This window comes from Schistocerca cancellata, chromosome 7 (assembly GCF_023864275.1).
Source record: "Schistocerca cancellata isolate TAMUIC-IGC-003103 chromosome 7, iqSchCanc2.1, whole genome shotgun sequence".
In the NCBI taxonomy this organism is placed as follows: Eukaryota; Metazoa; Arthropoda; class Insecta; order Orthoptera; family Acrididae; genus Schistocerca; species Schistocerca cancellata.
In genome coordinates, this window is record NC_064632.1 from 200163024 (window position 1) to 200307202 (window position 144179).

The window sequence follows — 144179 nt, forward strand, 5'->3', positions numbered from 1 at the left end:
TTTTCTGTCACAACATAACTATCCACGTCATGCTGTACATACGAAGCCCATGCCAAAATATGAGTTATCGGTTTTACTTATTCAGATTTGTCATGACAGTAGTTAGCTGTAGCCCAGCAAAAGCGACGCGCTTCAAGACAAGAGCAGTGTCACGGTGTTTTCATTGTGCAACATGTACGCCAAAATTAAAATAAAAAAAAGGTATGATTGTGCTCCCAAGGACGATTTACTAGTTTAAAAGTTCACAGTGTTGTATTCAAACTATTGTTGCGATTACGAATGTTTAGACAGGGAACCAGATGTTGTTGTTGATGTGGTCTTCAGTCCAGAGACTGGTTTGATGCAGCTCTCCATGCTACTCTATCTTGTGCAAACTTCTTCATCTCTCAGTACCTACTGCAACCTACATCCTTCTGAACCTGCTTAGTGTATTCATCTCTTGGACTTCCTCTACGATTTTTACCCTCCACGCTGCCCTCCAATGCTAAATTTGTGATCCCTTGATGCCTCAGGACATGTCCTACCAACCGATCCCTTCTTCTAGTCAAGTTGTGCCCCAAACGTCTCTTCTCCCCAATTCTGTTCAATACCTTCTCATTAGTTACGTGATCTACCCATCGAATCTTCAGCATTCTTCTGTAGCACCACATTTCGAAAGCTTCTATTCTCTTCTTGTCCAAACTAGTTATCGTCCATGTTTCACGTCCATACATGGCTACACTCCATACAAATGCTTTCAGAAACGACTTCCTGACACTTAAATCTATACTCGATGTTAACAAATTTTTCTTCTTCAAAAACGCTTTCCTTGCCATTGCCAGTCTACATTTTATATCCTCTCTACTTCGACCATCATCAGTTATTTTGCTCCCCAAATAGCAAAACTCCTTTACTACTTCAAGTGTCTCATTTCCTAATCTAATTCCCTCAGCATCACCCGACTTAATTTGACTACATTCCATTATCCTCGTTTGGGAACCAGATAGGCACTTCCAAATTAATTTCTCAGTGCCTAACAATTACGATAATTGTTTGTAATTGCTTTGAAACCGATTCTCCCGGTGTTCGGATGACTTAAGATTTCGTTCGATATCCGTTTGACTGCAAAGCTATTATACTATTCTAGGTCGAAGAAAAATCGAGAAAGGTGATGTACTTGCCCACGAGATGCCGCTAGTACATGGCTTCGAGAAAATTCAGATGGAAATGCGGTTATGGCGATTCTCTATCACACCAGTTAAACGAATGACAATCCCCATCACGATTACTATTCTGAAGGTGGTGTAAATGGATGCAAGGTGGGATGTACGGCACACTAGGTAGTTCTGATCATGAGCCATGATGAGTGAAGTTACTGAAGGTATTGCTGATGTGTACCAACTTCTGACTGACAACAGTTTTACAAGAGATGTCTTTGGGTCTATACGCAGCACGACAATGAAGCACTGGATTCACTAATATGGACTTATGCTCCATAGCACTTATTTTCGAGTGTGAATGTCACCCATATTGCTAATAATCAGGCGTGAGTCATTTTTGATGACGGATTTAAGGGTTCCTTCGTAACATGGGAGTCGTTATTGGCACCACGGCTTCAGTCCAGAGACTGGTTTGATGCAACTCTCCATGCTGCTCTATCCTAAACAAGCTTCTTCATCTCCCAATACCTGCTGCAACCAACATCCTTCTGAATCTGCTTACTGTATTCATCTCTTGGTCTCCCTCTACAATTTTTACCCTCCACGCTGCCCTCCAATACTAAATCGGTGATCTCTTGTTGCCTCAGAACATGTATTATCAACCGATCCCTTCTTCTAGTCAACTTGTACCACAAATTTCTCTTCTCCCCAATTCTATTCAATTCCTCCTCATTAGGTATGTGATCTACCCATCTAATCTTCAGCGTTCTTCTGTAACACCACATTTCGAAAGCTTCTATTCTCTTCTTGTCTAAACTATTTATCATCCAAGTTTCACTTCCATACATTGCTACACTCCATACAAATACTTTCAGAAACGACTTCCTGACACTTAAATCTATACTCGATGTTAACAAATTTCTCTTCTGCAGAAACGGTTTCCTTCCCATTTCCAGTCTGCATTTTATATCCTCTCTACTTCGACCATCATCAGTTATTTTGCTCTCCAAATAGCAACACTCGTCTCCTACTTTAAGTGTCTCATTTCCTAGTCTGATTCAGTCAGCATCACCCGACTTAATTATACTACATGCCATTACCCTCGTTTTGCTTTTGTTGATGTTCATCTTATACCCTCCTTTCATGACACTGTCCATTCCGTTCAACTGCTCTTCCAGGTCCTGTGCTGTTTCTGACTGCATTACAATGTCATCGGCGAATCTCAAAGTTATTATTTCTTCTAAATGGATTACATCCTTTTTCAAAATAATTTATTTAAAAACAAAAAAAATTAGCGCTTTTGCTATGGGTAATGGATATTTCGGTTTCTTACTCGGTGATTATTAAAAACTTAAACACCTGTTATAAACAGGCGAAACAAAAATACCTAATTTTCTGAACTAAAATAGCGGTATCGGGTTTAACCGGTCGCTTTTTCCCATCCCTATAGTGGGGCTTGTCTTCAACAGTGAAATAATCCGTCGTGAAACGTGGTACGCAAGTTTTCACTTTGTTGTAAGAAGCACACTTCTCTCCCAGTTTTGTGACATCTCGGTGTGAATGTCCGTTGAGGCATTTCCCTGGAGAAACAAAATTTCATGACGGCCCTGTAATGTAATAAAATAAAAATTATTTGTGACTCTTTTTCTTTGCTATTAGTGTAATATAATAGAATGAATATGAGCCGTGACTTATATAAAAAAGAAACACACATTAATGCAATGGCTCAGCATAAAAGAGAAATAACTAATGTAGGAATATTATTAACAGTGTAATATGTTGTTTAATTTAGCCCGACATGTATAAGCACTCAGTAAACTAGCTCAGTTCTCAGGGTAGTTACGTAATCGTCAATAATTAATTGTCGTTTTCTTATTTACCAACACTATAGATATTATTCTATGCTTGTGAGAAGTCTGATTATTGCACCAGAGAATCTTTGCCAAGTCTGTTCGATGTACACTACTGCAATGCGTAACTTAACATCGTGGTTTCGTCTCGATTCCCCAATATAAGATGACAAGAGTAGCATCTACAAATGAAATCCTATAATGGAACTGGAATCCTGTGACCAGACCTTTTCTGCCTGGGATGTTATCTCGTTATACAAAGAAAATCTGTGAGTAAAATTGTTAAATTATTGCCGGCCGGTGTGGCCGATCGATTCTAGGGGCTACAGTCCGGAACCACGCGACCGCTACGGTCGCAGGTTCGAATCCTGCCTCGGGCATGGATGTGTGTGATGTCCGTATGTTAGTTAGCTTTAAGTGGTTCTGAGTTCTAGGGGATTGATGACCTCAGATGTTAAGTCCCATAGTGCTCAAAGCCAGTTGAAGTAGTTAAATTATTGGTAGCTGCCTCCGGTCTAGTGTGGTCTGAAATAAGGATAATTGTCCTAACCGACGGCATGTCTCGTAGATGAGCTAAAAGAAAAATGTTAAAGATTTTACTAAGATGGTGACTAACAATGACAATTCTTTGTTAAGACAATCCAGGTATCAGACTACCAATTGACTGACCACACACACAAATTCTTTTGACAAAATAACCATTATATTTTTCGGGTTTTAAGTACAACTTACATTATCAGTTGGAACAGCAAGATGAGCTTTACACAAGAACGTCCTCTTAGGTCCGAATCCAAACAGTATGTGAAAGACAAAGGAAAGATAGTTCATACTAATAAGCGCAAGAGTCCATGGAATAACATGGAAATTGTAGTTCTATCTCTTCTTCTTTGGCGTACTTGTCGATTATTTATAAAATTTATCGTAATATTTAGTTTACATTTTTTTAAACCCAAGCCCACCCAGGAGAAACACTACAGCCCGCAACACCAATGACTCTGCAATCTCGACTGCCCACTGTAACTGAACAAATTGTAAGAATACTTAACACGTATTTACAAAGTTACGTATTGAAATTTCAAACTTTCAGATGATCGACAGCTTTTTTATTATGGTAACCATAAGGCAACCAAGCCAGGAATTTTTCAAGGGCCCTCGTGACGTCAGCAGAGAGGTACTGTTCATGACGTATCCTGTCGGAAAGCTCGCGTGCAGGGAAGCCGCACGCGGCGAAACCGGCGGCCGACCGCGCCCGGCTTTCTAGACCCGCCGAAAGAAGCCAGAAAGCGAGCCTCGCGCCACAATCGATAGGGTAAGCGGGCCGTGTGGGTCACGTCGCCGCACGGAACAGCACGGAACGCGGGGCGACGCGCCGGAAGCACTCTCCGCTCCGCCGTCGCTTTCACTGTCCTCGCACTGCTGGGACAGACGGAAAGCGAGCAACGCTCCTCATTCTGTATCGTGACACAGCGGAGGTCCTGAGTGACAAATGCAATGCAGGAAAAAAAAAATAGTACACATGGAAACACGACGGCGATTGTGAACCGATAACGCCATATGCTACCCGAATAATAGTAGATGTACTGATAATACACTACTGGCCATAAAAATTGCTACACCAAGAAGAAATGCAGATGATAAACGGGTATTCATTGGACAAATACATTATACTGAACTGTCATGTGATTACATTTTTACGCAATTTGGGTGCATAGATCCTGAGACATCAGTACCCAGAACAACCACCTCTGGCCGTAATAACGGCCTTGATACGCCTGGGCATCGACTCAAACAGAGCTTGGATGGCGTGTACAGGTACAGCTGCCCATGCAGCTTAAGCACGATACCACAGTTAATCAAGAGTAGTGACTGGCGTATTGTACGAGCCAGTTGCTCGGCCACTATTGAACAGACGTTTTCAGTTGGTGAGAGATCTGGAGAATATGCTAGCCAGGGCAGCAGTCGAACATTTTCTGTATCCAGAAAGGCCCGTAGAGGACCTGCAACATGCGGTCGTGCATTATCCTGCTGAATGTAGGGTTTCGCAGGGATCGAATGAAGGGTAGAGCCACATCTGAAATGTAACGTCCACTGTTCAAAGTGCCGTCAATGCGAACAAGAGGTGTCCGAGACGTGTAACCAGTGACACCCCATACCATTACGCCGGGTGATACGCCAGTACGACGATGAATACACGATTCCAATGCGCGTTCACCACGATGTCGCCAAACACGGATGCGACCATCATGATGCTGTAAACAGAACCTCGATTCATCCGAAAAAATGACGTTTTGCCATTGGTGCACCCAGGTTCGCCGGTGAGTACACCATCGCAGGCGCTCCTGTCTATGATGCAGCGTCAAGGGTAACCGTAGCCATGGTCTCCGAGCTGATAGTCCATGCTGCTGCAAACGTCGTCGAACTGTTCGTGCAGATGGTTGTTGTCTTCCAAACGCCCCCATCTTTTGACTCAGGGATCGAGACGTGGCTGCACGATCCGTTACAGCCATGCGGATAAGATGCCTGTCATCTCGACTGCTAGTGATACGAGGCCGTTGGGATCCAGCACGGCGTTCCGTATTGCCTTCCTATACCCATCGATTCCATATTCTGCTAACAGTCATTGGATCTCGACCAACGCGAGCAGCAATGTCGCGATACGATAAGCCGCAATCGAGATAGGCTACAATCCGACCTTTATCAAAGTCGGAAACGTGATGGGACGCATTTCTCCTCCTTACACGAGGCATCACAACAACGTTTCACCAGGCAACGCCGGTCAACTGTTTGTGTAGGAGAAATCGGTTGGATACCTTCCTCACGTCAGCCACCGGCGCCAACCTTGTGTGATTGCTCTGGAAAGCCTATCATTAGCATATCACAGCATCTTCTTCCTGTCGGTTAAATTTCGCGTCTGTAGCACGTCATCTTCGTGGTGCAGCAATTTTAATGGACAGTAGTGTAGTTTCAACATCGTCCGCCAACAGATAGCGAAGTAGTATAGCTCCCAGAACCATCGGTGCCTATCCTTCAACAGGAAATCTTTAACAGCCAGGTGGCTCAGTGTGGTGCGAACGTGTGAAGCAGGCTCAGTGTGATGCGAATGTGTGAAGCAAGCAGCCAACCGTGTCACAGAACGCGAGTACCTCCTAGCGACATTGAAAGGGCTCAAATTGCGGCCTTCCGAGTAGCGGGATGGTTCTTTCGGAGAATTTCCACAAAAATTCGACGTGCTGCGCGTGTTGTGCGACGATGCTGGTATCAGACGAGGTTCTGGACATCCTCGCAACGCAATGCCCACCAGGATCGTTGTATTGTAAGGGCGGCAGTGACAGACCGTGCAGGGCTTGTGAACTCGGGCGTTGAGAACTACACTCACGCTCATAAATTAAGGATAATGCTGATACATGGTGAAACAACGCTCTGGAGGGCGGTTTGCGGGTTTAAATCACCTCAGGGTATGACCATGCGGTACATTTGACCTGCGGTCGTCCCACGGAGGCGCTGACAGCAGTCCACATATGCAGAGGTGTATTGGTGCGTGTCAGAGTACGTTGCAGCGGGTAAGTGTGCAGACGTTTCCAGACGTGGTAATTGTGAGTTTGTGTTGAAAATCGCCCAAAGAACACATTGATGACGTTATGAGGGGTAGAATACTAGGTCGACTGGAGGCTGGTCAAACATAGCAAGTCGTAGCATGGGACCTCAGTGTGCACAAAGCGTGATCTAAAGATTATGGCAACGATTCCAGCAGACAGGAAACGGGACGTCCACGGTGTGCAACACCACAAGAAGACCGATATCCCACCATCAGTGCCTGCAGACGGCCACGGAGTGCTGCAGGAGGTAGCCTTGCTAGGGATCTTACCGCAGCCACTGGAACACTTGTCTCCAGACACACAGTCTACAAACGACTGAACAGACATGGTTTATTCGCCCCGAGACCTGAGCGGTTTACGAGCTCTCGACCAGTGTTTTCCTCGTTCTCGTCTGGTGATGGCTATCCATGAGTCCCTGCATACTCTAGCGCGTTGCGGCCGCTCTGTGGTCTTTGTGTGGACCCCCGGTCATGTCGGTATCCCGGGCAATGAACATGTTGACCGCCTGGCGAAAGAGGCCACGAGTAAACAGTCTCTGGACGTTGGCCTCCCAGAGACTGATTTGCGGGCAGTCCTCCGCCGAAACGTTTTTGCGCTTTGGGACGCTGAATGGCGCAATCGGATCATGCCCAATAAACTCCGTGCCATCAAGGAGACGACGACTGTGTGGCGGTCATCCCTGCGAGCCAACCGCAGGGACTGTCGTCCTTTGTCGGCTCCGCATTGGCCACTCCCACCTGACACACAGTTATTTACTGCGCCGGGAGGACCCTCCTGTATGTCGCTGCGGGGCGGCTTTGACAGTGGCCCACATTTTGTTTGCCTGCCCCCTTTTAGCTGTGGTCAGGCAGACATTTGCGCTGCCTGATACGCTCCCTGCCCTCTTATGTGATGACCCTGGTATGGCTGACTTAGTTTTCCGTTTTATTCGGGCAGGGGGTTTTTATTATTTACTCTGAGTGTTTGTTCTGTTCGTTTGTGTTGATTCTGGCCATTGGCCTACGATTTTACGCTGAGTTTTTAATGTGTTCTCGGTGGTTGGCTTTTCCTTTTTATCTCTATGGTCGGCCAACCACTGTCACACTCTGTGTGATTTTAATTTGTTTCGTCTGATCTCTGTAGGGGTATTTCTTGTCCTGTGTCGCCTGACGTCTTTCCTGTTGTTCGTTTTTTATTCTCTTTGGGTGGTTTTACTTTTTTGGAAAAAGGGACCGATGACCGTCGCAGTCTGGTCCCTTTCATCCCCCCCAAACCAACCAACCAACCCTTAATGTCCTTGAAAGGGACCTGTATGGAGGTCGTGGTTTGATGGTGTGGGGTGGGATTATGATTGGTGCACATACACCCCTGCATGTCTTTGACAGAGGAACTGTAACAGGTCAGGTGTATCCGGAAGTCATTTTGCACCAGTATGCTCACCTTTTCAGGGGTGCAGTGGGTTCCACCTTCCTCCTGACGGATGATAACGCTCGGCCCCATCGAGCTTCCATCGTGTAGGAGTACCTTGAAAAAGAAGATATCAGGCGAATGGAGTGACCTGTCTGTTCTCCAGACCTAAACCGCCATCGAGCCCGTCTGGGATAATATCGGTTGACGTATAGCTCCACGTCTTCAAACTCCTACGAAACTTCAGGAGCTCCGACGGGCACTGGTGCAAGAATGGGAGGCTGTACCCCAGCAGCTGGTCGACCACCTGACCCAGAGTATGCCAACACGTTGGGCGGCATGTGAACGTGTTCATGGTGATCACATCCCATATTCACGTCGGGGTACATGCGCAGGGAACAGTGGCGTTTTGTAGCACATATGTTTCGGGACGGTTTTCTCAACTTATCACCAATACCGTGGACTTACAGATCTGTGTCATGTGTGTTACCTATGTGCCTATGTTATTAGCGCCAGTTTTGTGTAGTGCCACGTTGTGTGGCATCACATTCTGCAATTATCCTTAATTTATGAGCATCAGTGTAGTTACTAGCAGTGGGATGACGGGCAGGCACACGTCTAACCCGTCTTCCACTCAGCCACAGCATCGACGTGCACGGCTCGACTGATGCCGTCAGAGAATTTCTTGGAAGATGGAATAGCACGCCGCGGTCTTCAGCGCTGAAAGCAGATTCTACCTGCACGGAAGTAATACTCGTTTGAGTGTACGACGTAGACATGGTGAGGGTTGTCATGTAGAGTGTGTGCATCCAAGACAGTCTGGCGCCTCCCCAGGGCTTTGGTCTGTAATGCGATAAGCTACATCTCTCGTTCACATTTGATGTTTTTGGACACTAACATGTGGTTAGTACATGCAGAACGTTGTTAGACCCGTTCCTTTGCTTTTCTTACAGCAGGAAGGTGGCGTGTTGTTCCAACAGGATAATGCTCTCCCACAGACTCCCCGTGAAACTCTACGTGCTCTTGAAAACGTGCAGCAACCGCCTTGGGCGCGATTTCCCGGCTTGTCTCCAATCGAGCATGTGTGAGAAAAGATGGGACGAGAAGTTACGCATGCGATTCGTCAACCAACAACTCTTGCATAATTACATAAACAGATCGAGCAGGCGTGGCATAACGTATCCCAGGACAATTTTCGCCATCTGCACGAACGACTGGGTGCCAGATTCAGCACTTGCATTGCCTCCCCTGAAAGCTACACCAGGTACTGAAATTCAAATGGCTCTAAACACTATGGGACTTAACATCTGATGTCATCAGCCCCCTAGACTTAGAACTACTTAAACCTAACTAACCTAAGGACATCACACATATCCATGCCCGAGGCAGGATTCGAAACTGCGACCGTAGCAGCAGCGCTGTTCCGGACTGAAGCGCCTAGAACCGCTGGGCCACAGCGGCCGGTACCAGGTACTGATACGGGTACCTCAACATGGGTTGGTACCTCAGAATCGCTTGTGCTGTTGATCTGTAATTGTGATCATTTCATGTACATCATATGCACTGTTGCAAAACTAAACCTTAGTGAACTGGAAACCTCTAAAAGGGTGCACTAATTATTTTTCCATCAGTGGGAAGGTCAGGCGCAGAATGGTGATTTGGGGGCAGAGGAGGAGGAGTTCTGCTCGATTTCTAATTGAGATAGGAAACTGGGGTTAAAATTTTTTGGTTTATCCCAGACCAGCGGCCATTTGTATAGTAATTTGAACATCTGGGTTGTTTGAACGACGAACCGAAACAGACACCAGAACAGACAGGTACGTGCCGAGTAAAACTGTGAGGGACGGGAAAAACCCACCGTGGTACAACAACAAAGTTAGGAAACTACTGCGAAAGCAAAGAGAGCTTCACTGCAAGTTTAAACGCAGCCAAAACCTCTCAGACAAACAGAAGCTAAACAATGTCAAAGTTAGCGTAAGGAGGGCTATGCGTGAAGCGTTCGGTGAATTCGAAAGTAAAATTCTATGTACCGACTTGACAGAAAATCCTAGGAAGTTCTGGTCTTACGTTAAATCAGTAAGTGGCTCGAAACAGCATATCCAGACACTCCGGGATGATGATGGCATTGAAACAGAGGATGACAAGCGTAAAGCTGAAATACTAAACACCTTTTTCCAAAGCTGTTTCACAGAGGAAGACCGCACTGCAGTTCCTTCTCTAAATCCTCGCACAAACGAAAAAATGGCTGACATCGAAATAAGTGTCCAAGGAATAGAAAAGCAACTGGAATCACTCAACAGAGGAAAGTCCACTGGACCTGACGGGATACCAATTCGATTCTACACAGAGTACGCGAAAGAACTTGCCCCCCTTCTAACAGCCGTGTACCGCAAGTCTCTAGAGGAACGGAAGGTTCCAAATGATTGGAAAAGAGCACAGGTAGTCCCAGTCTTCAAGAAGGGTCGTCGAGCAGATGCGCAAAACTATAGACCTATATCTCTGACGTCGATCTGTTGTAGAATTTTAGAACATGTTTTTTGCTCGAATATCATGTCGTTTTTGGAAACTCAGAATCTACTATGTAGGAATCAACATGGATTCCGGAAACAGCGATCGTGTGAGACCCAACTCGCTTTATTTGTTCATGAGACCCAGAAAATATTAGATACAGGCTCCCAGGTACATGCTATTTTTCTTGACTTCCGGAAGGCGTTCGATACAGTTCCGCACTGTCGCCTGATAAACAAGGTAAGAGCCTACGGAATATCAGACCAGCTGTGTGGCTGGATTGAAGAGTTTTTAGCAAACAGAACGCAGCATGTTGTTATCAACGGAGAGACGTCTACAGATGTTAAAGTAACCTCTGGTGCGCCACAGGGGAGTGTTATGGGACCATTGCTTTTCACAATATATATAAATGATCTAGTAGATAGTGTCGGAAGTTCCATGCGGTTTTTCGCGGATGATGCTGTAGTATACAGAGAAGTTGCAGCATTAGAAAATTGTAGCGAAATGCAGGAAGATCTGCAGCGGATAGGCACTTGGTGCAGGGAGTGGCAACTGACCCTTAACATAGACAAATGTAATGTATTGCGAATACATAGAAAGAAGGATCCTTTATTGTATGATTATATGATAGCGGAACAAACACTGGTAGCAGTTACTTCTGTAAAATATCTGGGAGTATGCGTGCGGAACGATTTGAAGTGGAATGATCATATAAAATTAATTGTTGGTAAGGCGGGTACCAGGTTGAGATTCATTGGGAGAGTCCTTAGAAAATGTAGTCCATCAACAAAGGAGGTGGCTTACAAAACACTCGTTCGACCTATACTTGAGTATTGCTCATCAGTGTGGGATCCGTACCAGATCGGGTTGACGGAGGAGATAGAGAAGATTCAAAGAAGAGCGGCGCGTTTCGTCACAGGGTTATTTGGTAACCGTGATAGCGTTACGGAGATGTTTAACAAACTCAAGTGGCGGACTCTGCAAGAGAGGCGCTCTGCTTCGCGGTGTAGCTTGCTCGCCAGGTTTCGAGAGGGTGCGTTTCTGGATGAGGTATCGAATATATTGCTTCCCCCTACTTATACCTCCCGAGGAGATCACGAATGTAAAATTAGAGAGATTAGAGCGCGCACAGAGGCTTTCAGACAGTCGTTCTTCCCGCGAACCATACGCGACTGGAACAGGAAAGGGAGGTAATGACAGTGGCACGTAAAGTGCCCTCCGCCACACACCGTTGGGTGGCTTGCGGAGTATAAATGTAGATGTAGATGTAGATGTAGAAATCGTGCGAATCGATTAAATCCTTTTGCAAAAGATTTTAATTGGACTGAAATTAATGGTTCAGCTAATGTCAGTCACTCTCATTCGGATTTTGCGTGTAAAAGCAGTAACCCTTAAATAACTCCGGGCTGGAAGGAGACTGATGGTTCGAATTTGGTGTACGGGTGTAACACACAGTGATCCGAGATATGTTTTAACCATCTGAAAAAATTTTGCTTCGTTTGTATTTTATGGCAAAAACACATTTTCCTATGAGGTCTCGAAGTACGTCACTTCTGTACTTTAAACTTCTACGAATCAGTTCAAACTTTGTACGAAGGTAGATAAATAGATAAACTCAAAACAAAACTTCTTATAGAGGTAATCTTTATCTGTTGTCTAGAGAGCATGGCTTAAATCCGACTTACATGTAGCACATAAGATTCGTTCTTACTTGAATTGAATGCGTGGAAAAGATTTAAAATGAATCAGATAACTAAAAATTGCATTCTTACGACTTTTTTTTCGGAGAAGAGGTGGTGTTTTCCGTTTCGAGCTGATGAACCCATATTTCATCGCCTGTGACAGTGTTCGACAAAAAACTTGGCGCAGGTGATGCTTCGAATGCCGGACATTTGCCACGCCGGACATTTGCCACACTTGCCCCTTCGCCAGGTAGCGATCCCTCAGGTAAGGGACGCCCTTCTTCGTTCTTCTTCTGTTCACTTTCAAACCGCCGTCTCCAAATCTTACTCGATACAACCAGTACGTAAGGGACCTTCTTCTTCGACATCTTGGCCAAATACAGAGCTTCTTTTCCGAAATCGAAATATTTATAACTTTTGGGAAAAGAAAGCAATACCGACGATTATCTCAGTATGTAATTAGTTCTGCCAAGTATAAATATAGATCCCTCTGCCTGTACGGTAACTTCCTTTCACGCTTACTGATTGCGATAGAAACAGTCCATCGCCTTGGGAGCAACAAGAAAGGAACGATGTAATGAGAATGCGAATGTACGCTGATCATTTCTTTTTGATCACTGCATTTCTGCCCACTTTAATTACTACAAATGCATGCCCAAAAGACAATAAGGAAAGAAGAAATGGGTATGTGAATGTTTGAAAAGAAGAACGACATATTCCATATTAAATTCCTCTCTAAAATGCGATATGCCTTACGGCGAAACATTAGTTAATAAAGTGTAGAGGGAGAATGTTCAAAACATGACTGAAAATACGTTCACTAAATAGAGATAAGAACATCTATGACTGACAAGTCATCTAAAGTTGACGTACAATTTTAAAATGTTAGAAATAAGGAAATGAAATAATGCAGAATTCTATGCTTGTAGCGTACGTGGTTGTTCTACATTGTTTAGCTCTGGTATTTATGCGGTCACAGAGAAAGCATCCTAGGTTTTGGAGGGAAAAGCCGTAATTGTAATGATCTGCACTACAAGAGAAACAAGAAGCACAACTTAAGGAAAAAATAATGTAATGTGTGTTTCAGCTCACAAGCGACATCGAAGCAGATAGTTCCTGTGGCGTAGTATGGGCAGAGGTTATATTCGACAACCGGAATGAATTAATAACTGGCTCCTTTCACCGACCCCCGGTCTCAGATGAAACAGTTGCTGAACAGTTCAAAGAGAACTTGAGTCTCATCACAAATAGGTACCCTACTCATACAATTATAGTTGGCAGTGACTTCAATTTGCCTTCCGTATGTTGACAAAAAAAACATTTTCAGACCCTATTGTAGATAGAAAACAACTTCCGTAATTGTTCTAAATACTTTTTTAAAATTATTTTGAACAATTAGTTCACAAGGCCATTCTAATTGTAAATGGTTACGAAAACACACTTGACCTCTTAGCCACAAATAATCCTGAGCATCACGACAGATATAGGGACTAGTGAACACACAGTCGCAGCGAGGCTCAATTCCGTAACAAAGAAATTCACCAAAACTAAACGCGATATCTATTTATAAAAGAAACTAAAAATTCGGTTGACGTCTTTCTAAGAGACAGTCACCAATCCTTCGCAGCTATGTAAGTGAAGACCATATGTGGCTTAAGTTCAAAGAAATAGTATCAACAGCACTCGAGAGATTCGTACCAAATAAATTAATAAGAGACGGAACTGATTCCCCATGTCACACAAAACATGACAGAAAGCTGCTGCAGGAGCACCGAAAAAGGCAAGTATAATTTAGACGAACGCAGAATCTCCAAGATTGGCGAAGGTTTAGTGAGGCTCGGAATTTGGTGTGGATTTCAATGCGAGAAGCATTTAATAGTTTCCACAACGAAACTCTCTTTGGAAATGTGGAGGAAAATCCAAAGAGATTCTGGTTCTACGTTTAGTAAATTAGCGGAAAGGTTCAGTAAACGATGTGGAGGAGGAGGAGGAGGAGGAGGAGGAGACAAGGGACCCAACCCTTCGAAACAGGTAAAATCGTGGCAAATGTCCGGCGTGGCAAATGTCCGCACACCGATCCTTCGTTGCTGTTTACGGTGTTCCGTTAGGAGGCGAGGAACCCTGAGGGCATCACCTTTGAGTACCCCAAATGGTGGACGAGTGTGTCTGCACTACCAACAGAGACGTCGAATTGAGTAGCGAGGTGTTTGACTGATCCGTCGATCGCCTCGAATAACATTGTCGGCAAGTACCAACATCATAGGGGTCACAGTTGTGTGCAGCCGGCAGCCACGCGAGAGATGGATAGGTTTGGGTGACCTTTTTGCGATGACAGGTGCCTAGCCCAAAGACACACCGTGCTTTTCTTCACTACCAGTTGTCTGTAGACGTTCTGCAAGTCCCTATGAATACCTGTGATGCTCTGATAAAACTCAGCTCTCTGCTTGCAACGCACCTCTGTGACCATCGTCATTTTGAAGTCTACTTATAGAGGCCTCACTTATCAGAACTTGATCAAACTATAGGGGCTGAAGCGGAAATATTGCATGATGTCCCTCTTTGCAGAGGTCGTCTTCGGGAAGTGGCCGCGTCTTTAATAAACATAGACAAAACGAAACCCCCGCGTTTCGATCATCTTTGCAGGATGTAATGGTTCTTTATTTACGTGACCATTACGGCACTCCAACCTCAGTTCTCGATACCAGTAAGTCGTACTACTTTTCTGTGAAGTACCAGACATATTTTTGTGACAATATTCACATTTGTTTTTATAGTGTATAGGTACTCCGATGTATCGATATATTACAGTGATATGGCTCTTGTGTGTATCCATTTCTATAAGACTGTCATAATCTTTGACTTACTTGTAACCGTTTTGGCGCTAATGCGCACAGAGCAGTCTTTGTTTCACTTTGCAGAAGTTAAGTTGTTATTTCGCTTTGTAAAAGAACAGTCAAGTCTTGTGTTTGGTCAAAGTGGAAATTAAATATATGAAGATTGATACAAAACTTTTTTTTTATGATGTGACAATTAAGAAGAAGTACACTCCTGGAAATTGAAATAAGAACACCGTGAATTCATTGTCCGAGGAAGGGGAAACTTTATTGACACATTCCTGGGGTCAGATACATCACATGATCACACTGACAGAACCACAGGCACATAGACACAGGCAACAGAGCATGCACAATGTCGGCACTAGTACAGTGTATATCCACCTTTCGCAGCAATGCAGGCTGCTATTCTCCCATGGAGACGATCGTAGAGATGCTGGATGTAGTCCTGTGGAACGGCTTGCCATGCCATTTCCACCTGGCGCCTCAGTTGGACCAGCGTTCGTGCTGGACGTGCAGACCGCGTGAGACGACGCTTCATCCAGTCCCAAACATGCTCAATGGGGCACAGATCCGGAAATCTTGCTGGCCAGGGTAGTTGACTTGCACCTTCTAGAGCACGTTGGGTGGCACGGGATACATGCGGACGTGCATTGTCCTGTTGGAACAGCAAGTTCCCTTGCCGGTCTAGGAATGGTAGAACGATGAGTTCGATGACGGTTTGGATGTACCGTGCACTATTCAGTGTCCCCTCGACGATCACCAGTGGTGTACGGCCAGTGTAGGAGATCGCTCCCCACACCATGATGCCCGGTGTTGGCCCTGTGTGCCTCAGTTGTATGCAGTCCTGATTGTGGCGCTCACCTGCACGGCGCCAAACACGCATACGACCATCATTGGCACCAAGGCAGAAGCGACTCTCATCGCTGAAGACGACACGTCTCCATTCGTCCCTCCATTCACGCCTGTCGCGACACCACTGGAGGCGGGCTGCACGATGTTGGGGCGTGAGCGGAAGACGGCCTAACGGTGTGCGGGACCGTAGCTCAGCTTCATGGAGACGGTTGCGAATGGTCCTCGCCGATACCCCAGGAGCAACAGTGTCCCTAATTTGCTGGGAAGTGGCGGTGCGGTCCCCTACGGCACTGCGTAGGATCCTACGGTCTTGGCGTGCATCCGTGCGTCGCTGCGGTCCGGTCCCAGGTCGACGGGCACGTGCACCTTCCGCCGACCACTGGCGACAACATCGGTGTACTGTGGAGACCTCACGCCCCACGTGTTGAGCAATTCGGCGGTACGTCCACCCGGCCTCCCGCATGCCCACTATACGCCCTCGCTCAAAGTCCGTCAACTGCACATACGGTGCACGTCCACGCTGTCGCGGCATGCTACCAGTGTTAAAGACTGCGATGGAGCCCCGTATGCACGGCAAACTGGCTGACACTGACGGCGGCGGTGCACAAATGCTGCGCAGCTAGCGCCATTCGACGGCCAACACCGCGGTTCCTGGTGTGTCCGCTGTGCCGTGCGTGTGATCATTGCTTGTACAGCCCTCTCGCAGTGTCCGGAGCAAGTATGGTGGGTCTGACACACCGGTGTCAATGTGTTCTTTTTTCCATTTCCAGGAGTGTATATGTGAATTTACAAGAAATTTAATAAAAATGTGAATTGTGAACACCAAGTCAAAAATTATTTCTACCATACCATTGTTCTGATCTAGGATTGTTTGATCATCAAGAATTTCCTGAAAAACGCATTTGTTAGGTCTTCAAATATTGCTAAAATACAGATCTGGACCTCCTAGCAGTCAAAGTGGAATCACCCTAGAATCAACAAGATGATCCATATCAACTTCGACGAAATCTACGTAGGAATCCATTCAACATAAGTGACAAAATTAATGACTTTTTTTACACTGACTTCATTATTTCCATTCTGACGATACCATCCACAGTCAATAACTTTGTCGTTGCCCGATAAAGCGAACATATGCTGCGTGAGCAACATTATTAATCTGATTTCTAACCTACTTTGCAAGTGGTGGCATTGTTAGGACTAACACCCAAAATGATTTTATTCGCCGCCGCTGTGGTCGATTGGTTCTAGGCACTTCAGTCCGCTGCTGCTAGGGTCGCAGGTTCGAATCCTGCCTCGGGCATAGATGTGATTGATGTCCTTAGTTTAGTTAGGTTTAAGTAGTTCAAGTGTAGGGGACTGATGGCCTCAGATGTTAAGTCCTATAGTGCTTAGAGCCATTTGATTTTATTCGAATCCGGGGCAGTAACAGAAATAGACACGGAGAGGTTGTGGGAGAGGCTCGTGCCGTGGGCCATGGCGAGGTTAATGGCATGCCGCTAGGAAGCCCAGGGAGAGGGACAGGCGGACAGGGACAAGTGGCCGCTCGCCGGCAAGGCGAGGACGGGCGCCGTCCTGTCCGCCGGTGAGTTACCGAGCCGCGCGCCGCCGACCCGGTTGCGGCTGACTGACGGCTGACAGCGCGTGTTCGACGCCCGACGGCGGCAGCGCGGCTACCGCTGGCGCCAGCCTCCTGCCGGAATTGCGAGCCTGCAAACGGCTCAGCTCTCTGCTGGTCAGGATGAGATCGCAATCGCAATGTTTTCCTTTCAGGCAGGCACGTCACCTCTGCAGATGTCGGAGAAACCGAAACGTCCGCTAAACCAGCTGGGCAGAACAGGTGATCAGCATTGTGGAAAGACTCAAACCTTTACGAGTTTCAAAGTCCAGTTCTTTCGCGGCTGAAGGCCTCCAAACAAGAAATCTTAATAATCAAAAAAACATAAATTTCAAGTGACTGAAGACATGTACTTAAAATTGCAAATAATATATGTACACTACTGGCCATTAAAATTGCTGCACCAAGAAGAAAGGCAGATGATAAACGAGTATTCATTGGGCAAGTATATTATACTAGAACTGACATGTGATTACATTTTCACGCAATTTGGGTGCATAGATCCTGAGAAATCAGTACCCATAACAACCACCTCTGGCCGTAATAACGGCCTTGACACGCCTGGGCATTGAGTGAAACAGAGCTTGGATGGCGTGTACAGGTACAGCTGCCCATGCAGATTCAACACGATACCACAGTTCATCAAGAGTAGTGTAGTGACTGGCGTATTGTGACGAGCCAGTTGCTCGGCCACCATTGACCAGACGTTTTCAATTGGTGAGGGATCTGGAGAATGTGCTGGCCGGGGCAGCAGTCGAACATTTTCTGTATCCAGAAAGGCCCGTAGAGGACCTGCAACATGCGGTCGTGCATTATCTTGCTGAAATGTAGGGTTTCGCAGGGATCGAATGAAGGGTAGAGCCACGGGTCGTAACAAATCAGAAATGTAACGTCCACTGTTCAAAGTGCCGTCAATGCGAACAAGAGGTGACGGAGACGTGTAACCAATGGCACCCCATACCATCACGCCGGGTGATACCCCAGTATGGCGATGACGAATACACGCTTCCAATACGCGTTCACCGCGATGTCGCCAAACACGGATGCGCTCATCAGGATGCTGTAAACAGAACCTGGATTCATCCGAAACAATGACGCTTTGCCATTAGTGCACCCAGGTTCGTCGCTAAGTACACTATCGCAGGCGCTCCAGTCTGTGATGCAGCGTCAAGGATAACCGCAGTCATGGTCTCCGAGCTGATAGTCCATGCCGCTGCAAACGTCGTCGAACTGTTCGTGGGAATGCTTGTTGTCTTGCAAACGTCCACATCTGCTGACTCAGGGATCGTGACGTCGCTGCACGAACCGTTACAGCCATACGGATAAGATGCCTGTCATCTCGACTGATACGAGACCGTTCGGATCCTGTAAGGTGTTCCATATTACCCTCCTGAACCCACCGATTCCATATTCTCTAACACTCTTTGGATCTCGACCAACGCGAGCAGGAGTGTCGCGATACGATAAACCGCAATCGCGATAGGCTACCTCTATCAAAGTCGGAAACGTGATGGTACGCATTTCTCCTCCTTACACGAGACATCCCAACAACGTTTCACCAGGCAACGCCGGTCAACTGTTGTTTGTGTATGAGAAATCGGTTGGAACCTTTCCTCATTTCAGCACGTGGTAGTTGTCGCCACCGGCGCCAACCTTGTGTGAACGCTCTGAAAAACTAATCATTTACATATCACAGCATCTTCTTCCTGTCGGTTAAATTTCGCGTCTGTAGCTCTTCATCTTCGTGGTGTAGCAATTTTAATGGGTTGTAGTATATATGTATATATCACAGCTAGGCGGAAAGCCTCAAGGCAAAAGTGGATAGAACAAACACATACAAGGTGCAATACAAACGGCTGAAGGAACAATTAAATTTCAAAATTTTAATATATATTACCAAATTCTTTTAAGGCAGATCGCCGCAATATTTTCGCTTAAGGGGAAATTTTGAAAATAAGGCTGTAAGCGGCTGAAGGCCCACAGTTGATTTTCCAAAAATTCAAAAATACCTTAACCTTTAAGTTTTCAATGGCCGAACGCCCACTAAATGAAAAGGCAACGCATCGACAACTAAATTGAAGAACAGGTTTTCAGCGGTTGAAGGCACACAATTGATTTACATAAATTGGTTTACATAAAACACAATAAAAAAATTTCTTTTAAAGCATTGGCTATAATAGATTACCAACAGGCCATTAAACTCTAATGAAAAGGACGGTACAGACAACGGTACACAGACGTCTCCAGGGGAAGGGGGGGGGGGGGCTGGCTTCGAAACATTAACATTCACTTGGGTGAGACAGGTGGTGGGCGCAACTGCACTTCATCCGTCGGTAGACCAACCAAGTGACAGTCACGGACCGACCGTCCAGACGACTTGCTAGCCACCAATCGGTACATAAAAACTCAAAGACCAACCTGTTACGGGCGTGATTATCCACAATGAAATATGTATTAAGCTGTCAAAACTACACACCATGTAGGACAGCGACAACAGGTGAGGAAAGGACGCTGCCTGAAATTATGTTAGTGCCCAGGGCAGGTAACCAGAACGCTAACGTACAAAAGGCAGAAAATTCCGTTGGTGCACTTGAATTGTGGTGAACCAATATAGTTAATTCCACCGCACGGCGGCTCGATTTCACCACTACAAACACTCGGTGTGAAACGTCCCCTTAGAACATTTTATACAAGACTGTGCTTAACCTGACACACAATATTTTTAGCGCAACGCAATCTGACTTCCAATAATCCCTACAAAAGAATGGCCCTGACTAACATTAACCTATGCGTTTCACAAATCGCTTACCTCACAAAAATCTTGGTTACTCGAGCTACTGCAATACAGCGAGCGCCACTACTGCCAGCTACATGAAAGATTCAAACTACGGAAGTCACTAACTACTGATAGGGATAGTTAGCAAATGAAAGATTTTAATAGAGAACAAACAATGTATTTACCTTAATAGTCATAATATATATAGCAGTTCAATTTCAAAACTCCGCCATCTCTCTCCCCACATCCTCCACTGCTGGCGGCTCACCTCCAATTGCGCAACGCTACGCGCTGTTCACATCCAGCTGCCGCTGCCCAACACTACAATGGCAGACAACAATGCAAACTAGCCACAGACTGCACACAGCACAGCCAGTGATTTTCATATAGAGCGCTACGTAACGTTGCCAATAAGAAAACATAAACAGCCTACTTACATAAAGAAAACATAAACAGCCTACTTACATAGAGAAAACATAAACAGCCTACTTACATAGCCCCCATGCTCCCCACAAAAAATTTTACAAATTGTTTTGGCCAGTGGCCAATAATGATTTGATAAAATTTATCATAATTACAATAACAAAGATATCAAATGCACACACTTATTAATACAATGGTGGTCAAAAGCTAAAATGTTCTCACAGTCCATAAAGACAGTCCTGATCATTCATCACAGTAAAACTGCCGTTTCTTTTATCAAAGTCTGAGCAGTAAAAGACAATGCACACGGAAGTAGTGGATGTCCATGCAGTCTTGAAGAAGTAGTGTTGTCCTTCCAACAGAAAGACAGTGCTGACTCTTGACATGCTGACAGGTAATGGGCCACAATAGAGCAAACCCACAGCAGAGTCAGTCGAAGTTGATGAATATTGGTAGGTAGGTCATCACAGAGTAGACCCACTGTAGTCCTGGTAGAGATTGTGGTATTGGTGGGCCACCAGAGGTGCAGACCCACTGTAGTCCTTGTAGAGATGGCCAGCAGCCATCTGTTGAGACTGTGCGGGTGCACAATCACCATTGAAGGGTCTTGCAGTTAATATAGCAAGTCCATAACCACCACTTGTGCACTCACAAAGTTTTTGGAATTGTCCTTAGAACCAGCAATGCTGTTATCCAGTCCCTTGCTGAATTATCAACACACGTTCAAACACTATCAGTCCCTACTTCTCACATATTGTCCATATACTATGACCAACAGAAATGTGTACAGTGAAATGAATGCTTACACGTTACTTAATTTGATGATCTGGTGTCAATTACAATATTATAACATGAGAATACAATTACAAAGGTACAAAATACATCATTAAAGAACATAACAATACAGATAACATTTGTAGTTCAAGCTTTACAAAAGAATCGAAATAACATATACATCAGTGTTACAGGAATTATGACATGAGTACATACATAAAAGATCAGAATAACTTTTGAAACATCAACTTTACACATGAGCATTAAAACAAAACAGAATAAATAATGTCTAAGCATCTTTACAAGGTAAATAACATATTATTAATGCCAATTATATTTGAGGATAACAGTATTCCTCATCATAATGAATGTAGCTTAGTATTAGAAGAAGAAAAAAATTCTATGAAACTACACAGAGACAGGAAGAAAACAAATACACAAGGGTACACAAACACATAGTGGATAACACAAAAGGAAAGGACAGGGTTCGTTTTCAGTGTAACATTTGGTACTGCAGTCCATCCCAAAACTTCATTCCATAGATCTTTCGTCTTATTTCAACCTTTGCTTCCACCAAAAAAATCCTATCCAAGCATGCTTTCTGTATTTTTCTCGTATAACCTCTCAGTGCATTTCTTCAAATTCATCGCAACTCATTCTCTTATATAGTCTACCCCTTCTTAAGCTAACTTAAATGTACTGAACTCAGATGCTAAACTAAGGGACGAGGCAATGCAGCAGCACAAAACAATTAACACGAACAGCAATGACAAAAAATTCAAATTTGCAAAGCAAGCAGCATTATTACAACTAATATGCAATGAGCAGCAAACAAGAAAAATAAATCAGTAATAAACTGGCTTAACAGAGTAACACAAAGTCAAATTCAGTAACACTATGCCTGGCAAACAGCAGTAACTTATACCTAAACATGACATAGCTCAAGCAGAAAAAATATTACAGTAAAAACAACAATGCAGATAAGGGAAACTACTTACATAGAGAAAACATAAACAGCCTACTTACAAGTGTTGCTCACAGGAAAAGCTCTCCAACAGCGAACCACCGGAACGAACGACGCAACACGAACGGACGTGGCTTGGGTACTTAACACACCACTTTGACGTCCTGAGTCGGTGAGCCACGAAGCTCGTAGCGATGGAACAGCTCCACACACGCTACGACACTGCGCAGGGACCGCCAGCGGACCCAGCCGATTGCACCGCATGGAGATGTCCTCCCTGGTCCGCACCAACTGACCGACTACTTTCAGAATGCCGACAACGTCTAAAACAGTCGTCAGTGGGAACAATGCCAACTACACACACAACCTGACAAAGACTTGCACGAAGACCTGAACGATACCCAACAGTAACTAAGCATTCACGAAGACAAATCGGGAGTCGATGTTCACACACACAGACGACTCATGAACGATCGGCGAGCCAAAACGCGTCGTCCGGTAGGACGACCGACCGACGATCCACCAAGACCGTGGCCCGGCTCAAGTGATGCGTGGCGGCAATGGCCGGGCGAGCCATGTCGACGCAGACCTCACAGCTCCAACCCGACTGCACTAGTGCCGCATTGCAGCTCCCCGACTGGCAGGTCCGGACTGCGCTCCAGACGCTTTCCAACTGACTGGCAGCACGAACTCGGGACCCTAACTCGCTTACGACAGACAATGATCGGGAAGTAATAGCAGTCGAGCAAAGATACTACGAGAGGGGATATATCGATACGCGCCGCTAACAGCGCTCACGGCCAGGCAAAGCAGCAACTCATTGACACCAGTAATTTAAATTAACGTAGTGAGGTGGAAGTAAGTTAGAAACAGGGAGTAAAATACATGATGGCAGGAACATGAGACACGCACTGCTCAGAAACTTCGTCTGCAACTCAAAAGACAAGAGAGATACTGCGGCGTTACTGTTTATAGTACGGGGAGAAGTCGACAAATGAGCTGATATTTTTCGGCCCCACAGGTTGACAGTACTGATTGAACTATGCTCATGCTCGTGTTTTACGTTGTTCCTGGCCGAATTACGCGTTCTCACCTCTCGTCATAGGAGGGTATGTCTAGCACTGTCAAATATCATTGTTTAGTGGTGTTACGGCACGAGTAAGCACAATGTCTAATGACCTGCAGATCTCTGAACACGGTACTCTCACAGACTGTTATTATTATTTTCACTGACGCGTTCCCTATGTACGGTTTTTCCAAGGGACCACTCGACCTTGACTTCATTTTTAGGGTCCCATGACTCAATCTGTAAAAACGGAATCTTACAGGATCGCTTTGTTGTCCGTCTATCTGTTGTCTGTCCAACTGTTCAAGAACCCTTTTCCCCCAGAACGAATAAACGTATGAAGTTCAAATTTATGTAATGTATTATAGTCTGTGGTCCCTTGACAGCGATACATTATAAGCCTCTAAATCAATACAATCAAAAGATACGGCCATTTACGTCATATCGTCACTCATCAAAACGTGTAGGGTACTTCCCGGGGCCGGCCGTGGTGACCGAGCGGTTCTAGGCGCTACAGTCTGGAACCGCGTGACCGCTACGGTCGCAGGTTCGAATCCTGCCTCGAACATGGATGTGTGTGATGTCCTTAGGTTAGTTAGATTTAAGTAGTTCTAACTTCTAGGGGACTGATGACCTCAGAAGTTAAGTCCTATAGTGCTCAGATCAATTTGAACCATTTGAACTTCCCAGTGACGCAGAATCATGAAATTTGGCAAGAAGCAAGGTTTCACAGCTCAAGTAAACTGAAAAATTATTTTAAAAAAATGTTGAATTGTAATTATATCACATAAAAATATTTGTTTTCCGTTAGAATATCCATTGCATTCATCATACGTCAAAATCATAACAGACAAATATGGCTGCATGCAAACATAAAATGTACGTTGTAGTCATGTTTTAGTAAGTGAACAGAAAAATATTTTATTAAATCTTCTGTATCTACATACATAAACTGAAGTCCTCTGCTCGCTTCTTTTTGTGTATCCGGGTTAGTCTGAGGAACTCCTGCAGAGATTTTGAAACGGTCTTGGAATTCTCAGGACCGATATCTTGGGAGTATCTTTATCAAAAACACTCAAAAATCGCCGAAATTCTCGATTCACGGGATGGATTACCTGTCTATGTACATAATTAAGTTTACACGAAACCTTCACTGCGCTAGCCCTACTCGCACTTGGCCAATTTTTGTGGATGATAATGCACGACCGTATCAAATATCCTAGGTAGAGGAGCTCTAGGAACGAGCGTACATGCGACGAATGGACTGGCCTGCCAATTCCCCCTCCTAAATCCTAACGAGCACGCGTGGAATGTGTTTGGTAGACGTATCGTAGGACGTCCACATGCACCAACGAACACCCAACAGTTGGCAACCGCACTGAAGGAATGGAACGAACTACCACAAGAACACTTAACCAACCGCGTGACAAGCATGGGAGCACACGCAGAGCATGCATTGCAGTCCATAGTGATCACACATCCTATTAAAAACTACGTCTCGTCTTTTGTAATGTATTGAGGACCATCAAAAATTGCGTGGACTTCATTGTAATTGTAGTCTTGGAATAAAAGTGTCATTCCTATCGGTCTCCCATTTCTTACAGGTACCTTCTGTACTGTACAATACTATACTGTAGCAGTTCGTTCTGGATATGGTCCATGTTAAAAAAAAAGTTCAAAAGTGTTTGAAATCTTATGGGACTTAACTGCTAAGGTCATCAGTCCCTAAGCTTACACACTACTTAACCTAAATGATCCTAAGGACAAAAACACACATCCATGCCCGAGGGAGGACTCTAATCTCCGCTGGGACCAGCCACACAGTCCATGACTGTAGCGCCTTAGGCCGCTCGGCTAATCCCGCGCTGCTTATGGCCCGTGTTCCATCGAGTTACATTACATATCAGTGATACATTATGCGAAAGTTACTCTCGTCCTGAAGCTCTGCACATCATTGTTCATGCACGTACAGAGTACATGTAAGTTGGTATAGCCAGTAGCAGGGAAGCCAACAAGAAGAAATACTTGGAGTGAAAAACTGTAATAATCTTACTGTTATACAGGTAAAACGTTGTCATGTTACTTATGCTAACTGTCTGTCTTAACATCATTGCTTGCATTCGACGCTACTGCCACTATGAGGGCACTGACACTGGCTACTTGTGATGATACTGGAGGTTGGATCAGCTGATACCTATTTACACGCGATACCAACAATACTAATTCCGTGATATCGGAACCCTAGGGTAGGCTGTCATAGGTGCCAAAACAGACATATTCTACCTCTGTACATGGCTGTAAAAGTGTGACATGCTTTTCCAAACAAAATATTACCAAATTACAAAATGCTCCTATCTATTCTATAGCTTGAGCCTTGTCCCGCAGTTACACAGGGTCATTCATCGATAATCGGATTTGGCATGTTAATGTTTAAGGGGTGACCGGCTGCCCTTCCTGCCACCACCCCGTACCCCCCAGGACGGAATTAGTGTACCCCAACTGTCTGCGTCGAGTGTAATCCATGGAGTGTTCAGATGTCTGCGAGCCGTGTAACTGAGGCGAAACATGGGGACCAGCCCGGTATTCACCTAGCGGGATGAGGAAAACCGCCTAAAAACCACATCCAGGCTGGTCGGCACATCGGCCCTCGTCGTTAATCCGTCAGGCGGATTCGACCGGGACCGGCCCACCTACCTGAGTCCAGGAAGCAACAGGTAAGCGCTCTCGGCTACCCTGGCGGGTTTACAAAATGCTCCTATCATAGAAAAAAAAAAAAAAAAAAAGGCGAATATGCCCTGGGCAGAGTTGGGGATGTAAAAGAGAGGACTGTTTTTTCGATATCTCTGGCATCTTCGAAAACATTTAAATCAAAGCACCTTGGAACAGATTCAAATGGCTCTGAGCACTATGGGACTTAACGTCTAAGCTCATCAGTCCCCTAGAACTTAGAACTACTTAAACCTAACTAACCTAAGGACATAACACACATCCATGCCCGAGGCAGGATTCGAACTTGCGACCGTAGCGGTCGCACGGTTCCAGACTGAAGCGCCTAGAACCGCTCGGCCACACCGGCCGGCTTGGAACACATTGAGCTGACGAAAGTCATGGGATACCGTCTAATATCGTGTCTGACGTCCTTTTGCCCTGCGTGGTGCGGCATCTCGACGTTGGAAGTCCCCTGGAGAAATATTGAGTGATGCTGCCTCTGCCGTCTATAATTACGACAATGCTACCAGAGCAGGATTTTGTGCTCGAAATGACCTGTCGATTAAGTCACATAAATGCTCCATAGAATTTATGTTGGCGATCTGTGTGGCCAGATCATTCGCTCGAATTGTGTAGAATGATCTTCACACCAGTTACGAACAACTGTGGCCGGTAACATGGCGCATTGTCATACATAAAATGAATGGCTACAAATGCTCAGTGATCGGTTCATGGACTAGAGCACTCAATCTAATCCATGTAAGCACAGACTACACCATCATGGAGTCACAATCAGCTTGCACAGTTCCTTGTTGACACCTTCGGGCCATGGCTTTGTGGGGTCTACGCTGCACTCGAACCCTACCATTAGATCTTACCAACTGAAATCGGGACACAGCTGGCCAGAGGGCGTTGTTTGGGGGGAAGAGACCAGAAAGCGAGGTCATCGGTCTCATCGGATTAGGTTCAAATGGCCATCGCGTTAGGGAAGAATGGGGAAGGAAGTCGGCCGTGGCCTTTCAAAGTACCATCCCGCCATTTGCCTGGAGCGATTTAGGGAAACCACGGAAAACCTAAATTAGGATGGCGGACGCGGGATTGAATCGTCGTCTTCCCGAATTGGAGTCCAGTGTGCTAGCCACTGCGCCACCTCGCTCGTTAGCTGGCCAGATCGCAGTTTTCCAGTTGTATAGGGTCCAACCGACTTGGTCACGAGCCCAGGAAAGGGGCTGCAGGCGGTGTCTTGCTGTTAACAAATGCACTCTCATCGGTCGTCTGCTGCCACAGCCCCTTAACGCCAATTTCGCCGCACTGTCCTAACGGATACGTTCGTCATACGTCCCACATCGATTTCAGCGGATATTTCGCGCAATGTTGCTTGTCTGTTAGCTCTGTCCACTGCGTGCAAATGCCATTGCTCTCGATCGTTAAGTGAAGGCCGCCGTCGACTACGTTGTCCGCGGGGAACAGGTAACGGATGAAATTTGGTTTTCTCGGCACACTCTTGACACTGCGGATCCCCTGACATTGAATTCCCTAACGATTTCCGAAATGGAATACCCCATGCGTCTAGCTCCAGCTACCTTTCGCATTCGGAGTCTTAATTCCCGTTGTGCGGCCATAATCACGCCGGAAATCAACAGAGCAAAAATGACAGCTCCGCCTATTCACTGCGCTTTTATACCTTTTTCATGCGATACCACCTACAAAGGTTACTTTTGAATACATTATGGGAGTTACGTTGATCAATATGTTACAAATATTTACTACTAAAAACAGTCTTGATCACAATTTATTTAGTACGGTGACCGGTTTCGACCAATACTGTGGTCATCTTCAGAGCTACAAGTCGTATTCAAAGCTTCAATTAGAAGGCTATATACATTAAAGAAAATACATAAAGTTGTAAAGCTATAAAACGATAATTACCAATGAGTAAGAACCTCCTTCTGCTAGAGAATCACTTCTGGAGAATCCAATGCACGTCTTACTATATATAATGGAGGCTCCGCCCACTTCTGACGGTATGATGTCATTACTAACCAATGAGTTATAAGCCGAACAACAATGTACAATTTCTTATTTAAAAGAACATTGTCAAGAAATGAAAATAAACACACACTAAAGTTAGCTTATTTAACAGCTATTGTGAATTAAGAAGCGTTAAAAATATTTAAACATATAGGATAAATGAACTTCGTTTTGACAGAACATGAGTTGCCCTCTCAAGGCCTGTTAGTGAACCATTTGGAACCACTGGTTGCCATGGTGAAGTTGGACGCCTTTCCAAAGATGAGGCAGCCGGCTTCTTTCCACTGAAGTTGTTGTAAAGTCGATAGGCGAACTAGTGGTTGCCATGGTGAAGATAAACGCCAGTGCAAAGATGTGACAGCAGGCTTCTTTCAAACGAAGTTGTTGAGAAAGTGGAATGGCAAAGACTGTCACGTGAAACGATGTGCTATTGAGCAGCAACATGTCTTTATTGAAAAGAGGCTCTTATTCATTGGTAATTCATCGTTTTTTAGCTTTACAACTTTATGTATTTTCTTTAATGTATGTAGCCCTCTAATTAAAGCTATGTATACGATTTGTAGGTCTGAAGATGACCACAGTAGTGATCGAAACCGGCCACCGTACTAAATAAATTGTGATCAAGACTGTTTTAATAGTAAACCTACAATGGTGTGTGTACATATCGATAGCCAATGACTTTTGTCAACTTAGTGTATTCGCGCTTTTAATCCACTTCCAGAAGTTTTATCCACCCGGAAACACTTTCTTAGCTTTTACCTGTTTGCTATTCAGCCATATGATATTATTTACTGTTAACTATGGTTGGTTATCCTTCCGGAGTTTGGGCACAGAATCAGGGACTTCAGACAATAAATTGCAATAGGGTTAAAACACAAACGAGCGACTATATCAAGATGGTTTCATCTAAATGTTTTTGAATTTTCCAGATAAGTCGGAAAGCTAGTTCCCTTCTTTTGCATCTCTGACTATAACCAGGACATATTCATCTGCTTTGCTTTGATAGGACCATTTTTCATTCTGATTCCCAACTATTACTCTATCAGAATTTTGACATCAGACCTCCATAGCTTAGCAACCCATTTCTATTTTTATTAGACGACGACTGATCCGGTATAGGTTTATTATTGTCTTTCGCACCATGTTACTTATATAGCAGCAGCGGATAGGGCTTTCGCGAAGCAACAGAACAACTATTAATTACATGTACCTGGCTACCTTCTTACGAAATTTGAAGCGATTCGATCAAGTTTGAAACATAAAAGTGGCGCTCGTATAATCCAAACAAGCAAAATTTTTTCAAACGGTTAAAATTCATCTTAGACGAAGGTCCGATACACCGGTGGTCTAAATTGGAACCATCGGTCTCGACCCAGTCTGGAATTATTTAAGGGTGAATGTTTTTGAACGTAAAATCCGAATGAGGGTGACTGGTTCTCCATATTCAATCCAAATAATGTCATTAGCTGAGGATTGATTTCAACCCAATTAAAATATTTTGCGAAATGAATTAATCCATTCGCACATTCTGCCTTGGCTTAAGCTGCGATTAGTCGTTTAAAGCCTGCTTAATACACTCTAACTTAGCTACAGTAAGACAGCTGTTCTAATGGTTATCCAAATGGCCACTTATCCGGGCTTAACCAAAAAATTTTACCCTGTGTTCCTAGCTAAAATAGGAACCGAGGACTAACACCTCCCAAACTGCCATTTTCAGTTGTTTTTTTTTTTTTTGGCTTCCGCGCTGTAACGATTAGTTGCCCTAGTTAACTCCTGGGATACAACAATTTGACGTAATAGATAACAATAAATCGTTTACACATACAGAGCAATACAAAATAGCTCCTCATGTTACAATTACAGGCGTATAGGAAACTGACTCTATTGTGCATAAAAATACAGCAGCAAAAGTAGTTTCAGTGCGATGATTTTTCGTTTACGACCGCTAATAGGCCATAAACGAAACATATGTGAATGCAAATAATTATTTTATTGTTAATAGTTACCTACACTTAGGCTACTTTTTGACATAATTACCGCAACGATTGTGGCATTTGTCGTACCTTTGGAAAAGCTTTCCGGCACCCTCTTCATAAAATGTCTTCGCCAAGGAATTGAATTATCTTGGCGCTCTCTTGAAGCTCCTCATTAGTCTGGAAGCGCTTCCCTCTTAGCTCTAATTTATTGTATCTTACCTTAGTGGTCCTTACGCGACAACAGAATCGTTCTGCCGTCAGCTTCAAAAGCCGGCTTTCAAAATTTTCTCAATGGTGTTCCTCGAAAAGAACGTCGCCTTCCCTCCAGAGATTCCCATTTGAGTTAATACTAGTTTGTTGTTCGTATCTTCCAGTAACAACCCGCCTCTGAATTGCTTCGATTTCTTCCTTTAATCCGTGCTGGTACGGATCCCAAGCACTCGAGCAGCACTCAAGAACAGGTCGCTCTAGTGTCCTAAATTAAACAGAGAACTTTCACTATGAAGCGAATATAGAATTGATGGTTTCAGGAGGGTCGTACCAAACAGGCCGTATTTCAACGGCCCCACATGACTAGTGTCCGAGAGGACGAATATACTGTTCGTTCAGCCATGCTGCTTTGTGCAGCTACGCCACGTACCACGAGTTAAAAAATCGAGCTTTTTTACTACTGCAAAAGTGTCCACAGGGACAACTTTCTCCTTTCAATTTATTCGTGCTTACAATACCCACTTTCTAACAATTTTGAGTGGGTGTACGTAACTAAACATTTCTACTTTTTCTATCTACTAGCAGTGGTTATTTACTTTTACAGTGCATCTATGTATAACGCTAATACAACATTCGGCGTCCGCAGCCCGTGGTCGTGCGGTAGCGTTCTCGCTTCCTGCGCCCGGGTTCCCGGGTTCGATTCCCTGCGGGGTCAGGGATTTTCTCTGCCTCGTGATGACTGGGTGTTGTGTGCTGTCCTTAGGTTAGTTAGGTTTAAGTAGTTATAAGTTCTAGGGGACTGATGACCATAGATGTTAAGTACCATAGTTCTCAGAGCCATTGAACAACATTCGGCCTCTTAGCCTCTCTGGGCTCACCCCGAGAGTTGCCCGTCCCTAGCCACATGGAGTTGGTTCACTACTGTCTATGAAACCATTGTTCATATCCACCTAATCCCTCCTTCCTCGCCGGCTGGGGTGGCCGAGCGGTTCTAGGTGCTACAGTCTGGAGCCGCGCGCAAGCTCGAATCCTGCCTCGGGCATGGATGTGTGTGATGTCTTTAGGTTAGTTATGTTTAAGTAGTTCTAAGTTCTAGGGGACTGATGATCTCAGAAGTTAAGTCCCATAGTGCTCAGAGCCATTTCAACATCCTTACTCATAAGAACAATTTATCATTGGCATGAACTACAAATGACAAAACTATTTACGATGTATGGTCTATTTGAACTGCATGATTCTACCGTAAACACAAGATAACTCTTAAGATGCGGAACATGTTGTATTATATTCACATATCAAATTAATTTGTAAATATGGCTACCGGCTGAACAGTTACCAACATTTTTCTAATTTTTTTCAAAATATACAGATGTGAGTTAACAATTGCTACCCATCATCTCTAACGTATTACAGTAACAGAAATTGCTCTACAGAATAGGAGTTGACAAGGAGAAATTTTCTCAGTTTGTTTTCAAAAAAATTGTTCAAATGGCTCTGAGCACTATGGGACTTAACATCTGAGGTCATCAGTCCCCTAGAAATTAGAACTTCTTAAACCTAACTAACCTAAGGACATCACACACATCCATGCCCGATTCAGGATTCGAACCTGCGACCGTAGCGGTCGCGCGGTTCCAGACTGTAGCGCCCAGAACCGCTCGGCCACACCGGCCGGCGTTTGTTTTCAAATTTTACTTTTCTCTCTGTCGGGCATTTTTTGTTTCAGCATTGTGCACTCCTTTCTGTGCTAAAGACAGCGTTAATGTGAAGTAATGAATGTCAGTTTTTCTTCTCTTATTTTGAATATACGTACATAGTTGTTCCTTTTGACGTGCAGTGGTCTTTTTACAACAAACTTCACGAGGGATTAAACATACTGCGAAGTAGTAATCAAAATGTCCAACTCCTTAAACAGATGTCTACAAGAAGATCGTGTGTGAGCACCACGAGTTACTCTTAAAGCACGTGTTTGAGCAATGAGGACTTTGTTTTCTTAAAGAAGAGTTACGCCAGAACATTATTCCATATGACATTACTGAATGAAAATATGCAAAACATGTCAACTTTTTGATTTATCTCTCCTCAAGATTTTCAATGATTCTAAGTGCAAATGTGGCTGAACTAAGTAGATTTAGGAGTCCTCTTGGTGGTTTACATTCTCATTAGTATGGACACCAAACATTTTGAAGTTTCCACACTATTTATTATTTTCTCACCATGTGTTACACTTATCACTGATTTAGTACAAATATGGATAACAAGTGAATGACATTCTATGTGTGTGTGACATGGTGCCGGCCGGTGTGGCCAAACGGTTCTAGGCGCCCCAATCTGGAACCGCGAGACCGCTACGGTCGCAGGTTCGAATCCTGCCTCGGGCATGGATGTGTGTGAAGTCCTTAGGTTAGTTAGGTTTAAGTAGTTCTAAGTTCTAGGGGACTGATGACCTCAGAAGTTATGTCCCATAGTGCTCAGAGCCATTTGAACCAGTTTATGAAATTGTGCAAGAAACGGAAACGTAATCCAAAGTTAAAGTGTGCGGGGCAGTACCGTCCCTGTGGGCAAAACACCTAAATTGCACACATAGGTCCCGTGAAACTCTGGCGGTAAATGCTCCAAATGTAATGTCGCAGTGAAATGCTGCCAGAAATTTGGTGAACGCCGCAGGGACGTGTGTGCTGCTGACCGGGAAGAAAGAAAAGCTCTTGCACCCTGCGTTTTCCGTTTTTTCGACTTGGTAAGAGAACATCTGATGAAGACAAAATTCTAACAATGAGGACGATCGCACAGCGGTTCTCGAGAGGCTTGCTGACCAAGGAGCGGCTTTCTACCGTCGAGGAACTCAACGATTGGTAAAATGTCCCCTCCGTTTTTTACAGAGACGCGACTATGCGGAAAAATAGTGTTATGCACCTGTTTCACTTTGAAGTGTAGCGTAGCTTTCAATAAACGTTACTTGGCCTCCCGATAATAATGTGTGACGTACTTCTTGAAGTCCTCTCATAGTACCGGCAATGGAGAAGGCAACACGTTTTCCTATGCAACTGGCGGAGCAGCACGTCTCCTGCCGCAAGCTGAAACAGCTGTGATGCACCCAGCAGTGTCTCAGCGTCGTAACAAGTTCCGATGGGACCAACGGCGAAGGACAGCGAAACGTGTGACAGTCGCCGAGTGCTTCAGCCTGGGTCTTAAAACATTAAGTGCAAGCGAATATTAAGAAAAAGCGTTGTGTGGCAGCAGTTAAAACCGGTGTTGTTTGGCTTTTGCGGAGAGGGAGCTTGGTGTAGCGACAGCAGTGCACTCAGTAATGTTGACAAGAGATCCGCCTCAGTCTGTATTAGTCAATCATAATACTATTGCACCTGGAAGTGATGGCTTTTCTGTCGACTTGCGTGTTTGCATGTGCGATGGAAGCCCATTAGAACTTACTCTGCTGTTTTAACGACCAGACAACTTGCTCGTGAAGCTATTACGACCGTTTATACAACAGTCGAAAAAACGTAATGTCACCGCGCGTTTACGATAACGGCCACGGGAGGCGATGCGCAGTAATTTCGTAGTTGGGCAGTACTTGCCTCTGCCCCAGCTCAGGGCATGTCGTTTGTCTGTCGCCCACCCTCTTTGTCAGTGTGGTCAGTCGAGCATAATGGGAAGAACCATGTGTTGTAACACCGCCTTTTTCGTTAACGTGATATTTCGACTGCTAATTTGTGAGTCATTCTGTGCTACACATAGCCGTAGGTGGCTTTAGATATCGTGGTCACAGTAGCATTCTTGTACAACCACTTGCTGTCAGATTACAAACAGATGAACGGTCGTTTATGGTGATGTGTTTTCCCCAAGCTGCAATTAAATCCGGTAGTAGACATTTTTGGTGACGACACTATAAAAGCCACTTTGTATGGGAGCAGTATCGCTTGCTGAATGGTAATTATGCCAGTATTTTGTTAAAAATGCAGCCAATTGCGACGGCAGGTCGTACATCATTATACGAGAGTTTTTACGTAAGAACTCTCAAAGCTTTTCTTACGCTATGACAAACACTGTTAACATTCTGCATCTTTAATCTTCACGGTTACATATTTATAGTTCAAATTAGTCACCCTGGCGACGAACACATTTCTCTAAACGAGAGACCAATTTGTTGGTGCCTTCATTACAGAAAGTTTGACCTTGTTGACGGAGCCACAGCATCACACCTGCTTGCACCGCCTCATCACTGTCAAAGTGAAGTCCCCGGAGGTATCTTTTAACTATTCGAAACAGATGAAAGTCGGATGGGAAAGTCTTGTCTGTATGGAGGATGATCGAGTACACTACAACGATGGCGCCGGATTGTTGCACATGTCGCAGCGCTTGTGTGTGTGTTCTGGCATCATCACCGGACACACCTTTCATTCTTCATGAATTTCAACTGGAGCAATGTTTTCTGCAGATAGAAATTTTATTACAGTACGCTGTTTTTCATGAACCGACATCATTACGTTACACATCGCCATGTTACACGCAAGAATGCGGAACCTTCTAGTGGCAGAACTTTGCAACTTGCGAGAGCAAAGCGGGAAAGTCGACAGAGTAATGTACATGACACGTAATACCTCAAGCCATACTGAGAACAGAACAAAAATTCTGAGGCGTTACATTTCAGTACTCCGTCTTCCGGAAGTAGGTACCTAGTGGAAACGGTTTGTATAGAGTAAGTCATTCCTGCTTCTCTCGTTACTGTACATGTTAACAAACAGTAATGTTACTCAACTTCGGGTAGTACGTAAAGACTGAACTATTTCAGCGAACGTTGCCAATTCCTTCATGCTTTTTAGTGTTTAGTGCCTTAATGTGTAAAAACGGAGCCCCTATGGAATCACTTCGTCGTCCGTCCGTCTATCTCTCCGACTGTTAAGAACCCATTTCTCTGGAACAGGGTGACGTATAAAGCTCAAATTTATGTCACTTATTAATGCCTATGATCAATTATTAGCGAAAAACATTTAATCTTTCAAGTCACTACAATGAACAGATTTGAGCATTACGAGGGTCGTCCACAAAGTAAGTTCCGTTTCTACTATTTCTATTCGCGGCAGCGCTACGATCGCAGTTCCGGGCATGCGCGGAAGTTACTCTGACTCAAGGACAAGACATGTACGCAATTTTCACATCGCTGCTGCTGACGTGTGCTTTGCAGGGCTTTTTTTATAATGTCAGCCGTAATTTAAAATGCCACCGCTTGTGAAACCAGATCTGTGATTCATTTTCTAAATGCAAAGAAAGTTAAACCAAAGGAAAGTCATCGTTAGATCTGCGAACAAAATGCTATGAGTGATTCAATGGTTAGAAGATGGGTCAGACTGTTCAATCAAGGACGTGATGAAGTGCACGATGAAGAACAAAATGGACGCCCGTCTGTGGTTACTGATGAACTGGTTCTCACAATTGAAGAGAAGATAAGCACAACCGTAAGTTTACACTTAGTGCCCTTGCTATGGAAGTTCCGAAAATCTCACGATCACCAATTCATGAAATTGTTATTGAAAAACTGAAATTTCGAAAACTCTGCTCAAGTTGTGTACCCAAAATTCTTACTGAACAACACAAAAAACAACGGATGGGCATTTCACTTCAGTTTCTGACACGCTACAATGATGAAGGCGATGGTTTTCTTCCTCGGATAGTCACGGGGGATGAAACTTAGGTATCGTACGAAACCCCTGAAACAAAACAGCAATGGAGACATACTTCATACCCACGAAGACTAAGCCTAAGCAAATTTTGACACCTCGAAAAGTCATGTGCACCGTTTTTTGGGACAAAAAAGGCATTTTTCTGACTTATTTATTTATTTTTATTTAGCGTATGGCTATACATGCAACATTAATACATCAAGTGTTAAACATTAAAATCTTATAACAATCACGAATATAATTTATGTTTATATTGGTCAGTTAAAAGGTTATATCGAGGTTTGAGATCCATTCTAGCGCCGATGGGGATGCCTCCAGGAAGTCGGACCAGTTCCCTGCATATGCTCGCAAGGAGCATTCACCATGGATGTGTTGGATCGTCTGTCTAGGGGCACCGCAGTCGCATTCTGGTGACATAGCTCTTCCCCATTTGTATAGTGAATCCGCACACCTGCTATGTCCAGTACGTATTCGATTTAATGCGGACCATGTTTTCCGTGTTAGTTCCATTCCAGAGATGTTGCAGTTATAGCTCTCAAACCAGGTCTGTAATTGGTCATTTGTCTTTTGGTTCCAATCTAGTCTCCATTGTTTCATGTGGTCATAGTTATTACTTTGAAGCTGCTCAGCTGTGCGTATGGGTGGCTTTCTTGATTTCAATCGAGTGTGTCGCAGTTGTGAGAATTCTTCTTTAATTGGTAGTCCTGGTTTTGTCTCAATCTTTCTGAATTCGTGCAGTGGGGCCGCTTTTCTACGCAGGTCCGGGGGCAGGATATTACATAGCACCGGTAACCAGTACGTGGGCGTTGATTTAACAGTTCCAGAAATCAACATCATTGTGTTATTTAATTGCCTGTCAATAAGTTTGGTGTGACAGCTATTAATCCAGACTGGAGCGCAGTACTCAGCCACAGAGAACACTAAGGCGATAGATAAGGTGCGTAATGTTTTTGCGTTAGCTCCCCAAGTAGTACCGCTAAGTTTTTGAATGATGTTATTCCGTGTTCCAATTTTTGCAGTGGTGTTCTCCAGATGTTTTCGGTAAGAAAGAGTGCGATCCAATGTTATACCTAAGTACTTTGGAAACTTATTATGTTTGAGGTTGGTGTTTCCGAGCTTTATGTTAATAATTTCATTTGCCATTTTGTTATTAAGATGGAATGTAGATACTTCAGTTTTGTTAGGGTTTGGCTTGAGTCTCCATTTCTTGAAATAATTGTGTAGTATTTCGACGTCATTATTAAGGACTTCCTCTGTATTGAAGAGATACTTGTCTCTGGTAGCCAGTGCTATGTCATTCGCATAGCAAAATTTTCTTGACTTTGTGTTTGGGAGATCTGCTATGTATAGGTTAAACAGAAGAGGGGCCAATACGGAGCCTTGCGGAAGCCCGTTGTTGCTTGTCTTTCCGTTTAGCGTGACCTGGAAGGTTCTGTTACTCAGCATATTATGTATTAAGGATGTTAAAATCTGGCAAGGAATCACTCTTAAGAGTTTGTAAATTATTCCATCTCTCCAAACAGTATCATATGCAGATGTTAAGTCTAGAAATACAGCACTTGTTTTCAATTTCTGTTGAAAGCCAGCCTCTATGTAGGATGTTAATGCCAGAACTTGGTCACAGCAACTACAGCCAGGTCTGAAGCCTGCCTGTTCTATAGGTAAGTTCTCCATAATAATGCCGCTAATTCGATTATGGACAAGTCGTTCGAGAAGTTTGTATGTACAGCTAAGAAGCGCTATTGGTCTGTAGCTTAGCGGTTGGTCTGCTGGTTTCCCTGGTTTCAGCAAAGCTATTATTCTTGCCTTTTTGAATTCTCTAGGGAGATGGTTTGTAGTCAAAATGTTCGAAAAGAAATTTGCCAGCCATTTGACTACGTTCTTTCCAGCGTAGGTTAGAAATTCTGGATGTATGTTGTCAAAACCTGGGGCTTTGCCCGGTTTCATATCCTTGAGGGCAGTACTGACATCATCATCAGTGAATGGTCTGGAAAGCTCTGATATATTTGGAGTATTCTTTTTTAGTGTTCTGAGTTCGCGCTTAATCATCCTGGTATGTGGTTTGTCTGTCGGAGCTCTTGACATTTCGACGATGTTATTTGCAATTTTCTCTGGTGTTATGGTTGGATTTTTCTGGGCTGGTCTTGTCGTACCTCCGAGTTTACGTAACAAACTCCATGCCTTCCTGCTTGATTGAGTGAAATTCATTCTTTCAGTTGCTTCAGTCCATCGTTGTCTTCTTGCGGAATCTAGATTGTGGAGGAGGTCATCAGCTATTTCTTGGTCACCACTACTAGTAAAACCCTCATATAGCTTATGGCATTTTGCATCCCATCATGGGATGTATTCTTTTCGAAACTCCCTAGGAATGTGTTTTTTAGCTGTGGTAATTATAGCTTTCCTGAAACGGTCGTAGCATTTAGGTAGTGACGGTGTAAACCGGATGCATTTATCAAGGTCCGCTGAATACTTCTCCCAGTCAGCTTTTTGGAAATTCCATCTAGGTCGAGGGAAGGACCGTATCAGGGGTATAGTGACACCGATGTCTAAAATAACAGGCCTATGCTGGCTGTGTGGGAAATCTGTGGCAACCCTTCTATGTATAGGCACTGGTTTTCCCTCGTTATCGGTAGTTACAAAGCAGAGGTCCGGGTTGTAGTCCCTGCGCCAGGCGGCCGAGTGGAATGTGCCCCTCTCCTTGGCATCGAATATAAGATGTAGATTGTTCTCGTCGGCCCATTCCACCAGCGCTTCTCCGTGTTCATTATTTTGGGTGTATCGCCACATTTCATGATGGCTATTAAAATCACCGGCATATATCGTTGGGTGTTCATGTGCGGGTAGTACAATACTTGGCCAGGTTTGGTTTGGTGGTTTGTAGACATTTATAAGTCTTATGTTGTCTACTTTTATATCAACAACATGGATGTTGTTATCTGTGCTTGTGGACAGCAGGTGTGCATGTTCAATATCGGATCGGGCATATGTGGCGGTGCCATAGGCGTGATGATATGTTGCGCCTATTTGTTGGAAGCCTTGAATACGTCCTCTTCTTTGTAAGTCTTCCTGCGCGTCGGTATGTGTTTCCTGAAGGAGTACCACATCGATGCTATTGTCCAATAGAAACTTTGAAAGATATTCAGATTTGGATTGGCTAATTCCCTCAATATTTAGCTGGCAGATCCGGACTGATGGTCCCAATCTTCTAGTCGGATGGTTCCCAAAGGAATCGTTCGTTTGGTCGCTTCGTTACATGTTTGAATTACCAGGAGATCCCAAAGGATAGATTTTGCTGACTGATTTCTTACCACGAGGCCAAACAATCAATGCGCATGGTTACTGCGAGACCTTTAAGAAATTGCGCACCGCAATACAGAACAAGCGCTGAGGATTACTGTCAAATGGTGTTGTTTTTTTTTTTTTTTCAACGATAATGCCCCACCTCATGCGGCGAATGTGACCAAACATCTCATACGGGAATTTCACTGGGACGAGTTTAATCATCCTTCGTACAGTCCGGACCTCACTCCTAGCGACTTTCATCTCTTCTTACACCTAAAAATTTGTCCCTGGGGGTCAACACTTCAACGATGATGACGAGCTGAAAGAACATGTTACCGCATGGTTGAATACACAGGCGGCAACCTTCTATGAAGAAGGCATACAAAAACTTGTGCTACGCTATCATAACTGCCTACAAAATTTCGGAAGCTATGTAGAAAAGTAGTGTAACAGTTGTAGATTTTTGTGCAATAAATATATTTTCTGTATCTGTACACGTTTTATATAACCAAGCGGAACTTATTTTGTGGACGACCCTCGTATGTCACATATTTTGAAACTCGCAAACTCATTAAAACATATAGGGTAATGACTCTTGACCTAGAATCAAGAAATTCGCAAAGAAGCAAGGTTTCACAGTAAAAGTATAGTAAAAAATCTGAATACTGTTACATTGTAATTATATCACATAAAAACATCTTTCTGCCGTTAGAGCATACATTGCATTCATCATCCGTAAAAAGCATAATAGACGATCATTACTGCATGCAAAAAGAAAATGTAGGTATCAGTCATGTTATTGTGAGTAAATAAAAATATTTCATTTAATCTTATTTCTCTAGATATATAAATTGAAATCCTGCTCACTCCTCTTTGTATGTCTTGGCTACTCTGGGGGACTACTGAACAGATTTTTCTGCTGTCTTGAAATTCCCGAGAGCGGTATCTTGCCAGTATCATGATCGATAAGAGGCAAAAATCGTTGATATTCCCGATTCCCAGGATGGATGAAATACAGCGTTATTACAAACGATTGAAGCGATTTCACAGCTCTACAATAACTTTATTATTTGAGATATTTTCACAATGCTTTGCACATACATACAAAAACTCAAAAAGTTTTTTTAGGCATTCACAAATGTTCGATATGTGCCCCTTTAGTAATTCGGCAGACATCAAGCCGATAATGAAGTTCCTCCCACACTCGGCGCAGCATGTCCCCATCAATGAGTTGAAAGCATCGTTGATGCGAGCTCGCAGTTCTGGCACGTTTCTTGGTAGAGGAGGTTTAAACACTGAATCTTTCACATAACCCCACAGAAAGAAATCGCATGGGGTTAAGTCGGGAGAGCGTGGATGCCATGACATGAATTGCTGATCATGATCTCCACCACGACCGATCCGTCGGTTTTCCAATCTCCTGTTTAAGAAATGCCGAACATCATGATGGAAGTGCGGTGGAGCACCATCCTGTTGAAAGATGAAGTCGGCGCTGTTGGTCTCCAGTTGTGGCATGAGCCAATTTATTCGTCGACTTCCGCGGGCTACGCGTGAAACTTGCCCGCACGCGTTCAACCGTTTCTTCGCTCACTGCAGGCTGACCCGTTGATTTCCCCTTACAGAGGCATCCAGAAGCTTTAAACTGCGCATACCATCGCCGAATGGAGTTAGCAGTTGGTAGATCTTTGTTGAACTTCGTCCTGAAGTGTCGTTGTACTGTTATGACTGACTGATGTGAGTGCATTTCAAGCACGACATACGCTTTCTCGGCTCCTGTCGCCATTTTGCCTCACTGCGCTCTCGAGTGCTCTGGCGGCAGAAACCTGAAGTGCGGCTTCAGCCGAACAAAACTTTATGAGTTTTTCTACGTATCTGTAGTGTGTCGTGACCATATGTCAACGAATGGAACTACAGTGAATTTATGAAATCGCTTCAATCATTTGTAATAGCCCTGTATATACACTGAAGAGCCAGAGAAACTAGGACACCCGCCTAATGTCGTGTAGGGCCCACGTGAGCACGCAGAAGCGCTGCAGCACCACGTGGCATGGACTCGACTAGTGTCTGAAGTAGTGCTGGAGGGAACTGACACCATGAATCCTGCAGGGCTGTCCATTAGTCGGTAAGAGTACGAGAGTGTGGAGATCTCTTCTGAACAGCACGTTCCAAGGCATCCCAGATAAGCGCAATAATGTTCATATCTGGGGAGTTTGGTGGCCAGTGGAAGTGTTAAAACTCAGATGAGTGTTCCTGGAGCCATTATATTTCAATTCTGGACGTTTGTGGTCCTGCTGGAATTGTCCAAGTCCGTCGGAATGCACAACGGACATGAATGGATGCAGGTGATCGGACAGAATGCTTCCATACGTGTCACTTGTCAGAGTCGTATCTAGAAGTATCAGGGGTCTTATATTACACCAACTGCATGCGTCCCACACCATTACAGAGCCCCCCACCATCTTGAAAAGTCCCCTGCTGACATGCAGGGTCCATGGATTCATGAGGTTGTCTCCATACCCGTATACGTCCATCCGCGCGATACAATTTGAAACGAGACTCATCCGACCAAGCAACATGTTTCCAGTCCTCAACAGTCCAATTTCGGTGCTGACGAGCCCAGGCGAGCGCTAAAGCTTTTATGTCGTGCAGTCATCAAGGGCAAACGAGTGGGCTTTCGGCTCCGTTGAATGGTTCGCACGCTGACACTTGTTGATGGCCCAGCATTGAAATCTGCAGCAACTTGCGGTAGAGTTGCACTTCTGTCATGTTGAACGGTTGTCTTCAGTCGTCGGTGGTCTCGTTTTTGCAGGATCTTTTTCCGGCAGCAGAGATGTCGGAGATTTGATGTTTTACCGGATTCGTGATATTCAAGATACACTAGTGATATGGTCGTACAGGGAAATCCACACTGCATCGCTACCACGGAGCTGCTGTGTCCCAGCGCTCGTGCGCCGATTATAACACCACGTTCAAACTCACTTAGCCCGCCGCTGTGGCCGAGTGGTTCTAGGCGCTTCAGTCCGGAACCGCGCTGCTTCTATGGTCGCAAATTCGAATCCTGCCTCGGGCATGGATGTGTGTGTTGTCCTTAGGTTAGTTAGGTCTACGTCTAGGGGATTGATGACCTCAGATGTTAAGTCACATAGTGCTTAGAGCCATTTGAACCATTTTTCAAACTCACTTAAGTCGTGATAACCTGTCATTGTAGCAGCTGTAACCGATCTAACAACTGCGCCAGACAGTTGTTGTCTTATACAGATACTGCCGCCCACAATGCCGCATTATGCCTGTTTACATATCTCTGTATTTGAATACGCATGCCTACACCATTTTCTTTGGCACTTGTAAAGAAACTGGTTCTCTACTTAAAAAAAACCCTTTTAAAGAATAAAACATGACCTATACAAGGAATCTGACTAGCCCTGTTAGTCATGGACGAAAAAAAAAATGGCATAGTCTTTGTCAGAACGTGCAGAATCTTATGTAGGGCCAATAAGACGTCAATCTTAATCTAAATATGGTATGCCAATGTTTATGTAATAAAAAAATAAATTAGGTAATTTAGTACAATTATTATATTGCTGCGATAAATCACTTTAACGGGGGCCAAAAGAACAATTAAAGTCAATATAATTCCAGTAAACCTGCAAAAGTAAAAAAAAAAATATTGTAGGGGCCTACATAGACATTGCACATCTGCTAGATGTCAACAAAACACGTAATTTTGTTTTGAAGCTGACAGCCAATGAGAAAATAGGTGCAAAAATACTATTGGTCAGTTTTCAAGCAGTAATGGCGTACAGCATCAGCTGGTAATATACGTAATTTTATGGTAGCTAATTTTACTGCACAAAAAATAAAATATGTACTCCCTCCAAAAGAAGTTACACACAAACATTAAAATAAAATTATGATGAGCAGCAAAATGTCTCAGAAGAACTTTGAAAGAAAACTATTAATTGAACTTTAATTTGGCGGGTTTTCAACACTGTCAACAAGACGAAATAATGGAAAGAATATTTATTGGAACTAAACAAAATTGAACCTTGATATTGTGACAGTATTTTTATTTTTAATTTTAGATAATTTAACTGCAATTGTCTTTAATTTTGAAATGAGAGAGAGCGTAATAATTTTCTTTTAATGTCTTAACTGTTGCTACAGGCAGTGCGATGACGTCAGCGGTGGTCCGCGCGAACGATGTGTGAAGTTAATCCTGGTTCGTGGCGTGAAGATAATGATGGATCCTCCTGTTTCATTAATATTCCAGTTACGGCGCTGTAGTCTAATCAGCTGGCAGCACTGGCGCGATAATAATAATTCCAGCGTGTGGGTTGTCGTTAAGCGCGCGACGTTTTATTATTAAAAGTTTATTAATCACGCGGTGTGGGTAGGTCGGAATTATGCAATGTCTTTAGTATTTACGATATATAGCCGGTTAATGCCAATACTTCGCACAGTTCTTTCACCGTGTTGCCACAGGAAACCAGTCAAATGTGTTTATCACTATAACGGACCGTTGAACATCAGTTCAATTTACGTCTTTAAGATAGTTTGGATGATATAATAAATGTTTATTGATCAAATCACAGCACTATTCTTTTACTTAACATTTTGGTTTGTTCCACTTTCACGCAATTGTAACAGTTAGTGTCTCCACACGACAATGGTGTCTGGTTCACGGGTAATTGTCACAAGTTCACACAGTATGTAAAGTCGTCACCGCAAACACTCGATATACTTTTCAGGTTTTACTGTTCACTTAATAATGCACGATCTCGTATTAACACAGCGGACGCACTGAAATTAATTGTTCCTCCACGTATCACCGTCTTTCTCGCCGATCTTTGCAACGTTTCTCCACCCGCGAACCGGCCACGATATCACAACACTCGCACGCTCTCTATCGATAGTCGTTCGCTCTCTCTCTCTCTGACCAGTACTTCTCCTAGCCTAACCAAAGATTTACAAAGCATATAAAACGAGAACATTCATATTCGTACAATATAAAACATAAAACAGTAGTAAAATGAATGAAGAAACAATGTGAAGTATTAACAAATAAGTTGAAATACGTGATACATACGTACTATGAGAAGATAATGCACAAAAGAAAAAAATATTATCGACTTTCGGGGAAAGCAGTGTCTTTACAACTTCAGTGTATGTAAAATTAAGTTTGTACGGAACCCTCAGTGTGTCGGTCCTACTACCACTTGGCCTATGTTTTTTTGTTTGCGAATCTTTTATATCTGTCTAAAGAGGCAAACTCTAATGAAAGTGTCGATAGTTATTACAGGACGTATTAAGGAGCGTAGCACTTCAAAGTGAGAAAGTTAAGTTAGACTGGTTGGAAATACAAGCTAGATAAACGTACGTTTGCTATTGCTATATTATTAACACACGGTAGACTCAGTTGCATATTAAGTAATCTTGATTTATAAGGATTTATTTTCTATGACTATTCCTCTGTTTCACTTTTGTGTCTTATTCATAACGCTTTATGAATTACTTGCCGACTGGTTGAAAGGAAGTAATTTAGATTTTCTGCTAGGTAGAAAACGGTAGTTTAGCTGTGGAAAGATGTTAGGCACGATTCTCTGCGTACACACCGCAGTAATATGTGTGTCGTCCTATTCCTTGAATTGTATTGGACTACTGAGTGGTGCTGTTTCACGTATTTCATAGATATAGTTGCTTGTAACGAAGCAGTCGTTACAACTTTTCGCCTAACGAAGAAAGAACCTTTCCTCGGGCTAACCATTATCTTTACACTGTTATGACCCCACATTGGTTCTTTGATACCGTATATCACACGTTTCTATTTTTCCGAACATCTGTTTCGAACTTATTGTTTAGGATATTGTCACTAAAGAACTTTTCAACCATTAAATATAGATGTGGCAATGAGTGTGCTAAGTTTTAACTTCTCTCAAAACAAACTGTTACTCAAAAGTTCGTAAGACAGCGCAAGAAGCCTAAGAAGTATACTTACTCGCTTAACCACAGCATCTGATATCAGTGGTAGTTTGCGCTCTGCTAATCCGCCTGGCATCGATCCAGTATTGTCTCCAAGCACAATACTGGAAGCTCTGCTACACAATGCGCACGGAACCTGAATTCCCGTTACTGAGACAAACACTGACACCATTTCTAAAAGTAGGGCGACGGAGTCTCGTTGCATGACTAAAATATTCTTTGGAACCATTGCTCTGACTCTTGCGCTAGCTTCTGACAGTGGATCGATCTCATTCTCGGAAAGTCTGATATTTTTCTTGTAGCCGGCCGCGGTGGCAGAGCGGTTCTAGGCGCTTCAGTCCGGAACCACGCGACTGCTACGGTCGCAGGTTCGAATCCTGCCTCGGGCATGGGTGTGTGTGATATCCTTAGGTTAGTTAGGTTTACGTAGTTCTAAGTCTAGGGGACTGATGACCTCAGATGTTAGGTCCCATAGTGCTTGTAGCCATTTTTTTTTCCTTGTGAATTAGTTGCATGTCTATTTTGTTACAGCTCATCAAACTGGTGCCAGTAAAACTGCTGCCCAACAATCGCTCTGAACTCCACCACAATACAGAGGGTAGCGAACCATTGCGCTTAGTTGAAACTAATGCCACGTCAGGCCTCACAAGTGCAACTACACTACTGGACACTAAAATTGCTACACCACAAAGATGACGTGAAATTTAACCGATAGGAAGAAGATGCTGTGATATGCAAATAATTAGCTTTTCAGAGCATTCACACAAGGATGGCGCCGGTGGCGACACCTACAACGTGCTGACATGAGGAAAGTTTCCAACCGATTTCTCATACACAAATAGCAGTTGACCGGCGTTGCCTGTTGAAACGTTGTTGCGATGCCTCGTGTAAGGAGGAGAAATGCGTACCATCGTGTTTCCGACTTTGATAAAGGTCGGATTGTAGCCTATCGCGATTGCGGTTTATCGTACCGCGACATTGCTGCTCGCGTTGGTCGAGATCCAATGATTGTTAGCAGAATATGGAATCGGTGGGTTCAGGAGGGTAATACGGAAAGCCGTGCTCGATGCCAACGGCCTCGTATGACTAGCAGTCGAGATGACAGTCATCTTATCCGCATGAGTGTAACGGATCGTGCAGCCACGTCACGATCCCTGAGTCAACAGATGGGGACGTTTGCAAGACAATAACCATCTACACGCACAGTTCGACGTCGTTTGCAGCAGCATTGAATATCAGCTCGGAGACCATGGCAGCGGTTACCCTTGACGCTGCATCACAGACAGGAGCGCCTGCGATGGTGTACTCAACGACGAACCTGGGTGCACGAATGGCAAAACGTCATTTTTTCGGATGAATCCAGGTTATGTTTACAGCATCATGATGGTCGCATCCATGTTTGGCGAAATCGCGGTGAACGCACATTGGAAGTGTGTATTCGTCGTCGCCATACTGGCGTATCACCCGGCGTAATGGTATGGGGTGTCACTGGTTACACGTCTCGGTCACCTCTTGTTCGCATTGACGGCACTTTGAACAGTGGACGGGAAATAGCGCCTAGACGGTTTGCCTTCCTCGCTTTCTATCCTACCCTTCGATGGTCCCAACGCACCCTCTAAACCCACCTTGACCAGTTCACCATTTGATGTAACCAGTGTTTCCTCCGTATCAACCCCTCCAAAACCCAGGCAATCATCATAGGCCGCACCACCCGCTCCTTCCATCTCCACGATTTCTACCTCACCATTTATGGTCGTCCTATCCAGCTCACCCCCACCCTGAGATACCTTGGCCTCATCTTCGATCGTCACCTCATCTGGACCCTTCATCTCTTGACCATCCAGTAGAAAGCCCATTCTCACCTCCACCTCCTGAAACTCCTGTCTGGCTGGACATGGGGATTGCATTCTTCCACCATCCTCCACACCTACAAATCCCTCATCTGTCCTATCCTCTGTTATGCGTTGCCTGGATCTCCGCCCCCCCCCCCCCCCCCACTTTTACAAGGCCCTCCAAATCCTCAAACGCCACACGCCCCCGCCTTGACTTCTTAAGTAATAGAACCCAATACGTTGTCCTCGATGGTGACTGTTCATCGGAGGTGAGGGTATCATCTGGAGTGCCCCAGGGAAGCGTAGTAGGTCCGCTGTTGTTTTCTATCTACATAAATGATCTTTTGGATAGGGTGGATAGCAATGTGCGGCTGTTAGCTGACGATGCTGTGGTGTACGGGAAGGTGTCGTCGTTGAGTGACTGTAGGAGGATACAAGATGACTTGGACAGGATTTGTGATTGGTGTAAAGAATGGCAGCTAACTCTAAGTATAGATAAATGTAAATTAATGCAGATGAATAGGAAAAAGAATCCTGTAACGTTTGAATACTCCATTAGTAGTGTAGCGCTTGACACAGTCACGTCGATTAAATACAGGGCTATTACAAATGATTGAAGCGATTTCATAAATTCACTGTAGCTCCATTCATTGACATATGGTCACGACACACTACAGATACGTAGAAAAACTCATAAAGTTTTGTTCGGCTGAAGCCGCACTTCAGGTTTCTGCCGCCAGAGCGCTCGAGAGCGCAGTGAGACAAAATGGCGACAGGAGCCGAGAAAGCGTATGTCGTGCCTGATATTCACTCATATCAGTCAGTCATAACAGTGCAACGACACTTCAGGACGAAGTTAAACAAAGATCCACCAACTGCTAACTCCATTCAGCGATGGTACGCGCAGTTTAAAGCTTCTGGATCCCTCTGTAAGGAGAAATCAACGGGTCGGCCTGCAGTGAGCGAAGAAACGGTTGAACGCGTGCGGGCAAGTTTCACGCCTAGCCCGCGGAAGTCGACGAATAAAGCAAGCAGGGAGCTAAACGTACCACAGCCGACGGTTTGGAAAATCTTACGGAAAAGGCTAAAGCAGAAGCCTTACCGTTTACAATTGCTACAAGCCCTGACACCCGATGACAAACTCAAACGCTTTGAATTTTCGGCGCGGTTGCAACAGCTCATGGAAGAGGATGCGTTCAGTGCGAAACTTGTTTTCAGTGATGAAGCAACATTTTTTCTTGATGGTGAAGTGAACATACACAATGTGCGAATCTGGGCGGTAGAGAATCCTCACGCATTCGTGCAGTAAATTCGCAATTCACCAAAAGTTAACGTGCTTTGTGCAATCTCACGGTTTAAAGTTTACGGCCCCTTTTTCTTCTGCGAAAAAAACGTTACAGGACACGTGTATCTGGACATGCTGGAAAATTGGCTCATGCCACAACTGGAAACCGACAGCGCCGACTTCATCTTTCAACAGGATGGTGCTCCACCGCACTTCCATCATGATGTTCGGCATTTCTTAAACAGGAGATTGGAAAACCGATGGATCGGTCGTGGTGGAGATCACGATCAGCAATTCATGTCACGGCCTCCACGCTCTCCCGACTTAACCCCATGCGATTGCTTTCTGTGGGGTTATGTGAAAGATTCAGTGTTTAAACCTCCTCTACCAAGAAACGTGCCAGAACTGCGAGCTCGCATCAACGAAGCTTTCGAACTCATTGATGGGGACATGCTGCGCCGAGTGTGGGAGGAACTTGATTATCGGCTTGAGGTCTGCCGAATCACTAAAGGGGCACATATCGAACATTTGTGAATGCCTAAAAAAACTTTTTGAGTTTTTGTATGTGTGTGCAAAGCATTGTGAAAATATCTCAAATAATAAAGTTATCGTAGAGCTGTGAAACCGCTTCAATCATTTGTAATAACCCTGTATTTGGGTGTAAGATTGCAGAGCGATATGAAGTGGGACAAGCATGTAATGGCAGTTGTGGGGAAGGCGGATAATCGTCTTCGGTTCGTTGGTAGAATTTTGGGAAGATGTGGTTCATCTGTAAAGGAGACCGCCTATGAAACACTAATACGACCTATTCTTGAGTACTGTTCGAGCGTTTGGGATCCCTATCAGGTCGTATTGAGGGAGGATATAGAAGCAATTCAGAGGTGGTCTGCTAGATTTGTTACTGCTAGGTTTGATCATCATGCGAGTGTTACGGAAATGCTTCAGGAACTCGGGTGGGAGTCTCTAGAGGAAAGGAGACGTTCTTTTCGTGAATCGCTACTGAGGAAATTTAGAGAACCAGCATTTGAGGCTGACTGCAGTACAATTTTACTGCCACCAACTTACATTTCGCAGAAAGACCACAAAGATAAGATAAGAGAGATTAGGGCTCGTACAGAGGCATATAGGCAGTCATTTTTCCCTCGTTCTGTTTGGGAGTGGAACAGGGAGAGAAGATGCTAGTTGTGGTACGAGGTACCCTCCGCCACGCACCGTATGGTGGATTGCGGAGTATGTATGTAGATGTAGATGTAGTGTTGCCTGGATCTCCGCCCCCCCCCCCCCACTTTTACAAGGCCCTCCAAATCCTCAGATGCCACGCACCTCCACCTCGCCTTCAATATCTGCCTTTCTTCCTCCACACAACTCCTGCATGACCTCATCCCCTTTCCCCACCTCCTCCTTTTCCTCCAACATCCCTCCATCCTTATACAATGTCCGCAGGCTTGATCCTCCCACCCCATGGTTTCCTCCTTTCTCTCCATCCCCCACCCCCAACCCCACCCCCCACCCATTGCCGTGCCTCTATTGCTGTATCCCCCCTTCTCTCCACCTCCATCAGAGCTATTTCCAGCACCTCCCGTTCCTGGATGTTGAACTTCGCCATGACATCTACCTTTCCTTCCAACTGTAACCTGGCCTTATCCTCCATCCCGTCCCCACGGCCACCGTTTTTCCTCTCCCCACCTTTTACCTCGTTCTGTTTGGGAGTGGAACAGGGAGAGAAGATGCTAGTTGTGGTACGAGGTACCCTCCGCCACGCACCGTATGGTGGATTGCGGAGTATGTATGTAGATGTAGATGTAGTGTTGCCTGGATCTCCGCCCCCCCCCCCCACTTTTACAAGGCCCTCCAAATCCTCAGATGCCACGCACCTCCACCTCGCCTTCAATTTTCCTCCATCCCTCCCTGAGTTCCTGCACCCCCCCCCCCCCTTTGGCTGATTCCCTCTTCCATCCCCTCCCTTCCGGCCTTCCTTCGGCACGCCACCCACCTCATCCCCTTTTTCTGTCCCCTCCTCCTCTCCCCCTTTTCCCTTCTCCATGGTCCCCCCTCCCCACCATTGGCAGATCCTCCCAGGTTTTTATTCATTGTCAGTGTGCTGAGTTAGTGTTGTGTTTCGGTGCCATTATACAGTGTCATCTAGTGATGTGGTTTTAATTGTGTGCTTGACCTATTTATTGTCCATGATTGTTCCGTGCTCCACCGTCCGTCGCGTGGCTGTTTTAATCGTCCTGCGACTTTTTATGCTCTGGTTGTGCTATGCCAGGTGCATTTTAATCCAGTGTGTATTTTTTTGTGTAAAATACTTTTTTAGATTTTTACCTCTGTTTTACAGTCACCACTTTAAATGCTTTCTTTTCTGATGTTTCCGCCTTTTTGCTTCTGTATTCCGCCATGTTTTCTTCTTTATATTGTTTTAAATGTCTGCTTGTCTGCTTATGTCTCTTGGCTGAAGAGCAGCGCTTATGCTTCTGCCAGCTCGCCCCTGATGGGGAATGTAAATTACAATAAAGAAAAAAAACAACCTAGTCGGTGGTACTGCTCCTCATACGCCATGCCCTAGCGCCCTTAGTTATTGGCAGCGTTGTGTCCGATTCACTTCTCTTGCCAACGCATCTTGTAGTGGCTGTGATACGGCGTTGTACACAATGGTTCCGTATTCGAATGGAGAGCTTTCCGACATGATGTTTACTTACATAAAGGCAAATGGCAACGGGGAGCGGGCAGCAAGGTTGTACCAGGAGACCTCTCCCCACAGACAACAGCCACAACATTCAATGTTTGCAATAGTGTTACGCCATTTGTCTGAAACTGGGTCGTTTCAGTAAGGGCGTACCCGAAATATTCGGGCAACAGACTTGGAAGAAAATGTGATTAACACTGTGGAAGGCGACCGCCGTGTCAGTGCTGGGCAGCTGGTCCACCTGAACTGGGTAAGCCAGACGACCGCGTGCAACATTATTGACAATCGTTACTACCCTTATCGCTTACAGCGTGTGCAGGGCTCACTAGCGAGAGGCTGTCCACATCGGGAGCAGTTTTGTCACTGGGTTCTTCACCAGGCCACTACGATTTCAGGATTTGTGTCATCCATCCTATTCACATATGAGGCCATCTCTACACGGAGTGGTATCTTTCTACTGCCATAGCAGTCATCAGTGGGATAGTAAGCAGAACTCAAATGGTATGGCGACAACAAACGATCAGCATTGGTGCAGCCGGAATGTGTGGGCCGGGATAACTGGCAACTGTATTTTGGGACCTGTCTCCCTTCCACGTCACCTAACAGGCCCGGAATATCAGCGTTTCTTGATAGTGACGTTTCCTCCCCTGCTGGAAGAACTACCATTGATGATGCGAAGGATTATATGACTGCTACATGATGGTGCTACAGTCCACTTCACCGTTAACGTCTGTAAGCATCTCAATCGTGTCTTCCGTGGTCGACAGATCGGACAGGGGGGTCCAGCTGCATGGCCTGCTTGTTGACTGGGTCTCAACCGGTGCGATTTCTGGTTATGGGGCCATCTCAAAAGTATCGTGTACGCAGAGCCAATTCCAGGTGTGGAGACACTGGAGCAGCTTATTCATGCTACCTTTGACACTGTTCAGATGCAGCATGGCCTATGTGAAAGTGTGAAACAGAACATCCTACTACAAGTACACGCATGCTTTGAGGTACTTGCTATAACTATGGCTGCATGGTACAGCATGTATTAGACCGCAGTCTCTGTAATAATGTATGATTGCATAAATGATCTCTTGTATGGAAGCCATGCATTTCTGGACATAAGTTCATTAGGCCTTGAATGTTCCGTATCCTCTCATCGATCAATACCGAGAGTTTGTACACGGTGGAAAAAATCACCCTGTATTTTCTCGTTTCAGTTTTACATCACAGCATTCATTTTGAGTGCGTGTGATTTTAGTGCTTCGTTTTTAACAGGGGGCACTAAGATTCAGCACACTCGACTGTGGACTAGGGTCCCTGATCCAAGCGAAAAATGACAACAGCATCATTCACAGTTCAAGAACAATCGTTATTTATTTAATAAAACTGTACAGCAAGCTACCTAAAGGAATTTCCTTTTTTTTTTATTAAGAAAAACAGTAGTCAACTTATTAAGACAGTTAAAGCAACAGAAGGAATTATTACCATAACACTTTCTTAGGTATTATATTCTTTTACTTTACACTAATTCAGCCAGACCTTTACTTCCAGATCATCATTTTATTTCAAAACCATGAAGTTAATTGATCTGACAAATTTTTAAAAAATTGACATCAAAACCTGGAATTAAAAAACTTGGTCAAAACATCAAAGAATTCAAATTATAACGTCTTATTAACTTGGAATTAAATGATTTAGTAAAAGAATTATTCAAACATGAATTATTCAAACAGTGCCTTCAATCAGTCGGTTAAATTATACCAAGCTCAGTACGAAGCAGTAGCAACCTTTCCGCCAGGATGGATGCCGACACGATGGCTCGAAGGTGTTCAGTTCAGTAAACTAGATAAATCAGTAGATTCGTATCTCAATGAGGAACTTGAAACTTTAAGCACAGAACAGGAGCATCTAGAGAAACTATGGCTCAAGTATCAAACATTAGTTGACCATGCACTGAGTAGGCACGGACCCAGTAGAACAGTTTATAATGGAACGGACTTTCCGTCGTATACAGTCACGGTAAAGAAACTTCTAAGGAAACAGAGACTACTGCACAATGCGTGGAAAACAAAGCATTAGACTATATATAGGAATATGCTGAATGGAACGCGTTTGACTGTCAAGAGCAATTCGATGACTACCGCAGCAGAATATTGTCAAATGGTCTTTCACAGAACCCACAGAATTTCTTGTCGTATGTAAGGGCTGTTAGTGACACCAAAGTTAGTGTCCAGTCCCCAGCGAACGAGTCAGGAACTGAAATTGAGAACAGCAATACAAAAGATGAAATGCTTAACTTTGCTTTCAGAGTTCTTTCAAAAATATAAATCCAGGAGAATTGCCACAGTTTAATCCTCGTACCACTGAAAAACTGAGTGAAATAAGCGGTAGTGCCAGTGGTGTTGAGAAACAGCTGAAATCGTTAAAACTGAACAAATGTTCAGTGTCCAATGGAATCCCTATCAGATTCTGTACTCAATTTGAGGCTGATTTAGCCTGTCGTCTAACTATGATCTAGTGTACATCCCTCGATCAAAAAACCGTGCCCAGTAGTTAGAAGAAACACAGGTCACATGCGTCTACAAGAAGGGTAGTAGAAGTGATCCACAAAACTACTGTCCAATATCATTGACATATATATACGCGTGTGTGTTCAGACTGCTGCAGAACTAACATCGCCGGTAAAAACGACGTCAAATTGCAACGGAATATTGTCGGAGAAGGGGGAAAACGTATGGCAGAAGAAAAACAAATCGTTACAAAATATAGCAATAGATGGCGCTGTAAGCATCATAATTTAATAGTGGTCGATTACAAATGACAAATGAACCATACAGCAATGCCTAAGGTGTACGTCTGACGTTAAACAAACTGTACTAATCAGTGTGCGTGGGTGTACATATGTGATACTGTTAGCTACGTAAGCCCATCCACCACGGCAAGGTCATATCACATTGGATGGAAAAAATCATTTTTTAGTCGTACTTAGGCCAGAAACCACATAAAAACAATCAATCACATCGGATTTTAATTGTGCTGACACCAAAACTGCATAAAAAGCATTAGTCAAAATCAAATCGGATTATTAATTTCCGTGTGACTGGCGCAAAACATATTCAGTATCGTGTTCACCATTTTCTGCAACACGTTGAAATCGAGAAACAGCACGTTCCACAACTGATAGAAGTGTTCACAGGGCCGACTGTTGTGACCGAGCAGTTTTAGGCTCTTCAGTCTGGAAACGCGCGATGGCTGCAGTCGCAGGTTCGAATCCTGCCTCGAGCATGGATGTGTGTGATGTCTTTAGGTTAGTCAGGTTTAAGTAATTGTAAATTCTAAGGGACTGATGACCTCAGATGTTAAGTCCCATAGTGCTCAGAGCCATTTGAACTATTTTGTTTCCGGGGTCACGTTTAGAATATGTTGGGAAATGCGTGCTTTCAATGAAGCTAAGTTTGCATTCGGAACACTGAACGCAACATCTTTCAGACAGCCCCACAGTCAGAAGTCACACGGATTAAGATCAGGTCATCGGGACGGCCAGGCTGTAGGGAAATGGCTGATGATAATTCTAGCATTTCCGAAATGGCGCTTCAGCAGCTACTTAACGGGATTTGCAATGTACAGAGGTGCGCCATCTTGCATAAAAATTATTCCATCCACACATCCAAGCTGTTGGAGAGCTGGAAAGACGTGGTTGCGCAAAAGACACTCATAGCGCTTACCAGTGATGGTACAGGTAACAGGACGGGAAGCACATTTCTCTTCGAAAAAATATTGCCCTATGATAAATGATGCCGTAAGCCCGCACCACACGGTGAGCTTTTCGGGATGAAGTGGTTCTGGCTGATTTGCGTGTGGATTTTCCGTTTCTCATATTCGACAATTCTGTGTATTGACATATCCTGTCAGATGGAAGTGGGTTTCGTCTGTCCACAAAACCTTCCACGGCCCACCATTGTCCACTTCCATTGCAAGCAAGACATTCTAAAGCAAAGGTCTCTCTTGCTGGCAGGTCAACAGGAAGCAACTCGTGCACATTGTAATTTTGAATGCATAGCAAAAAAGGATGTTTCGTAGGATTTTATGCACCTCGTGTATGGGTATGTCCAATGTTCCGGCAATTCCCCGTGCACTACACGTTTGCACACCACCACTCGTCTCCTTCTGCATTTCTGTCGGCCACTACTTACACTGACGTCGAATCAGTTCTTTTCCTTCCTCTATCAGGTTGCACACCAAAAGAACCCATCATTTCGAATTTCCGAATCATTTTCTCCAGACCCACGAAACTCATCGGACCAACGATTTTTTTTTTTTTTTTTCATTTCGTTGAGTGTCCGGAACTTCTGCAGGGCGACGTGTGCACAGTCATCATTCTTGTAATACAGCTTTACAAGCAGGGCGCGATCCTGCATAGAGACAGTCATGGCGAACGTCGCAGACGCGACAGGAGGAAAAGACGTGTACCGGGCGTGTTTATCTCAACCTCAGTGGGTCGTGCACGTGACAGGTGTTTTGATTTACGTATTCTGACACATGCAGTGCCATCTATTGATCAATTTTTGCACTTTTCTTCTTCCACACGTTTTCCATCTTCTCCGATAATATACCGTTGTAATTTGACGTCATTCAGACCAGCGGTGTTATTTCTACAGCGGTTTGAAAGTTTAACTTCAATTATAATCACCCTATATATATATATATATATATATATATATATATATATATATATACTACTGGCCATTAAAATTGCTACACCACTCATATGACGTGCTACAGACGCGAAATTTAACCGACAGGAAGAATGATGGTCGTCCCACCCCCGCCTGCTGCCGCGCCTGTATTCCCACGTCCCACCCGGTCTCCATCTCTCCACCCTCCTTACCCTCTCCCACGGTGGCTTCCGCCAGCTCCCCCTCCCTGATGATGTCCTCCTCCCCTCCATCTACCCCTCCTATCAACTTTGATCCTCCCCCCCCACTTCCTGTGTCCTTTCCTTTAGGCACCCTCCCTCCCTTCTCTTTCCTTTTCCCCCGTCCCCTCCCTCCACCCCTCTTCCCCCAGACTTCCCCTCCCCCTTCCTCCCTCCCACTATCTCCCATGCCCCTGGCATCTCTGCTCTCCCCTCTCCCTCTCCCACTCCCCTTCCTCCTCCTCCTCTCTTGGCAGGCACCCCGGACTCACACATACTCAGTGAACATTCGTGCGCCGGAGATCTTCGCCATCAGTGTCTCGTGTGCGTGCCTTCGTTTGTGTTTAGTGTTTGTTCGCCGTCACGCCACCACTGTTCACGTTCCATGTTATGTGCGCCGTGTCAACTAGTGTTAGTGATGTTTCTCGTCCAGCGTGAACGGCACCATGTTTTTTTGTTTTTTAGTGTCTACATTTTTTGCCCGCCGTTTTGATTGTATTCTCTGTGCTACCTATATGTACTACTTATTGTCAACTCAAGGCTGAAGAGCGGCGTACTGTGCTGCTGACAGCCCGCCTTTGTATAAGGTGTTTAAAATGACAATAAAGAAAAACATTATGGTCGCATCCGTGTTTGGAATCGCGGTGAACGCACATTGGAAGTGTGTATTCGTCGTCGGCATACTGGCGTATCACCTCGCGTAATGGTATGGGGTGTCACTGGTTTACACGTCTCGGTCACCTCTTGTTCGCATTGACGGCACTTTGAACAGTGGACGTTACATTTCAGATGTGTTACCACCCGTGGCTCTACCCTTCATTCGATCCCTGCGAAACCCAACAATTCAGCAGGATAATGCACGACCGCATGTTGCAGGTCCGGTACGGGCCTTTCTGGATACAGAAAATATTCGACTGCTGCTCTGGCCAGCACATTCTCCAGATCTCTCACCTACTGAAAACGTCTGATCAATGGTGGCCGAGCAACTGGCTCGTCACATTACGCCAGTCACTACTCTTGATGAACTGTGGTACCGTGTTGAAGCTGCGTGGGCAGCTGTATCTGTACACGCCATCCAAGCTCTGTTTGACTCAATGCCCAGGCGTATCAAGGCCGTTATTACGGCCAGAGGTGGTTGTTCTGGGTACTGATTTCTCAGGATCTATGCACCCAAATTGCGTGAAAATGTAATGACATGTCAGTTCTAGTATAATATATTTGTCCAATTAATACTCGTTTATCATCTGCATTTCTTCTTGGTGTAGCAATTTTAATGGCCAGTAGTATATATAATATATTGATATTGACCAGCTTTGTTTTCTTTATATGTATGGAAAAACAAAGCTGGGCTGGAAAATTTACAATAAGGACGTGGGAGGGTTCCTTTTTTATTACCCTTAATATTTGCTGGAAAGTGAATGCAGCGCTGTGCACCTCAGACACGCACAGCGTCTCTGCCTGAGAGATGGTACCAACAGCGTTTCCAATTTTCTGCTGTAGCTATTCCATTGTAGGAGTATACTGAGGTGACAAAAGTCGTTGGATAGCTATAAGAACATATACAGATGGCAGTATGATCGCGCACAAAAGGTATAAAAGGGCAGTTAGTTGGCGGAGCTGTCATTTGTATTCAAGTAATTCACGCGAAAAGATTTCCGACGTAATATGGCCAAACGACGTGAATCGACAGACTTCGAACGCGGTATGGTAGTTTGAACTAGACGCATGGGACGTCCTGTTCCGTAAATACTTAACGAATTCAATATTTCGAATTCCAAATCTGAGCCATTACGTCTCACCACTGACAACGCAGTGGCCGACAGCCTTCACTTACGGCGAAGAACAGCGCCTTGTGTACAGTTGTCAGTGCTAATAGAACAGCAACACTGCTTGAAACAACCGCAGAAATCAATGTCAGACGTAGGACAAAAGTATTCGTTAAGTCAGTGAGGCGATATTTGGTATCAATAGACTACGGCAGCAGACGACAGACCAAGTGCCTTTGCTAACAACATAACATCGCCTGCAGCGGCTTTCCTGGGCTCGTGGACCATACGAGTTGCACCCTTGACGACTGAAAAAACCTAGCCCTGTCATATGAGTCCCGATTTCAGTTACGACGGCCACTCCAGAAGAAATGCACACTATTTTTGTAAACATACAGTTTTCATTCTGCATGTGTGGAAGTTTTATAGTGCGTAGACACATCCTTCCCGCTTGTTTTCAAACTTAGTTCAACCTGTCCCCGTGAGTGGCGCCGTCACAGCGTGTCTTCAAGATGGCTGCTACACTTCACGTTCGTCAGAAGCAAAGTGCTGTCATAGAATTCCTGTGCTGTGTAAACGAGACAGTGGGAAACATCCACAAGAGGTTGGAAAAGGTGTATGGAGATGCTGCTGTGCTGCTGTCGATCGCAGTGAAGTCGGCGGGCAAGCAGGTTACGTATTGAAAGCGGGCACGGCAATATTGAGGATTGTCGTCGCAGCGGCAGGCCTCGTACTGCACACACTCCAGACAATGTGCAGAGAGTTAACGAATTGGTGACTGCTGACAGACGCAACACCGTGAACGAATTGTCACGTTACGTTGGGATAAGGGAAGGAAGTGTTTGCAGAATACTGAAAGTGTTGGCGTTAAAAAAGGTTTGTGCCAGGTGGGTTCCCAGGATGTTGATAGTGGCTCACAAAGAAACTAGAAAAACTGTATGCAGCGAATTTTTGGAACAGCACGAGAATGGTGGAGATTAATTTCTTGGATGAATTGTGACAAGTGATGAAACATGGGTCCATCATTTTTCACCAGAGACGAAGAGGCAATCAATGGAGTGGCATCATGCAAATTCACCCAAGAAAAAAAAAATCAAAACCACACCTTCTGCTGGAAAAGTTATGGCTACGGTGTTTTTCAGTTCCGAAGGACTCTTGCTTGTGGACATCATGCCAAGTGGAACCATCATAAATTCTGATGCATATGTGACGACACTGAAGAAACTTCAAGCTCGACTGAGTCGTGTTCGACCACATCGGCAAAAGCAGGATGTTTTGCTGTTGCACGACAATGCACGGCCACATATCAGTCAAAAAACGATGGAAGCGATCACAAAACTCAGATGCACAACACTGAAACACCCTCCTTACAGTCCTGACCTGGCTCCATGTGACTATCATCTCTTTGGGAAACTGAAAGACTCTCCTCGTGGAACAAGGTTTGAAGATAATGACTCACTTGTGCACGCGCCAAATAGTGGCTCCAACAGGTTGGTCCAGAATTTTGCTGTGCGGGTATAAGGTCGCTGGTTCCAAGATGGCGTGAGGCAGTTGCGAGGGATGGAAATTATGTGGAGGAATGGAAATATGGTACATAATGGATGTATCTACAAACTGTAAAACTTTCAAACATGTAGAATAAAACATGGATCTTTAAAAAAATAGTGTGCATTTCTTTTGGACTGACCCTCGTAGTAACAGCAGATGGTAGGATTCGAGCGTGGCGCAGATCCCACGAAGCCGCTCAAGCTGTCGACAAGGCACTGTAAATTCAACTAAATATCTAGGTATTACTGTTACGAAAAAATTAAATTGGAAGGAACACATAGAAAATATTGTGGGGAAGGCTATACAAAGACTGCGTTTTATTGGCAGGACACCTAGAAAACGTAACAGACCTACTAAGGAGACTGCCTACACTACGCTTGTCCGTTCTCTTTTAGAATACTGCCGCGCTGTGTGGGATCCTTACCAGATAGGACTGACGGAGTACACCTAAAAAGTTGAAAGAAAGGCAGCACGTTTTGTATTATCGCGAAATATGGGAGAGAGTGTCACAGAAATGATACAGGATTTGGGCTGAACATCATTAAAAGAAAGGCGTTTTTCGTTGCGAAGGAATCCTCTCATGAAATTCCAATAACCAAGTTTCTCCTCCGAATGCGAAAATATTTTGTTGACACCGACCTACATATGGAGGAACGTTCATCACGATAAAATAAGGGAAATCAGAGCTCGTACCGAAAGATGTAGGTGTTCATTCTTTTCGTGCGCTATACGAGATTGGAATAATATAGAGTTGTGAAGGTGGTTCGATGAACCCTCTGCCAGGCCCTTGAAAGTGATTTACGGAGTATCCATGTAGATGTAGATGTAGATGAATGGAAACGGCTGAAGGCTGACAATAAAATTTTCAAGATTTTAAAATAAATTATCATAACCTTTTAAAGACAGAGGGCCGCAATGTTAAAGCTTGAAAGCTAATTTTAAGAATAAGGTTCCAAGTGGCTGTAGGCCCACAATTAATTTTACAAAATTTTAAAAAAACAATAACCATAAGCCTTATGTTTTAAGTGGCTGAAACAACACTAAAAGAAAAGACAACACAACGACAATAACTTTTCAGAAAAAATATCCACTTGCCAGAATTCCAGCTTACTTATACACGGCTGAAACCAAGATTTTTTTTTAAATCATTGGCTATGAAAGATTATACACAGACAATTAAACACCGGTGAGAAAGACAGGAAAGACAACGGCACTCAGAAGCCTCCAGAGGGTCGGTCTGCCCTTGTTCACCTAGGTGAGACAGGTAGTGAGCCCAACTACACTTGATCGTCGGTAACTCAACCAAGGGACAGCCACGGTCCGACCGACAAAATGACTTCCTTGCCACCAATCGGTACATGAGAACTCAAACACAAAATGTTACGGACGTAATTATCCACAATCAAATATGTATGTATATTAAGCTGTGAAAACTACACACTGCTTTGGACTGCGACAACAGGTGAGAAAGGACACTGCCTGAAATTACGTTAGTGCCCGTGGCTGGTAAGCTGGTAACCGGAACACTAACGGCCTCAAGGCAGAAAATTCCGCTAGTACACTTAAATTGTAGTCAAAGAATATAGTTAATTCCACCCATGGCGGCTAAAATTCAGCAAAACAAACACTCGGTGTTGCTCACACGAAAACCTCCCCAACAGCGAACCACCGAAACGAATCACACAGCATGAATGGACGTGGCACGGGTACTTAAAACATCGTTCAACTTTGACGTCCTGGGTCGGTGAGCTACGAAGCTCGTAGCGATCGGACAGCTCCACACACGCCCCGACGCTGTGCTGAGACCGGCAGCGGACCCAGCCGACTGCGCCGCACGGTGATACACAACTGGCCATCAAAATTGCTACACAACGAAGATGATGTGCTACAGACGCGAAATTTAACAGACAGGCAGAAGATGCTGTGATATGCAAATGATTAGCTTTTCAGAACATTCACACAAGGTTGGCGCCGGTGGCGACACCTACAACGTGCTGACATGAGGAAAGTTTCCAACCGATTTCTCGTACACAAACAGCAGTTCACCAGCGTTGTCTGGTGAAACGTTGTTGTGATGCTTCGTGTAAGGAGGATAAATGCGTACCATCACTTTTCCGACTTTGATAAAGGTCGGATTGTAGCCTATCGCGATTGCGGTTTAACGTATCGCGACATTACTGCTCGCGTTGGTCGAGATCCAATGACTGTTAGCAGAATATGGAATCTGTGAGTTCAGAAGGCTAATACGGAACGCCGTGCTGGATCCCAACGGCCTCGTATCACTAGCAGTCGAGATGACAGTCATCCGCATGGCTGTAATGGATCGTGCAGCCACGTCTTGATCCCTGGGTCAACAGATAGGGAGGTTTGCAAGAGAACAACCATCTGCGCGAACAGTTCGACGACGTTTGCTGAAGCATGGACTATCAGCTCGGAGACCACAGCCACGGTTACCCTTGACGCTGCATCACAGACAGGAGCCCCTGCAATGGTGTACTAAACGACGAACCTGGGTGCACGAATGGCAAAACGTCATTTTTTCGGATGAATCCAGCTTCTGTTTGCGCATTATGATGGTCGCATCCGTGTTTGGCGATATCTCACTTTGGAAGCGTATATTCGTTATCACAATACTGGCGTATCATCCGGCGTGATGGTATGGGGTGCCATTGGTCACACGTCTCGGTCACCTCTTGTTCGCATTGACGGCAGTTTGAACAGTGGACGTTACATTTCAGATGTGTTACGACCGTGGCTCTACCCTTAATTCGATCCATGCGAAACTCTACATTTCAACAGGATAATGCACGACCGCATGTTGCAGGTCATGTACGGGCCTTTCTGGATACAGAAAATGTTCGACTGCTGCCCTGGCCAGCACATTCTCCAGATCTCTCACAAATTGAAAACGTCTGGTCAATGGTGGCCGACCACTGGCTCGTCACAATACGCCAGTCACTACTCTTGATGAACTATGGTATCGTGTTGAAGCTGCTTGGGCAGCTGTACCTGTACATGCCATCCAAGCTCTGTTTGACTCAATGCCCAGGCGTATCAAGGCCGTTATTACGGCCAGAGGTGGTTGTTCTGAGTACTGATTTCTCAGGATCTATGCATCCAAATTGCATGAAAATGTAATGACATGTCAGTTCTAGTATAATATATTTGTCCAATGAATACCCGTTTATCATCTGCATTTCTTCTTGGTGTAGCAATTTTAATGGTCAGCAGTGTATGTAAGAGGGGCTGTGACGTCCTTCGCATCGTGTGGAACATCCTCTGTGTCGTTGGACATAATTGTTGTGAAATTTAATGCCAATGTGACATCATTAACCTAACTTACATGTTACATTAATTTCTGAGCGCGGTCTTTATTTTTTCGCATGTGTAGACATTTTGCTGTTTGAAGCGTCGCTGAGCCCAGGGTCGACATCACAGGGCGTCACGCTCTTGCACCGTTACAGAGGGAGTTTGTAGGCACCCCTGAACCAACTTCCAAACTTACGTTTCACAATGAGAGACGTTTTGGCCATTTCGAAAAAGTGATCCTTTAACTGTGTTGCGCAGTATATTACTGTTCAACGCATTTCACCCTTTCCACGTTTCGCTCCGTCAGTATTTTCATGGCACTGACTTTCAAAATCGTTTATTGTTCTCTGAATGGTACAGTAGGGCAGAGACATTTTGGACTTCTTTCCATGACTGCAGGTAAATGGTTTGCGGCGCTCTCTTATCACTATTTGACCAAGTTCGCCACACGTTATGCCGGTGAAGTTTCGATTGAAGGCTCTTTCAAGTGACATAGAAAAACGTACGTAGTTACATATAAAAAGTCGGCAGTATAGGTATATCTCCCGGATTCAGCGGTCAGAAGCTAGCTACTGACAGCTAGGTCGTGGGTATGACAAAAGGTACAACCTCAGATTTTTCTTTAGTGTAAAAGGCTGGTACAGAGTCCACCATTTTTATGCTTATTATTATTCTACCATATTTGTTTTCATCATTCTACTATGTGGCGCTAAAATCGGTGAAAACAGGGTAATTTAAAAAGACGGTGAACACTTGTTTTAATGGAATAGTATGATTCTACGCCAAAATAATGAACAAAGCGCACGTTTATAAAAATGTACTTTTCGAAAGTGCAGGTCATGGGCTTTTTTCCCGATGTACGTCTTGAAGAGGTTGAGCAAGTGAACGAGCTGACATTGCACCTCATGCGCATTTCCTAAAAGGTCTTTTTTATGAGTTACAGCCGAGAATAGTCTTTATTATAAGTAGTTCATGTTACTGTGTGCTGTGGCTGCAGACGAAGGCTCCCGTGGACAAAAACAATTGACCTTTATAATTATTTAAAGAATTCTTCATTAGTACAGGCGGAGTTGTCGTGGAGTTAAACTTTAATCTTGATTTAAAAACACTGCTATCGACTTTCTCATCCACGAATTATCGAAGACTTTCGAAGCTGCGTATTTTACATGTCTTTGTAGGGAAGTAAGATAGACTAGATGATGACACAAATTTTCATTTCTAATGTGCTAGTTACGGATAACTTTACTTCTCTGAGACTGGGAGACTATTGGCAACAAATGTTATAGTGAATAAATATGCTGTGTATACAGTGGCGACTACAGTGTGTGGAAGTGTGAGTCACACAGACCATTCTAATTAATTTTGTTTGTTTAAATCATACTAGTGCTTAGGTAAGAAATTACTTTTGTCCTTGTGAATATCTACTCTTTAGTAACAGCACAACTCCGTAGGTGTTTTTTGTTTTCCATTATTTTTTTACTTTGAAATAAACCGTTGGCGTATAAAAAGTACCATTTTTTAATTCTGTCGAAGTTGCAGAGTTGTGCTGGTGCTGTGTGGCAAGAAGCACTGATAATAGCTTGCAGAGGATTTTATACATGTTACTCATGACTGTAGATTGTGACTTTTTTCAAATTTACAGGTTGTGTTACGTTTCAATACTTACAACGAAAGCGACGGTTTGATAACGGACGCCGTGTCCCAAAGCAGTCACTGCAAATAAAGGGTATTTCTCATTGCAACTGAGACAGAATTACAAATAATAGTTTTAATAAAAATAATTTGCTGACGCGCTTTTCTGCATCACGCTGGATGTTAATAATAATGTCATTGTAGTAGTCTTCAAGCCAAGGACTTTTTAGGTTCAGCTCTCCCCGCTGGTATACTCCGTGTAAACCTCTTCATCTCTGCATAACCGCTCCCAAGTAGGAGCGCGTGCCTAAAAGTAATGCCTCCGATTTTTTTATATGAAAACTATTACAGTTTTTTAAATAACACAGAGATTATTAACATCCTACATCTTTATTCTTCACGTCTACATATTTATTTCTCGACAAGGTCACCCTGACGACCAACACATTTCTCCCAGCGAGAGACGAGTTTGTTGACGCCGTCACTGCACAATGCTTGACCCTTACTTGCACCGCTTCGTCACTGTCAGAGTGAAGACCTCGAAGGTATTATTAACGTTTTGGAAATCAGATGAGGCCACGTCGGGGACCTTATGGAGGATGACCGACAACAGTGAACCCATGGCGTCGAATGTTGCAAATGTCCCAGCGCTCGTGAGCGGTCTGGCATTGTCATGCTGAAGAATAGCGTGCCCCATGTGTGAACCAACTCTTGGAATTCTAAAGTCGGTTACAGTACGCTGTTTCTCACGCACCGTTATAGTTGCGTTACATACTGCCACGTTACACGCTACAGTTCGGAGTCATCTAGCGGTAGACGGCTGCCAGTTTGTACAGATCAAGACTAAAGATGTAAAATGTTAATAAAGTTTGTTTTATTCAAAAAGCTTTAAGAGTTTTCACGGGAAAAAATTGGGAGGCATTACTTTTCAGTATGCTCTCGTACAATCGTGTGAACCCATTACTGTCGTCAATTGTTGACCCGCACACTTCCCTCCGTTATCAAATTGACGATTCCCTCATGCAGGGGGATGTAACATATCCCGTCTCTAGTCCAGTTTTGCAATAAATTCCTTTTTCACCTTATTCGTTCAATACCTCCTCATTAGTTATCCGAGTTATCAGTTTGACCTTCAGAATTCCCCAATAACCTCACATTTCAAAAGCTTTTATTCTCCTCTTGTCTGTACTGATTATTTATTATGTTTCACTTTAGAATAAGGCCACACTCCACACAAATATCTCCAGAAAAAAAATTTTCGCATTTAAACCTATTCGATACTAACAAATTTCTATTTTTGATTAGTGCTTTTCTTGCTATTGCAAATCTTGATTTTGTGCGCTCCCTACTCGGGAAATCATCAGTTATTTTGTACCCCAAACGGTAGAACTCTTCTACCTCTTTTAGTATCTCAGTTCCTAATCTAATCACCTCCGCATCGCTTGACTTAATTCGACTCCATTCCATTACCCTTATTTTACTTTTGTTGATGTTTATTTTCTTATGTCTTTCAAGACTTTATCCATTCTGACCATCTCATCTTCCACGTTTCCACGTCCTTTGCTGTCTCTGACGGAATTACAAAGCTTTTGGCAAACTCCAATGATTTAATTTCTTTTCCCTGGAGCCAGCACAAAATGGTCTCCCCCAAGGGTCTGTGCTGGCTCCATGCCTTTTCAATTTATACATAGCGGACATCCCAAACCTGGAATCTCGTTCTTTTATGTATGCAGATGACATCGCTATCGCGGCTCACGCCAACACTTTCGAAGAACTGGAAGAAACTTTAAACAGGGATCTGGAACGACTACAACAATATTATGACAACTGGCACCTCAAAGTAAATCCGACTAAATCCGTGGCATCAATAATGCACTTGTGTAACAAAGATGCAAATCGTGAGCTAAAAGTACAAATAAAAGGTAAATTGTTGAAAAACGATAGAACGCCAAAATATCTGGGTGTTAAGCTAGATCGCACTCTCACATATAAGAGTCACCTGTACGAAGTCGCCCAAAAAATGAAAACAAGAAACAACATCATAATGAAACTGGCAGGAACAACCTGGGGATGTTCCACTGAAATTCTACGTACATCAGCACTGGCACTTCTGTACAGTGTAGCGGAATATTGCGCACCCGTCTGGGCCCGCAGTAGGCATGTCAGATATATTGATGTGCAACTTAACGAGACAATGAGGCTCATAACAGGAACAGTAAGACCCACCCCGAAACCTTGGCTGCCCGTCCTTGCCAATATCGAACCACCCTCGATTAGACGTGAAAGAGCAATCCAGAGGTACAAAGAAAAGTTCAGGGACCTACCTCCTCCCCCTGACAGATTGATGTCAAGAAATCCCTTCTGGAAAGAACTCAAACAACAGATTGATATCGATAACCTGTGGAAACAGCAATGGCAGGAAAGCAAAGTGAATAACAGTTTCCTTATTGAGGACCCATCTCAACGAGTTCCAGGCTTCCAACTCCAACGTAGAGTGTGGGTAACTCTAAATCGTCTGCGGACAGGTGTTGGTCGGTGCGGATATTTGTTGAAAAAGTGGGGGTTTCTCCCAGGACCCCAATTGTGAGTGCGGAGAGAGTCAAACCATGCAGCATATAGTTGAGTGCGACGTACACGGACTTAAGGGAGGAAATCTGATGGACATACATGTGATAAGTGACCAAGCACTTTTGTGGCTGGAAACCCTGAAAATTTTATTGTAAATCATTGTTAATGTTAATTTAAATTTTTATGTTGATGTTTGTAAGTGTATCACGCTTTGCCTGTAGCTGAACGAGAAATAAATAAATATAAATAAATTTTCCCTGAACTCTATTCCCTTTCGAAATTTCTTCTTGTTGTGCTTCACTGCTTGCTCAGTGTGCAAATGAAGTTTACGACATGGTTCAACATCCTGGATGTATCTTGAAAAGCCATTATCGTAACCATATGTTATTGCTTTAATGAAAAATGGGACTAAGGAATGGAAAGAAGGAAAAAGGAAAAATAAATTACTTGATATGTATCTCGTGTGTAGGATAAAGCATCAAGAAGGCAAGTACTCTATCGGAAAATATAGAAAATTTCTAAGATCGAAGCAAACTTCACGTCATTACAACAGACATGCAGTGTTTTTTTTTTTTTTAACAATTTGTTCACTCGGTTTATAATTTACCTTCATGGTGTAGATAGTTTGCTCTTAATTCGCACAAACGTAACAACGTCACTCAAAATATACATGGGGCAGCCGCGCTCGCGGTGTTCTACAGCGGGTGTGTAGGTTTGTATGGTGCCTCTAAGACTTTTACTCTCTGCGAACGGTCTCGACAACGTGTTTCCTTTGGCGCTTCCAGCTAGTGACGGAGTTGCGCCTGGAGCCAGCGTAGGCTGCAACTAGTCGAGCACCGAGGACCTGCGCGTAACATACGCTCCAAGGAAGCTAAGAGCTGTAAAATTTGGGCTGCTGATAAAATATAGACATATCGATATATCGATACTTTCATAGAAATATAACGATACGTCTCGGAGACACCTTACATAGTATGTATCGACATATCGATATCTAAAGGGCAATATCTAAAGCCGATATTTTTAGTTTACATTATACACTCCTGGAAATTGAAATAAGAACACCGTGAATTCATTGTCCCAGGAAGGGGAAACTTTATTGACACATTCCTGGGGTCAGATACATCACATGATCACACTGACAGAACCACAGGCACATAGACACAGGCAACAGAGCATGCACAATGTCGGCACTAGTACAGTGTATATCCACCTTTCGCAGCAATGCAGGCTGCTATTCTCCCATGGAGACGATCGTAGAGATGCTGGATGTAGTCCTGTGGAACGGCTTGCCATGCCATTTCCACCTGGCGCCTCAGTTGGACCAGCGTTCGTGCTGGACGTGCAGACCGCGTGAGACGACGCTTCATCCAGTCCCAAACATGCTCAATGAGGCACAGATCCGGAGATCTTGCTGGCCAGGGTAGTTGACTTACACCTTCTAGAGCACGTTGGGTGGCACGGGATACATGCGGACGTGCATTGTCCTGTTGGAACAGCAAGTTCCCTTGCCGGTCTAGGAATGGTAGAACGATGGGTTCGATGACGGTTTGGATGTACCGTGCACTATTCAGTGTCCCCTCGACGATCACCAGTGGTGTACGGCCAGTGTAGGAGATCGCTCCCCACACCATGATGCCGGGTGTTGGCCCTGTGTGCCTCGGTCGTATGCAGTCCTGATTGTGGCGCTCACCTGCACGGCGCCAAACACGCATACGACCATCATTGGCACCAAGGCAGAAGCGACTCTCATCTCTGAAGACGACACATCTCCATTCGTCCCTCCATTCACGCCTGTCGCGACACCACTGGAGGCGGGCTGCACGATGTTGGGGCGTGAGCGGAAGACGGCCTAACGGTGTACGGGACCGTAGACCAGCTTCATGGAGACGGTTGCGAATGGTCCTCGCCGATACCCCAGGAGCAACAGTGTCCCTAATTTGCTGGGAAGTGGCGGTGCGGTCCCCTACGGCACTGCGTAGGATCCTACGGTCTTGGCGTGCATCCGTGCGTCGCTGCGGTCCGGTCCCAGGTCGACGGGCACGTGCACCTTCCGCCGACCACTGGCGACAACATCGATGTACTGTGGAGACCTCACGCCCCACGTGTTGAACAATTCGGCGGTACGTCCACCCGGCCTCCCGCATGCCCACTATACGCCCTCGCTCAAAGTCCGTCAACTGCACATACGGTTCACGTCCACGCTGTCGCGGCATGCTACCAGTGTTAAAGACTGCGATGGAGCTCCGTATGCCACGGCAAACTGGCTGACACTGACGGCGGCGGTGCACAAATTCTGCGCAGCTAGCGCCATTCGACGGCCAACACCGCGGTTCCTGGTGTGTCCGCTGTGCCGTGCGTGTGATCATTGCTTGTACAGCCCTCTCGCAGTGTCCGGAGCAAGTATGGTGGGTCTGACACACCGGTGTCAATGTGTTCTTTTTTCCATTTCCAGGAGTGTATTTATTTCGAAATTTTCGGTAAATATTTGAAATTGTTCTTTTGGAACTGTAGTAGAACATAACTTTACTTTCATTGTGTGAAGGAGTCTTACTACTTTTTGAGCTTTCATCAAGTCCAGTCTCCCTCTTTAACTGTGTGAAGCAAGTATAGATGGCACAAAGAAGTGGTCCGATTGCCGGCCGTTGTGGGCGAGCGGTTCTAGGTGCTTCAGTTTGGAACCGTGCGACCGCTACTGTCGAAGGTTGGAATCCTGCCTCGGGCATGGATGTCCTTACGTTAGTTAGGTTTAAGTAGTTCTAAGTTCTAGGGGACTGATGACCTCAGATGTTAAGTCCCTTAGTGCTCAGAGCCATTTGAACCAGTAGTCCGATTGCACTGGAGGGGTGGCGGTGTGAATGGAATAACATGATTTCCGATGTGAAGAAATAGCACACCAGTTGCGTTAAAAACAATGTTTAACTCAAGTACTGAGCTGTTTCTTCATATCGGCATTCTTCGAAAACAGTTGCTGAAACTGATGGACAAAAATCTAAATGACAAGACTGGTCTTTGCAGTGGACGGAGGCGCGTGAAGGGAAATGCTGACATAATCGGCGCTCGGCGCCACCAGCAGAAGCTGCGACTGCAGTCATGGACTGTGCGGCTGGTCCCGGCGGAGGTTCGAGTCCTCCCTCGGGCATGGGTGTGTGTGTTTGTCCTTAGGATAATTTAGGTTAAGTAGTGTGTAAGCTTAGGGACTGAGGACCTTAGCAGTTAAGTCCCATAAGATTTCACACACATCTGAATTTTTTGAGAAACTGCGATGTTTAACTTCACACTACGACTGCTAGTTCTCTGGCGTTTGCAGAAATGAAAAAACAGGAAAGTCGACATGAAGTGTTCCAGCCAAATCCGATATGTGACGAAACCGAATGACGGATCCGTCTGACACCTTTTATCGTGTCACATATATGCAGTTAACATTGTTGGCAAAGTAGTTATCGCCAAGCTTGAACGTGCATCGTTTTTCTTTCAATTCTTTCTTCAAGGGGGGTAAGCAGGCTGCTAGCTTGTTGATGTACACGTTATCTGATAACAAATCAGTACTTAAATATACAGCTCTAAAACTGGCAGTATATTTGCAATGTGCAGCTGACTTTTCTTTTGTGACAGTTACGTCGATATGTTTTCCCTTGATATGTCGATAATATTTTTCGATATATCGAGGGCCGATAATGATACTTTAGTATAATATCGGATACCCGATATTTTTAAAAATATGAACAGTCCTACTGTAAAACAAAAATCTAAGCTTACGCACGTTGATCGCAAAATTATTTTGCTATCTAATAATTAGAGATTGTTCATGGAGGTTGGCTGCAGAACAATTTAATGTTATGCCTCTATTAAAAGAATAAGTGAATGGTGATACACATTAGAGTGCAAAGAAAGACAATGCAATTCTAATTTAATTATGACTGTGGGATATTCTAGGAAAAAGACAGTGCGTGAGTAGGGGAAAAACTGTAACAAAAATTTTCCCAGTTTGTTGACATGCAGTTCTATATGTAATTTTTATTGATTTACAGCAGCTGCTGAAACTGAAGGACCATGGTGCAACAATTGAAATTCATGATGTAGCAATCCACGGGTCAAATTTGCCACTTTGATTGACGTGAGAATAGATCGCAGCGTCGGAACTTAACCCCTTCACGATCGGTGCTGTATCTCGTAAGAACTGTAACCATGTGACATCGCTGCACTAACCAATCTGTCATAAGTGAGAAAAGGTTATGTAACAAAATGATACTGCTTTCAAAAACGTACGCAATTTCGTTTTATGGTTCAGTTAGTCTTCTTACGGTCACACAAAAGCAAATCGGATTTACACTGCTGTAGCAAGCCACAATTAATTCCAGTTTTAATCTTGAACAATACACACGTATTTTACCTAAGACTGTTGTTGAAACTTCTACAGAGCGAATTATTACGCTCTTTAAAAGGTGAAAATAAGTACAACGTTTCCACCGCCTCGCAATCTTAAGGCTGAAATGAAAGGAAATAATCGTACGGCATTGATGGGCAGGAGTGCCACAGTTGACGCCACACTGGGCGACTTGCGTGTCGGTGATGATGAAACAATGATCAACGGAGAAAATCTCCGACCCAGCTGGGAATCGAACCCGCGCTCGTTGCATGGCAGTCAGACGTGCTGACTATTCAGCCAAAGTCGCGGCCAATACTAAGGCTAATAGGCGATTTCGAGTTTGTTCCTTTATTGCTTGTATGAAGCGACCTGCTGGGCCTGAAACTGATTCACTAATGCCATACGAATAAGTGCCGACTTTGGGTACATATCTTCATTCACCGATGTTCTACGGAATACTAGAAGGGCTGTCCGGAAAGTAAGGTCAGATCGGGTGCGAAACGGAAACCACAGTGAAAATCCGATAAAGATTTGCACAGATGTGGTGGGCAGTGTCTCCATTATGCCCGTCGATCGTGTCACGTCGATCTTTTCAGTTCTGGGAGCACAGTGAGCACACAAAGATGCCTAGAAGATAGTGCCTCCCGCGAAGTATAAGTGCCTGGTGAGGGATTTCTCTCGATATCATGCAGCCCACTTAACATAATGGTCCTGCGTTTCCTTCGTCATGACTATTGAGAAGCTCATTTCCAGAAATGTACCAAATCGGAAAAACTGAAAAATGCAGTAAGAGGTGGCAGCACTACTTAGCACCATTATCTGTGTAATAGGAACTGTTATGTATGCTAAAACGTTCCAATATGAGCTATATATTTCACCTTAAGACTTGCTGTTCGTGATGAAGAGTGCCAAATCTAGCCTTATTTCTTTTCCAAAATGTACTAAATGCCGGCAGCGTATCGTCGCTCGTCTTGGTAACAGTGTTACACGCAACCTGACGGACGTTTGTTTACATGTCTATTGTATGTTGTAAGGATGTGTCGGGCGTTTTTTGCGTTCATTGTGAGTTTTTAATTAAGTTATGGAGTCTGATATATCAGATGAGTACTGTGATCACCAACAGAAACTCCAGAATAATAGTCACCAAATTTAACACAATTTTCTGCCAAAAGGTATCAAATCAGAATCTAACTGGCAGATTGAAACTGTGTGCCGGACGAGACTAGAACTGCGAAACCTTTGCCTTTCGCGGGCAACTTTTGTGAAGTTTGGAAGGTAGGAGATGAGATATTGGCAGAATTGAAGCTGTGGGGCGGGGCATAAGTTGTGCTTGGGTAGCTCAGATGGTAGAGCACTTGCCCGAGAATGGCAAAGGTCCCGAGTTCGAGTCTCTGTCCGGTACACAGTTTTGATCTGCCAGGAATTTTCAGATCAGCGCACCCTCCGCTGCAGAGTGAAAATCTCGTTCAGGTATGAAATCTGTTTTTACTTACGCAGTAACAATTAAACAAATAATCATTTAACGGAGATACTTGGCACAATGTGTCCAAGCATCTGTTTCAATACAACAACAAAGCTACAAAACATATACTGATGCTACTGTGGTTCATCATCATCATCATCATCATCATCATCATCATCATTTAAGACTGATTATGCCTTTCAGCGTTCAGTCTGGAGCATAGCCCCCCTTATACAGTTCCTCCATGATCCCCTATTCAGTGCTAACGTTGATGCCTCTACTGATGTTAAACCTATTACTTCAAAATCATTCTTAACCGAATCCAGGTACCTTCTCCTCGGTCTGCCCCGACTCCTCCTACCCTCTACTGCTGAATCCTTGAGTCTCTTGGGTAACCTTGCTTCTCCCATGCGTGTAACATGACCCCACCATCTAAGCCTGTTCGCCCTGACTGCTACATCTATAGAGTTCATTCCCAGTTTTTCTTTGATTTCCTCATTGTGGACACCCTCCTGCCATTGTTCACATCTACTAGTACCTGCAATCATCCTAGCTACTTTCATATCCGTAACCTCAACCTTGTTGATAAGGTAACCTGAATCTACCCAGCTTTCGCTCCCATACAACAAAGTTGGTCGAAAGATTGAACGGTGCACAGATAACTTAGTCTTGGTACTGACTTCCTTCTTGCAGAAGAGAGTAGATCGTAGCTGAGCGCTCACTACATTAGCTTTGCTACACCTCGCTTCCAGTTCTTTCACTATGTTGCCATCCTGTGAGAATATGCATCCTAAGTACTTGAAACCGTCCACCTGTTCTAACTTTGTTCCTCCTATTTGGCACTCAATCCGTTTATATTTCTTTCCCACTGTGGTTGTCAAATGTTTATTGTATTTCCTGTTAAACTAGATTTTATGGGCTTGGTACCTTTTGCGAATGAGATTCTCAATTCTCGACCGCACTTTGCAGAGACAATGAGGACGCTCCGGCAGCGTTTTCGATGTGAATTGTTTGATCACCCACCATACAGCCCGTAATTGTCTCCCCGCGAGTTTCATCTGTGTTCACATGAATTGCTGGCTATGAGGACAACATTTTGGCTCAGACAACGAGCTGTAGACCAAGGTAGATAGTTGAAGGAAAGCACAAGTGGCTGCCTTCTACGACGAGGGTGTTGGAAAGTTGGTCGAACGCTAGGACGAATGTCTAAGTCGGAGGGGCCACTATGCAGAGAAGTAGCTGGAATATCTATGGTTTGACACTAGTTTGGCAGTTCAACTTTTACGCCGTCAGGGTTGAACTTTAGAACTACTATGAAATCTAATTAACGGAGCTAAAGAAACTGGAACACGGGCCTAATATCGGGTAGGGCCGCCGCGAGCAGGCAAAAAGTGCCGCAGCACGGCGTGGCATGGACTCGTCTAATTTCTGAAGCAGTGCTGGAGGGAACTGACACCATGAATCCTGCAGGGCTGTCCATAAATCGGTAAGAGTACGAGGGGGTGGAGATCAGCAAATTGCAAGGTATCGCACATATGCTCAATGCTGTTCATGTCTGGAGAGTTTGGTGGCCAGCGGATGTGTTTAAGCTCAGAAGAGTGTTCCTGAAACCACTCTGTGTGTGTGTGGGGTGTCACACTGTCCTGCTGGACTTGCCAAAGTCCGTCGGAATGCACAATGGACATGAATGGATGCAGGTGATCAGACAGGATGCTTATGTATGTATCACCTGTAGAGTCATATCTATACGTATCAGGGGTCCCATATCACTCCAACTGCACACGCCTCGCGCCCTTACAGAGCCTACACCAGCTTGAACATTCCCCTGCTGACGTGAAGGGTCCATGGATTCATGAGGTTGTCTTCATACCCGTACACGTCCATCTGCTCGATGCAATATGAAACGAGACTCGTTCGACCAAGCAACATGTTTCCATTCATCAACAATACATTGTCGGTGTTGACGGGCCCAGGCGAGGCGTAAAGCTTTGTGTCGTGCAGTCTTCAAGGGTTCACGAATGCGCCTTCGGCTCCGAAAGCCCATATCGATGATATTTCGTTGAATGGTTCGCACGCTACACTTTTTGCTGACTCAGCATTGAAATCTGCAGCAATCTGCGGAAGGATTGCACTTCTGTCACGTTGAACGATTCTCATCAGTCGTTGTTGGTCCTGTTCTTGCAGGATCTTTTTCTGGCGTCAGCGATATCGGAGATCTGTTGTTTTTCCATGTTCCTGATATTCATTGTCCACTAGTGAAATGGTCGTGCGGGAAAATCCCCACTTCATCGCTGCCTCGGATATGCTGTATCCCATCGCTCGTGCGCCAACTACAACACAACGTTCAAACTCACTTAAATCTTGATAACCCGCCAATGTAGTAGTAGTAGCCGATCTAACAACTGCGCCAGAGACTTGTTGTCTTATTTAGGCGTTGTCGACCGCAGTACCGTGTTCTGCCTGTTTACATATCTCTGTTTTTGAATATGCATGCCAACACCAGTTTCTTTGGAGGTTTAGTGTAAGACGGTTCACTAACGACGTAATATGGACCTCACATCAGTCTAAAGGTGCTTGACAATGGTGATTGAAACCAGGTTGGTAGGTGCTTAGAGAGCGCACAGGATAAGGTTATGATTGTGGATGGGGCCATAAACAGTTACTGTGAGTTGCACAATCAAACACACTTCTTTATTTTTCTAGGAACCACTCATTTACACATTGCTTTAAAAGATCACAACTAAACATTACGGCTGAAGGCCTAGTTAAAGAACTTGAGATTTCTTCTGGGCTGAAGGCCCAAATCTACATCAAAAACAAGAATCGCTAAAGGCCTTGCTTAGAAATCAAAAGCAATTAAAAATAGAAGGTAAACTTTTTTTTCCATTAAAAAGAAAACATGCAATTGAAAACAATTAGCGGCGGAAGGCCTACACTACACTTCTGAAGGACAATTAAAACACATTAATAAACAACTTTTCCAACTAAGAAATTTCTTTTAAACTTACAACAGAATGGCCGAAAGCCTAATTAAAGAAATATTGACTTATTGCACAGCTGAAGGCCACAAACTAATTTGAAATAACGGCTGAAGGCCTGAACAACAATTCAGACAAACAATTTAAAATAAACCCCTACCTTATCATAAACAATTTCCTTGAAAGAATACACATAGCTGAAGGCCTTATTAAAAAAGCGTCCACGTAAATCCTCGGCTGAAGGCCACACGTAACATATCGAACAACTAACGGCTTAGGGCCTGGATTACAAACAATTTCACACAGAACCAGTTTTAAGGACATCTTTTTTTTTAAATAAATCAATCTTCAAAATTTTAATTTAACACAGCTGAAGGCCTTTACGTAAAATTTAAAAAGAACTGAATTAATACACAGCCGAAGGCATTGCACAATACTTCAAACTAAAATGAAAAGCACAATCTAAAACAAACAGAACAAGTGGTGCTCGGAAGTGTTCCCAGCGTCGGCCTCAGAAGTTAGCTCAAACGTAAGGTGAGGTGAGACAGGCAGCCAAAAGTTGAAGTTAAATAATCTGATGGCAACCCAAACCTGGGACGGCCCAAGGACCGACCAATAATTTAACCAATTCCCTTCCATCCGACCAACGTCACAACGATGAAATATATCACCTGAGGACGAGGATACGAACAGCACTACAACTTCAGAAATTGACGTCTAAAAACAGCCAAGGGAGCAACAACCACGCTAGGCAAATATGAACCAATAACTAAAAGGTTGTCGAACTACACGCCATGCTGGACAGCATCAATAAGACGAGGAAAGGCACGCTGCTGGAGAAGTACACTAACGACCGGGGCAGGTAACTGGGGCGTTAACAGCCACAGGGCAGAAAATACCGCTGGTGCACTTCACTGGTAAGTAACAGTCAATTTAATAATTAACCACGATATAGGAAGACAGCTGCAAGATTTCGCCGACCACGACACATCATAAGTTGCTGCTAGCCCGAGTGGCCCAGGAAGCAACAACCCACAAATGAACGAAGAGACGTCACAATAGTTGAGGCTTCATAACAGGTTAACTGATCACTCAACTTCAGCGTCCAGGTTCGTTGGGCATCGAACTTTGTCGCTCTCACAGCTGGCGCCTCACGATCCGACAGCGCGAGCACGCCGCCAGTGGTCCCGGCCTGGCTGCGTGCCGCGAAGAGTTTCTCGCAACTCCGTCCCAACTGACTGACTAACACACCACCACCACCCGGAAATTCTAGAGGTCACACCAAAGATACTACTACAGTACTAGTATCGATAAGCGCTGCTGCTGCCACTCAAGGAGGCAAGCCAGCAAATTCATTACACCAGTAAGTAAGGAAGAAACAAGGCGCCACTCGATGTGACAAAATGCCAAAGAACAAACGGAATGAACGCGAGCCGCACGTGACTCAGTGATAAATGAAACAGTCAGCCGTGAAAAAAGTTTAGTTATTATAAGCAGCTATTCTGGTCATTTTTCTAATAAGCAACATTCATGCTCATTAAACCAATCGATCTAAGAAGAACTATTGGAATTTAGACCATTCTCGGTTAACACAAGCGTTTCTTTGCAATTCATTACACTGGAATTTTACGAACACTTTAAAATATATCGCTGCAGATATTAGTCTGTGTGTATGAGGCGTATTTAATCCTTGATTTACCTGATAAGTATAACATGAATGATTTTGTACCCTCTTCCTTGACCAACGTCGACACATTCGACTTCTGTACAAAAAAAAAAAAAAAAAAAAAAAAAAAAAAAAAAAAAAAAAAAAAACATCCAGCTCTGCAAACGGCACAGCAATCAAGCGCACTGAATGGTTGTAAATAGGGTGAGAATGTTTTTGAGATGCTCTCGTCGGAAGGCTCCTGTGATAATTAGATCATCTAAATAATTTGTCCAGAGTAGAGCATGCCTTACTAGCTACTCTAAGTATCTTTGTATGATTTTGGGTGGGCGGGGAGGGAGGTGGAGGCAGATGCTATGCCAAACAGGTGTCACTTGTAGTTCTATAATCAATCGTTAACTATAGTCTGCTAATGTTTTGGGCTACTTAAAATAGCGGCAGGCCTCATCCACTCTGGCTTCAAAAGAACATATAGCGCAAGTCTACACTGCCGCCTCCCTCCTTTTTTTACCTCCACGCTTTGCACTCAAAAAAAAATAAAAAACCGAGAATGAAACAATTTACTAAATTTCCGAAAAACGTGGGCATAGGTGCAAGTGCGCTGTTAAGAATTTTAATATTGTAACGCCATTCCTAATGCTGCTATGTAGATAAAATTTGTACACAATGTAGAACAATATTTATAGATTAAGAAAAAATATCGATTTATTGAAATCAAATCCATGACAACCCCCCTAAAGTCTGAGGCACAACTGAAGTTTGATTTAAATATAGATGCGAACACAGTACCGTTTGTCTGATATGAAATGGACCTCATCAGAGGCAGAAAACACAAGTGCTTTAGTGTCTAAGCCGAGAATGTTAGTAGCTGACGAGTGGTGAACAACCGAAAAGGTTACGTGTTTGTGGGATACAAAGATCGGGAACTCACCCCAAATGGGGTGGAACTGTCCCATATAGTGTCTGACGCCCAGGAGCTAGAGACAACATAGCCCAACTCAGTTCATTATCTGGATTTGGAGCAGAACAACGCTGTAACAGTCCTTGCTAAGTTGGTCGAAGTACCGTTGTTGTTGTTGTTATTGTTGTGGTAATCAGTCCAAAGACACCTCTCCACGCTACTCTATCCTGTGGAAGACTCTTCATCTCCGAGTAACTACTGCAACCTATATTCCTCTGCATCTGCTTACTGTATCCATCTCTTGGCCTGTCTCAAGGACCTTACCCTCCGCGATTCCCTCCAGAACTAAACTCGTGATCTCTTGATGCCTCAGAATGTGTCCTACCAACCGATCCCTTCTTTTAGTCAGGTTATACCACTAATTTCTCTTGTCCCTAGTTCTGTTGAGTTCCTCGTCATTGGTTACGTGATCTACCCATGTAATCTTCAGCATTCTTCTGTAGCACCACATTTCAAAAACTTCTATTCCCCTCTTGATTCAACTGTTTATCGTCCATGTTTCACTCCCATACATGGCTACACTCCGTACAAATACTTTCAGAAAAGACTTTCTGACACTTAAATCTACATTCGATGTTAAAAAATTTCTCTTCTTCAGAAATGCTTTTCTTGCCATTGCCAGCCTACATTTTATATCTTCCATACTTCGACCAGCATAAGTTATTTTGCTTCCCAAATAGCAAAATTCATTTACTACTGTAAATGTCTGATTTTCTAATGCAGTTATCTGAGAATCACCTGATTTAATTCGATTATATTCCATTATCTTCGTTTTGTTTGTTTATCTTCTTATATCTTCATTTCAACATACTGTCCATGCCGCGCAACTGCTCTTCCAAGTCCTTTGCTGTCTCTGACAGAATTAGGATGTCATCGGCAAACCTCAAAGTTTCTATTTCTTCTCCCTACACTTTAATTGCAAATTTTTCTTTTGTTTCCTTTACTGCTTGCTCACTACACAGATTGAATAACATATGTGGTAGGCTAGAACCTTGTCTTACTCACTTCTCATCCACTGCTTCTCTTTCGTACCTCTCGATTGGTAACTGCCATCTGGTTTCTGTACAAATTGTAAATGGCTTTTCGCTACCTGTAGTTGATTCCTGCTCCCTTTAGAATTTGAAAGAGAGTATTCCAGTCAACATTGTCAAAGCTCTCTCTACGTGTACAAATGATATAAACGTAAGTTTGCTTCTCCGTAATCTATCTTCTATGAGAACTCGTAGGGGCAGTATTGCCTCGCGTGTTCCTAGATTTCTCCGGAATCTAAACTGATCTTTCCCGAGGTCCGCTTCTGCTAGTTTTTCCATTCTTCTGTAAGGAATTCATGTTAGTATTTTGGAGCCGTGTCTCATTAAGCTGATAGTTCGCTAATTTTCACATATGCCAGCACCTGCTCATACATCTTCCTCACAAGATGGAAGAGTTTTGTTACGGCTAGCTCTCCGAATGCTATCAGTGCTTTGTCAAATTCTTCACGCAGTATCGTATCTCCCTTCTCATCTTCCTGCACGTCCTCTTCCATTTTTATAATATTGCCGTCAGCAAACCTCCCTTGTACACATCCTCTATATTCTCCTTCCACCTTTCTGCTTTCCCTTCTTTGCTTCGGACTGGTTTTTCATCTGAGCTCTTGATATTCATACAGGTGGTTCTCTTTTCTCCAAAAGTCTCTTTAATTTTCCGGTAGGTAGTATCTATCTTACTCTTTGTGATATATGCTTCTACATCCTTACGTTTGTCCTCTAGCCACTCCTGCTTAGCTATTTTGCTTCCTGTCAATATCATTTTTAGACGTTTCTATTCCTGTACCGTACCGTATATGACCACAATGCAACGTACTAAGACACAGTGGTTAGGTATGAATGACGACATGGGAGGACATTCCTTTACGGAGAACCAAGAACGGCAAGTGAAGAACAGCGTATCACTTTCTTGGCGATGGTGGAAAAGCTGTAAATGCCATGGATCAGTTTTCAAAGTCTTGCACGACATTTTGAACACGACCAAGTTCACCGCCTACGGGACACCGCGACTGTTCACACCTATTCAAAAAGCACTCCGACCCTCGGCAGCAGCGGAATAGCCGCACTTGTCACGCCCATGCAGAACACTTTTGCAGCTGCCTAATAAGCGGTGATCGGTTTTAGGAATAGTGTCATTGACTACTAGTCAAAACGACCGCGGTCCAAGATTCGAACCCCGCCCTTGTCTAAATTTTGAATGAAAAGCATCAGCAATAACGATCGAAAAATTTCGGCATAAGAAGTCACTCTCATTCTGCCAATGGCCTTTTCAAAGATTGCGAATGAGCGGACAGAGGTTCAGGGCACTCTCTTGCAATTGAGGCGGGAAACTGCTCCTAAAAGCGGAAAAGTCAACACTGATCAATGGCATGTGGATGCAGAATCCAATGGAAACTACTGCATTAAACACACAATGTGTATCCACAGGACATGTGGTCTGTACTTGAAAAAGTGTCACGATTATCTCCGATTGGCAAAAGATTCCGGACTACTCCCCTATTCGGATCTCCAGCAAGGAGAAAGTGACCATGAGACAAACATCGAATAACTAAAAAAAGGATAGTCTTCTACGAGTCGGGGCCTGGAATCTCAGAAGTCTAAACATGCTAAGGAAGCTAAAAAATCTGAAAAGGGAAATTCAAAGGCTCAATATAGTTACAGTGGCCGTCGTTGAAGTGAAATGAAAAAGAAGACAAAGCTTTCTCGTCAGACGAATACAGGGTAACATCAGCAGCAGCAAAAAATGGTATAACGGGAGCAGAATTCGTTCTGTATAGGAAGGTAGTGTGTGGAATGTCAGACGTTTGAACGTGGTAGGGAAGCTAGAAAATCTTAAAACGAAAATACTAAGGCTTCGTCTAGATATAGTCGGGGTCAGCTTAGAGAAATGGCAAGAAGTCAAGGATTTCTGACAGACAAGTATAGGATTACATCACCAGCAAAGTAAAATGGTATATTGGGAGTAGGATTCATTATCAATAGGAAGGTAGGTCAGCGAGTGAGTTACTGTGAATAGTTCAGTTATAGGTTTATTCTCATCAGAATCGGCAGCAAACCAATACCGATAACGATAGTTCAGAGATACATGCTGGCGTCGCAAGCTGACATTGGAAATTTGTGGTAAGTACCTATGGGACCAAACTGCTGAGGTCATCGGCACTAGGCTTACATACTACTTAATCTAACTTAAACTACCTTACGCTAAGGACAACACACACATCAATGCCCTAGGGAGGACTCGAACCTCCTACGGGGGGAGCAGCGCGAACCGTAGTAAGGCGCCTGAGATCGCGCGGTTATCACGCGCGACACAAGCTGAAGATAAAGAGATAGAGGAGTTATATGAGGATACTGAACGGGCAATTCAGTACGTAAAATGGGATGAAAATCTAATAGTAACGTGGGGTTGGAATTCTTTTCTAGGAGAAGGGGTAGAAGAAAGGTTACTGGAGAATATGGGCTTGGTACTAGGAATGGAGAGGAATGAGACTAATTGAGTTCTGCAGTAAATTTCAAATATTAATTGTGGATATTCTGTTCAGAATCAAAAGAGGAGACCAGGAGAGAAAATACTAGGAGATATGGGAAGATTACAGTTAGAGTACATCATGGTTAAGCAGAGGTTCCGAAACCAAATACTGGATTGTAAGGTTTACCTAGAAGCAGAAGTAGATGCGGATCGCAATTTAGTAATGATGACTAGGCTGAAGTTTAAGAGAATAGCCAAGAAGAAACAATGTATTGGGAGTAGGGATATGGAAATGCTAACAAATGAAGAGATTTGGTTGAAATTCTTTGAGGATGAAGATACTGCGATAGTTCATAGCTTAGTAGGCAGTTGAAGACGAATGAACATCTCTCAAAAGTGCAGTCACCGAAGCTGGAAAGAAAAACATAGGCAAAAACAAGATAACTTCGAAAAAATCACGAGTAACAGAAGAAATACGACAGTTGATCGATGAAAGAAGGAAGTACAAACATGTTCAGAGAAATTCAGGAGTGCAAAGGTACAAGTCGCTTATGAATGAAATAAATCGGAACTGCAGGGAAGCTAAGACGAAAAGCTTGCATGAAGAATGTGACGAAATCGAAAAGAAATGACCCACCGAAGGACTGACGCTGCATACAGAAAATTCAAAACAACGTTCCGTGAAATAAAAAACAAGGATGGTAACATAAAGACTGTCGTGGGAGTTCCGTTGTTAATAACAGGGGAGGGAACGGATAGGTGGACAGAGTACAATGAAGGCCTCTGTGGAGGGGAAAACTTCCTAATGTGACAGAAGAAACAGGAGCCAGTGTCGAAGAAATATGGGATCTAGTATTAGATTTAGAATTTAAAAAAGCCTTGGAAGACTTATCATCGAAGGCATAAAGAAAAATTCCATAGAAATTTCTAAAATCATTGGGTGAAGTGGCAAGAAACCGACTGTTCACGTTGCTCTGTAGAATATATGAGTATGGCAACATACCATCTGTCTTTCGGAAAAATGTCATCCACACACTTTCGAATATTGCAATAGCTTAACATCTCATGTACCCAAGTTGCTGACAAGAACAATGTACAGAAGAACGGAAGAGAAAATTGAGGAAGTTCCAGATGACCATCACTTTGGCTTGAAGACGCCAGAGAGGCAGTTCTCACGTTGCAGTTGATAATGGAAACAAGACTACAGAAAAATCAAGACATGTTCATAGGATTTATCGCCCTAGAAAAGCTTTCGACAGTATCAAATGGTGAACGATTTTCAAAATTATGAGAAAAATATGTGTAAACTATAGGGAAAGATTGGTAATATACAATATGTACAAGAACCAAGAGGGAATAATAAGACTGGACGACCATGAACGAAGTGCACGGATTAAAAATGGTCAAGGATATGCATTTAGTCTTTCGTCCCTACTGTTCAATCTATACATCGAAGAAGCAATGAAGAAAATAAAAGAAAAGTTAAAGAGTGGAATTAAAATTCAAGATGAAAAGATGTGAGTGATAAGATAATCAGGTGTTATTGCCATTCTCAGTGAAAGTGAATCACAATCACAGGATTCGCTGAATGGAATTAAGAGTCAAACGAGTACAGAATATCGATTGGGAGTAAATCGAAGAAAGTAATGAAAAGTAGCAGAAACGAAAACAACGAGGATTGGTGATCTTGAAGCACTTGAAGTTAAGGAATTCTGCTACCTAGGCAGCGAAATAACCGATGGCAGTCGGAGCAAGAAGTACATAAGAAGTTCACTAGCACGGGCAAAGAGGGAATTCCTGGCCAAGACAAGTGTACTAGTATTAGACATAGGCTTTATATTGACGATAGAATTTCTGAGAATGTACGTTTGGAGAACAGCATTACATGGTAGTGAAACATGGAGTGTGGGAAAACCGCAAATGAAGTGATCCGAAGCATTTAAGATCTGGTGCTACAGAAGAACGTTGAAAATTAGGTGACTGATAAGCTAAGGAATGAGGAGATTCTCTACAGAATCGGCGAGGAAAGGACTATATGGAAAATACTGACAAGAAGAAGGGACAGAATGGTAGGACAACTATTAAAACATCACGAACTCCCTCTATGGCACTTAAGAGAGCTGTAGAGATTAAAAATTGTAGAGGGAGACAGAGACCAGAATATATCCAGCAAACAGTTGAGGATGTAGGTTGCAAGTGCTACTCTGAGATCAAGAATCTGGCAAGGGGGAGGAATTAGTGGCGGGCATCATCGGGCCAATCAGAAGACTGACTTGAAAGAAAAAGAAAACAGAAAGGTAGGACAAAGAGTTTACTGTGAACAGTTCAGTGGTACGGTTGTTCTCAACAGAATCGACACAAAACCACAACCGACAGCGATAGTTCAGGTATACATGCCGACGTCCCAAGCAAAGATGAAAAGATGGAGAAAGTATATGAGGATATTGAATGAGTAGTTCAGTACATAAAGGGAGATGGAATGTGGTTGTGGGGAATGGAGTAAAAGAAGAGATATGGGAGAGTATGAGCTCGGTCCTAGAAATAAAAGAAGAGGAACACTAATTGATTCCTGCAATAAATTTCAACAAGTAATTGCGAATGCTCCGTTCAATAACCACAGGAAGGGGAGGTGTACCTGAAAAAGCCTTGGAGATATGGGAAAATTTCAGTCAGATTACATCATGGTTAGGCAGGGATTCCGAAATCAGATATTAGACTGTAAGGTTTACCCAGAAGCAAATGTAGACTCAGATCACAATTTAGTAATGATGAAAAGTAAGCTGAAATTTAAGAATGTAGTCAGGAAGAAACAATATGCAAAGAATTTGTTTACGAAATACAAACAAATGAAGAAATATCTCTGAGGATAAAGATGCTGCCATAAATAATAGCTCGGTAGGCATGACAGTTGAAGAGAAATGGACACATGCAAGATGGACAATCAGAGAAACTGGAAAGAAAAACATAGTTACCAGGAAGGCAACTGCTAAGTGATCATGGATAACAGAAGAAATACTTCAGATAATCGACGAAAGAAGGAAGTACAAAAATGTTCAGGAAAATTCAGGTATACAGAAATACGAGTCGAGGAATGAAATAAATAGGAAGTGCAGGGAAACTAAGATGAAACAGAGGCTTGAAAAGTGTGAAGAAGTCAAAAAAGAAATGATTGTTGTAAGGACTGACACAGCACATAGGAAAGACAAAACAACGTTCGGTGAAATTAAAAGGAAGTGCGGTAAAATTAAAGGTGCAAAGGGAATTCCGCTGTTAAATGCAGAGGAGAGAGTGGAAAGGTGGAAAGAGTACATTGAAGTCCTCTATTAGGAGGAAGACTTGTCTGCTGATGTGATAGGAGAATGAACAGGAGCCGACATAGAAGAGACAGGAGATCCAGTATTAGAGTCAGAATTTAAAAGAGCTTTGGAAAACTTAATACCAAATAAGGCAGAATGGATAGATAGCATTCCCTCAGGATTTCAAAAATCATTGGTAGAAGTGGCATCAAAACGATTATTCACATTGGTGAGTAGAATGTATGAGATTGGCGATACACTATCACACTTTCGGATAAATATCATTCCACATAATTCTGAAGCTAGCAATAGTCGACAACTGCGAGAATTATCGCACAATCAGCTTAACAGTTCATGCAAGTTGCTGACAAGAATAATATAAAGAAGAATGTAACAGAAAATTGAGGATGTTAGATGACGATTACTTTGGCTTTAGGAAATAAGGTAACGGAGGGGCACCACTGATCTAGGTATAGCGTCTTTGATTAGTAATCAAACATCTATGGATCCCCGGTCCTAAACCCGTCATCGCTTAAATTTTGATTAATAATCAACGTTGGCGGCCGATGACCTCCGGCATAAGAAGTCAATCTCATTCTACCAACGGTCTTGTCAAAGCGGGCGGAAGAGCGTTCAGAGGTTCAAGGCACTCTCTTGTGGTAGGGGTGACTAGCTGCTCCTAAAGGTGGAAGAATCAGCAATGATCAAAGGCATGTGGACGCAGAAGCCAATGGAAACCACTGCATTAAGGATACATAAGGTGTATCCACAGGACACATGGCCTGTAATTGGAAAAGTGTCATGACGACTTCTACATGGCAAAATATTCCTGAATAGATCCCCATTCGGATAACGTTCTACGAGTCGGGGCATGAAATGTCAGAAGCTCGAAAGTGGTACGGAAATTATAAAATCTGAAAAGGGAAATGTAAACGTTCAATCTAGTAACAATAGAGGTCAGTAAAGTGAAATCGAAAGAAGACAAGAACTTCTGATCAGATGAGCATAGGGTAATATTAATATCAGCAGAAATGGTTTAGTGGGAGTAGGATTCGTTATAAATAGGAAGGTTGGGAAGAATATGTTACTGTGAACAGTTCAGTGATAATATCGTTCTTATCATAATCGACAAAAAACCACCACCGACAACGAAAGTTCAGGTATACATGACGACGCCGCAAGCTTAAGATGAAGACATCGAGAAAGTATATGACGATATTGAAAGGGTAATACAGTACGTAAATGGAGATGAAAATCTAATAGTCATGGGGAATTGTAATGCTGTTGGTGGTGGAAGGAGTAGAAGAAACGGCTACTGGAGAATATGGGCTTGGGACAAGGAATGAGAGAGGAGAAAGACTAGGGGACTGATGCCCTCAGATGTTAAGTCCCATAGTGCTTAGAGCCACTTGAACCATTTTTTCAACATCTGTTATAATCAAGTTAGCACTATATTTCCTTTCATCTGTTGTGTTTCTTTGTATTCCGGAACTCTGTTCACTGGGCCCCTTTTATTTGCCCTACCCTCTACTTTGCTTAGCGCGTCACATATCTGCAACTCTTCTAGACGACATTCAGTTTCGCGGTGATCAGTGGTAATGATGTTCTGGCTCGTCAGTATACATAGTGAACGGTATATACACAGGGTAAATTAATTCAAGATTTTTAAGAAAATATTATATTGCACGAGAGGTGGTCAAATGTAGTATCGATTGTGTAAATGCGTCGCTGCCCAACAGCGATCGCTGATTCAGGGTAATGTGTCAGAATAACTTTAGATCGAGTGATGTATGGAGGAATCTCAAGTGTTAAAGGCGTGTTGTATCTGATGTGTGCTGGACATATACATACTTGCTACAGGCAGTAATGATTTTCTTGTTTGCAAGATACTATGATGTTTGCTAACTGTAAAAGGAATCTCAACGGAAGTTGGAAATACGAGTAATTAAGGTAAAGAAAGTTGTTTTGTCACTAATGCAATACGCTTATTCATAAGTGATGATTGAGACAAAGCACAACACTTACATCCAGAGATTTTTAAAGCTAATTATTAATGTATGACTAGTTTATTGAGAGTGTTAATTCTGATCATTATTAATTTTCAAACAGTCAAATTACAAGTTTTAAAGTTAGAGCCATATTTTTACTTACCCCTATTTAATACCAGTTCCCAGATCCACGTCGTTATTCATTCACTATTTTTCTCAACAAATTGTTGTCTCAGTCATAGTCGATTTAATTAAAATGTATGCCAGGGAACAGCCTTACTCAATAGATGTTTGCTAACTATACGATTTACAGCGCTAACAGAGAGCAGCACGAAGAGCTGTACCACTGCGCAAGTAAAGGTAAGAAATTTTATTCTTTCAGGGACGGCATTCATTAAGAGCAGGTAAGCCCGCCCGGTTAGCCGTACGGTCGAACTCACGGCTTTCCGGATTGGGAAGGAGCGCCTGGTCCCCGGCACGAATCCAGACGACGGGCTTGTGTCGAGGTCCGGTGAGCCGGCCAGTCTGTGGATGGTTTTTAGGCGGTTTTCCATCTGCCTTGGCGAATGCGGCCTGGTTCCCCGTATTCTGCCTCTGCTACACTATGTCGGCGGTTGCTGCGCAAACTAGTTCTCCACGTACGCGTACACCACCATTACTCTACCACGCAAACAAAGGTGTTACAATCGTCTGGTGTGCGACGTTCCCTGGGGAGCTCCACCGAGGGGCCGAACCGCACAATTACCCTGAAAGAGTGGTTCGGTGTCGGACGGCGGAGGGGTGAAGTTGACTGCGGTAGTCGTCATGGGGTTGTGGACCATAGCGGCTGCGGCGGGGACGGAGCCTCTCCGTCGTTTCTAGGTCCCCGGTTAACATACAATACAAAGCGCAGGTACCATTATTTTCACACTGACCTAGTTTTGTTTTATTAACAGGGCCAATTTCAAATCAATAGTGTTGCATCAGATTCAGTTTCTGTGTTACGTAAATTCATGCAATTATGGTTTGGTTTAAAGTTCTGGACAGTTTACATTGTCGCAGTCAGAGCAAAGCGCATAAGCGACGATATAAAATGTACGTTCACATCTACATCTACATCTACATCTAGATACATACTCCGCAATCCACCATACGGTGCGTGGCGGAGGGTACCTCGTACCACAACTAGCATCTTCTCTCCCTGGTCCACTCCCAAACAGAACGAATGAAAAATGACTGCCTATATGCCTCTGTGCGAGCCCTAATCTCTTTTATCTGATCTTTGTGGTCTTTCCGCGAAATGTAAGTTGGCGGCAGTAAAATTGTACTGCAGTCAGCCTCAAATGCTGGTTCTCTAAATTTCCTCAGTAGCGATTCACGAAAAGAACTCCTCCTTTCCTCTAGAGACTCCCACCCGAGTTCGTGAAGCATTTCCGTAACACTCGCATGATGGTCAAACTTACCAGCAACAAATCGAGCAGCCCGCCTCTGAATTGCTTCTATGTCCTCCCTCAATCCGACCTGATAGGGATCCCAGACGCTCGAACAGTACTCAAGAATAGGTCGTATTAGTGTCTCCTTTACAGATGAACCACATCTTCCCAAAATTCTACCAATAAACCGAAGACGACTATCCGCCTTCCCCACAACTGCCATTACATGCTTGTCGCACTTCATATCGCTCTGCAATGTTACGCCCAAATATTTAATCGACGTGACTGTGTCAAGCGCTACACTACTAATGGAGTATTCAAACATTACGGGATTCTTTCTCCTATTCATCTGCATTAATTTACATTTATCTATATTTAGAGTTAGCTGCCATTCTTTACACCAGTCACATATCCTGTCCAAGTCATCGTGTATCCTCCTACAGTCACTCAACGACGACACCTTCCCGTACACCACAGCATCATCAGCAAACAGCCGCACATTGTTATCCACCGTATCCAAAAGATCATTTACGTAGATAGAAAACAACAGCGGACCTACCACACTTCCCTGGGGTACTCCAGATGATACCCTCACCTCCGATGAACGCTCACCACCGAGGACGACGTACTGGGTTCTATTACTTAAGATGTAAGGCCATTCCTATTCTAACAGTCTGGCTTCAGACTTCTGTCAGTTACGTAATTTCAGTCGTATTGCAAACGTACATATTTCAATCGAGAGGGACTGTTATCAAGTTTATTTTCGAGTTTAAAACTTTACGCCTATCCCTCGCTGGGTCCAGGACCGGAATTGCCCATGCAAGCCGTACAGAAGTCATAACTCCACAAGTAAGTGTCTCGAGATCTAATGAAGATCGCTTTTCACTGACTACTGAGGAAGAGTATGAGAGTTACCGGTTCTAAAGCTTCCCCCCCCCCCCTCCCGAGTAGTGGATTAGAGTGGCTGCGGCCACATTTGTGGTCCTTCCGGCAACAGGCTGGAGGCTGGAGACTGCTCGTTATTTACGAGCCAGCCCGCCACGGCGGCGGCGGCGTCATCTGCAGCGGGCCCACCGCCGCCTCGCACCCACGCTCCGCTCAGAAACCCGCTGAGATACGGCGTCGGCGCACGCGAGGGACTGCAAACTCTGATCCTGCTGCCTGCTAAAAGTAAGGGATATTACTGTACCGGCATGGTTCCGCCTGTAAAGGACGCAATCTGGAACGACGCCGAGGAGTACTGACGCAGCACTTTAAATTCTACTCCACGATAGAAGAAGGACACATTGTAAATGATACTGGAGTAGGGGGTCCATCCTAGTTTAGGTGGCTTTGTCCCAGAAACTCTGGAACTTGAATCGCACAACAGTGTAAGTGATGACGAGAAAGGACCAACCATCATAATGGAAGAAGTAAAGTCTGCCATAGCTGAAATGAAAAATGGCAAAGCGGTAGGTACAGATACGATACCGGGAGAAATATGGAATAAGAGAAATATCGAGATTATGTAATAAAATATATGACAGTGGTGAATGGCCTGAGGACTTTCTGACAACAGTAATGATTCCATTACTGAAAAAACAAGGAACCAAGAAATGCAGCGAGCACAGGACAATCAGCCTCATTTCACATGCAGCCAATGTGATGTTAAGTATAATTAATAAAAGACTTGAAAAAGTAATAGAGGAGAATCTTGGCGAGGAGCAGTTTGGCTTTAGACGGAATACGGGCACCAGATATACAATAGGGCTCCTACGAATCTTGGGAGAAAGGTTTATTGAAAAAGGAAGAGACCTATATATGTGCTTCATCGATCTAGAAAAGGCATACGACAATATGGTTTGGGACAAGCTGGCGACTATAATGAGGGAAAAGAGAGTGGACTGGAAAACCGGAAGACTTGTAAACTCATTATATCTTAATCAAAAAGTTTCAATTAAAGTAAGAGGAGAAAGTACAAACTGGATCGGACTAGGAAAAGGAGTAAGACAAGGGTGCTGTCTATCACCTACTCTTTTCAACCTCTACTTGGAAAATATGATTAACCAATGCTCATTAGATGACAAAGGCGTAGAAACTGGAGGAAGAGGAGTAGGGTGTTTGAGGTTTGCTGATGACATGGTCCTTCTAGCCACGGAGGAAAAATAATTACAGGATTTGGTGGACACCATTGAAACTAACGGAAAAAAATATGGAATGAAAATTAACCCAAAGAAAACAAAAGTATTGGCACTAGGAGAAAATAAGGAAATAAAAATTATGCTGAATGGAGAAATACTAGAACAGGTGGAAAATTTTAAGCATCTTGGAAGCAGGATAGGCACCGACTGGAAGTGCACCACAGAAATTAAAACAAGGATAGCAATGACAAAAGGGGCTTTTTATAGGAAAAGGAGAATTTTCTGCAGCGGTCTGGAAAGAGAACTCAGGAAGAGACTCATAAAATGTCTTGTATAGAGTGTTCTTCTATATGGCGCTGAAACATGGAGTATGAGGAAGAAAGACAGAGAAAGGCTGGAGACTTTTGAGATCTGGACATTGCGGAGGATGGAAAAAATAAGTTGGATGGACAGAGTAAAAAATGAACAGGTACTGAGAAGAGCGGGAGAGAAAAGACAGTTACTAGATGTAATAAAGAGAAGAAAAAGAAATTGGATTGGGCATATATTAAGAAAGAATGACGGACTGATAAAGTTTTAGAAGGTTATGTAGAAGGGAAAAGGAAGCGAGGAAGGAAGAGATTCCAAATACTGGATGACATGATGGACGGTACAACATACAGCAGCCTTAAGAAGGTAGCAATGGATCTCAGAAAATAGAGAAGCAAAGGACCTGCTAATATAGCAGGTAACTGATGATGAGGCGTAGCAATACACTATGTTGACAAAAGTCATGGGATAACGGTATGCACATATACAAATGGTGGTAGTATCGCGTATACTAGGCATAAAAAGGTTGTGTATTGGCGGAGTTGTTATTTGTACTCAAGTGATTCATGTGAAAAGGTTTCCGACGTAATTATGGCCTGCCTCACGACGGTAGTTAACAGACTTTAACGTGGACGGTAGTTGGAGCTAAACGCATGGCATATTCCATTTCGGAAATCGTTAGGGAACTCAATATTCTGAGATCCACAGTGTCAAGAGTGGCCAGCAATACCAGATTTCAGGCATTAAGGATGTAGAGGCGCATATCACTAGGGGTAAGATAGATACTGCCTACAGGAAAATTAAAGAGACCTTTGGAGAAAACAGAACCACTTGTATGAATATCAAGAGCTCAGATGGAAAACCAGTTCTAAGTAAAGAAGGGAAAGCAGAGAGGTGGGAGGAGTATATAGAGGGTCTATACAAGGGCGATGTTCTTGAGAACAATATAATAGAAATGGAAGAGAATATAGATGAAGATGAAATAGGAGATATGATACTGCGCGAAGAGTTTGGCGTAGCACTGAAAGGCCTAAGTCGAAACAAGGCCCCGGGAATAGACAACATTCCATTAGAAATACTGAAAAGCCTTGGGAGAGCCAGGCCTAACAAAACTCTACCATCTAGTGAGCAAGATGTATGAGACAGGCGAAATACCCTCTGACTTCAAGAACAATATAATAATTCCAATCCCAAAGAAAGCAGGTGTTGACAGATGTGAAAATTACTGAACTATCAGCTTAATAAGCCACGCCTCCAAAATACTAACACGAATTCTTTACAGACGAATGGAAAAACTGGTAGAAGCCGACCTCGAGGAAGATCAGTTTGGATTCCGTAGAAATGTTGGAACACGTGAGGCAATACTGACCCTACGACTTACGTTAGCAAATAGATTAAGGAAAAGCAAATCTATGCTTCTAGCATTTGTAGACCTAGAGAAAGCTTTTGACAATGTTGACTGGAATACTCTCTTTCAAATTCTGAAGGTGGCAGGGGTAAAATACAAGGAGCGAAAGGCTATTCACAATTTATACAGAAACCACATGGCAGTTATAAGAGTCGAGGGGCATGAAAAGGAAGCAGAGGTTGGGAAGGGAGTGAGACAGGGTTGTAGCCTCTCCCCGATGTTGAGCAAGCAGTAAAGGAAACAAAAATTCGGAGTAGGTATTAAAATCCATGGAGAAGAGATAAAAACTTGGAGGTTTGCCGATGACATTGTAATTCTGTCAGAGACAGCAAAGGACCTGGAGGAGCAGCTGAACGAAATTGACAGTATGGACAGTGTCTTAAAAGGAGGATGTAAGGTGAACATCAACAAAAACAAAACGAGGATAATGGAATGTAGTCGAATTAAATCGGGTGATGCTGAGGGAATTAGGTTAGGAAATAAGAAGCTTAAAGTAATAAATGAGTTTTGCTATTCGGGGAGCAAAATAACTGATGAAAAGTCGAAGTAGAGAGGATATAAAATGTAGACTGGCAATGGCAAGGAAAGCGTTTCTGAAGAGAAATTTGTTAACATCGAGTATAGATTTAAGTGTCAGGAAGTCGTTTCTGAAAGTATTTGTATGGAGTGTAGCCATGTGTGGATGTGAAACGTGGACGATAAGTAGTATAGACAAGAACAGAATAGAAGCTTTCGAAATGTGGTGCTACAGAAGAATGCTGAAGATTAGATGGGTAGATCACATAACTTATGAGGAAGTATTGAATAGAATTGGAGAGAAGAGAAATTTGTGGCACAACTTGACTAGAAGAAAGGATCGGTTGGTAAGGGCATATTCTGAGGCATCAAGGGGTCACTAATTTAGTTTTGGAGGGCAGCGTGGAGGGTAAAAATCAAGAGATGTATACACTAAACAGATTCAGAAGGATGCAGGTTGCAGTAGGTACTGGGAGATGAAAAATCTTGCACAGGATAGAGTAGCATGGAGAGCTGTATCAAACCAGCCTCTGGACTGAAGGCCACAACAACAACAACAACAACAACAACAACAACCTCCCACCACGGGCAACGCAGTGGCCTAGGACCTTCACTTAACGACCGCGAGCAGCGGCGTTTGCGTAGTTCTCGGAGTGCTAACAGACAAACATCACTGTTTCAAACAATCGCAGAACTCCATGTGGTACATACGACGTATCTGTTAGGACAGTGCAGCAAAATTAGGTGTTAATAGGCTATGGCAGCAGATGACTGACGCGAATGCCTTTGCTATCGAACACACCGCCTACAGCACCTCTCCTGGGCTCGTGATCTTATAGGTTGGGCCCTGGACGACTGGATAACCGCTGCCTGGTCGTATGAGTCCCAGTTTCAATTGCTAACAGCTGATGGTAGGGTTCCAGTGTGTCGCCGACCCCACGAAGCCACGGATCCACGTTATCAACAAGGCTCTGTGTAAACTGGTGGTGGCTCCATAATGGTGTGTGCTGTGTTTACGTGGAATGGACTGGTTTCTCTGGACCAAGTCAACCGATTATTGATTGGAAATGGTTATGTTCGTCCACTTGGAGACCATTTGCCGCTATTCATAGACTTCATGCTCTGGACGACAAAGCGCCATGCCACCAGGCCACAATTGTTCGCGATTGGCTTGAAGAACATTCTGGACAGTTCGAGTGAAAGATTTTGGTGTCTCTGTGGGACATCTTAGAGAGATCAGCTAGTGACAAAATCCCGCAATTTAGGACGACTTTAGAGTCAGTATGGCTCAATATTTCTGCAGGGGGCTTGCAACCTGTTGAGCCCATACTGTGCAAAAGGAAGTTTGACCCGATATTTGGAGATGTCCTATGCCTTTTGTCCCTCCATTGTATACTTCGCCGGTAGAGAATCTACCTGAAGCTTTCTTGGCACATGTGATAACTCTTGGTCCTGGAGAATTCTTTCGCACCCTAAGAGTATATGTTCAGCAAGAATCAGTTGGTTCGTCAAGCCGATCCTAGCAGAGATAAAATACTACGCACATCACCATCAGTTATTAAATACATTTCTAGTAACCCAAATGTTATGAACTGTGTAGTATTTTGTAATGACAATAGAAACTACAGTAAGAATGCCAATTTAATATCTGTCCGCACAGTAAATCATTTTTCTTTTCTCAGGCATTCAGTCCGTATATGCATTTTCTATTCCGGACGGAGAGCGGGTCAACAGCTAGTCAGTATATCAGAATGGATGGTAAAACTTTCAACATATGTTTAAATATCTTTGCTCATACACGACCGGTTTCGATATCGACCTGCACCTTCATCAGACCCCTCTAATGACAAAAATTGAACCTATAACCAACTTTCTATACTGCCTTAGCGGGGATGAAAATCAATTTAGGAGTCCGCAGACCTACTGACAGAAATTGGACCTCTAAGCAACTTTCTGTATTGCCGTAACAGTGGATAAAAATCAATCTCGGAGTCTACAGACCTGCTCCTGCATGAAGTGCCCACTACACGCATAAAAAACTACTGGGGAGTTGTGTTTCATGCATGAGCAGTTCTACGGAATCTGAGTTTGATTTTTGTTCACTGTTAGGGTAGTATGGTTCAAATGGCTCTGAGCACTATGGGACTCAACTGCTGAGGTCATTAGTCCCCTAGAACTTAGAACTACTTAAACCTAACTAACCTAAGGACACCACAAACATCCATGCCCAAGGCAGGATTCAAACCTGCGACCGTAGCGGGCAGTATGGAAAACTGGTTATAGGTCCAATATTTGGCCTGTTGATGGTGCAATGTGTCATCAAAATCTGTAACGTTTGAATACAGAGATTTAAACACATGGCTGCAGGTGCTACCATTAGTCCTTAAATGCTTTCAGTCGTGTGCCCACGTGGATCGGGATATTCATGCATTCTACTGGCATCCATTATCATACTGGAACTAGATATAAACGCCCTTTCATTCCGTAAGAAGTCAGTTCGATTCTTTGATGCGAATTGTTTTATGTGTCCTGAAAAGTGATACATTAGATACTTAATTTGAATTTCGATGTTGATCAATGACCTTCAGTGTACAACTGCTTACTCTGTAAAACGAGTGACTTTTCTGTAATAGAGCAAGTTATTAGCAAATCTGGTAACCATATGACTGTTTCCGAAACTTCCTTTGTTGCTCCTGCAGCCGCCTGGCTGTGTAAGATTGCACACTGCAACAGCTCATACTATCATACCAAGCCCTATTTACCTATACCAGCATTCACAAACATTTTGAACTTTTCCCAACAGAAGTAGTATTATCACATATTACGTGACTTTTAGTATTTTCAGGTAAAGAACCGTATAGGAGACTGATGGTAAATGCAGCAATGCAGCCAGCACTATCTACAGATCGGCTCTCACCTAATGCTCATATGAACGTTCGTTTTGTATTCGGAGATTAGTGTATGTACTTGTTCCGTGTGGTTACACATTATGTAAACAGCAGAAACATGTGTATGGCACAGACGATTTTCTGTAAAGGGGCTATCCATTGCACTAAGAGTTAGCTATCTATGCTATTCTTGGTTCGCTTTTTCGTTAAGTGAGCAACCACAATCACACTCATTTATTTTCTTTTGACATTCAAGACTCTTTTTTGCGCTTCCCAAGGTTAATTGTTGTCGCCACATAAATAATAGTCACCTGTGTCTTTACCTGGTCTTTCCGGAAAAACGACTGTAAACAATTTCAAATAGTTCAGAATTTGCTTAAATAGTTAAGATACAGAAGAGGGCGGTTGGTTTTCAGTCTGACACCTATTTCTTTACGAACATGGAAACCGTTGACGTAAATCATTTCACAATATTTACTTTCAAGTCACTGTAAGACTGTACGTAATCAGTTCAAAAAATTTCGACGGTTTTTACAAAAACGCGGCAAAATATATAGGCCAAATTCGTAAGCAAGTTACACGAAAAATGAGAGAGGTGGAAAAACCTGCCTCTTTGACATATAACATTCACTATTAGGAAGCGAAAATAAGAAAATATAAATCACTTATTACGTAAAGAACGTAAGCTAATTTGCGACATAAGCTCCCATTACCCGTCGTATTGCCTAGGAACAAGTGAAAGAGCAAATAAGTTCATCAACGACTTTAGCAAGATGCTTTCAGAAACGAAAGACATGTTTACGTAACCTTATAGCTACCACAGTCAATATACCCACGTTTTCCGAACCTCCCTCCAGTGAGAAATAACTGTGTTCTAAGCGCAACTTTCTAACGACGGAACCTAGAGTTCGTGCGTATTTCATAAATTGCTGTACGAAGATACGTAAATTTCGCTATTAAAATTACTGAAACTCACAAATCTACTAGGAAATCCCCACAAACAACGCAAGTAAACACGTTTATTGACAAATAAGAGCAAAAAATGGCACGAGTCAGAAATCGTGTTTAGCTGTTACCAAAACCAAAAAGTGTGACATTTGCTCATCTTATCACTGCAAAACTTCAAACTTCAAATAGCAAAACATATCGCTGTAGATACAAAATGAAAAATTATTTTTGATTAATATATTTTTTAAAAATATGAAAATGACTGGAACTGGAATTTCTAGATATGTTAAACTTGAAAACTATAATCAACAATAAGGCCGCGAATGTTCAACTCAGTTGCTATTGAGACACTTTTATTACAAAGTAATGATTGTTAGTAAAGAAATACATTCAAGAAATAGAATGAAACTGTGCGTAAACTACAAGTGAGATCTTTCTGGCAGTTCAAAAAGTACCTGTTGAACGATATCATCTAACGCTGTCTTTGGCTTATGGTGGTGGTGGCGTCAATACAGTATTCCCCCTCGTATCCAGGTACAAAGATTACATTTCTCGTTTGCTGAGTAAATTATGTTTGCGGACTGCAACGCTTCTGTATCTGCTTGTACTGGAAACATGTTGCCTGGAAGAAAGTTCGTACTTGATAAATACAACATTTCTACCTGATGAAAGTCGTATTTTAGTCACTCTCTGACTTGTGCACAATCATATTAATCTGCAAAACATGATACGAAAGTCACCAATTTTTCTTCATGTCACACCAGCGAGCTAATTCTAGCAACATTAAACACGTCTATTTCTCTCTTTTGCCCGCCCCCAAACACACACACTCTGTCACACGGGCCACAGTTCGACGCGGGATACCGAAATTCTACAGCGCTCGCTTCCTCCCGAGTCAATTTTACGTACATGCTACATTTACTGTAAATATTATAAATATTTACACGAAAAGGACACGTCGAGCACAAGAGAGTAATTATGTTAATGACAATGAATGGAAATAGTAGCATTACTACTAAGGAAAACGTAAAGTGACAAAGATATACACACCGATTAGCCGAAACATTATGACCATCTCCTTAGTAGCCGGTGGGTCCACCTCTGAAACACGGAGCAGCAGCTGTTATACGTGGCTTGGACCCGACGAGTCCTTAGCAGGTTTCGTGATATAAGTAGCACTAGATGTCTGTGGTCAGGTCACGTAATTCCCGTAAATTACTGGCCGCTGGTTTGTGGACATAGAGCTGGCGACCATTAGCGTCCCAGATGTGTTCCATAAGGTACAGATCAAGAAAATTTGGTGGCCAAGATATCAAGCTGAGTTCATTGACACGCCCCTCAAACCACTGTAATCTGATTCTAGTCTTGTGACACGGGCAATCAGCTTCTTCGAAAGTACCGTCGCTGGTCCAGACAGTATACCAATTACACTACTGGCCATTAAAATTGCTACACCAAGAAGAAATGCAGATGATAAACGGGTATTCATTGGACAAATATATTATACTAGAACTGACATGTCATTACATTTTCGCGCAATTTGGGTGCATAGATCCTGAGAAATCAGTACCCAGAACAACCACATCTGACCGTAATAACGGCCTTGTTACGCCTTGGCATTGAGCCAAACAGAGCCTGGATGGCGTGTACCGGTACAGCTGCCCATGCAGCTTCAACACGATACCGCAGTTCATCAAGAGTATTGACTGGCCTATTGTGACGAGCCAGTTGCTCGGCCACCGTTGACTAGACGTTTTCAGTTAGCGAGAGATCTGGAAAATGTGCTGGTCAGGGCAGCAGTCGAACGTTTTCTGTATCCAGAAAGGCCCGTACAGGACCTGCAACATGCGGTCGTGCATTATCCTGCTGAAATGTAGGGTTTCGCAGGGATCGAATGAAGTCGGGTCGTAACACATCTGAAATGTAACGTCCACTATTCGAAGTGCCGTCAATGCGAACAAGTGGTGACCGAGACGTGACGTGTAACCACTGGCACCCCATATCATCACGCCGGGTGATACGCCGGTATGGCGAGGACGAACACACGCTTCCAATGTGCGTTCACCGCGATGTCGCCAAACACGGATGCGACCATCATGATGCTGTAAACAGAACCTGGATTCATCCGAAAAAATGACGTTTTCCCATTCGCGCACCAGGTTCGTCGTTGAGTACACCATCGCAGGCGCTCCTGCTGTGATGTAGCGTCAAGGGTACCCGCAGCCATAGTCCATGCTGCTGCAAACGTCGTCGAACTGTTCGTGCAGATGGTTGTTGTCTTGCAAACGTCCCCATCTGTTCACTCAGGGATCGAGACGTGGCTGCACGATCCGTTACTGCCATGCGGATAAGATGCCTGTCATCTCGACTGCTAGTGATACGAGGCCGTTGGGATCCAGCACGGCGTTCCGTATTACCCTCCTGAATCCACCGGTAACATATTCTGCTAACAGTCATTGGATCTCGACCAACGCGAGCAGCAATGTCGCGATACGATAAACCGCAATCGCGATAGACTACAATCCGACCTTTATCAAAGTCGGAAACGTGATGGTACGCATTTCTCCTCCTTTCACGAGGCATCGCAACAACGTTTCACCAGGCAACGCCGGTCAACTGTTGATTGCGAATGAGAAATCGGTTGGAAACTTTCCTCATGTGAGCACGTTGCAGGTGTGGCCACCGGCGCCAACCTTGTGTGAATGCTCTGAAAAGCTTATCATTTGCATATCACAGCATCTTCTTCCTTCGGTTAAATTTCGCGTCTGTAGCACGTCATCTTCGTGGTGTAGCAGTTTTAATGGCCAGTAGTGCAGGTTCCTTTCCGAGTATGCTGATGCATTAACTCCATACTTAACAATCATATACAACCGTTCGCTCGACGAAAAATTCGTACCCAAAGACTGGAAAGTTGCACGGGTCACACCAATATTCAAGAAAGGGAGTATGAGTAATCCACTAAATTACAGGCTCATATCGTTGATGTCGATATGCAGCAGGATTTTGGAACATATATTGTGCTCGAACGTTATGAATTACCTCGAAGAAAACGGACTATTGACACACAGTCAATATGGTTTTAGAGAACATCGTTCCTGTGAAACACAACTAGCTCTTTATTCACATGAAGTGCTGAGTGCTATTGACAAGGGATTTCAGATCGATTCCGTATTCCTGGATTTCCGGAAAGCTTTTGACACTGTTCCACACAAGCGGCTCGTAGTGAAATTGCGTGCTTCTGGAATATCGTCTCAGTTATGTGACTGGATTTGCGATTTCCTGTCGATGAGGTCACAGTTCGTAGTAATTGACGGAAAGTCCTCGAATAAAACAGAAGAGATCAGGCGTTCCCCAAGGTAGTGTTATAGGCCCTTTGCTGTTCCTTATCTATATAGACGATTTGTGAGACAATCTGAGCAGCCGTCATCGGTTTTTTGCAGGTGACGCTGTCGTTCATCGACCAATAAAGTCATCAAAAGGCCAAAACAAACTGCAAAACGATTTAGAAAAAATATCTGTATGGTGCGGAAAGTGGCAGTTGACCCTAAATAACGAAAAGTGTGAGCTCATCCACAAGAATGCTTAAAGGAACTCGTTAAACTTCGGTTACTCGATAAATCAGTCTAATCTAAAAGCCGTAAAACTAAATACCTAGTTATTACAATTAAGAACAACTTAAATTGCAAAGAACACATAGAAAATTTTGTGGGGAAGGCTAACCAAAGGCTGCGTTTTATTGGCAGGACACTCAGAAAATGCAACAGACCTACTAAGGAGACTCCCTACACTACGCTTGTCCGTTCTTTTTAAGAATACTTCTGCGTGGTGTTGGATCCTTACCAGATAGGACAGACGTTGTACATCGGAAAAGTTCAAAGAAAGGCAGCATGTTTTGTATTATAACGAAATATGGGTGAGAGTGTCACAGAAATGATACGGGATTTGGGCTGGAAATCATTAAAAGAAAGGCGTTTTTCGTTGCGACGGAATCTTCTCACGAAATTACAATCACCAACTTTCTCCTCCGAATGCGAAAATATTTTGTTGACACCGACCTAAATAAGGTGGAACGATCACCACGATAAAATAAGGGACATCAGAGCTCGTACGGAAAGATATAGGTGTTCATTCTTTCCGCGCGCTGTACGAGATTGGAATAATTGGGAATTGTGAAGGTGGTTCTATTAACCCTCTGCCAGGCACTTAAATGTGATTTGCAGAGTATCCATGTAGATGTAGATGTAGATGGTGGGGAGGGAAAGCATCGAACATGAAGGAACGCAGGTGGTCTGCAATAAAATTCACGAAATTCAAAGCAGTCTTAGTGTCTTCGATTTCTACCATTGGTCCCAGGTGGGCATCTGAAATTCCACCATACCATCATACGCCCCTTCCCTCTGTCAGTGACGCGGTTCATGTTTCGAGCAATCCTTTGCTTGTATGACGGCTAACCGGTCATGTCCGTCAACCTGACAAAACAAGAAACTTTATTCATCGGACCAGACAAAACGTTTCCAACCATACCGTGGCCAGTGAAACCGCAGTTGGCTATTTAATTGGGTCAATATGGGGACACGTAGGTGTCTTCAGCTGCGGAGCCCCATGTGCACTGAACAATGTACACCGGCACTGATCTCTGTCTTCATACCTACCATAGGTGACCGCTTGTCCTGCTTTACCAAACAAGTAAGCTTCCGACCTCTTTGCCTTCATCCACTTTTCATAGAGGCTCACAACAGTAGCACGGAAAAAGACAACTAACTTCGACGTTTCCAAGATGACAGTTTCCAAGCGCCAAGCTGTAAGAAGCTACCCTCTGTCAAAGTCGCGTATGTAGGTGGATTTTCCCATTAGTGGCCTGTATCGTCACTAGAATAACTACCCTTTGGTCTTCCTTAACGCGTCAGGTACTAACAACGCCACCATGCTGCATTCAGCTTCGTCGTGGACAGTGATCATAATGTTTCGGCTTGTCGATGTACTTGTATATGTCACTGTAAACCAGTGTTGTAAACACAGAAACACACAAAAAATTATGAAAAGATATTACTCAGTATCAGTAATGAGTTCACAACTGTTTCGGATAAACTTTGTATAATTGCTAAAACTGGGACAACAAAGGGACATAGATCGACTGGCGCCAGCGAATTTCAGGCCATGGTCTTTTATATGGGCTATTCACAGGAGTGTGTATTTCTGATTCTTAATCTCACTTTCACTTACACAAATTAACTGAACAACTGAAAATACTAGAGCGTACTGGAGCGCTACAGGCCCATTCTGGAGTCTCAAATGGATCGTAACTAGTGACGATTCCCAGACTGCTCTTCAGAGTATCCAGCATGAAAGACTGTCCAGAATAACAAGGATACGTGGTCTCTCGACGCGTAAAATAATGCAGTGTCTGCTGTATATCGAACTTCAGATAGTAGAACCTAGCCGTTAACAAACTTTGCAATTAACCACGAAGAGGGGTATCTTGTTCCTAGAAATTATGACGTTTTGTTGATGTGCGCAGGTTCAGTAACAGTTCAATAGCAGAAAAGGCACTTGATTCGACTGTTGTCAATATTTCTGACGGTGCTAAGGAACAATAACTATGAGGTATGTTCAATAAGTAATGCAACTCATTTTTTTCTGAAAGCAGGTTGGTTTTGTTCAGGATTCCAATTCACCATCTTTCTCACGAATCTTTTACCTACAAAACCCTGTTTTTCAACATAATCTCCGTTCAGTGCGACAGTTTACGCCACCTTAACTAGGATGGCCTATATGCACTTCTGGTTCCACCTCAATGGTCGACGTCGGAGACAACGTCTTGTTGCATCAGTAACCTCCCCATCATCCACGTACTGCTTCCCGCGGAATGTATCATCCATTGGGCCAAACAGATGGAAGTCAGAAGGTGCGAGAACTTCTGCTAGGCGGCGAGACATCCAGCGGTCCAGCAGGTGGACGGCTATGTCAGAACTAACGACAAAGATGTCCAGTTGTGCAACAAGGTGTTCGGTTGTGATCCGTCAATCGTCTCGAATGAGAGTGTACTGCAGGAGTCGCAGCTGTGCGCGACCAGCCGGCACGCGATCTTGTTACCATGATGACAGACACCTCGACCAACGATTCACTGTACTTTTGTTCACTGCAGGGTCTCCGTATGTATTCTGCAAGAGCCTATGAATACCTGCGAAGCTCTGGTTTTCGAGTAAAAGGAACAGCTCTCTGCTTGGAAATTACCTCAGTTACAGACGCCATTTTGAATGCTACGTATTGCCACCTATCGGAAAGTCATGAAACTACAGTGAGTGAAGGGGGAAAATTCCACAATGTTCCATAACTAATTTTGCATTTTTTTCAACCGAAATTTGCCGAGGAAAAAAATGTATAGCATTACCTATTGGACGCCCTTCGTATGAAGCAAAAATTATGCCTATGCCTGGTGATTTTGAAGTTTCATGTTTTCCTGTATCAAAAAAGTAACATTATTTCCAAACCTTTGCCTGAGTTTCGCCGTTATCGAGACGGCGAAAAGCTCACGACCGTCTTCTGCACCACAAAAAAGTAAAAGACTTTGTACTAGGCACCGAGGCATGTCGGAAAGAGGTGTAGGTACTTGGAAGATACTGCAGCTAACGTAGCTCGTGGGCCAAGATCGCTGAGCGAATAGGCTTTCCCCCGTATTGGGATGGAGGAAAGAAAAGGATGAAATTGTAGCAGAAGTTTTACACACATCAGTAAAAAATTAGGAGGAATACGTATTAATGGAACATATATGAACCACATTTACTTTACTGACGCAACATGGCTGTTCGCCTCTAGGGCAGATAAGTTTAAACTGGGTATTGGTGAACTTTATGGAGAAAGTTTCAAAATACTGTCGAAATTCAATTTCAATACTACTAAAACATTATGTAATCAACAAATAGAAAAAAATCATGCAATTTTTTGGTAATTTTAAACACCTTCTGCAAAAACACAATGGATTTCTTTTACTATTTTCCTAAATATCTTTCCACACGTGTGTTTCATCTTCAGTGGGTGTCACTTTGTTTCTGTAAAAATATTATGCTAGGTTTTTCTGTTTTAGGACTAAAATATTTATCACGTTCAGTTTTATTTACTTTTGTCTGCTCATCTGAAACTACATTCAGTGTGAAGGAGGATTTGTGCAGGCTTGCTTGCTTGCTTTTATTCCCTTTTGCAGCATGATAGTACGTTATCTGTAAATTACTTGGAATAATTTGCTTCAAGAGTCATTATTTTTGAACACATTTTTCCAATAGTAACAGGGTGCATATACTGTAATTGTTTTCCTTCGTGATGTACAACTTCGGAATGTTTTCTTTGTTGGTTTCTATTCACATACACTGTTTCCCAAACCTTTTTCTCTTCACTCTCCTCTTCTTCTTCGCATGTTTCCATACAGGATTCAACAAAAGCTTACGTTGCCATAATCAGTGGGCAGTGGGAGATGCTATGTTATTGTTGCCTTTCATTCCTGCATAGGTTAGTTTTTGTCCACTGTGGTCCTAATTTGAATTGTCTCGTGTGAGTTTTTATGGTGCATCTACGGGACGAAAACTTACTTGATTTCTCTCTCTCCCTGTCTCCCTCCCTCTCTCTCTCTCTCTCTCTCTCTCTCTCTCCTTCCCTCTCTTCCCCTCTGTGTGCGTTAGTGTGTGTGTGTGTGTGTGTGTGTGTGTGTGTGTGTGTGTGTGTGTGTTTGAGAGAAGGGAGAGATCAACAATAACAAACGAGGCAATTGCGACAAGGACTCGTGCATTGAGAGTACTGTTTGGTTACAGATTAACAATTTTCGGATTTTATCCTGTGAAACTTTGACCCTTGCCGAATTTCATGATTCTAGTTCAACGGGAAGTACCTAATTGGTTTAGAAGAGTATCAAAATATGTGACAGTAAATTGCCATATCTTTTGACTGAATTGACAAAGAAGCTTAAATTTTTAATACCGCCAAGGGACCGTAGATCTTGGTATGTTACATAAATTTCAACATGAAACGTCTATCCATTCCTGCGAAAATGGGGTCTTAACAGTCGGAGAGAGAGAAAGAAAAAGCGGTACGGTTTCCATTTTTACCGACTGAGGTACGGAACGTTAAAAACAAAAGAAAATGTTCATATAACAGTTTCTAGGCCTAAGTACAAAAATCAACACCAATTTTGCGTAATATTTTTTTCATAAATAAATCGAGATGCACTTATGATGACACATAGTTGTCGAAACGTGTTGGGGTAAGCAGAAAACTAATTATACCGTTGTTTGCAGAGAGCAAAGTTTAAAAATCCAAATTTAATTCACAATCATCGAAGGAAACGTCAACAGAAGCATTAAACCCCTGCAAGGTAATTAAAATATCGCAAATTAGCAATGAAACTACAGACGCAATCGATGACGTTTTCTGTTTAGGACAGCTGAAAAAAAACCCTATTCTACAGCAACCGAAATAAATAGAAGAGAAAAAATGAGATGGAGTTCTTCCAGTAAACGAATATTCCAATATTTCTGAAGCGACAAGTTCACAACCAGTGTTTACCACCAGCTCCTATTTATAGCAGAAAAACTTTCACGGCTAATGCATCGATTAGATTCATTTTGGTAATCACTACTAGGGACACAGTAACAAGCAAACGGACGACAGACGACTTTGGAGTGTAAACTGTAATGTGACTTATGAAAATAGACCTGGGCAGGACGTGTAGCTTGTAGAATGGATTGGAAGTGAAGCAAGAGATACGCTGATGTTGTGCAGTTCCAGAACATTAGACAGCGGTTCAAATCAATATCAGGTGATCCAGATGTAGGTTTCCCCAAATCTCCAAAGGCAAATACCGAGATGTATTCTTTGAAAAAGACACGACCGATTTCCTTACCTTTTATTGTGCGACTCATCGCTCTTCAAACTGGCTTCATACGGCCTACCGTGGCTACCTTTCACGTATCAACCTCTTCATCTCAGAGTAGCACTTAAAACCAACGTCCTCAATTAATTGTCAGACAAATTCCAAGCTCTGTCTTTCCCTATAGTTTTTATAGTCAAAAGGTTCAAATGGCTCTGAGCACTATGGGACTTAACATCGATGGTCATCAGTCCCCTACAACTTAGAACTACTTAAACCTAACTAACCTAAGGACAACACACAACACTCAGTCATCACGAAGCAGAGAAAATTCCTGACCCCGCCGGGAATCGAACCCGGGAACCCGGGCGTGGGAAGCGAGAACGCTACCGCACGACCACGAGCTGCGGACTTTCATAGTCTACAGCACCCTCTGGAACCCTGGAAGTTATTCCCTATGCATTAAAAATGTCCTTTCATCCTAGCCCTTCTGCTTGTCTTTCCACATACACTGAAGCGCCAAAGAAACTGGTACAGGCATGCTTATTCAAATATGAAGATTTGTACACAGAGCAGCGGTCTGTCACAGTTGTAAGATTGGTTACTGAGCTACAATGGCAGGTTATCAACATTTAAGTCAGTTTGAACGTGGTGTTATAGTCGGCGCGATGGGACACAGCATCTCCGAGGTAGCGATGAAGTGATGATTTTCCCGTACGACCATTTCACGAGTGTACCGTGAATATCAGGAATCCGCTAAAATATCAAATCTCGGACATCACTGCGGCCGGAAAATTATCCTACAAGAACGGGACCAACAACGACTGATGAGAATCTTTCAACGTGACAGAACCCTTCCGCAAATTGCTGCAGAGTTCAATGCTGGGCCATCAACACTCTACCGTGCGAACCATTCAACGAAACATCATCGATATGGGCTTTCGGAGCCGAAGGCCCACTCGTGAACCCTTGATGACTGCACGATACAAAGCTTTACGCCTCACCTGGACCCGTCAACACCGACATTGGACTGTTGATGACTGGAAATTATCTAACGGATGGACGTGTACGGGTATGGAGACAACCTCAGGAATCGATGGACCCTGCATGTCATCAGAGGACTGTTCAAGCTGCTGGAGGCTCTGTAATGGTGTGGGGCGTCTGCAGTTGGAGTGATATGGGACCCCTGGTACGTCTAGATACGAGTCTGACAAGTGACACGTACGGAAGCATCCTGTCTGATCACTTGCGTCCATTCATGTCCATTGTGCATTCCGAGGACTTGGGCAACTCCAGCGGGACCCCATACGTCCAGAACTGAAGCAGAGTGGATCCAGGAACACTCTTCTGAGTTTAAACACTTCCACTGGCCACCAAACTCCCCAGACATGAACAATATTGAGCGTATCTGGGATGCCTTGCAGCATGCTTTTCAGATGAGATCTCCAACTCCTTGTACTCGTACGAATTTATGGGCACCCCTGCAGGATTCAATGGTGTCTATTCACTCCAGCACTACTTCAGATATTAATTGAGTCCACCCCACGTCGCGTTGCGGCACTTCTGCGTACTCGCGTCAGCGCTGATTCTACAGAGAACCTTACCGTTTCACTCCTTTTCAATTTATCTAATTTTCAACATCCTCCTATAGTACCTGTGCCGTGTGTCGACTCGGCTACACATTGTGTTTAGATTGCCATTGGTTTTCCTTTTCTTCCCCTGACATGTTTGTTTGATATGTTGTCTGTCATTAAGTGGCTGCTTGGTTGTCTTTTCCCTCTGCTATCGATATCTGCGTTTTTGCTTCCGGGAAACTGCTATGGAGGAAGTGAGATCTTTGACCGGTTGTAACCTCGTGTGGTGGCGGAGAGTGTGGTGGACAGGGGAGGGCAGTGTGGCTCTCCAGCGCGAAGCAGGCGTGGTCGGTTGTACCGAGTCGCCACGTGATGTATGTCGGTTGTGTGTAACGAGCGGGTCGAGTTGACGGAAGAGCTCCCCACATGTTGGTTGTATACAGAATCGCCCCAAGAGTAGTTCCTGTTCATTTCGCCTTGGTGGGACGTTAACAAGCTTCTTTAAATCCTCCGTTTCAACACTGGAGTTTAAAAGGAGACACCTAACATGAAGGAGCGGTCACTACCCGTCAACGTTGCAGAGAAGACGTGAACTCCGGTGACAGAGCGTGTTGTCGCGTGACCGTGGCGTGTTGGGTACGCTGACGACGCGTGCGCGGTCGGATGTGTGGATCCTTGCCATCGGAGGTCATGTACTGCCTGTTCGAGGATAATGGCAAGTTACGTTCGTGGAATACTTAATCATTAAGTAATAATTTTGTGTAACCAGCGCCTCTTCTGCCTTGTGGCCTCCGGCGACCGGGTTTCCTGTCCCTGGCACCAATGTAATTGAAGAAAGTGATCTTTCCTCCCCCGCTCTTACTGTCCGATGGGAGGTGTAGTTCTGGCAGTCTGTTTCGCTGTTCTGTCGTGGGTTATGAGTAAATTCATGCTTCTTGTTGGTCGCTCGTTCAGGACTGTGTGTTGTAATGTTTCCTTGCACGAGGTTAGCTCTAATTCTGTCAGCAAGTTAAGCCATCTTATAACAAGTTTTCGCTGGCTAAAAGTCGGTGCAGTGACCATCCTGAGAGTGGCAATTGTGTTTACGGGCGTATTTAAATTGGTCAGTATTCTGTCTAGCCTGAGCATCCCTGAGTGGGTGATTTGTGGCCGCCTTACATGGGTCCGTCATATCTGTTATGTTCTAAAGATATTCCAGGACACTTTGTTTAAAAATTTTTTAAATTCCTCCAAGTTTGTAAATTCCTTTTATTGCCATTAATCGTGTGTTTTCTGAGACCTGTTTAATTTTTTTAATGGCGCTGATGGTAGCTTCACTACCTCGCCGTACCTTATTAACAAAGTTCTGTATTTATTTTAGTAGCCTGTTTACTATTGTTCTTTAAATTTTTTTAACTTGTTGTATTGATATAAATTACTTTGATTGGCGTTAGCGGCGTGTTTTAAAAGGAATTTTATTGCCGTACTGCTAGCTTCTGTAAGATACGAATAAAACGTTTGTGAAAATCTCAACTCGACAGTAAACTACTAGAAATTTGGCCCAGTTTCCCAACTTGTGGTGTGGCTTGTAGTAACCGTAACCACTGTGTGTATCAGTACCACTCCTCAAATATTTCTTTTCCGATTACCACACTATTCTTGATGCACTAGCGTACAGCCCTGTGCTTCAGACGTTCATTCTCAGAACTTTCTCCTTGAAACAGGTCAGTGTTGCTTGTAGATATTAACAGACTTTCTTTGGCCAGGGATGTTCTCTTTCTCAGCGCTAGTCCATTCTTCGTCCATCATACGAGGACTGTTCGGAAAGTAAGGTCCGATCGATTGCGAAATGGAAACCACAGTGAAAATTCGATGAAGTTTTGCGTAGGTGTGTTGGACAGTGTCTGTAGCATCCACTTAGATCGCTTCACATCGTTCTTTTTAGTTCTGAGCGCACTATCAACACGATAACAAGCCTAGAAAATATTACCTCCCGCCAACACTGTGGTGCATTTGAGAGATTGCGTCTGATTTCATGTAGCCCACACAACCTAACTGTCATGCATTTCTTTCTTCATGACAATTCTCGGTCGGACACTACAGTGGCAACGAGGACGCTCCTGCGGTTTTTTCAATGGGAGTATTTCATAACGCACAATACAGCCCAGACTTGGCTCTCTCTGATTTTCTTCTCTGCTCAAATGAACCGCTGAGCTGGCCAGAGTGGCCGAGCGGTTCTAGGCGCTACAGTCTGGAACCGCGCGACCGCTACGGTCGCAGGTTCGAATCCTGCCTCGGGCATGGATGTGTGTGATGTCCTTAGGTTAGTTAGGTTTAAGTAGTTCTAAGTTATAGGGGACTGATGACCACAGCAGTTAAGTCCCATATTGCTCAGAGCCATTTGAACCGTTTGAACCGCTAACATAGACAACAAGCTGCAGATCAGCATAGAGAATTGGTAGAAAGCACAGGCGGCTAGTTGGTACAATGCTACGACAAATGTCTCACTCGATGCGGCGACTATGTATAGAAGTAGCTGGAACGTCTACCTAACTGTTTCAAATAAAACATTTTTCATTTTCGTTGTGGTTTCCATTTCGCGACCTTACCTTGCGAATGGCCGTCCAAGACAACAAAATTACTTTACTTCATTTCCTTCGTGGTCCTCATTCTTGATTTATAGTTTATCACTAATCTCATCTCTGCTGCTCCTCATTACAATGGTCCTTATTCGGTTCACTTTCAGTCCATACTCTGGTCTCAGTGGACCGTCAGTTTTGTGTCAATGTGTCCTGCAATACTTTCCCAGTCACTGAGAACAGCCTATTCATCAGCTAATCTTGTCTTCGCTATTTTTTCACCCAGAATTTTAATCCCACTCCTTCCTTCTTCGATTCATAGACAGAACAGTAATGGAGAAGGTCTGCGTCCCTGTCCCACAGGCTTTTTAATTGGAGCACTTCGTTCTTCGTCTTACAGTCTTATTGTCCCTTCTTGGTTCTTATGCTTCGAATATTGTTGAACCCTTTTTTTCTAGACAGATCCTCTGAAGACTTGATTCCATCATCAAGCGCAACATTACAACTACCTCTCTGGTGCCTTTAGCATCCCTAAGCAAATCTGTTAGTCACCTAAGAGATCTTCCAATTTCTTTCTGTTATTCTCAATAGTATGCTTTTCAGCAACATGGATGTGTGAGATGTTATGCTGATTGTGTGATAGTATTCACACTTGCCTAATCTTACATCTTCGGAGTTGTGTGGATGATATTTTTCCAATAGTCTCATGGTACGTCCACACTCTCGTAGAATCTACACTCCAAAGTGGGTAGCAGCTTAGGCTCATCATTTTAGAAATTTCTAAGGAATGTTATTTGACCCCACGTCTTCCAAAGTTTTGTCAAAATCTGTTTTTAATGTTGGATCTCCTATGTCTTCCACATTGACTTTCAGTTTCTTCTTCTATACCGTCAACAGACATTTCCTCCGCCTTGTAGAGTCCTTCAGTGTACATTGGGCAACAGAATTTCGAAACCCCCTAATTCCCACCCACTGCGACACTTCTTGAAATTTGGCTCAAAGATGAGTACAACATTCCTCTCTAACACGGCAAGAGCAACGCTCTGTGACGTCACACGCGGATTCTACGACGTTTCAAACAGCAGGGCGTCGACACGTGCTAAGAAAAGGTCACAATTCATATGAGGTGTAGGGTGAGATGTCACATTGGTACCAAACTTCACCACAATTCTACCCAGTGCCGCCGTGAACATGTCACACGATTGTAAAGTCGTACACTCCCTCTTACCCACATTTCATCCTTCTTTCGACGCCTCTGAGGTGGAGGTTAGAAACACACTTCCAGCGTTGAAATAACACGAATTTCTAATGAGTGGCCGAGGAAAACATTCCAGACGCACCACTGCTCAGAACTGGCATGAGAATGCTCAGGAAGAGCCATAAAGGGCGACAATGAAACCACCGCTTACCCTTGACTCCCACTTCATCAGTCTTCTGACTGGTTTGATGCGGCCCGCAATGGAATCCTCTCCTGCGCCAATCTCTTCGTCTCAGAATAGTACTCACAAAATATGTCCTCAATGATTTATGCTGGATGTATCCAAGTCTCTTCCTCCATGGTTTTTACTCTATAGAGCTCCCTCTAGTACCATGGAGATTATTTCCTGATCACCCTGTCCCTTCTTCTTGCCAATATTTTCCATATATTCCTTTCCTCGTCGATTCTGAGGAGGTCCTCATTCCTTACCTTACCGGCCCATCTAATTTTCAACATTAGTCTGTAGCACTTCATCTAATGCTTCTATTCTCTTCTGTTATGGTTTTCCCTCGGTCTATAATTCACTATCATCTTGTGCTGTTCTCCAATTGTACGTTCTCAAAAATTTCTTCTTTACATTAAGGCCTATGTTCGGTCCATCTAATTTTCAACATTAGTCTGTAGCACTTCATCTAATGCTTCTATTCTCTTCTGTTCTGGTTTTCCCTCGGTCTATAATTCACTATCATCTTATGCTGTTCTCCAATTGTACGTTCTCAAAAATTTCTTCTTTACATTAAGGCCTATGTTTGATACCAGAAGGCTTCTACTGGACAGGAACGCCATTTATGCCAGTTCTAGTCTGCTTTTTATGTCCTTATTGCTCCGGCCGTCATGGGTTATTTTACTGCCTAGGTAGTAGAACTCCTAAAATTCATGTACTTCGTGATCACCAATCCTTACGTTAAGTTACTCGCTTTTCTCATTTCTGCTACTACTCATTACTTTCGTCTTTCATCGGTAGTCTCAATTCCTACTCTGTGCTCATTAGCCTATTCATTCCATTCAGCAAATACTGCTTTTACTGCTTTTCTTCTTCGCTTTCACTGAGGTTAGCAATGTCATCAGCGATTCTTATCATCGATATCCTTTCACCTTGAATTTTAATTCCACTCTTGAGCCTTTATTTAATTTCCATCAATGCTTCTCCGATATATAGATTGAAAAGTAGGTGCGAAAGACTACATCCCTGTCTTATACCCTTTTTAATTCGAGTATTTCGTTCTTGGTATTCAAGTCTTATTGTTCTCTCTTGGCTCTGGTACACATTACACATTACCGGTCTTTGCTTGCAGCTTACCCCTATTTTTCTCACAATTTCGAACATTTTGCACCATTTTACATTGTCGAAAGTCTTTAGAGGTCGACAGATCCTATAACCGTGTATTGATTTTTCTTTAGTCTTGCTTCAGTTATCAACAGCAACGTCAGAATTGCCTCTCTGGTACCTTTATCTTTCCTAAAGTCACATCCTTAATTTTCTTTTCCATTCTTCTGCATATTATTCTTGTCAACAACTTGGATGCGTGAACTGTTAAACTGACTGTGCGGTAATTGTCGTCTCTTGCTATCTTCAGAATTACGTGGATGATGTTTTCCAACAAATATCGTCAGACCATACATTCTACACGCCAGCGTGAATAGTCGTTTTGTTGCCCCTTCCCCCCAATCATTTTAAGAATTCTAATGGAATGTTGACCATCTCTACTGTCTTATGCGATCTTAAGACTTCCAAAGCTCTTTTTAAATTCTGATTCTAATACTGGATCCCCTGTCTCTTCTGTATCAATTCCTGTTTCTTCTTCTATCACGTCAAGTCTTCGTCCTTATAGAGGCCTTCAATCTACTCTTTCCACTTGTCCAATACACTTCGGGGTCGAAAACGACACTTCGCACCTCTTGACACCCCTTGACACTGCTGACACCCTGGGACGTTTCTTCTCTAATGACACTGCGTTGCTGCATCCGTGATCTGACATCTTTGGAGGGCAGTGCGACTGCAATTCTTGCTCTTGTGTACATGTAGCAACCAGCAGAGTCGGTTAGAAAACCATTTGACGAAATTTGAACGTGACCCGTTGCAGGAAAGGGACTTATGCATTTTCATTCCTCCTTTCTCCAACCGTTCTATGATGTGATCACGTTAAGGCTGGTGGCTGCTGAAGCACCTGAGAGTTAGGCAACCACTTCGACACTACTAGGTGGTGTTTGCCTGCCTTCAGACGCTACAGCAGCCGTAAAGCAGAATGCGTGTTGAAGTTGTTGACAGGTATATTTGTAACATGCTGAGCTAAGTTGCGAGCGTGACAGACATGATGCTGACGAACTTCGTGTGCGTGGGGCGGGGGGGGGGGGGGGGGGGGGGCGCACCTCGTCCCCCCCCCTTACCCCTCCATCATCACGTTACAGGAGGGCGTGAGAAAGGAGGGACGAAAATGCATAAGTACCCTTTCCTGCTACGGACCATACTCAGATTTTTTCGAATAGTTTTGACGGTCCCTGGTGGTTCCAGTCTGAACATAGGAGCAAACATTGCCGTCGCATTGCCCTCCAAAGGGGTCATGTATCTACTACTGAGTACGCCTAGCAATTCTTTCGGCTTAATGTAATCTATCTTTCCTTGCCTCCAGGCCTTTAGGTATACTCCCTCCATTTGCTATTTTTAACAGTGTATTCACTACTACCAGCTGAAATTTCCTTCTCCGTCTTTCCACAGTATGCACTTGTGCCCCATCTCTAACTATCTCATCTTCCTTCTTCTTCCAAGTAATAAAGATGTAATGGAAGATGTGCAGGTGATATTAGAAAACACCGTATCGCTAAAGACTGTACCGCTTTCATAAATCAGGAGGACGCCTTAAATTAGGAGGACGCGTTAATCGTGCATGTGCATGACAAATGAATGCTGCCGCTTCTGATGAGTGTGGTGATAATGACGATGATATGGCAAAGAGACAACTCAAACTGTCAATTACAGAGGCGATATGAGGTATTTCTGTCTCGCTTCCATATAGTGAGCTGGCCGCTGCGTCCGAGCGGCTCTAGGTGCTTCAGTCTAGAACCGCGCTGCTGCTACGGTCGCAGGTTCGAATCCTGCCTCGGGCATGGCTGTATGTGATGTCCTTAGGTTAGTTAGATTTAAGTAGTTCTAAGTCTAGGGGACTGATGACCTCAGATGTTAAGTCCCATAGTGCTTAGAGCCATCTGAACCATATAGGCAATGGCCTTATCCCTCAGGGCTTCTTTCCGCTCCAACAAAGGATAGAATGGTATCATCCCATAGCGGTGCGACACCTTTTGAGACAGGGTGAATTTACAAATTGGCCAACTGTGGGATGATGTACAGTGTAATTCAGCCGATTCTTTGGTGTAACCAAAATCTGATTCGTAAACTCACAATAAGCGAATGAAAAGTCTTAACAAACTGGCTATTATTATTTTGGTATTAAAATTTGTATATTTCTGTGATATTTTTCCTTCTTTGTGGAACTTTTGTATTCCTCTTCTCTCTGTTTTATATTTTGTTGCTTACGTATCATTTGACGACCAGCAGCTGTATGAAATATTATTCCAAATTGTTCGCTGAATGCAAATTTCATGACATTAACTTAATGAGTTATAGATGTATTACAGAACTGCGATATATGAAAATTTGTATCGGACTGGGACTCGAAGCCGGATTTCCCGTTTATCGGGAGCTGTCGCCTTAACAGTTTCAGCTATTTGCGTACGTTTCCCAGCCCAACCCAAATCTCCATATGTTACTGTCCACTTCTTCATAATGCAGTGTTAAATACGTCTCCCTTTAAGCTCGTAACATTGCCTGATCCCCACTTAGGGAGAATGAAACCATCACATGGAATCGAGACCCTTCCCCATCTCGGCTTGCAAAATTTAGTATGATTTGACGATCTTCAGGTGCATAAAAGTTATTCCAAATTATTCGCTGAGATTTACATAAAACTACTATATCAGGACGTGGGCTGTGACGTATGGAGTTTTGGATAGGGCTGGCAGGTGGTTAAGGCAACCGCTCGCTATAAGCGGGAAATCCGGATTCGAGTGCTGGTCCGGCACTAATTTCCGTATGTCACAGCTGGATGATACAATAACGGGAAAAATCCCAACACCAAGAAGGATTTGTGCCGTATAAACGGAAGTTGACAGTCGTGTTTCTACATCTGAAAGATGACTGTTGACATTTAGCGCCAACTGGGGAAAACTTTCTCTAATAGCGAGGACATGGATCAGATTTGCTTTAAACACGCGCTTTAAGGGCAGTGAGCATTGATTACCTTTGAGATAGGAGGTAGTGAGTTGATGTTAGTCAAGAATGCCTTTAAGACGACGAAAACGCCGTTATCACCAGCTCACTGAGTTTAAACCAGGTCTAGAAGCTAGATATTTCTTCCGTGGTGATGCAGAAACATTTACGAGGGTCACACCAAAAGAAAAGCACACTATTTACGTAAAAATACAGTTTTGATTCTGCATGTCTGAAAATTTTACAGTGTGTACATACATACTTCCCGCTTGTTTTAAAACTTAGTTCAACCTGTTCCCGTGAGTGGCGCCGTCACAGCATGTCTTCAAGATGGCCGCTACACTTGACGTTCGTCAGAAGCAACGTGCTGTCATAGAATTCCTATGCTGTGAAAACGAGATAGTGGGAAACATCCACAAGAGGCTGAAAAAGGTGTATGGAGATGCTGCTGTCGATCTCAGTACAGTTAGTCGGTGGGCAAGCAGGTTACGTGATGAAAGCGGGCACGACAATATTGAGGATTGTCCTCGCAGCGGCAGGCCTCGTACTGCACACACTCCAGACAAAGTGCAGAGAGTTAACGGCGAATTGGTGACTGCTGACAGATGCATCACAGTGAACGAATTGTCACGCTACGTTGGGATAGGGGAAGGAAGTGTTTGCAGAATACTGAAAGTTTTGGTATTAAAAGAGGTTTGTGCCAGGTGGGTTCCCAGGATGTTGACAGTGGCTCGCAAAGAAACAAGAAAAACGGTATGCAGCGAACTTTTGGAACAGTATGAGAATGGTGGGGATGAATTTCTTGGAAGAATTGTGACAGGTGATGAAACATGGCTCCATCGTTTTTCACCAGAGACGAAGAGGCAATCAATGGAGCGGTATCATGCACATTCACCCAAGAAAAAAAAATCAAAACCACACCTTGTGCTGGAAAAGTTATGGCTACGGTGTTTTTCAATTCAGACAATTGCTTGTGGACATCATGCCAAGTGGAACCGCCATAAATTCTGATGCATACGTGACAACACTGAAGAAACTTCAAGCTCGACTTAGTCGTGTTCGACCACATCAGCAAAAGCAGGATGTTTTGCTGTTGCACGACAATGAACGGCCACATGTCAGTCAAAAAAACCATGGAAGCGATCACAAAGCTCGGATGGACAGCCGCCGGGGGTGGCCGAGCGGTTCTAGGCGCTACAGTCTGGAACCGGGCGACCGCTTCTGTCGCAGGTTCGAATCCTGCCTCGGGCATGGATGTGTGTGATGTCCTTAGGTTAGTTAGGTTTAATTAGTTCTAAGTTATAGGAGACTGATGACCTTAGAAGTTAAGTCCCATAGTGCTCAGAGCCATTTGAACCATTTTTCGAATGGACAACACTGAAACACCCGCCTTACAGACCTGACCTGGTTCCATCTCACTATCATCTCTTTGAGAAACTGAAAGACTCTCCTCGTGGAACAAGTTTTGAAGATGCACGCTGCCAAACAGTGGCTCCAACAGGTTGGTCCAGAATTTTACCGTGCGGGTACACAGGCGCTGGCTCCAAGATGGCGTAAGGCAGTTGAGAAGGATGGAAATTATGTGGAGAAATGAAAATATTGTTCCTACACACTGTAAAACGTTCAAACATGTAGAATAAAAGATGGATTTTAAAAAAAATAGTGTGTCTTTCTTTTGGAGTGACCCTCGTAGTAGGAAGTTAACCACTGTACGTGATTGTTGGCATCGTGTAGGTCGCGAGAAGAGAGGGCTGCGGACGGCCACGTGGCACTAACGAGAAGGCAGAACGTAGAGTTCGCGTATGGCTGCGGCGCATTGTGCTGCGTCTAAAGCAGCAGTTCGAGCACCAGCTGCCACCGCAGTGACACGAAGAACTCTTGCAAATCTGTTACATCAAGGACAGCTCCGAGCCAGATACCGTGTAGCGAACATTCCACTGACTCCAAAGCACCGCCGTTTGCGACTTCAGTGGTGTCAAACGAGCGTTAATTGGACGACCGGGTGATGGTCTGTTGTGTTTTCTGATGAAAGCTGGTTGTGCCCCGGTGCCAGTGATGGACGTGCGTTGGTTAGAAGGAGTGCCTGCAACCATCCTGTTTGTGGCAGAGGTTGAAAATACCGCTTCAGTTGTAAATTACTTTATTTACATACGACCGGTTTCGGACTCTTATAGGCCCATCCTCAGATGTCGTACTGGAAATAGCAAAAGACGGGATATAATTTTCACAAGCCGCAACACACATAAAAAACAAAAAAAACAATTTTTCCTAAAAAGTTTTAAAAACTTTTAAAAAACATTTCGAAACCGCCGGTCGAGCTAGGTGCTGTGAAACATATGTCAGTGCGCAAGTGGCACCAGACGACTGCCTGGGTAGGGAATATATACAAATGATATCACGACACTTACGCTGTGCTGTGGTCCCCGAGCGCCGCGTGTACCAGACGCGGTGTGTTGCCTATGAGCGCAGAACAGGGAGTAGTTGATGCAAACGGGGAGGCAAATTTGTAAACCAGAGTGGCAAAAGTGCTGCCATCTATTGACGGAGAGAAGAACACGGGGCCACTAGCCCGGCCGTTCACAATTTAAATTTAGTGGTTTACTTGGAAAACGAAGAAAAAATAAAAAGACTACATAAAAAATACACTACACAAGTTAAAAGTGCATTATGCATAGTAAAGGAGCTTATGGAACAGGTCGATCCAGAGCTGTGCTAAAACTGAGTGGAAGGTGTGACATAAAATTATTATATAAACCGTAAAGCGCAATGAAACTTTCCTTTTACATGAGTGTGTTTGCGGTCTACATACACTGAACCTACGCCAGGACTCATGGTTCAAATGGCTCTGAGCGCTATGGGACTTAACATCTGAGGTCATCAGCCCCCTAGAACTTAGAACTACTTAAACCTAACTAACCTAAGGACAGCACACACATCCATGCCTGAGGTAGGATTCGAACCAGCGACCGTAGTGGTCGCGCGGTGCCAGGCTGAAGCGCCTAGAACCGCTCGGTCACAACGGCCAGCGCCTGGACTTGAGATTGCGGTACGATTTCGTATAACAACAGGAGCACTCTCGTGCTTATCCCACGCATTCTGACTGCAAATCTGAACGTCAATCTGGTGATTCGTCCTGATGTGCTGCCATTCACGAACATCATTCCAGGGGGTGCTTTACAACAGAATAACGCTCGCGCATGTACCATTTTTGTATCCCAACATGCTCTACATAGTGTCGACCTGTTGCCTTAGCCTGCTCGCTCACCAGATCTGCCTCGAATCGAACACTTGTGGTACATCATCGGACGGCAACTCCGGCGTCACCCACAGCCAGCATTGACCGTTTCTGTATTGACCGACCAGGTGCAACAGGCATGGAACTCCGTCTCACAAACTGACATCCGGCACCTGTACGACAACAACGCATGCTTTCTTTCAACATTCTGGCAATTACACCGGTTATTAATGTACCAGCAGTTATTTGCCATGGCTTTTCTCGCACTTAGATGAACCTGTGCACTTGCAACGTTAATCAGTTAAATATGTTACCTAGACATATGTATTCCCGAAATTTCATTACCCTGCATAAATTATTTCTTGATTTTGTAATTTTTCTTCGCATCGGTGTACATCTACAGCCATTGCAGCTGATGTCATGAAATTCGCATTCAGCGAATAATTTTGAGTAATGTTTGGTTGCTATTTTGTGTTGTTTAAGTGAGAAGTTTTAGTTATTTATGAAATGATGTAAATAGAATGGCTTTTAAATCTATGTTCTGCAACTGGGTTACGTCCCAGAGCACATGGTAATCAATTTCCTCGTTTCGCGTTTTTACGTACGAGCGCAACGAGTAGATACGGCCGCAGTTGCGAGGCTCTATTGCACAGGAGGTAGTAATACAGTTTTAATTATCACTTCAAATTAATTAAGTTACGTAATTATTTGTTTGTTTGCAGGTTCAAGCTGCAGTCATATCAACACTGAAATTCCCGAACGGCAATACCTCAGCATGCAGCTAAAGTAGCCAAAACCAAATGGTGTAGCACTTTGATAAAGTGCAGTTTCGTATGGTGATTCTTGTTCTGGACTTGAAGGGGAACAACGGTGCAGCAATACTTGTCGTATTGGTTGAAGCGTACGGGAACAATTCAAGGTCGTATGACACACTGCTCAGGTGACTGAACCGTTTCCATTGTAAGTCAGACTTGCCTGAATGACGAAGAACGAAGTGGTAGACGGTATGAAAAGAGTTGGGATTCACAAGACGAGGCCTTGGTACCTTGAAGATCTGTATTTCATAATCTAGGTGGTGATAGAAATAGCAAAAATCATTTAAAGATTATTTTTCAACATCTTGCACGACGTTTTTAATACGATGAAGGTCGTTGCCCGTAAGCTTCCGCGGTCACTCACATACAGTCAAACATCGCACCGAAACCAAGCAACAGTGGAAATTTTGCATCAGTGTCATGCCAGTCTAGATGACCACTTTAGCGGCCTAATCGATGAGCGTTTAGTTCAACCAACAACTCTCAGCTCTGTGTGTACAGGACACAGTCATACATGTTGCTTCTTTGAGCTATTGTATTAGCGTTTATCTTCACAATTTTGCCAATTTAAGTCCTTTCACATATCCATGACATTGTCCCTGATTCAACTAAACCTTTGATAATTCGTGCCTCCCATGTGTGCGAGTAATAACCCCCATCAATCCTGTTCGGTACGAGTCTCACACACTTCAGCAATACTCTAGGATGGGGATGTACAAGTGTTTTCTAAGTAGTCTCCCTTGTAGACTACATTTCTTTCCAATATCCTGCCAATTTAGTGAAGGATGACACATGATTTACCAACGACTATGCCCTTGTGACCATTGGACCTCATAGTCTTATAAATTGTTACATCCAGGTAGTTTTATATGTTGAATATCTATAATTGTGAATAGTTGATATTGTACTGACAGGATAGTACAGTGAAGAGCCAAAGAAACTGGTACGCCTGCCCAGTATCGTGTATGCCCCTGCAAGCACGCAGAAGTGTCGCAACACGGCGTGGCATGGACTCGGCTAACGTCTGAAGTAGTGCTGAAAGGAACTGACACCATGTATCGTGCATGGCTGTCCATAAAACCGTAAGAGTACGAGGAGAAGGAGATCTCTTCTGAACAGCACGTTGCAACTCATCCCAGATATGCTCAATAATGAAACTTCCTGGCAAATTAAAATTGTGTGCCGGACCGAGATTCGAACTCGGGACCTTTGCCTTTCGCGGGTAAGTGCTCTACCGTCTGAACTACCCAAGCTAAATGCTTAGGCTAATATGAAACTTCCTGGCAGATTAAAACTGTGTGCCGGACCGAGATTTGAACTCGGGACCTTTGCCTTTCGCGGGCAAGTGCTCTACCATCTGAGCTTGCCCGTGAAAGACAAAGGTCCCGAGTTCGAATCTCGGTCCGGAACACAGTTTTAATCTGCCAGGAAGTTTCATATTAGCCTACACTCCGCTGCAGAGAGAAAATCTTATTCTGGAATGCTCAATAATATTCATGTCTGGGGAGTTTAGTGGCCAGCGGAAGTGTTTAAACTCAGAAGAGTTTTCCTGGAGCCACTCTGTAGCAATTCTGGACGTTTGGGGTGTCGTATTGGCCTCCTGACATTGCACAAGTCCGTCGGAATGCACAATGGACTTGAAAGGACTCAGGTGATCAGACAGGATGCTTACGTATGTGTCTCCTGGAAGAATCGTATCTAGACGTATGAAGGGTCCCATATCACTCCAACTGCACACACGCCCCACACCATTACAGAGCTTCCACCAGCTTGAACAGTTCCCTGCTGACATGCACTGTCCACTGATTCATGAGGTTGTCTCCATAATCGTACACGTCCATCCGCTCGATACAATTTGAAATGAGATTCGTCCTACCAAGCAACATATTTCCAGGCATCAATAGTCCAATGTCGGTGTTGACGGGCCCAGGCGAGGCGTAAAGCTTCGTGTCGTGCAGTCATCAAGGGTACACGATTGGGCCTTCGGCTCCGAAAGCCCCTATCGATATTGTTGCGCTGAATGGTTCACACGCTGACACTTGTTGATGGCCCAGCATTGAAATCCGCAGAAATTTGCACTTCTGTCACGTTGGATGATTCTCTTCAGTCGTCGTTGGTCCCGTTCTTGCAGGATCTTTTTCCAGCCGGAGCGATGTCGGAGATTTGATGTTTAACCGGATTTCTGGTATTCACGGTACACTCGTCAAACGGTCGTGCGGGAAAGTGCCCACTTCATCGCTGCCTCGGAGATGTTGTGTCCAATCGCTAGTGCGCCGATTATAAAACGACGTTCAGACTGACTTAAATCTTGATAACCTGCCATTGTAGCAGCATTAATCGATCTAACAACTGCGCCAGACACTCATTGTCTTTTACTGGCGTTACCGACCGCAGGGTCGTATTCTGCATGTTTACACATCTCTGTATTTGAATACGCATGCCTATACCATCTTCTTTGACGCTTCAGTGTACATTTCTTCGTCTTACGATGTGAACAAATTTACGTTTGTATATTGAAATTAGGTTGCCAATAGTTGCACCACATCAAAGATCTTATCAAGATGTGATTTGTGGTTTATGTTGATTTTTTCAGATGATACAAGGGTTGGGCAAAAAGATGAAAGCACTAAAAACGCTACACATTACCACATCCAATGCCATGGAGGAAACCTATTGGCATTCATAACATCTTCCAGTCGGAATGGATAAATTGAGGTCCTGCATCGTTCGCAAGGGAATCTTATACAATTCTCCTGCAAAACAATGCCAAATTTAGGTAACGATGTAGGAGGTGAGTATCTATTACGCTTCCTTTTCTCCCAAGTCGACCACAAAGGCTCAATAACACTGTGAGCTGGTGACTGTACAGACCAGTGGAGAAGCATCACTTCGTCCTAGTTCTCACAGAGACCACTCCTGGACAATGCGAGCTGTGTGGACTGGGGCCCTGTCTTTTTGGAATACAGGATATTGACGGGGAACAAGTATTGTTCCACGGAATGGATCTCAGCAGCCAAAATGGTAACATAATTCTTGTGAACAACGCGATCTTCCACAGTAACCGTGGGGTCCACGGAAATCCACTTTATGTCAGCCCAAGTCATCACCAAACACCCTCCATGTTTCCTTCTTGGACGTAAAATCATCCAGAAATTAGGAACAGCGTGAAACAAGACCCATCAGATCAAAAGACTTTCTCCCAACGCTCCATAATCTAGGTGTTGTTGCTTCGGGTCAACGTTTTACAGTTACGGACATGTGCATCACTCATGAGTGGTTTCGGAGTTCCTACTCGACCTGCAATTCCCCGCTTATGAAGCTGTCTTCGTGTTGTTTTGGTGCTGACAGGGTTCGCGAGTGTGACATCCAGTTCTACAATGACTTTTGCAGCTGTCGTCCTCTTACTTTTGGTCACACAGTCCTCTTCAATGACAGTCTGTCACAATCACACTCTTCCATCCGCACTGTTACGCAGCGGATGTTGTTTTTCCACGTTCCCAGTATGCGGTGTAAATCTCGGATACAGCGCCTCTTGAAACAGCAAAAATTTCTACTCCCTTGTTTAAAGAAGCACACGCTATGCGAGCACCAACAATTTATCTACGTTCGAATTCGCTTAGCTACGACATAATGACCTCATACTGTAAGTAGGCTGTTTATATTGTAAAATTTTTTGTGGGGAGCATGGGGGCTATGTAAGTAGGCTGTTTATATTTTCTTATTGGCAACGTTACGTAGCGCTCTGTATGAAAATCACTGGCTGTGCTGTGTGCAGCCTGTGGCTAGTTTGCATTGTTGTCTGCCATTGTAGTGTTGGGCAGCGGCAGCTGGATGTGAACAGCGCATAGCGTTGCGCAGTTAGAGGTGAGCCGCCAGCAGTGGTGGATGTGAGGAGAGAGACGGCGGAGTTTTGAAATTACATATATTATGACTTGTGATGACTATTAAGGGAAATACATTGTTTGTCTCTATCAAAATCTTTCATTTTCTGACTATGCCTATCAGTAGTTAGTGCCTTCAGTAGTTTGAATCTTTTATTTAGCTGGCAGTAGTGGCGCTCGCCGCATTGCAGTAGTTCGAGTAACGAAGATTTTTGTGAGGTAAGTGATTTGTGAAAGGTATAGGTTAATGTTAGTCAGGGCCATGCTTTTGTAGGGATTTTTGAAAGTCAGATTGCGTTGCGCTAAAAATATTGTGTGTCAGTTTAAGCACAGTCTTGTATAAATTATTCAAAGGGGACGTTTCAATACGTATACAAAACACTGTTCAGATTATGACTGCCACTTGCAACGTACTGAGGTCATTCCATAGGTGTTGTTAGTGGACATATACAACAGCGCAAACTGCAGGCTTGGATACATTCTGCATTTACGTTCAAGCAAACATTTTTCGCTATAGTCCCTATTTTTGATTAACCCCCGTATTTCGTTATAGAAAACTGCTTCGTCTGCAAAATGTCTTAGATTAGTATGAACATTGTGTACCAGGTATTTGATACACTACTGGCCATTAAAATTGCTACACCATGAAGATGACGTGCTACAGACACGAAATTTAACCGACAGGAAGAATAAGCTGTGATATGCAAATGATTACCTTTTCAGAGCATTCACACAAGGTTGGCGCCGGTGGCGACACCTACAACGTGCTCACATGAGGAAGGTTTCCAACCGATTTATCATACACAAACAGCAGCGGACCGACTTGCCTGGTGAAACGTTGTTGTGATGCCTGGTCTAAGGAGGAGAAACGCTTACCATCACGTTTCCAGCTTTGATACAGGTCGGATTGTAGCCTGTCGTGAGTGCGGTTTATCGTATCGCGACATTGCTGCTCGCGTTGGTCGAGATCCAATGACTGTTAACAGAATATGGAATCGGTGGGTTCAGAAGGGTAAAAGGGAACGCCGTGCTGGATCCCAACGGCCTCGTATGACTAGCAGTCGAGATGACAGGCATATTATCCGCATGGCTGTAACGGATCGTGCAGCCACGTCTCGATCCCTGAGTCAACAGATGGGGACGTTTGCAAGACAACAACCATCTGCACGAACAGTTCGACGACATTTGCAGCGGCATGGACTATCAGTAGGGAGACCATGGCTGCGGTTACCCTTGACGCTGCATCGCAGACAGGAGCGCCTGCGATGGTGTACTCAACGACGAAACTGGGTGCACGAGTGGCAAAACGTCATTTTTTCGGATGAATCTAGGTTCTGTTTACAGCATCATGACGGTCGCATCCGTGTTTGGCGACATCGCGGTGAACGCACATTGGAAGCGTGTATTCGTCATCGCCATACTGGCGTATCACCCGGTGTGATGGTATGGGGTGGCATTGGTTACACGTCTCGGTCACCTCTTGTTCGCATTGACGGCACTTTGAACAGTGGACGTTACATTTCAGATGTGTTACGACCCCTGGCTCTACCCTTCATTCGATCCCTGCGAAATCCTACATTTCAGCAGCATAATGCGCGACTGCACGTTGAAGGGCCGGTACGGGCCTTTCTGGATACAGAAAATGTTCGACTGCTGCCCTGGCCAGCACATTCTCCAGATTTCTCACCAACTGAAAACATCTGGTCAATGGTAGCCGAGTAACTGGCTCGTCACAATACGCCAGTCACTACTCTTGATGAACTGTGGTATCGTGTTGAAGCTGCATGGGCAGCTGTACCTGTACGCGCCATCCAAGTTCTGTTTGAGTCAATGCCAAGGCGTATCAAGGTCGTTATTACGGCCAGAGGTGGTTGTTCTGGGTACTGATTTCTCAGAATCTATGCACCCAAATTGCGTGAAAATGTAATCACATGTCAGTTCTAGTATAATATATTTGTCGAATGAATACCAGTTTATCATCTGCATTTCTTCTTGGTGTAGCAATTTTAATAGCCAGTAGTGTATATTACGCGGACAACAACGGTCCCATCACCCTTCCCTGGGTAGCACCTGAACTTATACTCCAGTTGATGACTCTCTATCCAAAGTAACAAACTGCGTCCTCCCTACTAAAACAACCCCCTCCCTAGTCGCAAGTTTTGTTTGGTAACCCACATAACAGCAATTCTTTTGACAAATATTGGTGTAATACTGAGCTGAAAGTCAAGATATTGGATCCAGCAGAGTTCCCTTTTCCTTGATATGAGGTGAGAAGTGTACAAGTTGAATTTCAGATGATCAATGTTTTCGATGCTGGTTGGCATGGAGGAGGTCGTTTTAAAATACCACGTCTCACTATCTTTCAGTTCCGAATGTGTTGTATGAGTTTTCCACAAATGAGACGCGACGGTACTTTCGTGCATTACTTCTATTATCCTTCGTGTAGAGAGGTATGTCCTATGATTTTTAGCACTCACGTTTTCAGTTCCATGTTTGTGTTAAAATAGCGGCCAGCTCACCCGCAAATTTTATCAATGATTTGACAGGGGTCATCGTTGCCCCTGGAACCTTGTTTGATTTTAGCAATGATAATTGTTTCTCAAAGCCACTGACATTAATACTTACACCACTATTACTTGTGTGTAGTGCGGACACCAGTAACTAGAGTAATAAAGTAGTAGGTAACTAAATGCTGGCAGTAAATTAAAAAGTGAAAGAACTAGGGGGAAGAGCTACGTAACGTCCTACAAAAGCGGCTTGTGATCAAAAAAGCAGTATGATGGAGATTAGCACAGTAGTTTTCCATGCTGACTATTAGTGGCTTGATTAAGGCCGGACGTGCGGCTGTTATTCCAGCGATTCATGCGTGGGATGTTCCACTGCCTCCAAACCGGTCACGCTGACGATAAATCGAGCCGGTGGGCTAGTGCCCGGCACAGGAGAATTGGCTCTATTGCTGGCGAGTAAGATATGCTCCCGTATATCAGAAGCATCTATACGCGGCAACCAACACCTCTTTGTCGGCTCCTTACCAATATCCACTGAGCGGTACCATTTTTGTCCCGAGGGACGATGCCAAACTTCCGCCTCACCTTCGGCCACAAGCGTTGACACATAATATTTGTATAAATTTGTCGTCCCTATCATGCGAGCTTTCTGCGCACCTCATCCTATTAGAGGTGAAATTTAAATCTGAAGGTATGCGGCATTTCCTCATTTTTTAACAGTCGCCTGATTTGTGCATTACGAAAAGCGTTCTACAAAGGCAAGCTGCAACGAATAAGGAATCATAAACCGCTGATCCGGAGATAATACCGCTAGATACAGAGTGGCAGTTCGCAAGTTATAATGTTTATCCTTGCATGCTAATTCATGCAATTTTTTGAATCGCAGTGCAGAATAGGGAATTTTTTATCCGGATATGACCGCATGGGATGATTGCAGTATTGTTCCGTGGTAGTATTTCATGCTCGTAAACCGAAATTTGTTATCTCAGTCTTGCCTGTTTCTACATTCACAGGATAACTGTTCAGTTGTTTCTAAATCACAGGATACTGCTCAGCGTATACACAACGACCTCTCATGTCTGCAAGTCACAAGGAAGGAGAAAACAACAAGTTGCCCGCTTCGTACAGCCGAAGACTATTTAATTCAGAGTCGAATCCAGGATTTTGATCAGGGCCGAGAGGGGAGGGGGAGCTGAGCTCATAGAAATTTTGTCTCATAATTATCTAGAGAATAATTATCTAGAGAAAACTAAGGTGTTTACTTAACATATTAAAATAACATCTACAATGGCAAGAAATTTTTCGAGACTCTTAAGTCTGAAAGCTCTGTTGCGAAGTTTTCTTTTATTAAGAAGAAACAGTTGTAGTTCTGGGGGGGGGGGGAGAGGGAATGCGCTGGAGCCCCCTATCCCTCCCCCCCCCCCTTCACCCGTCACATATGCTGTATGTCATAGCCTCCGATTCGACATTATAATGAAAACGTAGAACGGATGAACGAAAAGGAAGAATACTTTTCAATGTCGCGTTACCGACGATATCATCAGGGACAGAGCACAAGCTCGGATTGTGGAAGGATGGCGCAAGAAATTAGCCGGGACCTTTCAAAGTCATATTGAGTATGAAAAATTGATGAAGAATATACACTACTGGAAACGGAAAAAAGAAAACATTGACACCGGTGTGTCAGACCCACCATACTTGCTCCGGACACTGCGAGAGGGCTGTACAAGCAATGATCACACGCACGGCACAGCGGACATACCAGGAACCGCGGTGTTGGCCGTCGAATGGCGCTAGCTGCGCAGCATTTGTGCACCGCCGCCGTCAGTGTCAGCCAGTTTGCCGTGGCATACGGAGCTCCATCGCAGTCTTTAACACTGGTAGCATGCCGCGACAGCGTGGACGTGAACCGTATGTGCAGTTGACGGACTTTGAGCGAGGGCGTATAGTGGGCATGCGGGAGGCCGGGTGGACGTACCGCCGAATTGCTCAACACGTGGGGCGTGAGGTCTCCACAGTACATCGATGTTGTCGCCAGTGGTCGGCGGAAGGTGCACGTGCCCGTCGACCTGGGACCGGACCGCAGCGACGCACGGATGCACGCCAAGACCGTAGGATCCTACGCAGTGCCGTAGGGGACCGCACCGCCACTTCCCAGCAAATTAGGGACACTGTTGCTCCTGGGGTATCGGCGAGGACCATTCGCAACCGTCTCCATGAAGCTGGGCTACGGTCCCGCACACCGTTAGGCCGTCTTCCGCTCACGCCCCAACATCGTGCAGCCCGCCTCCAGTGGTGTCGCGACAGGCGTGAATGGAGGGACGAATGGAGACGTGTCGTCTTCAGCGATGAGAGTCGCTTCTGCCTTGGTGCCAATGATGGTCGTATGCGCGTTTGGCGCCGTGCAGGTGAGCGCCACAATCAGGACTGCATACGACCGAGGCACACAGGGCCAACACCCGGCATCATGGTGTGGGGAGCGATCTCCTACACTGGCCGTACACCACTGGTGATCGTCGAGGGGACACTGAATAGTGCACGGTACATCCAAACCGTCATCGAACCCATCGTTCTACCATTCCTAGACCGGCAAGGGAACTTGCTGTTCCAACAGGACAATGCACGTCCGCATGTATACCGTGCCACCCAACCTGCTCTAGAAGGTGTAAGTCAACTACCCTGGCCAGCAAGATCTCCGGATCTGTCCCCCATTGAGCATGTTTGGGACTGGATGAAGCGTCGTCTCACGCGGTCTGCACGTCCAGCACGAACGCTGGTCCAACTGAGGCGCCAGGTGGAAATGGCATGGCAAGCCGTTCCACAGGACTACATCCAGCATCTCTACGATCGTCTCCATGGGAGAATAGCAGCCTGCATTGCTGCGAAAGGTGGATATACACTGCACTAGTGCCGACATTGTGCATGCTCTGTTGCCTGTGTCTATGTGCCTGTGGTTCTGTCAGTGTGATCATGTGATGTATCTGACCCCAGGAATGTGTCAATAAAGTTTCCCCTTCCTGGGACAATGAATTCACGGTGTTCTTATTTCAATTTCCAGGAGTGTATTTGACGATAATCCATCCGTACGCTATCCCGTATTCTCCACATCTGCATCTCATGTTTGATACTGTATTACGATTCACTGTCCATTTCCGGTTAATAGATTTTAACTTTGACGTCGACTGGACGTTCACGTCGGAGCCTACGTCGTAATTATATAGGGTAGTCAGAAAATGTCTGAAACTCTTGTAGGGATACTGAAGGGATGTTGTACTGAGACATAAATGTTAAGAAAAAAATTCGATACGTTGCACCGTTTCCGGGTTAATTAGGACTGAAGTTAGCCAATCAAGTAGACGCGCGCGCAAATTCAAGTTCCAGCTCACCAAGCGAAGCACTCGTTGGGCAGCAGCGCCCCTGGCAGGCCACATGAATGTGAGCCCGTGACGCCCCGATTGGGTAATTTCAATTCTAAATAACTCGGAAAGGGCGCAAAGTATCGATTTTTTCTTAACATTTGTGTCTCAGTACAACCTGCCCTGCAACATCCTTACAAGCGTTTCAGACATTTTCTAACCACCCTGTATATGTACCAGACTTCTGTTTTCAATCAGTATCTCCTTTGACTATATATCGTTCATTTCTTACGTATCTGCATGTCGTTCATTTGTTACATATCTACATGTTCACCTCACTGCAGGGATAATAAGACATAGAAAGGATTATTCTTTTCTTGATAACTTTCAGAAATTGTCTTAAAAATTAAGTTACCGATTTTCTTCGTTGCCTGATAACCAACGACGCTGTTTAAACAGACACTTAATGATATAGATTAATCGTTGCCTACCGTTCTAGCAATTGTACTTAAAAATAATGTTTTTCAACATAAATATCCCGTACTATCAATTCCCAGACAATTTGACGGCGTACAGTTTATTAACACATGGTCTGTAGTTGGTTCCTCTCCTTGAAACGCCAACGTATTCTTTAGGAAATTGACGACGTCGAAGTGTCATTAGGTCACGATATATTTCTGAGTTTTTAGCACTTCTCAAAATTAAATAACTTCTTCGTGTACATTTAGCCAGTTAATTAAATTCCTTAATAAACGCAACTGCAAATATCTACCATTTTAATAAAGAAGGAAGTAAATATACACTGATCAGCCAGACCATTATAACCACTGGCCACCGCGATGCTGGATGCCGTCTGGTGACATTGTAGTCACTTAACGCATTAAAAAATATATGCATCCGGAGCAGACACGGACGGGGGCTCACCCTAGCGAAGATATGGGCTCCAAATGGGGAAATATAATTGAGATAAGCAACTTTTACAAAAGGCAGATTGTTATTACGCAGAGTCTGTGAGCGAGTATCTCGGAAACGAGGAAGCTGGTCGAATATTCACGTGCTACTGTCGTGAGCGTCTACGGAAAGAGGTAGAATGACAGTGAAACTACAACTAGGCGATAATGGTCGGACTTCCACGACTCTTCACAGAGTGTGGGGTTCGAGGCCTTGCCTACTCTGTAAACGAGGATAAATGATCCGTGGCATCTCTGCCGAAAGAGCACACTGCTGGTGCACGCACAAGTGTTTCAGAGGCCACTGTTCATCGTACATAGTTGAACATGGAGTTCCGCAGCAGACCATCCGTAAGTGTTCACATACTGACCCAACGACATCGTCAGCTACGACTGCAGTGGGCACGGGACCATCCGAATTCGACCGTCGATCAATGGAAACGCGTCGGCTCTTGCCGTGAAACACATTCTTGCTTCAGTCCGGAACCACGCGTCTGCTACTGTCGTAGGTTCAAATACTGTGTCCGCAGCTCGTGGTCGTGCGGTAGCGTTCTCGCTTCCCACGCCCGGGTTCCCGGGTTCGATTCCCGGCGGGGTCAGGGATTTTCTCTGCCTCGTGATGACTGGGTGTTGCGTGATGTCCTTAGGTTAGTTAGATTTAAGTAGTTCTAAGTTCTAGGGGACTGATGACCATAGTGTTAAGTCCCATAGTGCTCAGAGCACTCGAATCCTGCCTCGGGAATGGATGTGTGTGATCTCCTTAGGTTAATTAGGTTTAAGTAGATCTGAGTCTAGGGGACTGATGAACTCAGATATTAAGTCCCATAGTACTTAAAGCCATTTGAACCATTTTGAAAATTTTTGCCACAGTGATGGTCGTCTCCACAAACGCCGTCATCGAGGAGAGCGTCGGCTCTAAATGTGCAGTGTGTCATGGACGCAGGCTGTTGGGAGCCACCTGCATCCATTCATATCTGATGACTTCCACGACGGCGATGTCACCATTTAGCAGTATAACTGTCCATGTATCAGAGCCAGAACCGTGCTACAGTGGTTTGAGGTGCATTATAGTGAACTCACATTCATGTCTCGGCGACCAAATTCGCTTGATGTAATTCCTTTGGAATCTACTTGGGTCGTTATCGGTAGCCATCACCACGTACGCAAATTAGGGGCTCGTTATCTACGCGTATTACATGACCGGTGCGCAGAAATCAAATGTCACATACCTCCACAAAGCTACCAATAAACCGTCGGATCCCCGATGCGCAGAATCAGTGATGTATTTCGTTCCAAAGACGGACAAACAAGCTATTAAGCAAGTGGTCATAATGTTCCGGCTCATTAGTGTAATTCAATGAATATTCGTTCTTTTCTACACTCATGGAAATTGAAATAAGAACACCGTGAATTCATTGTCCCAGGAAGGGGAAACTTTATTGACACATTCCTGGGGTCAGATACATCACATGATCACACTGACAGAACCACAGGCACATAGACACAGGCAACAGAGCATGCACAATGTCGGCACTAGTACAGTGTATATCCACCTTTCGCAGCAATGCAGGCTGCTATTCTCCCATGGAGACGATCGTAGAGATGCTGGATGTAGTCCTGTGGAACGGCTTGCCATGCCATTTCCACCTGGCGCCTCAGTTGGACCACCGTTCGTGCTGGACGTGCAGACCGCGTGAGACGACGCTTCATCCAGTCCCAAACATGCTCAATGGGGGACAGATCCGGAGATCTTGCTGGCCAGGGTAGTTGACTTACACCTTCTAGAGCACTTTGGGTGGCACGGGATACATGCGGACGTGCATTGTCCTGTTGGAACAGCAGGTTCCCTTGCCGGTCTAGGAATGGTAGAACGATGGGTTCGATGACGGTTTGGATGTACCGTGCACTATTCAGTGTCCCCTCGACGATCACCAGTGGTGTACGGCCAGTGTAGGAGATCGCTCCCCACACCATGATGCCGGGTGTTGGCCCTGTGTGCCTCGGTCGTATGCAGTCCTGATTGTGGCGCTCACCTGCACGGCGCCAAACACGCATACGACCATCATTGGCACCAAGGCAGAAGCGACTCTCATCGCTGAAGACGACACGTCTCCATTCGTCCCTCCATTCACGCCTGTCGCGACACCACTGGAGGCGGGCTGCACGATGTTGGGGCGTGAGCGGAAGACGGCCTAACGGTGTGCGGGACCGTAGCCCAGCTTCATGGAGACGGTTGCGAATGGTCCTCGCCGATACCCCAGGAGCAACAGTGTCCCTAATTTGCTGGGAAGTGGCGGTGCGGTCCCCTATGGCACTGCGTAGGATCCTACGGTCTTGGCGTGCATCCGTGCGTCGCTGCGGTCCGGTCCCAGGTCGACGGGCACGTGCACCTTCCGCCGACCACTGGCGACAACATCGATGTACTGTGGAGACCTCACGCCCCACGTGTTGAGCAATTCGGCGGTACGTCCACCCGGCCTCCCGCATGCCCACTATACGCCCTCGCTCAAAGTCCGTCAACTGCACATACGGTTCACGTCCACGCTGTCGCGGCATGCTACCAGTATTAAAGACTGCGATGGAGCTCCGTATGCCACGGCAAACTGGCTGACAATGACGGCGGCGGTGCACAAATGCTGCGCAGCTAGCGCCATTCGACGGCCAACACCGCGGTTCCTGGTGTGTCCGCTGTGCCGTGCGTGTGATCATTGCTTGTACAGCCCTCTCGCAGTGTCCGGAGTAAGTATGGTGGGTCTGACACACCGGTGTCAATGTGTTCTTTTTTCCATTTCCAGGAGTGTATAAAACATTTAATTTGGTTTATTCAAACCAATGGAATACCGAAATTAGCCACATAATGAAATGATTTTTTTTCGTACCTTAAAAATGGACTTCATTCAGTAGAAATACCCTAGTCTTCGTCACCAATATTATTAACATCTCATCACTAGGCATTTCGAAATATCCCAATAATCAGATTTCTGGTATAATTATGCAGTATAAGACAAAAACAAAATTTAAAGATACATATATCACTTACACAATGGACTGACACCCGTACCTCTCAAACACCAGTGCAGTACTATGTGGCAGTACTATGTCGCTATATTCCGGGAGACCATTCGTGCTTAAACTGGCACAAGCAGCACAACATGGCACAAAGTAAACATTATTGGCATTAGGTTACGTTTGTGATAGTACGCTGTTGACGACTTGCTAAACGTATGCCAAGGTGTATTGAAACTTGAATTACTGAGCTGGGATAAGTCGGCCGGAGTGGCCGAGCGAACTCTAGGCGCTTCGGTCTGGAACCGCGCGACTGCTACGGTCGCACGTTCGAATCCTGCCTCGGTTATGGATGTGTGTGATGTCCTTAGGTTAGTAAGGTTTAAGTAGTTCTAGAGGACTGATGACCTCAGATGTTAAGTGCCATAGTGCTCAGAGCCATTTGAACCATTTGAGCTGGCAAAAATGTTAATAAAACAATTTTTTACGTTTATATCAGTGACTTATTCAAGTTTGAATAATTCTCGGAATATAACAACTGCCGGCTAAGTCGTCATAAGCATTCTACAGGATGCATCTAAAAAGTTTGGTGAATGGTCTCAGAAAATTAAGGAAACAAGAGTTAGAAACAAATAACATTTGCTGCCCTTCAAAATAATCACCACTATCTACAATACACTTCTGATATCGGTTGCAAAACTCTTGGAAACGGTCGCTTAACGATAATTGTGGAATCGCCCGAAACATCGTTGTCACACGCTTTTGCAAGGTTAAGACGATGTTGATCGCCTTTTTCGACAACAAGGGCTTGAACCGTCATGAATTTCTACCCGAGGGAGGTGAGGAAGAAGACGTACACCATGTGGTTTGGTCTCCATACCACGTGTCATGTCCTGTAATGACGCCGATATCCAACAACATGTCACCACGGCGCTCCGAGCGATTCCACAATAAGCGTTTGGGGACCATCCCCAACAGCTTTGCAACCACCGATGTCAGAAGTATGTTGTAGCTAACGGTGATAACTTTGAAGGCTAATAAAGGTATTTTCTTCGTAGCTGTTGTTTACTTCATTTGCTGAGATCATTCAACTAATTTTTCGAGCGCATCTCTTATTACAAACATCAACGCGGGGAAAATTGTTTACTGTTCGTTTCATTTTGGCAACATGTTCTGCCAAAAATATAATACGAAGCGACATAGGACTCCACAAGGGTATTGTCAGGTGTGGTTGACACATCCATCGTGTAAATGAAATACGTATCGTAAAATTTCAATTTTGTCTTATATTATATAGCTTTACCACATATCTGATGATAGGTGTACCCCGAAACGCGTAATGATCAGATTTTAACTAACATTATATCAATAATAAAGGGTACTGTATTTTCATTTAGTGCTAAAGATGGGTGCAGACCTAAAAGGCTTCTGTATGGAGATAGTTAAGGCTAACCGGCCATTGACCTTCTTCTTCTGAGTGGATGCACAAGCATTGCCCGAACTCTTAAGGGACTCGGTAAGATTTTCTGCCGCGAGTAATGAGTATAGTGGGCAGGGGAACTACGAATGTAGTGTGTGGACATCAAGCTGGGAATGTGGATCTTACGGGGAGCGTGCAACGAATAAATCCCTGCAGTCACATGATCCTCTGTGCAATCGGTTGCTTAGATGGATAGAGCGTCTGCCATGTAAGCAGGAGATCGCGGATTCGAGTCCCGGTCGGGGCACATATTTTCGACTGTCCCCGTTGATGTATATCAACGCCTGTTGATAGTTTAAGGTATTGATTTAATTATCATTTTATAAAAAAAAGGCTTATCTACGAAGGTGATGAACTTTATTGGAGAGTGCCCAAGATGAGACTGGAGACTGATGATTGAACACAAGCATGACATTCATTGTTCATAATCGCCGCAGGAGATGCTGTACAGCTTCAGGACTCTGTTTGTGGTGGGTGATCGTCGACCAACTGGCTGCTGTATCCGATCTATGTACCTCGATTGTGTGCGGCGACGTGATAAACTTGCGCCACGAGAAGTACTGGTGTCAGCCCTCCCCACATCTCCGCGACGTACATGTAACAAATAAGAAGAAACATTTCTTAGTGTATATTAAACAAAAATATTACTGCAGTAAACTCATTAGACTAAATAATTGAACCATACATAGCTCAGACAGTAAATTTTTACGTGGTACTGCGGTATCTTATAGAGGTTGTACAAAAATATGGAATTACGTCGAGAAATGCATGTTGAACATAAATGCAGATTCGAGGCAAGCTTGCAGGTTGCGCTGTTGTATTTGGCATCGAACAGCACCTGTGCAATGTCCACAGTACGTAGCAAGTGTCAGTCTACATATACATCTACATGGATATTCTGCAAATCACATTTAAGCGCTTGGGAGAGGGTTCATCGAACCATCTTCACAATGATTCTCTATTATTCCAATTTCGTACAGCGCGCGGAAAAACCGAACATCTATATCTTTCCGTGCGAGCTATGATTTCCCTTATTTTATTATGATGATCGTTTCTCCCTACGTAGGTCGGCGCTAACAAAATATTGGTGACTGATATTTCGTGAGAAGATTCTGTCGCAAAGAAAAACGCCTTCGTTGTAATGATGTCCACGCCAAATTCTGTATCATTTCAGTGATACTCAGGGGTGGATACATAAAAACCTCAAGGAGGGGGCGCTAAAGATATCTTGAGCTACCTTTGTATCGTATTGTATTGTATGTTAACCGGGGGCCTAGAAACGACGGAGAGGCTCCATCCACGCCGCAGCCGCAGTGTTCCACAACCCCACGGCGACTACCGCAGTGCACTTCTCCGCTGCCCCACACAGAAACACTCTTTCGGGGTTATTGTGCGGTTCGGCCCCCGGTGGAACGCCCCCCCCCCCTCTCACACCATACGAGTATAACCCCTATGTTGGCGTCGTAGAGTAATGGTGGTGTACGCGTACGTGGAGAACTTGTTTCCGCAGCAATCGCCGACGTAGTGTACCTGAGGTGGAATAACGGGAACCAGCCTGCATTCGCCAAGGCAGATGGAAAACTGCCTAAAAACCATCCACAGACTAGCCGGCTCACCGGACCTCGACATAAGGCCGCCAGGCGGATTCGTGCCGGGGACCAGGCGCTCCTTCTCAATCCGGAAAGCCGTGCGGTTGAGCGCACGGCTAATCGGGCGGGCTGAGCTACCTTTACTTGCACCGTAATAAAAAATAATCAGGTCACATGCAAAGTTTAAGAATGTTTTATTTAAACAGATCATACACGTATACAAGACAACGCCGTCTTATGATATTAAAAAGCTAAAATTGTGGTTCTCTTACTTAAATGATGAATTCTATGCGCCTATTCTTCGTGGAAAATTGGTTACTTACATCGCCGACAGGACAATCAGTGTCGGGTGAGTGTTCAAGAGAGCTAAACCATTAAGCCGATTCCCATTACCAGACAGAAAAGTATAAAATACGACGATGCGGACGAACATGCTACAACTTGCTACATGCTACAACTACTCGATAACTCGATTCAGTCGAGTCGGCTGACTAGCGGGTTCGGCGCGGGTGGCAAAGCGGGGTGGCTCTGCAAGAGAGGGGGGAGGGGGCAGGGGGCCGCGCGCCCCCCATACGTATCCACCACTGGCGACACTCACACCACTATTTCGCCATAATACTAAACGTGCTGCCCTTCTCTGAACTTGCTCGATGTATTGCGATTTGTTGGGCATAACTGTCTAGGAATCCCTGGTTGGGTTTTGGTACCCAAAAAATAAGATTTTGGGCGATTTCTCGATGACGGATAAGTATTTTTGAAAACGGGGAGATTACACTTCTGTATAAATGCCTAGAGAATATATTGTTAAAAACTTACCAATTTGCTGCTGTTATTTATTATCTATATTTCGCCTTATATCAACCTATGTATGTTGGAAACGGAGAAATATATCAAGAAAATTTTCGAGGTTGTTCGAGATCGAGATCTTGGGAATATATGGCAAAAATTTAAGGTATTTATTGTGCATAGACGTCTTGCAATCCTCGTCTGGGTATTGGTCCGCTGATGACTGCGAAAATGTATTAAAAAAACCCTTTTCTTGGGGTTTTCCGAGTAAGCACTCGTGGTGCCCCCGTAAGCCTACCGTAGGCCACATAAAACAGCTTTGCTCCTTTTGCCTAAGCGGGAGGCAGTATGTAATATTCATACTTCGACACTGTGCTGTAGGATAGTAACACTAAGACGATTCTACTGCCGGGTATACAAATGCTGTCGCATGCATACCGATTAGCCCATATAACAAAAATTCTGTGTAATACCTTTCTTGGCGCGGCACGGCTCAGTGCAGTAATGCGGTCTGTCTTAAACCTGCGGTTACAGTGGCACAGACATCAGTGGATTCCGTCGACGACCGACACTGGCCGAAACCGGCCGATCTTTTCAAATCAGTACATCAGCATACGGGTCTCATTGCAACCGATCTCAACGGCCGAACATCAGACGTCAGACGACGGTCGGCGAAATTCAAATCAATTTGGCTTCTTCGGTCCAATCAGCCAATGTTTCCTCGCGAAGGACACGGTTTGTGAGAAATTTCCACGTTTAGAACAATAATGAACGATTCTGGGACATCCTGAAGATGAGAATGATAATAACAGCTATGTGACTCGGAACCTACGGTCTGAAATCGCTACTTTACTGGAAACCACACGTTTCGAATAACTTAAAAAAATTAATAATAATTTAATATTTATACTCGTGTTACATTATACAGGCTGTATCATGATTAATGACGTAAAGACGTACAGTTGAAAGTACATGATACTAGAAGCAAAAACGTCTCATTTAATTTCTGACCACAAACGAACAGTTTGTGAGATAACTACTACTTTGTGGTTATCAGCCACTACTAATGTGATTCTGTGCAAACACCGCATGCTTCCCCGTGGTGTGGACTTTGTTTAAATTTTCGGGACGAGGAGTTATGGATACGACAATACAGCATACAGTCAGAGTGCCACTCATATCAGTTGTTTACGGGGTCAGTAGTGTTGTGTGAGTGTTGATGGTAACATGGTATATTATAGTAACAAGTCGTACATGGATATGCAGTTCTTGTTCGGCAGGGCTAACGACACTGCAAATTGAAATGGCTCTAAGCACTGTGGGAGCCGGCCGGAGTGGCCGAGCGGTTCTAGGCGCTTCAGTCCGGAACCGCGCTGCTGCTACGGTCGCAGGTTCGAATCCTGCCTCGGGCATGGATGTGTATGATGTCCTTAGGTTAGTTAGGTTTAAGTAGTTCTAAGTATAGGAGACTGATAACCTCAGATATTAAGTGCCATAGTCCTCAGAGATATTTGAACCATTTGAACCACTATGGGACTTTACATCTGAGGTCATCAGTCCCCTAGAGGTAGAACTACTTAAACCGAAGGAAATCACACATCCATGACCGAGGCAGAATTCGAACCTGCGACCGTAGCAGCAGCGCGGTTCCGGACTGAAGCGCCTAGAACCGCTCGGCCACAGCGGCCGGCTAACGACAATACACCGGAGACTGCACGCTCATATGAGATTCTAACGTTTATCAGGTTGCGTCACCTCATCCCACAAACTGGGAACTTTCAACATACTGCGGGTGCGGTTAAGCCTGCACGAATTACTCCTGTCCTTGAAGATGTGGTGCTAGAAACAGTCGAACACTCTCCAGGAATCTCGGCAAGGAGAAGTGCCACACAAATCCCTGGAATGAGCCACGGTAGTGTTTGGAGAATAATGCATCGCAGTGCAGTGTGCTCTTACCACTTCCAACGAGTTCAGTCTCTTACTGATGTGGACTTTGGTCTTAGACTAATGTTCTGTCAGTGGATGCAACAACAAGCCGTACGCCACCCTACGGTTGATTATAACATTTTATTTACAGATGAAGCAGAGTTCACGCGTGATGGTGTTTAATCTTTGGAGTCATCTACCCTCCAACGCAAATGTTATGCATGAGTCTCCACATTAACGGCGTTTCTTATTGAATGTATGATTAGGGATCTAGGGGTCTTACTGGGCCGTACATGTTACCAAACAATTCAGTAGACGCAATTATGCTCTGTTTCTGTGGCATCCTCTTGCAGGATTGCTTGAGGATGTTCCCTTACAGCAATGCCAGAGGATGTAGAACACGCACATTTTTCTACTATGGTGAGACGACATCTAAAGCGCCGGTATGCAAGGAGGACGTAAACTGTGGCCTCCAACATCGCCTCGTTTGAACCCCATGCATTTCTGTGTTTGGGACCACTTTAGGGGTGTAATGTACACCACTCCATTTAACATGGTTCGAGAATTGGAGAGGAAACTTGTCAGTGCTTGTCAAGAATTTTGATTTGATCAAGGTGTGTTTGAAAAGATTGAAAACTCGTTGCAGCGACGGGTACAAGGTCGACAATTTGAAAACCTCCTTTAACTACGAGTACTGTCATGCAACTGTTGTCCTTTCCATTCAAAACACCTGCACTTCTATCAGAGTATCTCTAATAACTTTTCTTAATGTTGTGCTTTATTGTTTCTTTTCCTAACTGAGATGACTTTTACACAGAATCAAGTCAGTGGTGACGGCCGGTGTGGATGAGCGGTTCTAGGCGCTTCAGTCTGGAACCACGCGCCGCTACGGTCGCAGCTTCGAATCCTGCCTCGGGCATGGATGTGTGTGATGTCCTTAGGTTAGTTAGGTTTAAGTAGTTCTAAGTTCTAGGGGACTGATGAGCTCAGATGTTTAAGTCCCATAGCGCTCAGAGCCATTTGAACCATTTGAAATCAGTGGTGGCTGTTAACCACAAACTCGCATTTATCTCTCAAACGATTCATCTGCGGACCTGCGTTTATTGAGACTTTTTTGCTTCTAGCATCGTGTACTTTCAACGGTATACGTTTACGCCACTATTTATGATACATCGTGTATTATGTTCTGTGGTTTTCTAGCCATGATGTCTACACTGTATACAGAATGTCATCTGCAGCACAAGCAACATCTATATGGTACATTTTAGGCCTAAATTATAATCTCAAAAGATAATTTGTTCAAATGAGAAAGGTAGCTTATGTGAATTTTGATGCTTAAAATTACTGTAGTGAGACTTTTTTTGATTTTAGTAGGTGACAATTAGCTGTCTTGGTATTATTGTTACTGCTTACTGATGTTTTTATGTCGGTAGTGTGGTGGTACTATTATATGAAGTCTTCTGCAGACGTGGTGTATACGTTACCACTTGCTTTGATGTTTAGAGTAATTTATTCTAATATTGATGCTCGTCTCTCGCACATATTCTTAATGGTAGTGACTGAAGGATGATTGACATGTCTGTTTTGCTTAATTTATTTGAAATTGTTTAGAGTGCTTGTAAACTGGCTTTTCAATCTCACTACAAATCATCTCCAGTATGTAATAGAACGTTTCTCTCTTCATCTCATTTATTCGTAAAACTTTTCTGATTATTGTAATAATTGAGAGAAGAGTGTACAGTACTGGCAGCGTTCTTTTCGACATATTAATAGTTCAGAATAGATTTTAATTTCCTCGATCCCGTCAAAAACTGACGAAGGAGAAGGGACGCACTGTGGTCAAGCCGTCGGCCGATGTTACAGGGCAACCTCTGCCGATGGTATCTGGCGACCGTTGTCGGTGCCACTGCGAACGCACCCTAAGTATAACCGATTCTGTTTTGACTACAGTACACCACCCTAGCTGACAACCCCTTAAATGTTTACAGTAGGATTTTTATTAATGTGTAAATGAACAAAAATTACAAAAGTTGGACCTTTTCACAATTTTGAGGAGGAAGTCAATTACGATACGTTGAACCATACACTGAAGCGCCAGAAAAACTAGTGTAGGCGTGAGTATTCAGATGTAAAACGGCAGAATATGGCGTTGCCTTCGGCAACGCCTGTATAAGACAAAAAGTGTCTGGCGCAGTTGTTACATCGGTTACTGCTGCTACCATGGCAGGTTATCAAGATTTAAGCGAGTTTGAAAGTGGTGTTATATTCGGCACACGAGCGATCGGACACGGCATCTTAGAAGTAGCAATGAAATGGGGATTTTCCCGTACGACCATTTCACGAGTGTACAGTGAATCTCAGGAATCCGGTAAAACATCAAATCTCCGACATTGCGGCTGGGTAAAGATCCTGCAAGAACGGGACCAACGACGGCTGAAGAGAGTGCAAGTGTCAGCGTGTGATTTATTCAACGCAACATCACAGATATCGGCTTTCGGAGGCGAATGCCCACTCGGTACCTTTGACGACTGCACTACACAAAGCTTTACGCCTCGGCTGGGCCCGCCAACACCGACATTGGACTGCTGATGATTGGAAACATGTTGTCTGGTCGAACGAGTGTCGTTTCAAATTGTATCGAGTGGATGGACGTGTAAGGGTACGGATACAACCTCATGAACCCATGGATCCTGCATGTCAGCAGGGGCCTGTTCAAGCTGGTGGAAGCTCTGTAATGGTGTGCGGCGTGTGCAGTTGGAGTGATGTGGGACCCCTGTTATATCTAGATACGACTGTGACAGGTGACACGTACGTAAACATCCTGTCAGATCACCTGCATTCATTCACATCAATTGTGCATTTCGAAGAACTTGGGCAATTCCATCAGGACAATGAGACACCCCACACGTCCAGAATTACTACAGAGCGGCTCGAGGAACACTCCTCTGAGTTCAAATGCTTTTGCTGGCCACCAAACTCCCCTGACATGAGCGTTATTGAGCATATCTGGGTTGCATTGGAAATCGCTGTTCAGAAGAGAGCTCCACCCCTCGTACTCTTACGGATTTATGGATAGCCCTGCAGAATTCATGGTGTCAGTTTCCTCCGGCTCTACTTCAGACAGTAGTCGAGAACACGCCACGTCGTGTTGCGCCAGTTCTGCGTGTTCACAGGGGCCCCACACGATATTAGAGGCAGGTGTACCAGTTTCTTTGGCTCTTCAGTGTTCCAATTCCTTTCTTAAAGTTGAGCCCAAACATTATGATATTTGCTTACAGCGAGACTGGACACTGCCAGGTGTCGTTGCGGGCACTTGACACGGTAAATAAATCTCGTTAATACCCTTGTGGATACACTGTCGCGCCAACTTATAAAATACTTAAAATACTAAAATACACTGACGTCTCCGCCGTTTAGTAGCGGCCTTTCTTAGTACTAAGACACCATTAAAACCCTTCTGGGTGTACCGCCGCATCATCTTATACTACACTAAAAACTGGTTTTTCGCGAGGGTTGCAGTGTGGCCGTCCTCAGGCCAAAGATTTACGGGACTGACGTCGGCGAATGGGTAAGCATTCTAACGACGATACGGACCACAAACGGGACAATCTACTGACATTAGTGACTATGATTTAGGATAGTTCGATGTGGCGTAGCTACAATGTCGTGGGCGTCAAGGGCGGTGAAACAACGTCGAAGGTTTGCCCTCTCTGTAAAGTAGTGTAGAAGGCGATTTGTGTCAGATCTGACGACAGAATACAATGCTGGTGCAGCCGCATTTGATTCGGAGCACACCGTTCAGCCCACATTGTTGGACATGGCGCTCCGCAGCTGAGGACCCCTATGTGTTCCCATGGCACCCAACGTCACCATCAGTCACTACTATAGTAAGCACGAGATTATCGAGATGGTAGAGTGAAACACGTTTTTGCCTACGGCGAGTCGATGGTCGAGTCCCGGTATGCCGCCATCGTGGCGAACGACTACTCAATCGTCGTCAACGACACAAGCCATGGAGGCTGTATTGTGTTGTCGGGGACATTCACCTAGCCTTCCGCGGGACCTGTGATAGCTTCTTGTTTTACTTTGTATGTCGCTTTAAGGTGAGTCCTGAATTTGTAATTTGCTAGCGCTTGGTGCACGTCTGGTCTAGTGGTAGCGTCTTTGACTAGTAATAAAAACGTCCTCGGTTCCAGGTTCGAATCTGCTTGGACTATCAGCTTCCCAAGTCACCCTCATTCTGCCTTGTCAAAGAGGGCTTTCGAGTGGACAGGAATGGGAAACTGTCACTAAAAGGTGGAGGAATCAACAATGATCAACGGCATGAAGATGAAGAAGGCAACGGAAACCACTGCGTCAGAGATATGTAATTTGTATCCACATGACATGTGGCCTGTAACTGAAAAAGTGTCATGATAATCTTACCATTGGCAAAAGATACCGAACTAGTTTCCCGTTTGGATCTCCGGGAGGGACTGCCAAATGGGAGGTAACGATGAGAAAAAGACGGAATAAACAACGGAAGGATAACGTGGAATTTCGCAGTTATAAACGCGGTACGGAAATTAGAAAATTTGACAATAGAAAAGCTAAGGCTCAGTCTACATGTAGTGGGGATCAGGAAAGTGAAATGGATAGAAGGCAAGGATTTCTGGTCAGATGAGTATAGGGTAAAATCAATAGCGGCGGAAAATGGTACAAAAGGACTAGCATTCGTTATGAGTAGGAAGGTAGGGCACAGAGTGAGTTACTGTAAATAGTTCAGTGATAGGGTTGTTGTCACCAAAAACGATAGTATACGAACACCGACAACAATAGTTCAGATACTCATATGATGTCGCCAGTAGAAGATGAAGAAAGTATATGAGGATATTAGATGGGTAATTCAGTATGTCTAGGGAGATGAAAATCGAATAATCTTGGGGGATTGGAATACGGCTCTTTAGAAAGGCGTAGGAGAAAGGCTTACGGGAGAATATGTGCTTGGTAGTAGGAACGGTAGGCTAGAAAGGCCAATTGAGTACTGCAATAAATTTCAGCTAGTAATAAATACAAAAATTGCAATAGGAGAACGTATTCTTGGAAGGGCCGAGAGACACGGGAATATTTCAGCTAGATTACATCGTAATCAGTCAGAGACTCCAAAAAGTGATATTGGGTTGTAATGTGTACACAGGATCAGAGTAGGTTGAAGTTTAAGAGACTAGTCAGGAAGAATCAATTCCCAAAGAAGTGGGGTACGGACGTACTAAGGAATGAAGAGATATGCTTGAAGTTATCTGAGACCATAGATACTGTAATAAGGAATAGCTCAGTTACAAAGGAGTGGACATCTCTAAAGAGGACAATCACAGTAGCCGAAAAGAAAAATATAGGTACAGGTAAGATAACTGTGAAGATACCATGGGTAGCAGAAGAAATATTTCAGTTAATCGATGAAAGAAAGAAGTACAAAA